Source organism: Lissotriton vulgaris, chromosome 6, assembly GCF_964263255.1.
Source record: "Lissotriton vulgaris chromosome 6, aLisVul1.2, whole genome shotgun sequence".
NCBI lineage: Eukaryota > Metazoa > Chordata > Amphibia > Caudata > Salamandridae > Lissotriton > Lissotriton vulgaris.
Genome location: NC_141694.1, coordinates 769,169,164 through 769,313,342, shown reverse-complemented (window position 1 = coordinate 769,313,342; position 144,179 = coordinate 769,169,164). Strand labels below are relative to the sequence as shown.

Here is a 144,179-nt window from a genome sequence, read left to right as displayed (position 1 = left end):
GATTACGCGTTGCAGCAAGACCAAGACTCGCCCAAATGATACTCCTAGATTTGACATAGAGACTTGCTGAAGATAACCGGTCAGAACATTCGTAAGCTCCGATTTCTCGATGCGACAACATCTTCAGACTGAAACTGTACAACTTCTTACTGAGGCTCTTTTCATGGGAAATATCCTCCCACATATCCTTCAGTTCTGTCTTTTCTTTTTTTGTGATGTAAGACGTCACATACCGAGCCACAGCCATACAGTTGTCAGCCACAAACTGTATATCCATGTTAGCATTCCACATGGACAAAATCACTGGGTTGTAGTCGTTAATGTACTTGGACTCTTCGTTTCTTTTCAAGTTGTACGTGTTTTTGGGTGATTTCCTCGTCACATTATGTCGCAGCGAAGACATCAAATTGTTCACTCTTCCTTTAGATATCACCGATCGTGGAAATGCAAAACGATTTTTGGTGTAGTACTTGTCCTTGTTTCTGAATTTACGACGACAGTACTTTCCACAACGATGGCTTTGAAACCGTAAAACTTGTTCTCTTAGACTTTTGTCTTCCTTTGACTTTGGAACAGCACATGTAGAATACTATTCTATGAAACTCATCACTAAGTCATCCGGATCTGTTCCAAATTTGGGTGCATCTTTGATCCATAGCAGCATATGTATATGAGGAGCACCTCTTGCTTGATACTCCTTTCTCCAGAAGAAATCCAACACCTCTCCAAGAGGTGGATTTTTCTTGTTCGTGATGAAAGACATCATAGCTTAAAATCTATGATTGAAGTACCTGCATACATTCACTGGATCCAAAGAGCACAGTTCTCCGGGTGTCTTGAATTCAATATTTTCAATGTTTCCATTTGCCTCTCGTAGAAATTCAAGTAAGTCTTCCCAGCCATACTCAGCACAGCTGAGAGTGAGGAACCATGTGGGAGTTCCTAAGTTCCTCAGCATACATTTTAAGTCACCATGACGACGATACCAATACTCATTAGTACCACGCTGACATGCCATGAGATTAATCAGGTGAGAATCCAAAATACTGTCTTGCACATTGACTTTATCCATAAAGTCCCTTGCCGAGATATTTCGCAGTTGTACACCACTTTTCAAGATGTGGTTCACTGCATAAGACAGTACAGACAGATCACTTTCAAACAGTAGATGAAATAAATAGGGAATGCATTGACGAAACCTAGGATCTTCTGCATACAATCGTAAAGTCCGGTATTCTGAAGCAGGAATTTGATCAGGTCGCTCATCATATCGTCCTCCTCGACCTGTGGGAAATAACTGTGGGAAACACCGAGCTTCCAAACTTTCCTCCCAAACACTAATGGGACTCCCTTTGGCTTGTTTCATTTGAAACAACTCAAGAGCATTCCCCATGACTTCCTTGGAATGCAAAGGATGAACACTATAATGTTCATGTATTTCTTCATTTTTAGAGGCTTCTACTTTCTCAATTTGCCCAGCATACAAATCGCTGTACTCTTCTTCACTTACTTCCTCTTCTGCAGCACATACATTCTTGTAGTACTCATTATTTTTTATCAAATACAATGTTGCCTTTTTGACTTTCCTAACATCCGCTAAATCTTGCCAGATTTTCTTACTCTTTGTCGGAACCCCATTAACTAGGATAACTAGAGGTTCCTCTTCCACTTTCTCTACTCCAATTGTATTAATGTTTTTCTTCAAATCTAAAGGCAAATAAACAACTCTTCCCTTTAATCCTCTCTGTAAATCTGATGGAGGCAATTTCCCTGTCTTTGGCTCCATTCGTACAATAGCCTGAAAGGGATGGACACTTTGAATCAAAAAAGTATTTAAATCCTTCAATTCAGAAGGAATGTCAACCAATTCCAGATTATTATGAACCGCTCTAGCAGGCATCCAGTTTTGGTTTAATTTGTTGAAACAATAAGTACACATACGTTGGTCCGATCCCAAATCAAAACAATTTTCTACCATCAAGTATGTGGCAAAATCCTTCCATTCACTATTGTTTTCCATTTCACTTTTTGCATATAAATCCACTAACTTAGTCTGATTCTTATAATAAGTCCGTCGACAACACACACAAGTGAAATTAGGCCTCTCAATTGATTTCACCATAAACGTGGAAATTTCCTTGTGAAACTTATCTGTACTGAAAATCTGTACACTCTCTTCCACATTACCTTCTTCTAGTGGGTCAATTTCAACATTGTTCTCTTTACCAGCAAAGTAACAGAACTCAATTTCTTGACAAATATTCTTCACATCTACTTCAGAACCATGCAAAAGAGCACTGCTTAATTGTTTAAGCATAATTGCTGGACTCTTAGCATAATACAACATTCTAACTAATTTCCTCACTTTATTATGATGCACTGCTAGCATCCTGAAATGATGAGAAACACTCTGGCATACTCTCCTGGAAAGACAAGCCAGTGAATGACCATGCAAACCTGTCACTTGTCTCACTCTGCAAGGATCTAATTCTTGCAACAACTTTATTTTTTGTTTTAAACTTTTCTTATTAAATACAAAATCACAAAGCAAATTGATGGAATCCTGTCGCACACTGCAAATAGAACTACACTTCCAGGTGTACACTGGTCCCTTAGGACGTCTCCCTAAAACCTCATCACTTAACACCTCTTCTGCATCTGCAGACACAAGTTTTTATTTTTCAACCGGACGACCATCTTTTACCTCATATGCTCGACCACTGGTGTCGACTGCATGCACCAAATCATTGTCCTGAAAATAACTCTCCTCATTAAAAAATGCCTCACAACTTGAACTATGCATCCATTCTCCTGAGAAAACTTCACAAAAATTACTTCGATTAACTACTCTCTTCCATCTACTATTTGATTTGAAATCATAAATTACCTTGTTTAGTTTCCTAATTCTATTGATTACCAAAATAAATTTCAAAAGCCTGATCAATAATTTTCTCTACATTTTTCTTTTTCTTATAAAATGCCACTTTCTGTTGGCCTTTCTTAAATTGTTTTAGCAAATTGACAATTATCCTGTTGCGGAACATTCGCCTACGAATGTCCCTGAATGTATTTTCCCTTCTACTGCCATGCACAGAGTTATCTCCTGCTCTAGCAGAAACTTTTTTGACGGGCCTTTCCTTTCCATTTAAATTGGCTCTCTTTTTCAGGACTAAAACTTGTTCTATAGTTATACTTTTGTTTCTACAAATGTTTCTAAGGAAGGATTTCGTGCTCTTACCCGGAGCTTTCTTCGTGACTTGACGAGATTTTATTGTAGAGGACTGCTGCAAGCATTTAGTAATCTGCTGTCTTTGACGTTTCGTAGCCTTTCGGATTCTATCCTTAGACGGCATTGTCTAATTTCTAAATAATCTGCAGTTTAATCTGTGGTAAAATATAATAAAAAATGTTATTAACCACTATTACCAAACAGTAAATCAATAACAGTAAGGATTTGATTCAGCAATGCCATAAAGATGATTCAGTGAAATCTTCTTAATTTTACTGTGTTAGTTTTACAGGGCTTTCATGCAAATGACTGCCCACCCTGCAACAAAAAGCCCACATGAAACTTGACACACGTTAAATTGTGTACTTACCTGCAATAATCCATATGCCAGTGTTTAGGTCCCTCCACCCTGCCCCTCCCCCTCCCCGCCTCCCTGCCCCACCGTAACTCCCTCCACGACCCGCGGCTGCTATCTTGCAACATGGTGCATCTTGTAAATCACTGCTGCATTATAAAAGTGACACAACAGCAGCACAAAAGAGGCGCACAGCCATCATAAATCTGCCCCTAACACTTTAAATGATTGATTCAGGATGACGATAAGGTGTGGACTATCTAGAAGTTTGCTTGAGGTGAGGCCTACTCAGGGTTGCAGATGAAATTTAGGCTTGTTGAAGGGTACAGAGGTGATAATACATGTACAAGCCTACCAATGAAGTGAATCATGTCCACTGCACTCTTGAACAAAGGTCAGACCTCCTCAATCTCCCTGAACACGACTAAACCTCATCTGCACAATATGATTCGTAATGTTAGGAAACACAAGTGATATAATTGAAAAACGTGCAAATATTTTTGCACATTTAACAATCACATCACCTGTATTTCTTCAGCTTAGTTATCTCATTGTGCAGATGTAGTCTACGTCCTATGTAGAAGCACACCCTATCAATACTTAAATTACCCAAGCACACATGGGAGCGTATTTACAAGGACCTTGCACCACGGGGAAAGTGACTACAAATGGCCAAACACACATGGGGACGTATTTACAAGGCCCTTGCACCAGGGGGAAGTGACTTGAAATGGCCAAGCACACATGGGGACGTATTTACAAGGACCTTGCACCAGGGGGAAGTGACTTGAAATGGCCAAGCACACATGGGGACGTATTTACAAGGACCTTGCACCAGGGGGAAGTGACTTGAAATGGCCAAGCACACATGAGAGCGTATTTACAAGGCCCTGGCCTTGCACCAGAGGGAAATGACTTGAAATGGCCAAGCACACATAACGGCGTATTTACAAAGAACTTGCACCAGAGAGAAGTGACTTAAAATTGCAAAGTACACATGAGGACACATTTAGAAGACCCTTTCCCCAGGGGGAAGTGACTTAAAATGACCAAGCACACATAGGGGTGTATTTACAAGGCCCTTGCACCACTTATGCATCACTTTTAACATGTACACTGTGGAGCACCATGGGGCAAAAACAACACAGATGCATCATGCATCTGTTCCGCAAAAGCGACGCATTGCAGGAGTCACATTGCAAGTAAATAAATTCTCATACATTTTAAAAGCATTCCTTTTCCTTAAAAACGGTTTTCTAATCATAATTTGAAAACACAGCACAGCTCCTATGTACAACCACACCTTGTCAGTACTAATACTTTACATTATCTGCAATTACAATTTGTAAAAGAATGCAAAATCTTCTTTGAAAACATAATGCAAACACTTGACTCAAAACATCATTTTAAATGCACAGCTGGCTTTCTTATTTTCTCAAAAAACATACTAGTCTCTATCTCAAATAAAGAAACGATATCTCACCTTAACAAATGCTTTTTGAATTTCAAAACAGTCTCAGAAACACACCAATTTTTCTTTAGCAGAACAAAAGGTATGCACTCCGGAGGCTGCAACCAAGAAAGGCACATAAATGCTGATATTCATCACACAAATCTCTCATGTCAGCCAATCAAAACTCTTCCCTCACTTTTTTCAAATCAACACCCTTCCCCCCTCTGCCCTTTTTCCATAGCAACTACCTCCTGCCAGACCTCTCATGTTTACAAGTTCACACAACAATGTTTCAAATGAACTCTGAACTCTCACTACACCTGCTAATCCACTGCAATCTTTCATAAAATCATTTTTTATTAACCATTCAAATTACATCTTTCAAAGAACACATCCATGCACCCTAACTTTCTGTTTTCAGCAATGAAAATCCACCAACCACTGCTAATGAATCATTAGTACTCAAACTCCACAGTTTCTTTTCTTTACAAACTCCACTGTTTCAACTGCCGTTTCATTCCCACACTTCATCTGACTGCAGTAGAACCTCCTCTCGCCATGTTTTCTGTCTGGTTTCTAGGACATAGCGCAATCCACTGGGCTCACAGGTATGCTGATAACAGAAATTTACACAACCTCAATTTACAAAATGTGGAAATCAAATGGATTGGGCAAAGAGGATTGAGATGTCACCAATTGATACCATTGGTGAAAACCTTTTTGCATTTGCCAAACCCTGACCTCATAATAGTGCACTGTGGAGGAAATGATTTGGGCACTTTGACTGGGGTAAGTCTGGAAATGCTCCTAAAGGACACCTTTGAGCAATTGATGGCACTTTTTCCTCAAACTGCCTTGGTATATTCCAATATATGCCAAAGACAAAAATGGAGGTGGTCCAATCAATTTTGTCCACAAATTGAAAAATCGAGGACGCATGTAAATAAGTCTGTTTCAGCTTACATGAGAGACCATGGAATGGGCTGCATCTACAACAATAACTTGCGTTACTACATGCAAGATATCTACAGAGGAGATGGCGTGCACTTCTCAGAAAACCTAGGGGGTCAGGATACGTCTACCGTGCCCCCTTCTACCCATTCTGAACATTATTTACCCTCCATCTTGTATCTCAATTCTACCGAAACACAAAATGGAGGACTCCCGTAACGCTGCAGGTTCGCGTACCGGGGCACGCACTGAGAAGCGCTCGCTTAAAAAAGGTGGGAAAGTAATTTACAGAAAAACCACTGGAGACACTTTCACCAAATATACATTAGCTCATACTACCTACCAATCCCTACCTTTTTCACAAATTTGTTTGGAATTCCATTTAGCCATTTAGCATGTAGACCTCTCCAAATTCCCTGAGGTAAATTACTTCACAAAACACATCTGAAGTGTTGGAATTGACAACCAATTAAAATGTTACTTTCATTTTCTACTTTTTTTACCTAACATTTGATTGATTATTACCGGAATATATATAAAGAAAGAGAGAAAAACACAGCTTTTTTGACTACTACTTCCTGAAGTACATTGCAAGAACATTTTCACTGACAACTTAAACTTGTTTTTAAAAGGTAAGATGTTATTTTAAAAATTTGACCGGAGAACTATGTTATACAATTTAAATTAATTTGGAAAACATTTTCAGATAGTTATATACTATCCCTCTGTAAGAGTTAGACATTGAGAAAGGCTTGTTTTATTATAATTATGGATTGATTTACGTTTCTGTGTTATAATTATGAATTTACTTAGGCTTCTTCGCAAGCACTTTTTAATAGTACTACTTCACGCCTGAAACCATACAGAGCCCATAGATAACTTCTCTGTTATAAACTCACAAGTACCTGTCTGAACTTAAACCCAACATTGCCCTATCTCTACTGATATATTTATTTTTTATGCAAATTTCAGCACAAAAATGGAAGGAGAACAGAACGTTTCCTTTGAAATTGCCCGAGAGATAAAAAATGAGGAAATAATTGAAAGCATTGACTTGGAATTCATGGACGAATCACGAGACCAAGAACTTCTACAATGTGTAGAATCTGTGGATTTGTTACTTCATTATGAGGACGATAAAATGTGGGAAGTTATGTTCACTCAACAAGAGGACATTTCGGACAGTCAAGTGTTAGACAGCCTATTAAATTTTGAAAAAGAATCAGAAGAATAAATTTATATTTAATAATCAAAAATTGTTCGAGTCTTTAATCATTTTTATATGTAATTCATAAACTAGTACAAAATTGATTATAATGTAAAGTCAGACTTATAGTATACTGTGCAACTTTTTTATGTTACTGCATTGGTACCTACATTTTGCTACTTAAATAAAAAAAAACAAAAAAAAACAACAAAACGAACAATCAATAAACATACCATATTTAAAAAGTCTATCATTCTTGTTTCCTTATAGTACGCTCCCCGGACCGCTTTCCGGTGCGCGTACCGGGCGCACCCCACGCAAAAAATGATTTTTTTTTTTTTTTGCCCCGCGGGGCCCTTTTAAAGCCTCCACATCAAACCTAGGGGGTCAGGGAGGATCTACTATGCCCCCTTATGGTCATTTCCCCCTTCGTTTTGGCCTCCTCTTGTCTCTTGATCCTACCGAGAGACAAGATGGCGGCCGCTCCGGACTGTTTAGAATGTTGACAGACACCGGAGAGCCAATCAGCTTCGCTTCGCAAAGTTCCGTTACGCGAAAAGTACGCGAACCGGAGCGCTACCCGGGACGCTGTCACAGATATATCTGTTTTTTAAAACGTTAATTTCTCAAAATCCACTGGAGCACATATATTGAGACCTAGCAAAGGCACATCGGGCTAACAGTCCCTACAATTTTGCCAAGTTTCGTGCAAATCCATTCAGCCGTTCGAGCTAAAAGTGAGGCCAACCGCCCTATGGAAAACTCAATGTTAAAAACGCGTTTTGGGACCCCCCTATTTTCTCGGCCCCCCCTTGACAAAACCCCCCCAAATTTTCAGGGGCTGCTCGGAAACAAAATGTGCCATTTTTCTGAAAATTGCAGCCAATTCCGTCCACAAACGCCAAAGTTATTAGACATAGAATTTTCAAAAATCCCATAGAGAAAAAATCCTAACTATATATACCTACTGGCGACCGCCAGTAGGTAATATATATATATATATATATATATATATGTATATACACAGAGATACTCCCCAACCCCAAGTAACCTCTAATCCCTTCGATCGGCGAGAGGCATAGAAAGGACACGGACCACAGGATCTGGCCTCAGTTGTTCTTTAATGGCACAGGTAAAACAGAAGCAGCAAGAACACCAGTCCAAACTTTTGTATCAAAGAAGCCGCTGACTCCGTTAATATAATCCAAAGTAATGTTTCTTTATTCCGATTTACAGCCCAGACGCGTTTCGGCGGTATACAACCGCCTTGCTCCCTACATCTGGCATTCACAAAATTCACTGCTATATACTCATGCATTTTACAGGTTTCAACTAGTTCAGGTTGTCATGGCAACCCTGTCATGTCATTCCAAACAACATAGAGTCTTATATTTGAGTGGGTGTATCAAAGGTTATATTAGGGTGTGAGGAGATGCATCAGATTATAAAGTGGATAATGTCATCAGGGATATCACCAGTGATGTCATTTGAGATGTCATCAGTGATGTCACTGACCATGTCATGAATGATGTAACATGTGACGTTATCAGCAGTGCATTGCGGGGGCGCGAGTTCAACTAACTATAACAGCCAAATTTCTCTATGCCTACAGAGGTAGTACATGTGCAGAAAGAGGAAGAAAGGCACAGAATGAAGCAAGAGAAATGCAAAAAGAGGCAACAGAGGTTCAGAAAGTGGAAGAAAGGTGCAGAAAGAAGCAATAGATATGCAGAAAGAACCAATAGAGGTACTGAAAGAGGCCTTGTTGCAAAGTCATCCTGTGCCCTGGGCACCTCCCAACTTTTTGTTGACTGGTACTGGTGGTAACTGACTGACCCTGGGCTCTTCCTAACCAGGCCTGGAGCCAGTGCTATGCTGAAAGATACTATTAAATAGTAAAAACACCTACATACACAAGGGTACACTGTGGGTTGGGGTACCCCTGTGATTGTCATGATCTCCCCTGTACGGAACTAGTACATAATAGGGCAGGGGGGTTAAAATTACCTCTATGTCCCTAGCATATAGTAGGGCATGGAAGCTTTGAGGCCAGCAGTCCTTTTTTGCACTTGAATGTGCGCACTACCGGGCCTGATGTCAGTTTAAAAGTAGCCCTGTGTGTACAGAAAGAGGCAAGAGAGGTGCAGAGAGAAGCAAGAGAAGAATAGAAAGAAGCAACAGAGGCGCAGAATGAGGGAAGAGAGGTGCAGAAAAATGCAAGTGAAGTCCAGAACAAAGCAACAGTGGCCGAGAAAGAGGCAAGAGAAGTTCAGAAAGAGGCAGCAGAGGTGCAGAAACATGTAGAAGAGGTGCAGAAAGAGGGAAGAGGGGTGCAGGAAGAAAGAAGAGGGGTGCCGAAAGAGGAAAGAAGGGTACAGAAATTTACAAGAAAGGTGCAGAAAGAAAAGAAAAACAGATGCAGAAAGATATTAGAGGGGTGCTGAAAGAGGGAAGAAGGGTACAGAAAGAGGCAAGTAGGGTGCAGAAAAAGCAAGGGAGGTGTAGAAAGAAGCAGGTGAAGTACAGAAAAACAACAGAGGTGCAGAAAGAAGCAAGAGCATTGCAGAAAGAACCAACAGAGGTGCAAAAAGAGGCAAGAGTGATGCAGAAAGAGGCATGAGAAGTGCAGAAAAAAGCAAAAGAGATGTAAACAGAGGCATGAGGGGTACAGAAAGACCACAATGCAGAAACAACCAAGAGACATGGAGGAAAAGGGAAAAAGGGTGTAGAAAGAGGCACGAGGGGTGCAGAAAGAATCAAGAAAGGTATAGAACGAAGAAAGATAAGTGCAGAAAGAAGCAACAGAGGTGCAGAAAGAGGCAAGAGGGGTACAGAAAGAGGCAAGAGAAGTGTAGAAAGAGCCAAGCGAGTTGCAAAAACAAGCACAACAGGCGCACAAAGAGGGAACAGGGGTGCACATTGCGATTTGATAGGATTTGCTCCAGTGTGAGCCTTACATTGTAAGTCCCAGTCATCTAAAAGGGACTACAATGACGGTCAAAAAACGTGGCGGCCATGTTGAAAAGGCCATATTTACCAAGGTAACACAGTCATCTGCCATGGACCGCATTACATGACATTTGTATTAGAAAGGATTGTATACGCCAAGAGTAAAAAATTAGCAATGGCAGTCTCTATGCGGTAAGAATCCATAAGGATAGAGAAACAAGAAACATTTAGGAGGCGGATCGGAATGAACTAACCCTCTCAAATTTAATAAATTAAGGGGATGACACCTAATTGAAATTGCATTAGGGGGACATAAAAGTAAATACTAACAGATCAGCCGCCTTCGTTGATGTCACAAAAAGGAGCGGTGGGAAAGCTTAGAGGAGTTTATTAGAGTTTATTACAGTATATTATGGCCGACAGCTAACTGGTCTCTGATTATATTGGAGACATGCTGATTTTATACGTTCATATTACCCTTGTACTAGAGTTTGGAGGAATAAGGACAAGTTATTTAAGAGCTCGATTCCCTTGCTGTGCACTTGGCTCTAATTTTAATAAGCAAGTTCTTACAATGAAAGTTAGTTATTAGAAAGGCCAAATTCCACCCTATAGGGTACATTCAAAGCATTCTACAAACCAATTTTGCATGTTTGACATTGCATAGCGGTTCACCAGGTTTTTTACATAAATCTTCTTATTGCACTGAAAGTCTCTCATAAAGTGTGTAGTCTTTAAAGCCAGTGATGCCACTTGTGTTCCTTGTTGAGGCCTTTTTCCGCAGTCTCCATGCCTATGATCAAGGCACTCCCCTCTTTCCGTAGGCCTAGTTCCAGGTTCCCACCTCGTTTTTGCCGTTTCAGTTTTTTTAATCCAACAAATGAAAACGTAGGTTGATGGCAGTGATTTTTCAAGAAGTGGTCTACCAAAGGTTGTCTTGTGTCCGTCTTATGTATATTCCAATAGTGTTCTTGGATACGGATTTTTAATGACCGTGTCGTACTCCAAATGTAGCTTTGTCCACATGGACAAGACATTAGATAAATCACATTGGTGCTTTCACAGTTAATGAAGTAATTGATGTTAAGGTTGTGACCATTGACAGAGACTTCTTTCATTTTTGATTTTCCCAATTTACAGACTGAACGGTTAGAGCAAGTGAAGAAACCACTTGGTTGCTGCAGAAAGGTGGTTGGTTTTTGTTTGATTTCCAAGAAGGATATCTCTCAGTCAGTCAGTCAGTCAAATATCTTTATTTCGGTTAATAAAAACAATAAAAGCAATGCAAAATTCATTATTATACATGTTAAAATTATACAGATGTACACATGATTACAGTTCATTATTGGCGATCTAAAACAAATAAAATCTTTGATACAAAGAGGAAATGGAATAAAATCAATATCATGAATCAATGAACCCACCCCAATTTCAAACAATCCTCAATACATTATAAGCTGAAATTTTTTGGGGGGAGAATATCATTGTGGTATTAATTTGTCTGGGTGAGTCTTTTTTTTATTTATGCCTGCTGCCGCTACCAAAAAACTGGCTACACTGTAGGTGACCTGAACAGAGTCAAGCATTTGTAAATGTAGGAGGGCAGGCCTCACCTGGACAAATTTTAATTCCTTCAGGACTGGGTATAAAAAACTTTTGCGGACCACCAGGTAGTGCTCACAAAACATAACTAAGTGGAGAGTGTCCTGTGTGGAAAAGCTGTCACAGGTGCACGGTGGGGTATCTTCTGGGGTCCCCGACTTTGGATAGGTACCCAGCATAAGGTGAATGAGGTTGAACCTAAATCTGACCAAGAGGAAACAATGGTAGGGTTTAGTCACGTACTTCAGATAAGGTTCCATGACTGGGGAGATTACCAGCTGATAAATTGATCTCACCATAGGTTTCCTAAGTTCAACCTCCTCCCTTTCTGACTCCAGCAAGTTGAGGAAGTTACGCTTAACCCACCTTACATCCTCGTTCCTGAGGCCTGTGGAGATCAATACATTTCCGGGCGCCCCAGGCTCACGCATGCCGCTCTAACATACGCAAGCCAGGGTATTCTATCAGCTCTGTCCAGGGCCATGCAGTCCTTGAGTATCAAGTGGTTCAGCGTGATCTCCTCATTTAGCCAGGTTTTAACCCATCGTAACAAAGGGGCAATTTTTAGGTGGTCGGAAATATACCCCAAACCCACTTCATAGTGAATTGAATATGTGGGGGATGATTGTGGGAGTGACAAAAGGGACCGTATAAACTTGTTTTCTATAATTTGGATCCCTGGTGTTGGGACATAGCCCCAAATATCGGCCCCATATGAGGCAATTGCCATGCACTTTGATTTATAAATGTGGATCATAGCCTCCATGGGTCTTGCTCCCAGTCTTTTTGAAAAATTCAAAAGGGCTGTGGTAGATCTTACAACCACGTTACCCTTGAGTTTCAACTGGGGGCCCCAGTTCCCCCTTTCATCGAATACAACACCTAAGTAACAGAAAAAAGGCACCCTTGAAATTGGTGTTCCGTTGCATGTAAAGGTTTTGACCTTCATAGTTTTCCTGCGTAGTCCGGTCACCATTACGTGGGATTTCGAGGTATTGATTTTTAAATCCAGGGCTTCCATAAAAGTGCCAAAGTGATCTAACAGTCTTTGTAGTCCCGTGCCTGTACGTGCAAGTAGGACGGCATCGTCCGCATACAGGAGGACCGGAATAGCCGACCCTCCCATACGCGGAACGTCCAGGGTGGCCAGGTCTAGGGATTTACCCAAGGAGTTGATATAGAGCGTGAATAGGAGAGGGGCCAGAATACAGCCTTGTCTGACCCCTCTTCCTGATCTAAATTGCTCAGTACACCCGCCATCCCTTGTTACCCTAACAGAAGCCGACAAATTCTGATGAAGATCATTTAAAAAATTAACCAAAGTGGTGTCTAGACCCATATCCCGCAAAATAAACCATAATTTTGAACGGTTAAGTAAATCAAATGCAGAAGATAGATCCATAAAACCCAAATATAGAAGCCCCTCCTTCACCACTGTGTACTTACTAATAATAAAATGCAGGTTTAAGCATTCATCCATAGTCCCCCTGTGAGCTCTAAAGCCGTACTGGAGATCAGAAAGAACCCCACTCCCCTCAAGCCAATCCCCAAGTCTCTGTAAAATGACTTTGCCTAAGATCTTAACAGCAGAGTCCAGCAGGGAGATTGGCCTGTAGCAAGCGGGGTCCCCTCTGATCCCCTTCTTAACCCCTTCGCTGCGGTGGCAATTCCGCCGCAGCACTAGGGGGGGGGAGCGGCGCTTGCATGCTCGTGACGGAGCCGCTCCGTCACGAGCCGCGGTTGCGCTGTGCTCATGACGGAGCGGTTCCGTCATGGCCCCGCCCGCTCAATAGAACGCGCCGCGCAGGCGTGAAATCAGCGCCGCGCAGGCGCGGCGGCAGGGCCATGATGGAACCGCTCCGTCATAAGCACAGCGCAACCGCGGCTCATGACGGAGCGGCTCCGTCAAGAGCATGGAACCGGTTAAAAATCGGAACAATAATGGAGGATGACCAAGAGGATGGGAAATTTTTACTTCTAGAGAAACTGAGTTGTGGTTTTTCATGTAAAGCGGTGGATATGGTTGGGTTACCTTTAAGAAGGTGCCAATGTTTGTTTATAGTTTTACGGATGTCGTAATGTCCATTGATATACTGAGTATTAAAAAGAATCACTGCTTTATGATCTCTGAATTGGTTGTTATGCAGTAGTGATTGTCTTTCAGTGTCAGTAAATTGTTTTTGGGCTTTGTTAAGGACATGTTCTTTGTATCCCCGTAGCCTGAGTCGTTGTGTGTTTTTTCCGAGTTGGTTTGATATTCTTTATTGAGCTACAGTTCATCCGAGCCCGTCGATATTCACCTGCTGGAATGTTCTTTATAGTATGGCTTTTAAAAACCTTTTTGTTCTCTGCTTAACCCCCGCATTACTCTGGTAGTTTCATTCTCTGGTGAGCGCTGGGATGCCTAATGGTAACCAGGCGCTATATAAAACTCAGAATAATAATAATAATAATACGGGTGGCCGCTAGAGGCATGATGAAAAGAATTAGCAGATGTAGGTTTTCTGTGTATTTTCGTGTGTAGTTTGTTGTTCTCAATATAAATTGATAGATCCAGATATTCAATTTCCGTTTTTGAGATGGTGTATGTAATGTCAATTCCCCACTGATTGGGTGTCAGAGAGTTGATGAAATATCGGAGACATTTTTCCGGTCCTTGCCATACTAGCAAAATATCGTCAATATACCTGCCCCACATAATTATGTTGCTTGTAACATCCTCACGTCTTTCTCCCCATAGCCAGAGTCGTTCTACCTCTCCCATCAGGAGGCAAGCATAAGGAGGTGAAAATTTTGCCCCCATTGCAGTGCCTTGGGGTTGTAAATAGAAGTTACCATTGAAAAGGAAGTAGTTGTTTAGGAGGCAAAATTCTAGCATATCTAGGATCATTTTGTTTCATGTAGTCAGGTGGACGGATTTAGTCTGTAGGAATTTTCTTGTCGCTGCTATTCCGTCAGAATTTTTGATTGAGGTATACAGACTAGTGATGTCAATTGCTGTAAGTATGTAGTCGTCTTGAAATTATATTTTCCAGTTTCTGCAATACATCCTTGGTGTCCCTAATGAAGGATGGAAGATCCTTTATTAGTGGTTGTAATTCAGCATCAATGAAGCCCCCACGTTGGAGCAGATTGAATCGATGCCTGCAATGATGGGTCTTCCTTTTGGTATCCTTCTTGGCTCCTGCACTTTGGGTAGGAGATACAGAGTTGGAATAGGTGGATTGTTGATATGTAAAAGTTGCTTTTCTTCTATAGTTAAGAGGGCTTTTTCTGCCATTCATTAAGAAGTAGAAGTAGCTTGTCCTGGATGTTTTTAGTGGGGTTGTGATCCAATTTTTGATAACAGGTGACGTCTTACAATTGTCGATGGGCTTCCATTAAATAATCCGATGTATTTAAAATGACATTTCCACATTTGTCAGCTTCTTTTATTGTAAAGTTTGGATCTTGTTTTAATTCCTTCAGGGCTTGTCTTTCTTTAACAGAGATATTTTTTTTCGGAACATATTTCTGTTTGGACTGGTATTTTTTAAATTCCTTGTCTAAGTCCTGAGTTACGTTTTTGAAGAACATGTCTAGAGAGTTGCCAGATGGCAATGCAGGCGTAAATTTTGAGTTCTTCTCGAGCGGATTGGGTTTTGAGTGAAAGATGTCTATTCCCAATTCTTCTGCAGTTGTAGTCAGTGATTCCAAATTGTCCGGTGCCATATCTGTTGACAATTGTAACAGGAGATTAATGTTTTCCAGGTCTCAGTCAATAGTCACAACTTTAAAATCAATGACTTCATTAACTGTGAAAGCACCAATGTGATTTATCTCATCTCTTGTCCATGTGGACAAAGCTACATTGGGAGTATGACACAGCTATTGAAAATCCGTATCCAAGAACACTATTGGAATATACATAAGACGGACACAAGACAACCTTTGGTAGACCACTTCTTGAAAAATCACTGCCATCAACCCACGTTCTCATTTGTTGGATTAAAAAAACTGCTAGGGGTTCAGAAAGAGGCACCTGGGGTGCAGAAAGAAGCAAGTGATGTGCAGAAACAAACAAAAGAAGTGAAAAAAGAAGGAACAGAGATGTGGAAAAAGGGAAGAGGGGTTTGAAAGAGGCGCAAGGGGTACAGAAAGATGCATGAGGCATGCAGAAAGAAGCAAGAAAGTTAATGTAGGAGAGTAGGGTCTGCTCTTATGGTTACCCCCACTTTTTTGCTGATGTTTCACTGTTTTTTTACTTTAGTCTGGCTGGGGCCCTGCTACCCAGGACCCCAGCCTAGCTGCTTCTCTCTAAATTGATTCCAAGTACTTCAAGTACACTCCAGTTTGGTTACTGGGGTACCCTTATGAGTCCCTAGTATATGGTACCTTAGGTACCTAGGGCATAGGTACACCAGAGGCCTATCAGGGGCTACAGAATGTATTATGCCACCACTGGGAAGCCTTCCAAAATGACACCACAGGACTGCTATTGCAGCCTGGGTAAGGTGGTGCATGCACCCCTTACTTAGATATAGGTTACATATATCTACCTTAAATCACTATACATGTAAACCTACCAGTCAACCCTATGGCAGGCCTTAGCAATCCTAAAAGCAGGTTGCTGGGTTTTGTGTGAAATGGTGCCCATGCATGAGCAGGGCCCCTTTGCAGCCTTCGGAACCTATTCTTTGGGGATGTTCTGTGATCAGCAAGACCATGTACTCTTAAGTGCATTATAACCTTCCGGTAAATGCTAACTTTGGAATGGCTGCAAGGAAACATGTTGTATTTGGTGTCAAACACTTTGGAATCCTAACCCCCACCAGTTCTGGCGGCGGGGGTAGAATTTCACCCTTCTAGAGGGAGAGACATGTACACACCGGTATACCCGGTACCAGTTTATAAGAGCCCTGGCATCACAAACTGTATGGTGCAGCCACAGACACGTTTCTGGCCTCCTGCTGCTGGATGAAACTCCGGCAGGGGAGGCCTAGACAATAGGTTTCCTGTCACAGGGAGGTGTAACCACCTCCCAGACAGGCTTTAGTGTATTGGGGATGGGTGGGTGCACTTCAAGAGTTCTTTGGAATCTGCACTGTGGGCACATTTGGTGTCCCTGTGCATATCCCAGTTCATATTGGTTGCAGGGACTACCAGCCCCTGCTCTGACACAAAACTGGACAAAGGAAATGAGTGTAGCCACCCCTCTTTCCAAACCCTCCCATAGGTGAGTCCCCTGAGCGTGTCCAACCCCTTCCTTGGGTGTAAGAAAGGACCTCTGACTATAGGACTTTAGATTATACCTGGACAAAACTCTGATACTGCATCCTGGAACTTCACCAAACAGCACAACGCTGGATGACTGAAGAATCTACCTTGGAGTAAAGGAGTTACTCCCCTGCTTGGCAGGCAACAGAAACACATCTGACCAGTTTGCATCTCCAAAGTATTTGCAACACAGGAGTTTGATTTCCAGACTTCCCCAAGGCCATCCTGAGTCTCCAGCAAAGCTGAGACCCATAGCCTGCTTGGGTAATGTGGAACCAGAACCCCTGGGCACTGGGCACATTTACAAGTGCATTAGCTCCTTGACGGCCCTTGAGGCTGTTCATTGGGTTATTTGTAGCCCATACCCCGAACATCTTTTCCACTGAAGATTGCTGGCCTACACTCCATGAGTGTTCTGTGAGCCAGCTCTTTGTGTTTTCGCTCGAGGTACCTTTGTGATCCCTGGTCCGTTGACTGGTGGGTCCCAGAGAAGGCAACTTTGACTTTCATTGAATTTCCCTGGTTGCCCACACGTGCCCTGACTCTCCACCACTTGGTGAATCCCTTGGACCTTGCTGGTCTGCACCAAAACATTTCTTCACTTTCTGCGTGGGTTGCTGTTGCCAAGGCCTGTTGGGTCCAATCCAGTCACCAACACTACAGAACTCAACATCTTTTGTCGGACAACTCGAATCCAGCTCCTGGTTGTCGTCAACACCTCCTGGTCCTCGTGGCTGCAGAGTCAAGCTTCACCTCTTCGACCTGAAAACACCCGACATCGGGGGGCATTTGTCTATCGTGCCCCTGGTCACTGGCAAGTGACTCAGACTCTGTCCCCTCTGCTTTCAGGTTCTTTTAATCTTCGATCCTGATTTGGATCACACCGGACACTTTCTACTCCGACGGCAGCAGCACTTTGCATCAGATTGCAACTGTTATCAACGATGATTCCCGACACCAAAAGACGCCTATGCACCTGGCTTCTCTGGGTGAGGTAACTTGAGTACTCCAGTGCTCCCATGGGTATTGGCCCTAGAATCCCTTAAGTCTAAAGGGGTTTGCTCAAAGTCCTCTCCTAAGTGTCCTTAATCTATAAATTTCCAACTACGGCTTTCCCCATAGAAACTAACGGTGATTCACGGCTGTGTTCTCTCACTGCACGCGTCCCCCGTGGGTCCCATTTGTCACTACCATGGGTGGTTCCTTGTAGTCCCAGCGTTTCTACAGGCTCTAGGCCTTGTGTCTAGTCAAGTCGGGGTTCTTATACCACTTTCTTAATATATGGTTTGGTACGCCCCTAGGGCTCAATGTATATTGTGCTAATTTACTGTGATGTATTAAGTGTAACATATGTGCTTTGACCTCTATCCTCATAAAGAGACTAGTAGGGTGTGCTTAGAATAAATACATATATTTTATATATATATACCTGCTGTGATTGTCCTTTCATTTACCCATTCAAGAGATAATAGACTGGTAAAACAAGCTGTTTTACATTCTTTCAAGACTTAGCCTGAAGGCTGCTCTCCATAGCTACCACTAGGATAGCTTTCAAATAAGGTTGTCTTTAAACTATCACCTCTGAGGGGTTATTTTGACTGGTACAAGGTGACCACTATAACCAGTGGACAGCATATACCAGGCCATCTTCTCACATTGGTGTGAAGGGGTTGGGATTCAAGCTTGCCATTGTTTTACCAGATAATCTCAAGTGGGTGACTAACTGAAAACCACTAAAGATACCTGAGGGACATATAATACAAGCTTTAAACCCTTCTGTGCAGGGGTAATTCCCCTGCTGTGCTGGGGGGCGCGCACAGCGCCCCGATGCTCATGATGAGCTCAGCTCGTCATGAGGCACAGCGCTCCAGTGCTCATGACGAGCTGAGCTTGTCACAGCTGCACTCATTTCCGTGGAACGCTCAGCACAGCAGGGGAATTATCCCTGCATGCGAGTGTTCCACGGCTCATGACGAGCTCAGCTAGTCATGAGCACCAGAGCACCGTGCCTCATGACGAGCTGAGCTTGTCATGAGCACGGAAGAGGTTAAAACCACAGTAAGTTCTACTAAACATAGAATTGTGTGTCATGGGCTCAGCACACCCTTTCTACACCTCAAGAGAGTTTAGTAGGCCACACTAGAGTAGGTAGGTGCATGCACCACACCTCACTAGTGATGTCTTCAAGGCCGAGAACCAGTGGGTCTCTACCAGATGTCAGTAGGTTACTGGCATCCAAGTATGACAAACTCCCATTCTTGGAATTGAGAGCATTGTGTACTACTAGGAGATTGAAGACAGGAAAAAGTGCAAACACCCAACGCCTCATAGAAGTACTGCTGTTGGATGATCTCAGAAAGGCCTCTCGGCCTGAAAGGGGAGACAGAGTGGGTGGGGCAGCAGATGAGGAAAGGCTCAGGGATTAAGATAACCAGAACCTGACCTCTGAAGCTGACCAAGAAGGTGACAATTACCTTGATCTGGAAGATGCAACTCATCCTGGAAATGAGAAAGAAGGCCAGGAAGGCCCTCTCTTTGTTCCACCAGGGAGAGTTGGAGGTATGCCTAGAAGGTCAAGATCTCCTTCCGAGGAGCCTATCCATTCTGATATATCTGTAGGAACCTCTGTTTCTTCTCACAGGAGGGAAACCTCTCATGAGAGGAAGGAATGGCTGCTGAAGTATGAGGAAGCTCAGCTTAGAATCAGAAGACAGCAGGTAGCCTTAGACAGAGAAGTCCTAGAGCTTCAAAGAAATAGAAAGAAGCTGGGGATAGAACCCCAATGTGGCAGCAACTTCCCTAGTGGTACAGAGAGATATCATGACCATAGGAACCTAAGCAAGATTGTCCCTTCCTACCAGAGTGAGGATGACATTCACAAATGGATTAATGCACTGGAAAGGGCCTGTAAAGTTCAGAAGGTCCCCCAGGAGCATTGGGCAGCAATCATGTGACTCTCCTTTGCAGAAAAAGGTAGAGATAAGCTCTTCACTGTTAGAGAAGAGGATGCTGATGATTATACAGTCCTGAAGAGTGCACTGATTAAAGGGTTTGGCCTAACCATTGAACCATACAGGATAAAGTTCAGAGACACCCAGAAAGCTCAGACTCATGACTGTGTTGACTTTGTTGATTGTGCTACTAAGGGCTGGTTACTTGGCAGTAAGGTGTGTGATTTCAAAGGCTTGTACAACTTAATTATGAGGGAGAAAATCCTTAATAATTGTCAAAATCAGCTGTTGCATCAGTACCTGGTGGACTCTGATCTGACTTCTCCCCAAGAATTGGGAAAGAAGGCAGACAAATGGATCAGAACCAGGGTGAAGAAGAAGGTTCAGAACCAAGGTGGTGACCAAAAGAAGCAAGATACTATGAACTCTGATAAGTGTGGGGAAAAGGGTAAAGACCAGAAGTCTTCTCAAGGTCCTCAAAAATCTGCGTCTGGTGGGGAGTCCCAATCAACTAATGGAAAAGGCCAAAGTAAACCATTGTGTAAACTCTGTAAACAAAAAACCCATTGGACTAGTGATTGTAATAAGTCCAAAGACTCAACTCCAGCCACCATTGCCCCTAAGGCAACTGTTCCCCCTAGTTCACCTCCAAGTGGCGGTACCCAGAATAAGGGTGTAGTAGGGTTAACCCTGGGTTCTGAGATGGACTCTGGCCTAGTCATAGTTCCAACTCAGGCTGCACTGATCTGTGATGGAATAAAGGATATATCCTCCTTTGTAAGTCCCAGCAATCTATGCAAATACAGACAGCAGCCTTTGATTATTGGAAAAGAGGCTTTGACCTTCAGGGACGCAGGGGAAAGTGTCACAATGGTGACACAAGACCTTGTGGCTCCTGAGCAGATCATACTTAGTGAAATGTACCAAGTGACCAATGTTAGAAATGTCAGGACTGACCAGGCCCTGGCAGTTGTTAATTTTATCTGGGGAGGGTAACTGGTCTCAAGAAGGTTGTGGTAAGTGCAGACCTCTCTGTTGAATGCTTGCTTGGCAATGATTTAGAGACTTCAGCTTGGGCTGAATTGGAGCTCAGGACCCATGCAGAAATGTTAGGAATCCCTGCACATGTGTTTGCTATGACTAGGTCACAGGCCAAAGTATCAAAAACTGAACAGGCCCTGGATTCTGGAAGAATGGACCAGGTGCCTTCGAAGAAGAGGAGCAGTAGGGTTAAGGCAGTGCCTTCTCCCTGACTCAGAATACTGATCAGTCTCTTGAGGGAGATGATCTTAGTCCTGAAGAAGGGACTGTCACAGATGAGCTTGAGCGTGATTAGGTTGAGTTCTTGTAGAAGGAGAAGACCTATATCCTAGGTCTCATTTTTCAGCTGTGCACTAATAAAGAACGCAACTTTATGTCTCATTTTCCATGGAGTAGCAACATTCTAAATAGCAGCCCTTTTACTTATGGGACTTACCCTCCTTTAACTATTACATTTGCATATAAAGGCTAAGACAACCACTGCTGTCCAAAACATTTGTACCAAAGAAACATGAGTTACACCTTATCGTTTGGATACGTAGTTATAGCATAGCTCTCCCATATCATCCCAAACCTATGCACTCCCCCTATCCTCTTCGTGTAGGCATCTTTAAGTTTGTAAGTTCTTTCCAGCTTAAATAGCCACTGGGCCAATGTAGGGACTTTTTGAGATCTCCAATTCTGTAATAATAAGGATCTGGCTACTGCTATGGCTAAAAAGACAAAAGTTTGCCTATATAATGACAGCTGTCCCACAGCATAGGAGAAGCCAAATAGTGCCAATGATTTATTCTTGAGCGAAATCTAGCTTAGGGTTTGTGGTGAAACCGAGGGAAACCAGGGCCACAGACATGCCAAACAGCAGGGATAAAGTCTTACAAGGGAACTTAGACTAAATGTATAAAAGTGTTGTTATGTACAGCTCTCATAGAGAGCTGCTATGATTTATTTCCCAAAGTAATAACTCATTTTAATGACTTAGCAACAGTTGATAGCAAAACTTGTGATCCAGTTTTAATACTCATAAAGGCCTTCCAGTCCAGGCTCACAGAGCTCTTTGAGAGTCTGTTATGAGCACCAATGTACCCAAATATAGGCCTAGTAGCTGCACGACCTTTTACCTACATTTGTCCTACCTTGCTCTACATAATGGCTCTGGTGCTGACTTTTTACCTAGTTATGTGCCGAATAAATGTTAGGTGGTTTTCTTCGAAAACTAGCCTCCTTCATTATTCATGAGGATTAACATCACACAGCAGGATTACCATCTTCAGTGTAATAACTCTGTACAAATGTCATTGCTATCATCATCCTTGGACGATAGGCCCACAGTACTATTATACATCTAGGTAGAACCCCGGAGAATACCTTTTGGGTATAAAAAAAACACATCTTTGCTGGGCAAACCAGAGGAGAAACTTCAATACTGAAACAAGACGCTGAGATTCCTGAATGCAGAAACTCCGGCACGCAGTGGTTTGGTATCCCTTGCGGGGTGTTCAACTTGAGACCAAGATGGGGCCCTTCATTCTCTCCCATTAGGTAATGGAGTTGGCTCTATTCTAGGGGGATTCTTGGTTTTGCACCCCCATACATGCTAGGTACACTTAGGTAAACTTAGATAGGGCTTGCAACATAGAAGTACACATGATTACTACCATGTATCTATACGCCAAAAGAACAATTGATGGAGAGAATGCAGAACAATGTCAAACATTCACACCAGTACAGAGATCTGGGCCTAAATCCATAGTTTTTTGCTCACCATGCCATTCCAGTTTGGACCCAGCCATATACAAATCAGTCTTGACCCTGTGCCCAATGGGAACAGTCCAGCCCAAAATGCCATGTCAGGTCCTCCCTGGACTGGAAACAAGCATCCTAGGACTGTTTTCGGGCTTTCAGCCCTCATCAGCCAGGATAGCTTGACTCCATTGGAATGGAGAGCACGGGACCCACGTCTGGGCATACCCATCCCACTCGGGGCGACAAATGCAAAAAGAACAATTGATGGACAGAATGCAAAACAATGTCATAAATTCACACCAGCACAGAGATCTGGGCCTAAATCCATCGTTATTTTGCTCACCATGCCATTCCAGTTTGGACCCAGCCATATGCAAATCAGTGTTGACCCTGCGTCCAATGGGAACAGTCCAGCCCAAGCTGCCAGGCCAGGTCCTCCCTGGACTGGAAACAAGCATCCTAGGACTGGTTTCTGGCTTTCAGCGCTCATCAGCCAGGATAGCTTGACTCAAGTGGCGTGGAGAGCACGGGACCCACTTCTGGGCATACCCGTCCCACTCGGGGAGCCAAATGCAAAAAGAACAATTGATGGGCAGAATGCAGAACAATGTCATACATTCACACCAGTAAAGAGATCTGGGCCTAAATCCATCATTTTTTTGCTCGCCTTGCCATTCCAGTTTGGACCCAGCCATATGCAAACCAGTATTGACCCTGCACCCAATGGAAACAGTCCAGCCTGAGATGCCAGGCCAGGTCCTCCCTGGACTAGAAACAAGCATCCTAGGACCGGTTTTGGGCTTTCAGCCCTCATCAGCCAGGATAGATTAACTCCAGTGGCATGGAGAGCACGGGACCCATGTCTGGGCATACCCATCCCACTCGGGGTGACAAATGCAAAAAGAACAATTGATGGACAGTGTGCAGAATAATGTCATACATTCACACAAGTACAGCGATCTGGGCCTAAATCCATCAGTTTTTTGCTCACCATGCCATTCCAGTTTGGACCCAGCCATATGCAAATGAGTCTTGACCCTGCGCCCAATGGGAATAGTTCAACCCGAACTGCCAAGACAGGTCCTCCCTGGCCTGGAAACAAGCATCCTAGACCAGTTTCGGGCTGTCAGCCCTCATCAGCCACGATAGCTTGACTCCAGTAGCATGGAGAGCTCTAGAACCACGTCTGGGCATACCTGTCCCACTCGGCTCGACAAATGCAAAAAGAACAATTGATGGACAGAATGCAGAACAATGTCTTGCATTCACACCAGCACAGAGATCTAGGCCTAAGTCTATCTTTTTTTTTTTGCTCACAATGCCATTCCAGTTTGGAAGACAACAGTGGCATGGAGAGCAAGGGACATGAAGGGTAATACCCAGAGACCAGTCCCAGGATGCTTTTTTCAGGTCCAGTGAGGACCTGGCTTGGCAGTTTGGTCTGGACTGTTCCCATGAGGCACAGGGTCAAGACTGATTTGCATATGGCTGGGAGTAAACTGCGGTGGCATGGTGAGCAAAAGAGCGATGGATTTAACCCAGATCTCTTGACTGGGGGTGAATGTATGATTTATTCAGCATTCCTTCCATCATTTGTTTGCGTAGCATGTATCTATATGCCTGCATAGATTCACTGTTTTAGCCCCATGGTAGAATTCTACCTTTTATCTGTTGGTGATTGCAGTCTTATACATCTGTTTCTGTGTAATGGTTGTCGCAGCAAACATGTTTTGTACTAGAATGACGCTGGTTCGATAAATGCTTATTGAAAATGATGATCCCCATCGTTTGTTATGTGTGTCTTTCTGAGACTAAGTGAGCACAAGTGAATGAGCGGAAAGGGCTGTACTCTTTCCACGACCCCAGAAGGGTCAGGATTGTCATGTTCGATAGTTGTCAGAAACTATTTGCTCCTTGGTAACGTTTGGGTAATTTTAATGGCACTGTGAGCTAGCTGGTCTACAGGCCAACATATCCTCTGGGGGTGTCTGGAATCAGTCTGGAGACCAATCTCATAGTTTATTGTGTCTAAACGCTCAGATCCTATACAGATTTATAGGAACCACACAAAAAGTCAATCAGCGCAGCTCTGCTTGTGTGCTTTGAATAAAAGCAGAAAGCACAGCTGCAGCAGAAGGAAAGAAGGCAGGGGAAGTGGCGGGGTATGAGGCTGTGTCCAGTCCTAATGGAGGGAAGGCTTCTGACCTGGAACAAAGATAACACTCAGACACAGTGTCTACGGTTTCGAGAGATAGTCCTGTGCCCCATAGCTCATGCACCATCTCCTTTTATTCATCATGCCTGGGTAGTACCAAATATATGCTACTAGGGTAGGGGATCTCTCCTACACACCTCCCCAAACAAATGGTACAGTCCTAAGCTCCTAGCCCTTCGACCTAATAGAAATTACAGTGGGGGTCGGTCAAAGATGGCAGGTAAGGTATTTTTTTCCCTTTGGGACAGGGATACATGACTGAGGTCATGTTATATATGGATCCCCCATTACTCCTCTGCCCCTGTGTAGTAGTTGAAAGCAGGAACACATTATTTGAGGGGTGACACATAACATAAAATTATAGATGGTTAAAAAGCGAATTACCGGGATGATTTTCACCTTGGGGTTCTGAATGACATCTTAGGCAATTCGAGCTTTGCACTCATTGTCTACTTGATGTCAGTCAGAGACTCTCGTGAAAAACATCCCCGTATACACTGTTATCCATCTATAATTCTATATTTGCAGTATGCAAAGCCTAAGATTCACACAAAATACTGCATTTGAAACTAATAAACTTATTTTTACAATAAACCTAGCCCTTTTACCAGCTGGATAAGTGCTTCCAACTGAAAATAGATGGGGTTCTGGAAAAGTCATTACCCCTACTGTTTGTAAGTCAAAAAAGATACATCGAGGTTTTGTAACTACAGTTGTGGTCACAAAACATTGATCTGTTACCAACCCTTGCACCTCTCTTCTAGGGCCCTAGCATGTCCCATACAAAGAGAAACGTTGTTGTTTTTTTGCTCAAAGTACTAGTCTATAATTAGCCTACTTTATGTTAGTAAGCTACAACGTAATTTAAAAAAAATCTTTTGTGGATCTTTACTTGCCTAATCAAAATGGAAATTTAAACATACACTGGCACTTGTTATAATCCTACATAATATTATATTTTTCGTTATACATCCTTCATCGCCTGCCATGAAAATTAACGTCATCTTGAGTCCAGGGTTCTTTACGAACACTCCTTTATGTTGATTCAATGGCTTGCGTTCTTGTCAGTTCTCTCCTCAGTGGTTTAGTTCCCCACATGTTTCCCGTATGTTTTGGGGTTTCCGTGGGCATCCTTCCCTCGCAATAATACTTTCTGCTCCTACGCATTCGTTCATGCTTTCACTCCACCCCTCCCTGCTGGGGAATTTACCATTTCCGTAATTCTTCCATATTGCCCCTCTTCGTAATTATCAGACTACAATGTCATTCTTGACGCAGTAATTGCTACTTATTTCTTCACGGTTTTGGGGACTTTCTGTGTGATTTTTTTTTGCCAAGTGACGCAGTAGGGAGTTTTGTGCTCAAACCTGACCATTCAAAAACCACACACTCGGTGTAACCAATATTTTGTTACCTCTGCCTACTTGGACTACAATAGAGCGAGAATCATTGGCCGAGGCCACGCCGCGCGCCACGCCTCCAGAAATGTGAGGGGAAGTTACAAATATCCTTGAAGCGTAAATATTGACATCATTCGCAGTGCTTGGTGATTGTTATACGAGCTCTGCATTCTTAAACCGTCTGCTGATTTCTAACAAGCATGCTGCCCAGGATTTTGTTGTTTTTGCTGTTTTGCAGTTTCTGTCCAGGTTCGGGGACCACCTGCAAGAGCACCACTGAAATGGTAGCCAGGCTTCAAGGAGATGTAATGATAGGGGGGCTTTTTCCATTTCACACCCGAGCGGCACCGAATCTAAACAATAGCCTACCGATAGATTCTAACTGCACTGGGTAAGTTAAAAGTCAATTTCTTTTTCCATCAGGCGCGCAACACCCATTGGACTGAAAGAGCTTTCAACCCCCCCCCTCCCCGCCTCCCCCCGTCGTGTGTGGCAGCGTGGGATGAGACAGCTTCCCCGGCACACACACAGCCGCACCCGAGCACTTCACAGGTCTTTAAAAGACCATTTGCATGTTAATGAGGCCTTGCAGTTATTTCACCCCTTCTAAGAGCCCCTGCAGCTCCACTCTGCATGTTGCTTAAAGATTAAGCACCCCCCCGAAATTTGTTCATAACCCCCCCCCCCCCCCCCCCCCCCCCCCACCCTCGAAATTTGGCTCCAGTTGCGCCTCTGTCTTCCATAAATAGATTTTTTTTTTGTTGCGGTTTTACATAGCGCGACCTCGACCCAATGGTATTGGTACGCTTTACATGAGCACCAGTTACATTACACCAGGACAACATTATTTATTCCACAAACCACCAGTTAATCCAATAAATCCCTGTTGCAAAGGAAATTGACAACACATAGGGGCAATTTGTTTACAGAATTTTATATAGCGCGAACTTGACCTGAAGGTATCGGGTATCAGAGCGCTTTACATAGCACCAGTTTCGTTACATGAGGACATTCATTTTTGTTAGGCTCGGGGAGATTAAGTGATTTGCCCAGAATCACGGGATGTTCAGCGTCATTGCCGAGACTTGAACCGGGTTCCCCAGATTTGATGTTGATCACCCTAGCTGTTAAGCCAACTTCTCTCCCAGATTTACAAGCCCCTCGCGCCACTTTTGCGTCACTTTTCCCATCTCAAAAGTGATGCAAAAGTGGAGCAAGGGGATTGTAAATCTGCCCCGTAGTACATACAGAACGTGAAAATATTAGTTATAACTGGGCCAGGCTGTAAGGCATAGTAGCAAACTTACAGCGGCAATGTTGCATAATGCATAGGTCGCGTAGCATTGTAGTGTGAGTGCGCACATTTTATTTATTTTACATAAAGCAAACTTTGCTATCATCCCTTAGAGCGCTTTACATGAGAAACACACTTTTGGTCTTAGTGCCCACACCGTCATCTGCTCCCCCTTGCATTTTATACACTTGCCCATAATGACTACACAGGGCACATAGTTTATGGGTAAAGAACTGCTGCAGGTTTATTTCCATACAATAGTATGACATTTTCTGTGGGTTATCTTTTGGACGATCCAAGGCAGGCAGCCCCTCGCTGCCCCGCCCGCCTAATGAGCTAGCCGGCACGGTGGGTCGACGCCCAGACAGCGCAACACCTTTGTAGATCCCCTTCTGGATCACGTGATCATGCGTTATACTCCCGCCCCTTTCAGGGCGGAGCGTGGTCTGGAACACCCACGGTTGGTCAGGCCCTCCAACCGCCCGAAGGACTAACGGGGCGCCGTCGCGGTTTCACCGGAACCTCCCTGCGGCTCCAGGTCCTTGGCTCAGGCACCCTTAATGTGCCAGGCAGAGGTACCCTTACTGTACCAGTCTGCCGCAGAGGTACTCTTACTGTACCCGTCTGCCTCCAGATCGCCCTGTAACTCCGCCTGCAACACAAAAGACACATTAAAACATTCAGGTTGTATGCCGCCTGCCCCGCTGCTGGGTACGAGGATAGGGTGGGTGCAGCACGGCAGGTAGGGCAGAACGACCGGCAAAGAGGTCGCTTCCATGGTGGCAGGGGCAAAAGTACCAGGCCAGCCCCCCGAGACACGCCCTCCCCGGATGCACGTCACCGGTGCACCTGTCCAGGGGAGGGGCTGGAGAGCTGCCGGAGCCTCCCCCTCATTGAGGCCGAGGGGGGGGTGATTAATGGGCACTAAGGGGGCTGCCCTGCTGATGTCCCCCTGTGGGGGACACAGGCAGCGGCATTCTTTATTTACGGGAAGGTTAAGTGAGTTGTCTAGAATCGCAGGCTGTCAAATTGGCACCGGGATTCGAGCCTGGCTTCCCAGATCTCTCTAGTCGGCAGCTCTGGCAGTCTGACTGATACTTAAGTTTTAGTCACATGTCTCTTTTGCATTTGTGTTGCCTTCAAACTTTCAAGTTTTTGGGATAAAGCAGATTGCCTTTCACCTATAGCAAACTCATCTGCAATCATTTTGACTTTAATACTCTACATGCGTCACGTCCTACATCAGTGCTATGGACTTTGGGGTGTTTGGAGGAGGGTGCAGAAGACAGAAGACAGTGGCTTTAATTAAAGGATGACATGAGAGCTTAATAGAATGTACTCGCATTTCCTGTTGAAAGGTGACGCAGGACCAGCGACTCCAGTCCAATTAGCAAGTTGACTGTTGCGGTTGAAAAAATGTTATATATTTTGAGAGTCTGACAGGACAATTCTTCCACAAGACTGATTGAGAAAATGTAGATATGTAGAGACACCAGGGCATTTTGCAACGAAATAGTTCCGGTTAACCCCTGAAATGTGTATAACTAGGCTCACTGCCATTGATAACAAGTATTGGTAAATCCAAAAGCTGTGACAATGCATGCAAATACCGGGCTGCACCATACATTCTCATAAACAAAATATATTAGCATTGCAATGTTATGTAAAGGTACAGTTACTGTGTAATTGACAGTGATGATTTTTGTTATTGGTGGGAATGGTGGATATAATGGTGGGAATGGGCTGATGCTAGTGTTAGTGCTCTTAGTGTTAGCGGAGGTATTTGTGGTGTGGTATTAGTGGTGGTAGTATTGTGATGGTGGCTTTGGTAGTCGTATTTGTGGCAGTGGTATTTGTACTAATGGTATTGGTGGTCATTTCGGTGGTGGCTGTGGTGGTTGTGATATTGGAGGTGGTATTGGTAGTTGGGTTATTGGTTGCGCGAATGGTATCAATGGTGTTGGTGGTGGTAGTATTGGTGGTGTTATTGCTTGCAGTGATGGACTCAGCATATTTAACATCATGGACCATTTACTCTCTATGGATACTAGTCCCATGCTACCCATGCTGTATAGGAAGGCTACCTATTAAATGGCATTGTTCCACTTTTTGTTTGGTAGAAGCAAGTCAGTTGTGAGCGTCTTGATTATAATGCAAGCTAAATCTCTGTCCTTCAGTAAGCCCTGACGTCAAGGTCGGGCGGGGACAAAAAATAGGCCCAGGTCTTAAATTAAAAGTGCCCCGCAATTAGTGAATTAGAAGGCATAAACAAGTGTCCCATGTTTGCAATTTGGGGCAGTTTTGAACTCGTAAAGACACACTGTATAAATGTTTTGCCAGCTATGGAAGCCCTAAGGGGTTTGAGCTTGCTGCAGGCAATTTCTTTTTATTTCAAGGGAAATGAATTGTAGTAACAGCTTTATCAAACAGGCCCACAACCAGCCAAAAATATGTTCCCCACACTGACCTTTGGGAGCTGCTCGTCATGCACTGCCTAACTGCTCTATAGAATAATCCCACCCTGCCTGGAGTTAGTCACTAACTTTTCTCTTGTTTAAGCTTTCATTTGTTTATATGAGTTTGCCTTTTGCACTTGCAGGATTGACAATCAGATCTGAAGCAAGATGCATGTTGTGAGTGTGGATTTAGTTCTCGGCGCTACACTATAGCTACTTTTATGCAGAGCAGTCTGTTAGGTCAGAGAGGTGGGGTATCTTACAGGTCATGAATACTGCCTTTTCCCCGTAGATTAGCAGCGATGCCATCCTGGAGGCCTAAATTTGATAGGGACCTGGATGTTTTTAGTGACTAAATTGTAAAAGCAGATCCTAGATTTCATCCAGGCAGACGACATGAATCACTGAACACCATGGTTAGATAGGGGTTTGCCTTTCAACAATAAACACATCCTATAGCTTTTTGTGAGAAGAGTTCATATGCTCTTTAAGTAACTTTATTGTTGAATTCTTTCTCTGTATTGTTAGCTTGAATGAGAGCTACTCTCAAACAGGAGACATATCCTTATGCTTTTCTCATGATTTGTTATTAAAATTGTACAGGGGTTTTCAATGATAATTAAATAATATAGATTTCCTTTTAATATTTTCTTCCTGAACATTTCACACAGGGACAAAATCACCTTCCAGACAGTTATGTATATGAGTGACAGTTCAGCAAGTGTGAATTACAACTTGCCGCCCTGACAGTCCACTGCCCTATGCCAATGTATAAGCCAAAGATGATTGGTCAATGGGCAGGAAATGCACTAATTTAAAACCATAAATCAATAGACACAGTTGCATGTTGTTTCACCTACAATTACTGTGTATGTTTAAGCACTGAAGATAAACATCCTGCTAGTTGTGTCATGGGAGTGGTAGACATCCACTTTTACAATGTGGGATAAAAAAACGACCAATATGGGAATGCTTATTATAATGTATTGAGAATTGACAAGTCTTGCTGAGAAACAAGATCCAGAACGAGTGTCTTGTTATGTACATAGAGTGCAACTGTTGCAGATGATCATGACCTCATTTACAGGTCCATGGAAAGGATTAACACAAAACAAGTGATTCAAAAATGTGCATCTCATGCTGTCTCTGATGAATATTATTAGCTGTCTTATCAATATTTGGAATATCCATTTCCCAGAAATGCAAAGATTATTTGTGCATTCACCATCTACATATTGAAAACTTTACACAATTATGGAATTTTAACTTTATTGCATGAACCGCTTATAGCCCTTACGCTTTGATTTAGAACCATTCTGTTGAGAGCCGTTCTCAGTTTGGCTTTGAGGCATATTTCACAAGCTAACCACTTGTCAGCAAGTTTCCCTGGATGTTTTACCGTCTGGCAGGTATTTTGTAAATGTGGTAAACCATCCCTTTTTGAGTCAGTATATCACCATCAGCTGGTTAAGGGCATGACAATCTTCTCATAGTTTATTTGCTCATCTAAAGACATTCTCCCAATGACTGCCACTCATATTATGGGCAAGCAACCTATTAAAGTGTGGTAAATAAATTATTTACACTATCATAATTTCTATAGTTAACAAAAGGTCAAGCATAAATGAGGAGCAGAGTCCGTGGTGTCAGAGTCAATGGGCTTTATTTCATTAACTCGAGTTAAGGGAGAGCTCCTTCACCAAGCGGGCTCAGGAGTGGTCTGAACTTTATTCACAGAGTACAATATTTATACATCCTTTGCATACATAGGGAGGAGCCCTCCAAGTAGAGTAAAAAAGATATGAGCATGTAGGCGTTCACTTTAATGAGTCATAGGTGGGTGGGTGCATGCAAGAGGTTGGACTGTGTGGTCAGCTAAAACTTGCGCTGCCTGTTTGCGCAACTTATCTGAACTTTCCAGGAGGGCTGCATTCTTCCTATCTGTTAGGGAGGGCCTTGGGTGTCAGGGTGACCAGTATGTCTGGTTTTATCTCTAGCCTGGGGCATGATCCAGATGGCTCCTATCTGTCGGAGAATGGTTGCTTCATACCAGTGGACTAGCGGGCGGGTCGGTTAGGCCCTTCCTGTTCGTCCTTTGTGTAGCTGCCTTGCAGGTTTCCCTTGCCGTGAGCTCTGCTTATCTCTAAGTGGTGGCAGGAAGGCTGGGCCCTATCTCTGCAGATGCATTCTGTGGGCCTCCTGCTCGAGGCCCAAATGTAGTTTGTTAGGTTAGCAGATAACTCTTTTGCACACTGCTATCTTGTCACCCAGGGCTGGGCCTCTTCTTAGAATCAGCTCAACCACAAATATGCGAGGTCAGAGGAATGCAACTGCAGCCCCCAGGGTATCTGAAGGAGTGAAACTTACAGCAGAGGCTGGGCACTAAAATGGAGGAACGGGTTTAAACAAAATGACGAGGGTACATGCAGGGGACACGAAGGCCTTAGCGCCGTTAGATATTTCGTTTTCCTCAAAAGAAACATCATTCAAAGCCTGCACCATACAGGTGATCTCAAAGTTCACAAAAGTTTCCAAGTATCTTCACCCTCAAAATACATGAACACAAGCTCTTTGGTCACAATAGCAGGTACACCGGTAGAGGTGGAAAGACTTTTCTTAGAAGTAGTGGTCTTTGAAACAACACACTCCCTCTCCAAGTCTCCATCCATCTTCTGCCTTTCCCTCTCTCCTTGCTCCCTTTTTGTTGATGGGCTCCCACTTTCTTCCATATCACTCATACAAGGAAGAGTGTAAAGTACTTTCTCAGGATAAGCAAATAAAATGTACACTTCTAAAGCCATATGCTTGGGAGGCGCCTGACCATAATCGAAGTTAGCCCACATTCATTAGAGCACACCTGCTAGGACGGCTACTTATTGTGCCTTTTAGATGGAACCATTTAGAGAAAAACACATGCCAGACCTAAAAGGTAGAGGGGATACGAATACCCGTATGAAAAAAGCATTGGTTCAGCAAGGGACACCGCAGAAGACACAAGCTCAAAGAAAACTACAATACTTCCACCCATGTGGTACATGTGCATAGTACTCAGCTCTTGAGATGTGAGAAGCAAGAAGTGGAGCCAGTGCAACCTTGGGGCCACAGCAAAAGGCTGGTGGTGGTAGCCAAGATGGTCTAAAAGAATGCAGTGAGGGCACCGATCAGGTGTCCTGCACAATCAGCGCTTCCGGCCCCGGAGATGTTACAAAGAAGCAGGTTCAGCAAAGTAGAGGAGCTTGAAGATGACTATCCAGGTCATCCTAATTACCTGGCATAGAGCATTAACGTGGCAGTAGTAGGTAGCTTCAGTGCCTCCTGATAAAAAAGGAACTGTGAATGCATCCATTACCTATGAATATCCAGTGCAATAGGCTTGAGTAAAAACAAACCAGGGAGAGAACATCACATCTAACAGCCAATTTAAAAGATGTGAGCAGCTTTTAAGGGGGAGGCTTGGCGATCTTTAAAAGTATTTATAACAAGATCCTTGATTGTGCTAATGAACCCTTTAGGTGCACAAAGATTGATCCTCAAAAAATACAAGGGCTCCCCCTCAAACACCTGTGGATGTATAATGAGCACCAGTCATCTTTTTAAAGAACGGAGAAGCAAAGGGCCCTTATGGAAGGCATAGTATGGAACAGGCTGGTATCCAGTTGCCATGAGATGAAACCATTAACTCTGTTTACCAGGGACAAATAAGGCAGCTACATCGACCAGTCTAGAATGGCCCCTAAAGCACACCTGCCTGAATATCCAGGAACTAGTGGTGGGTAATGCAATAAAGTTAAAAAAATAGATGAATAGCCATCTACAAAACATTAAGGGACCTCCCACACTGAAAGAAGAGCCACTAGATATCTGCTTAAACTGGCACTCTAAAGAATGGATATAACCAGAACTTAAAAAATTGAAGAGAAACAACTACTTACCCCCAAAGCCCTGCCCTGGCGCACATCTAGAATAAAGGTTCATGCAGCAGAAGTTAATTCTAAGGGTATGAAGAAGAGCAAAAACTGGGAGACAATTGCTGTTCGCAGTGGCACTAACTGACAGTCCCAGAAAAGACCAGACTTCACAAGACTCAGTCATCATGTCAGAAACAATATTGAATTAAATTCCAAAAGAATGATACTCAATAAAACTGTCTACCACAGCAACACAAACGACAGCTTCCACAAATGCTAACATCAAGTCAATTTTTTTCCTTTCAAAAGATGCAGGATAACACAGAAAAATACCTTGCAGTCACTGAAGTCAAGCTGGAACAAATAGACAATAGACAAGACGCCAGACCTAGAACAGGTCTTTGGCACCTGATTAAAGAGACAATAGACTTAGAAGACAGGAGTTGTGGAAATAATATCAAAATTGTGGGGCTGCCGGAGAAAGAAGAGCATGACCTCATATAACTGATAGAACTCAGAGTGATGTGGCTAACATTAGATGGAAGACACTAAGAATTTGTTGAAATGGCATACCTAAACATTTTCTTAGACTCCCTTGAGCAGGGCTCCATGGACACGTACTTTCATCCATAACCTACCAAGTCAACCTCATTAACACCCAAAACCTTGAGAGCTTGATAATAAGGAGTAGGCAACCAAATCAACAGTTGAGAGAGTGAGAGTCTTGAATCAGTAACTAGGAGATGGGCTGCAAAATAACACTCCTCAGAAAGATCAAATGCAAAAGTAGAAAAAGTCATAATAAATCCAGGTCTCCCTATAACCTGGAAACAAAATTCACTGGTCAGTTTGATGTAGAAATAAGACATTCCATTAAACAAACTCTAAAAGCACTACATCTGAACCCCTCATGGTATTAATAAATTATGTTACTTCCACCTGGAATTAAACAATATCCAAATGAAGAATGACCTGATCTACAGGAGAAGACAATGATTTACCTTTAAGGTCATTATCCCTAGAAAGGTGAGGCAGTTGCACAGGGCCTTCCCAGAGTTTTGTACACCAAAGACAGTAATAGGTGAGGATGGTACATTATAATTGACCTAGTAGTAGACAGATTGGGAAGACCAGACAAATAAACCTCGAGGATATGGGCCTCTTATTGGACATGATATCACATTATTCCCTAATTGACACCAGGAGACTGTTACACCCACAAGAAATGGCATATTCATTGATCTCTTGTTTACATGGTGCATGCACATGTATTGACCGGTTACTCAAGACAGCCTCTTTTAAAAAAATATTTTTTATTGACAACATGAGAAGGAAAAATACAAAAGCAAAACATTTACAGAAAGAAGACAGAGAATAGCAACACAGCAGCAGAATGAAATAAGAAAAATAACAATCATCGAAGAACAGGGTCAGCAGTACAGAAATAAAACAATTATATAATCAGATAGTACGATCTTGAATGCTCCTTAGATACCTAACAATTAAAAAAAAAAAATTACCCCAGATTTTTTCTAATTTTCTAAGAAACCGGGCCCCTCTCATCTTAGTCAATGCGGACTCCATGAAATATATTTCTTTGACCAGTGACCACCACTCCATAATATCAGGAGGTTGCGGGGAAATCCAGGCCCGGGCAATAGTTAGTTTGGCGCATGGGAATAGTATAGTAACTAAGGCCTGCTGGGAAAAAAATACTGAATGTATATCTAATAATACCGATACAGCAGACAAAAGAGGTGGTTTACCCAATTTAATTGTCAAAGCCTTCTCAAAAGCAGCCCAGAACCCCTGTAAGACCGGACAGGAGAAAAACATATGTTCTAAATCAGCCCCAGCTAGATCACATTTCGGACATTTAGTACGATCACTATATGAAGTATTTGTGGACCATTTAGATATTACTTCAGGGGTAAAATAAAGCAGACAGGTGGTATTGAATTGCTGCAGCCTTAAGCTGGATGATTGAACGAGGTTATTCAGATTGGAAAGAGAAAAGGCAATCTGTTTCGATGTGATGTTACATCCGATCTTCAAACTCCATTTCTCAGCTAGTCTGGTACAATCACCTGTTTTATAGGTCTTAAGACATTTATAGCCTTCACTAATGAAAGATTTGCAGCCATATTCATGAAGTGAAATTGCGCCCGCAATCGCTGCGAGAAAGCAAATGCGGGCGCAATTGACGTAATCGGCATTCAACATCAAAATAGCGAATTCGCTAACACATAATAGCGAATTCGCAATAAAAATCGCAGAATCCCGGTAGCCGATCATTAGCGAATCGGAAAATGCGACAAACCACGGAATCTGCGAAATAAATTGCGAATTCGCTAAATAATCGCTATCGGCATTCATAAAAAATCGCTAATAGCAAAAAACCCAAAAATCGCTGTTTGCGTGGCGCAAATTAAGGAGAACTCAAACCAGGTGGTAACCATAAAAGCCATGAAAAAATTCCATTTGAAAAACCGTTGGCCAATCAGCAACAGGTTCAGGCCTGACCAATCACACATAAGGACATTCAGCAACAGCATTTGGAGTGCCACAATGCCAGGAATGTACATGGTGGTGAGGCGTCGAAGGCTACAGCGAGCAGCACAGAGGAGACGCAGGATCCAGGACAGAATTTTCCTCCAGCGGGTCACCTTGCTGGGCCAAACCAGAGAGCAGATATATGCAAAATATAGGCTGAATGGGGAAATGATAATGCAGCTAATACAGGACCTTGACCCCCTGATGCAGCACCCAACAAGCCGTACCAATGCGGTGCCTACACATGTGCAGGTATTGTGTAGCCTGCACCTCCTGGCCTCCGGGAGTTTCCAGGGGATTGTAGCGGCTGCTGGGGGGATATCCCAGCCAACCATGTCACGCTGCCTCCACACTTTCGTTGACGCCATGCTCACCCAGCTACAGCGTCACATCAAATTTCCCACGAGCCAACAGGAATTGGACTTGACCAAGCTACAATTCTACAATGTTGCCCATTTTCCCCATGTACTTGGATGTATAGATTGTACCCACGTCGCCATCTGCCCACCAGCTGCCACAGAGTATATGTTCCGCAATAGAAAGTCTTACCACTCCCTGAACATACAGATGGTGTGCAATGCTAAGTCATACATCACTGACATTGTGGCCCAGTACCCAGGGATTACCCATGACTCCTTCATATTCCGGCACAGCGGCCTCCACTCACGACTGGTCAGGGGAGAGTTCGGTGAAAGACACCTACTTGGTAAGTGCACTTTGTCAACAATGTCACATTGCTATGAAGTAACTGCGCAGCACAGCCAATCACCATCTGCTCCTCTCATTCAGGTGACAGTGGCTACGCCCTCCGTGAATACCTCCTGACCCCTTACTTCAACCCTGCCACACCCCAGCAACGGCGTTACAACGCTGCACACATACGGACAAGGAATTGCATAGAAAGGACTTTTGGCCTGCTCAAGAGCAGGTTCCGCATACTGCACAAGACAGGTGGGGCCATGTATTACAATCCAGCAGTGTGCTGCCGCATTGTGGCTGTCTGCGCAATACTACATAACATGGCAACCAAGCGCCGGATACCTGTCGACATCTCTGGCAGTGAATCTGAAGGGGACGACCGTCCACCTCCACATGTACCTCATGCCCACGGAGAAGATCCTGCGGAAGGACACAGGCGCCGCAACCACATCACTACAAACTGTTTCTAGTGCACACATACCACTATCACAACACTGCACCCATGCATGACGGATGAAATAATGACATGAGTGTGTATGAAGTATGACCTTTCATCTTTAATGTTACATCACAATAAATTGGCCTTCAAAAAAAATAATTGTCTGATGGGGAGTGTATTACTCCATACCTCCCCATGCTGGGGTAGGGGGTTTGCAGGACTGGACTGCATGGCCTCCCTCATGTTTTTACAGTCCTCAACGATGTTGACGACGAGACGCCCCAAGTCGTCTCTCCGCATTGTCAGGGACGTTGTTGGCCCTACTCCCTGATGTTGGCCGGCTGCTGCGGCGAGGTGGAGGCACCGGTGGTAAGGAGGCACTGCTATTGGTCTAAGCTGCCTCACTTGCGTCGTCACCACCCTCTGCTTCATCCCGGCCAGTGGCCTGTCTGCCAAGCACAGCTGCAGTGAGTAGGTCGAGTGACCTGGCCACATCCTGGCAACACTGCACCATTTGTGCCTGCATAGCGAGTGACCGGCGTGCCAGCTGAGATGTGGCGTGGCCAACAACATGGTTAGACCTAGTGTAGGCCGATAGGCGGGCCAGTAGTTGTCGGTGGCGTCTACGGGTCATGTCCTGCTGTGAGACAAGCAGCTGGTTGTTCTGTCTCACAGCTGCTGTCATCTGGGCAATATGTTGCCCATTTGCCTGCATCTGCGCAAGCATTGCTGCCATGTGGCGTGCCTGCGTGCGATGCACCGCCAGCATGCGGCGTTCAATGACCAGGCCTGGGTCTGGTGTTTCTAGTGCCCTGCCGGTGCCGGCTGGGCCCTGGCGCTGCTGGCGCCTCTGTGCGATGGTCTGTGCCCTGCCAGCTGGTGTGTGCCTCGTCTGCCTCCCAGGCGCTGGTGGTGGAGGCTGTACCACTGCTGTGGCGGCACGGGGTGTTGGTGCTGTCGCTGGTGCTGGCTGCACTGCAGTGGATGCAGGGGTGGCCCTGTCGGCACGGAGTGTTGGTGCTGTCGCTGGTGCTGGCTGCACTGCAGTGGATGCAGGGGTGGCCCTGTCGGCACGGGGTGTTGGTGCTGTGAGTGGTGCTAGCTGCAATGCTGCTTGATGTGATGTGCCAGGTTGTTGGGAGGACTGTCCCTCACCCTTAGTGTCCTCCGGGCTCTCAGCAATGTGTAGCGCATCACTATCGGTGCTGGCTTGATCCCCTGCACCTGTAATGTGAAAGGGTGGATGATTAATGTTATGTTTATTGCACAGGAAAATTTGACACATGCACACAGCCTTGCTTTCCCTGACTGGGTTTTGTTTAGACTTAGCAATGAGTGCTCTGGCACTGATGGGCTGACTACGGGCTCATGATTACACTACAAGTACCACAATGCAATGGGGCTTTTTTGGTGTGCTTGGTCTGCATATTTGGGGATGTCATGGTGCTAGTTCAGGATGTATGGGCATTGTTAGGGGACTGGGTCGCAGTCGCATGGCACTTACCTTGACTTTGTTGTTGGCCGGGTCGAGAGGAGTCCAGCTGAATGACCCCCACGCAGGCTGCTGGCGCTATGGTCTCCGCAATCATGTTCTCCAAGGGGGTGTTAGGTGTGGCTAATGCATCCCCTCCACCGGTGCCCAGTTGGTCCCCAAGCCGCAAAGCAATCCGCTCCTTCGAACGTCCTCGCAGGTCATACCAGCGCTTCTTTATGTCGTCGATGGAGCGCTGGGTGACACCGACGAAATTGACCTGGGCGCGGATGCGCTGCCAAATCCTGCGCTTCTCGGGCTCTGGCAATCTCCGAGAGTCTTTGCCAAACAGCTTCCCATAGTCATTGCACACCCCCTCAATGACGTACTCCAATTCAGCCTCGGAAAATTTCATTTTTCTTTTCCTCTCCTGCCCACTGCTCCCTGCTGCTGCATCCTGGGACATCTTTCTGCACTTTCCTTCAGGCTGGGGTGCTGCAGGGTCTTGCTTTAGGAGCTCCAAACTTTACTGCTGCCACTCCCTGGCTCTGTGTTCGGTTTGTGGGTGTGGTGAGCCTACTTCCTGGTTGTGATGTCATCAGTGGGCTCGAAATGCGCCTTCCCGTTTTTGCGATCTCGCTGTTAGCGAGATCGCTAATTGCGATATCCCTATTTGCGATATCGCTATTTCGGCATGGGAAATTGCCGAAACTGCGATTATTTAGCGATTGCGGCTAGATCGCAATCGCCAATTGCGATCGAATGCGAATCGCAATTTTTCCGCGCTTTCTATGATGAATGCCATTTTGCGATTCTCAAATAGCGATACGCAATTTTTCGCTATTTGCTAATGGCAAAATGGTAGCTTCATGAATCTGGCAGTTAATCTTTAATGAGTAAAAACAATCCCAAATATCAGAGTCTGCAATTTTAGAAATTTTCATTTTGTGTATCAAGAAATTGGTAATTTGTATATACTGAAATCTCATAGTATCAGTCAAATTATATACGTTTTTAAGTGTCCCGAAATCTAGTAAACCCTGTGAGCCATAGAGGTCCCCCAATATTGTGATACCATGGGAAGACCACATACTTGCCCTGCCATTATTAAAAATCCCGGGAAGACCCGGATTACCCCAGAGCCGTAATTTAGCATGAAAAAAAGAAGTATTGCAAAAGGTCAAAATATTAAACCATATTTTCGCCGTATCTCGAGTGGTCTTAAATTTGACCCTTTTGTAGTAATTCAGGTCATTTAACCTTAAAAGAAACCTCCTGGAGTCTAAATTTAACATCATAGTGTGAAAAAAAATTGAGTATCAGAATTCAGCAGAGAGCGTAGATGACCTATAAAGCTGGCCCAGTAATATAATTTAAAATCCGGAAAATTGAGTCCCCCTGTATCCGGTAGACCCTTAAGTAACATCAGTGATCTGCGTACTTTCCTGTATCCCCAAATAAAGCTACTGAATAGCCTATCTAGTTTCTTAAAAAAAAGATTATTAAGCGCTAAAGGTATAGAACAAAATAAGTAAAGGAATTTGGGAAGTATTTTCAATTGGATCAGAATAATTCTACTAATAATGTTTAAAGGGAGTTTATGCCATTTCTTAAGTAACACAGACGAAGATTTTAATAAAACATCATAATTTATTGAAATGACTTCCTCAGTTTTGGATGTGATTTCAACACCTAGATAAATGGCAACCTTACAAACTCCGGTGATAATAACCTGTGGTTTATAGTTCACTACGATTTGTGTTTTATTAATATTTAATTTATATCCAGAGACTGCTCCGAATCGGCTGGCCTCTATTGTAATGCCCTCTAATGCCTCAGCTACGTCCGTGGAATAAATTGCGATGTCGTCTGCATACGCGGTAATTTTGAAAGAATGAGGACCAGATCTAAATGATATTATTCAAGATTGTAACTGAAGAGCAGATAAAAACGGTTCCATTGATAAGGCAAACAGCAGAGGTGACAATGGGCACCCCTGCCGAGTGCCACGGGAGATAGCAAAAGTGGAAGAAGACTTCCCAGCATAGCTAACACTTGCTAAAGGCCTATCATATAGCGATCTTAGCCAGGTTAAAAAATTACCTTTAAATCCAATAAAAGACAAGACGGACCAGAGATAGTCCCACCTCGGTCGAAAGTTTTCTCAGCATCCAATAGAATCATACCGAGTGGGGTGGATCTAGTCTCCGCTATATCGAAAGCCGTTATAGCTGTGTTTATGTGGGCCGTAGTGTCCCTGCCTATTACAAATCTGTGTTGCTGGGAATTGACAATTTGAGGAATCAATGGAGCTAAGCGATTGGCCAAGATTTTTGCAAAAATGTTAGCATCAGTGTTGATCAATGAGATAGGTCTATAAGACCCACGCTCATCTGCCGGTTTGCCTTTTTAAAAAAAATAAAAAATTTGCCATATTCCCAGAGCTGGGTGCCTTGCTGGTTTCTCCTATAGATAGGATGACCTGAGAAAACAGAGACATTAGTTCCTCTATACACAGTTTGTAAAGCTCAGCTGGGATAGTATCTTCTCCGGCTGCTTTTCCCGTTGGTAGTGAGAGAATAGCAAGTCTGACCTCTAACGGTGTGATCTCTCCTGATAGTTGATCTAACCCAGGTATATTGTGTTTCTCTTTAATGTTACTGTCCAAATAGTCAAGAATCTTCTCTATACGAGGTTGATTTTCCGGCGTATATAGAGTATTATAAAATTCCACAAATTGAGCAAGAATCTCGGCTGGCCAATCATACATGATATTGTTGGAGCCCCTGATGTTTTTAATCAGGGTATGTGCCCTCTCTCATCAGCTACTTTGTAAGCCAGCAATTTCCCTATTTTGTCTCCGCCCTCATAATGGGAAATTTTCAGTTTATGTAGCTTGGCACTACTTTTCTCGATAAAGATTGTTTTTAAATTTGATTTTAAACGCCCAAGTGTTAATCCGATCTCGACTATGTTAGGAGAATTAATTCTTAAAGCATCAGCCAGGAGCAGTTCTTGTGCCGAGATGTTAGAGACCAATTTTATGTTAGAATTCCGCTGTTCAGAATATTGACTAAAAACATATTGTTGGGTGAAACCTCTGATGCTGGCCTTACACGCATCCCATATAATTATACAAGAAGACGAATTAAGATTAAAATTAATAAATTCACAAAGATGTGATTTAAGCTGTATTATGTATTCTTCATTCAATAATAAGTAACGTGGCAAGGAAAACATTCTAGGTGTAGATGGAGCTTGAAAATTATTGAATGTTAGTACAATTGGATTGTGATCCGAGGTAACCCGGGGGGCAGATCTCCATAGAGGTAGTCGATAGTATATTATCAGAGGCCCAAGCCATATCGATACGGGAGCATGATTTATGTGGCGCTGAGTAATAAGTATATCCAGACACTTTCGGGTAGATAGTACGCCAAATATCCCTGATGTTGTGTAACCTACCCATTTCCAAAATAGCAGCCCGGACTTTGTGCATACATTGGAAGGCGCCCTGTCTAGTGGTATCTAGCAGATAGTCCATGATACAAATAAAATCCCCCATAAAGATTAGTTCCCCCTCCCATCCCAACAGTTTTGTATTTACTTGGTCAAATACCAGGTCTTCGTTCGTGTTAGGCCCATAAAATCGCACATAATATATATTTGTGATGTCCAGTAGACACTTGTGCGATGGCCCATCGGCCATTTTTGTCCGAAGTCGTTTTAAGTATTTCTGCTCTGAATCCTTTATCTTTGAGAATGGCCACTCCTCTGATTGATGCCTGTAGCGTATAACTAATTATTACATCGTAGCCTAATTGGTTAAATAACTTCCTATCCTTAAAAGCAATATGTGTCTCTGAAAGAAAAATAAAATGTGGATCATACAGTCTAAGCCCTTCAGAGACAAGTCGTCTTTTATTCTTATTGTTCAGACCTGCGACGTTCCAGGCCAAACATTTTATCTTATACATTTCAAAACATAAGGTATCCCGATTCTATCATTCTGCACAAGCCAAAAACAAGAATAGCCTCTTCCCGTCTTATTCCGAAATATACCTTGTTGTGTCGTTATCTTTAAAGTATTCCCCCTAGAACCAACCCCGCCACCCGGCGGAGAGAATCCACCCTACCCCCTAGTCCCTCTCCCCACAAGGAGAAGGAATCCCCCCTAACATCTGCTGCCGCTGGACAGGCAGCTACAGAGGGAAGCAGCCTAGAGCCACCCACCACCCCCCAATTTTCCCTAAGATAAATAAGAAGAGAGAGAAGAAAGAAGAGAAGCAGGTAAAGATAAAAGAAAAATTAGGGAAGATTCAGCCCAGCTCCCTGCCTCCCTGAAACCCAATATCCTAATCTGTGCATGACCTTCAATCGTAAAGGGAGCAAGAAAAAGAAAAGGATTGACATAGGCCCTTAACCCTTAACCAAATTTAGATAACACAGTCTCAGCCTCCTTCTCATCTGTTAAAAAATAAGTATGATTCCCCTTAATGACCTGTAAAAACACTTGCCCCCCAATGGATTTAAAAGGGTCGATGAGTTTCTTTAGCTTCCACCTCCTATTCATGGTAGCCTTACTCAGATCCGATCGAACAAAGAGGGACAAATTATCAATAATCACTGGAGAATTGGGGCGTGCCTTCAAGGAAACTGCTTGCCTCAAAAGAAAATTGCCAAAATGAATAAGAATAGGCCTGGGGAATTTTCTTTCCCTGTTCCTTAATACTAGGGGAAGGCAATGGGCCCTCTGAACCTGAGAGTCCCAATCCCAGTCCGCTATGTACGGAAAGGCCTTGGGCAATAAGTTGACAACATAAGCCCGTGGGTCTGCCCCTTCAGCACCTTCAGGAATACCGAAGAGTCTTAAATTCGAGCGCCGTTGGCAGTTTTCTAAGTCTTCCACCTTCAGCTGTAAGGCGATAATCTGGGCATCATGTTGGCCCAAAGTGGATTCCGTACGGGCAGAGTCCTCTTCTATATGTACCACCCTCTGTTGGAGCTCGTCGATGTCCTGCGTTATCCCCCCTAATCTGGAAGTCATCTCTGATAGAGAGTTCTGCAATTTGCTGTTGTTCTCCCGCAACTGCAAAAAGTGTTCCTGGGCTTCCAGACGCTGATTAGTTAAGGTTTGCAGGATAATACCGAGAGGAGAGGAAAGAGGAACAGCTTCCTATTCTCCAGAGATAGCCTGCTGATGTTATAGTAGCTGTATCAGGAGACCCACTTGATGTTGGAGAATGTAAAGGGGGTAAGCCCGAGGGGATTGTACTAGCTTTGGAAATGTTGAATGCTGAGGTAGGCTCTACACCTTCTGATGATGAGTGGCTGGGGTCAAGCTCGAGATCGACTGAAAGAAGAGGCGGCTTAACCATCGGAGAGAAAGAAGTAATATTTGTGGGGTGCTGGAAGTTGAATCTGTCATTCCCATTATCCCTGGGGGGAGGATCCATAGGAGCCGGGGAGTGATTTTTCGAAGGATTGGATACAGGTGACTTGTACCTGACAGCCGGAGAGTCATATTTTTTACTAGCCCTTTGGCCTGTATCCACTTCCTGAGGGGGATTTTTTATGTGAGAAGAGCCTTCTTCGGGGTAGAAGTTGAAATTATAGTTGGTAATCCCTCAGTAGTGCCAACTCTCCCTTTCTTGCCCTTCAGCTTAGCTTTAGATTTTGCTTTTTCCCTTCAGGCAGCCAGAAACATGGCAGTACCTGAGGATGGACCAGTGGTAGTATTGACAGCTCCCTCATCATCTTCCGCCTCCTCATAGTCCTCATCAGAGACCTCTTCACCCCCATCCTCAACCCCCTTGGGGAAGGAAACAGATGTTTCATTATCCATCAGCGTATCTCCCTTTGCTGCTGACCCCCATCTTGCTTTCACTTCCAGAGTCCTCTCGGGTACAGTATCAATATCCCTCTCCAGCTCACCCCCAACTGATGTTATATCTCGTGTCCCCCCTGACTCAGTAATCTCAGCTTCCTCAGGTATCAAGATTGAAGACCCAGCAGTTACAGTAGTTATAGTAGAAAGAAGTGTCAGATCTGATGGAGCAACTGCTGCAATAACATTGTTAGCACCAGTGTCAGTGCCTGTAGAAGATACTTTGTTGCCCACATTGTCCACCGGAGCTGGGGTACTTCCTGAACTGCCCATATAAGCCCCAGAAACTCCTTTCTTGCTTCCCCCAGTCAATGAAATACCATCAGAAATAACCAACAAGGGGGGGCGCAAGAGTGGCTTACCTGCCCGGGGTGGCGTCGTAGGCAAACCCTAAGTAATTTTTGCGGCGTTAGATGAAGGAATCGCCAGAACAGCTGAACCAGCCAGGGAAGCCGGTGTTGCCACCAATATAGAAGGTGGTGGCAAAGTCAGAAAAACTGCAGCTGGCTCCACAGCTACAGCTGCAGTTACAGCTACAGCTTTAGTGGCACAAGTGGTTCTGGGCACATTCTTTGGAGCCATACTCTCCTGTGAGCTCCGATCCGCAGCTGTAGGCACAAACAAACCACCGATGGCGGCAGACACCGAGGACGCCCGTCCGCGTCCCACCAACAGCCCCGACAAGCCGAGTGTCGATCCGCGGACTAGCAGCGGGATCGTGTACCTCACGAGCTGTGAGGAGGTATACGCCAAACAGAGCCGCAACATCCAGCCCCGTCTGACACGCGATAGCTCCGGCAATGCCAGTGGTCAGCAGCACCTCAAGCGCCGCGGTGAACCGCCACACTCCAGCAGCATAGGCAATACAAAGTCACCAGCCTTGATCCAGGCAAGTCTACCCTGCTATGGGTTCCTTTTCATTTTTTTCCCTTAGAAGATCAACAGTATTGTGCGGGATAGAAAACATGATCGATCCGCCGTTTATTTTCCCCCCTTCTTCTTTGAATCATTGAGTAAGGTAAGGCGGTAGGAGCTCCTGGGTAGGCTGCTGCTCTACGGCGACCTCACTCCGCCATCTTGAGATCCTCAAGACAGCCTCAATGTTACTTTGGATCACCTCCTTCAAAATTTATTTTGAAGGCAGAGGTAGCAGTTCAGACCATGCCACGATCCTACTTCAATTGGAGCTGGGAGATGTCATGCCACCACTGAGAAGATGGTAAATAAATACCTATTGGCATAGAGCACTAGAAGACAAAAGGAAATTGTAGTCTTACATTCACAACTTCCTATTTGACAATGAGGAACCAGTACCATTAACGTAAACTCAATAGGTGATAACCAAAGAAAGTGTAAGAGGCAGTATAGTAAGGGATTCCACCATCCTTTAAAAAACCAGACATGAAACACATGTTTCTAAATTACACTAGAAACTAAAATGAAAGATATCACAGATAAATTCAACAGAACCACAAACCCAGAAACTCACCAACTAACTAGAGCAAAGGACTAGCTCAACTTCCACTATGTCTCACAAGTGGAACACTTGCTGATCTGCTTAATGAGGAATCACTATCAACAAAGTGAGAAAGAGGGCAAACATTTGGCATTTCAATGAGACATTTAGACCTACAAAAGGCCATTCCAGCAATCCATACTAAAGGTAGAAATTTCATCTCCCACCCAAGAAATATAATAAAAGAAATTGCTTCATTTTTCACAACACTCTAAGAATGAGACCACACGATTTGAGGAACAATTATTGAGAAATATTGCACTCCCCAAACTGAATGCAGAAGATAGAGAATCCACACAAGGGAGAATCCTGACAGAAGAAATAATGAAAGCTATTGAAAACATTAAAACCAACAAGTCCCCTAGGATGACAGAATCCCAATAGAATTTTAACAATGTTAGTTAGACTAAGATCTCACAGTTATTAGTGGAATCATTTAAAAAGGCTGAACATACCAGACAGCTAAGATCAGAGTTTAACTTTACAACAATATCAGTAGACCAATCTCCTTATTAGTTATCCACATGAAAATTCTGGCCAATGAGCTAGCAAATGATCTAGGCCCCTCATACCTGCACTCATTCATGCATTCTCAGGCACACATCATGACTGGCAGGAATTTGACAGTTAATATAAAGGCTCAACAAAATCTGCTTTGGCAAGTCCATGAGTATCATGATGAAAATGTAGCCCTCTCACTCAGTGCTGAGAAGGTGTTAGATATGGTAGAATGTAACTACCTTTTCTACCCACTTGAAAGGCCAGGAATGGAAAAGAGCTTTATAAAAATGTGCTAGCTCTGCACAAATATTATGGCTTAGGTTTCATGTAATGGCTTACATGTAAGTAAAATGCCACCCGTGAATATTATGGCCCCAGATGATCAAAAGCAAAAAAATCTTGAGTGACTAAATGGGTGGAACCCATTTGCAATAATGCATGGAAGAGGAATGGGATGATATTTGACTTTTTCATTGCAGAGGGCTTAGAGAAGCGAGACTCATATTTAGTTACTTTAAAATCCTACCTGAATGGCATTGATCACCATACAAGTTACATGCCGCACATATAAGCCTGTCCTCCCAATGTTAACAATTAGTAAATTGTGACATAACACTCATTCTATGGTTCTAGAGTTACGTTTTTCTATACTGGTCACAAATTTGGCACAATCTGACAACTCATTGTGGGCTCCAATTCCAGACTACAGCATCACTTCCCATTTTAGATGACATATCAGGCATTGAGAGCATGACAACGCACTGGAGACATTGATTTGACACAGCACTTCAATAGTCATATTATGCATCTTTAGACTCAGGGAGACCACTGTATTATCAACATCACAAACTGGCAAATGGAAATGACAACAATGGTGGGACAAGAAATAATAATATATAGAGTGAATAACCAATTAGAAGTCTTTGAAGTCAGATGGTGTCAATTCATTACACCCACAGTAATATAATTATGTCACCACCTCCTACTATGAACAACATCTACATGGTAACACCCAGCGCAGATATACAATACATCAAAGCACATTGGGAATAGTCGCATTCAGCCAGATTCTCAATGAGTATGTCTAACTGAACCAAACACAAAGACACATAATTATCATTCCAGCTTAAATAAAAGACAACAACACCACAATTACACTATGGCAGGGAATACACCTGCCATTAAAAGAAGAAGTAATTAAACAACAGGTGGTGGTGATGGACAGAGTTTCTGAATTAAGCAGAATACTCTCACCCAGTCAAGAGATCAGGGCTTAATCCAACACCGTTTTTTAGCTCACTGCACCATCCCAGCTCAGAACCTGGCTATATGCAAATTAGTCTGTCCCTGGCCCAGTGCATCATGGGAACAGGGCAAACCAAACTACCAAGCCAATTCTTTCACTGGGAAGGAAACAAGCTTCCGGGGACCGGTTTCTGGCATTTCAGCCGTCTTCGGCCCGGCTTCCTTGAATCCTGATGGTGCAATGAGCAAGGGACTCACGTCTGAGTATACCCTTCCACGCTTATGGTGGACAAAATAATTAAACAACAGGGGGTGGTGATGGACAGAGTTTCTGAATTAAGCAGAATACTCCCACCCAGTCAAGAGATCAGGGCTTAATCCAACACCATTTTTTAGCTCACTGCACCATCCTAGCTCAGAACCTGGCTATATGCAAATTAGTCTGTCCCTGGCCCAGTGGCTTGGTAGTTTGGTTTGCCCTGTTCCCATGATGCACTGGGCCAGTGACGGACTAATTTGCATATAGCCAGGTTCTGAGCTGGGATGGTGCAGTGAGCTAAAAAACGGTATTGGATTAAGCCCTGATCTCTTGACTGGGTGAGAGTATTCTGCTTAATTCAGAAACTCTGTCCATCACCACCCCCTGTTGTTTAATAATTATGTCCACCATAAGCGTGGAAGGGTATACTCAGACGTGAGTCCCTTGCTCATTGCACCATCAGGATTCAAGCAAGCCGGGCCGAAGACGGCTGAAATGCCAGAAACCGATCCCCGGTAGCTTGTTTCCTTCCCAGTGAAAGAATTGGCTTGGTAGTTTGGATTGCCCTGTTCCTATGATGCACTGGGCCAGTGACGGACTAATTTGCATATAGCCAGGTTCTGAGCTGGGATGGTGCAGTGAGCTAAAAAACGGTGTTGGATTAAGCCCTGATCTCTTGACTGGGTGAGAGTATTCTGCTTAATTCAGAAACTCTGTCCATCACCACCCCCTGTTTAATAATTTTGTCCACCATAAGCGTGGAAGGGTATACTCAGACGTGAGTCCCTTGCTCATTGCACCATCAGGATTCAAGCAAGCCGGGCCGAAGATGGCTGAAATGCCAGAAACCGGTCCCCGGTAGCTTGTTTCCTTCCCAGTGAAAGAATTGGCTTGGTAGTTTGGTTTGCCCTGTTCCCATGATGCACTGGGCCAGTGACCGACTAATTTGCATATAGCCAGGTTCTGAGCTGGGATGGTGCAGTGAGCTAAAAACGGTGTTGGATTAAGCCCTGATCTCTTGACTGGGTGAGAGTATTCTGCTTAATTCAGAAACTCTGTCCATCACCACCCCCTGTTGTTTATTAATTTTTTCCACCATAAGCGTGGAAGGGTATACTCAGACGTGAGTCCCTTGCTCATTGCACCATCAGGATTCAAGCAAGCCAGGCCGAAGACGGCTGAAATGCCAGAAACCGGTCCCCGGTAGCTTGTTTCCTTCCCAGTAAAAGAATTGGCTTGGTAGTTTGGTTTGCCCTGTTCTCATGATGCACTGGGCCAGTGACAGACTAATTTGCATATAGCCAGGTTCTGAGCTGGGATGGTGCAGTGAGCTAAAAAACGTGTTGGATTAAGCCCTGATCTCTTGACTGGGTGAGAGTATTCTGCTTATTCAGAAACTCTGTCCATCACCACCCCCTGTTGTTTAATAATTTGTTCCACCATAAGCGTGGAAGGGTATACTCAGACGTGAGTCCCTTGCTCATTGCACCATCAGGATTCAAGCAAGCCGGGCCGAAGACGGCTGAAATGCCAGAAACCGGTCCCCGGTAGCTTGTTTCCTTCCCAGTAAAAGAATTGGCTTGGTAGTTTGGTTTGCCCTGTTCTCATGATGCACTGGGCCAGTGACAGACTAATTTGCATATAGCCAGGTTCTGAGCTGGGATGGTGCAGTGAGCTAAAAAACGTGTTGGATTAAGCTCTGATCTCTTGACTGGGTGAGAGTATTCTGCTTAATTCAGAAACTCTGTCCATCACCACCCCCTGTTGTTTAATAATTTGTTCCACCATAAGCGTGGAAGGGTATACTCAGACGTGAGTCCCTTGCTCATTGCACCATCAGGATTCAAGCAAGCCGGGCCGAAGACGGCTGAAATGCCAGAAACCGGTCCCCGGTAGCTTGTTTCCTTCCCAGTGAAAGAATTGGCTTGGTAGTTTAGTTTGCCCCGTGCCCATGATGCACTGGGCCAGTGACAGACTAATTTGCATATAGCCAGGTTCTGAGCTGGGATGGTGCAGTGAGCTAAAAAACAGTGTTGGATTAAGCCCTGATCTCTTGACTGGGCGAGAATATTCTGCTTAATTCAGAAACTCTGTCCATCACCACCCCCTGTTGTTTAATAATTAAAAGAAGAAGGCCAAATCTCTAAATAATTCAACTCACTACTGTAGGACTTGGCTCTTTTTGCAGGATCGTCTCTGAACGTTTTGCCCTCCTCCTGGATTTTGTCCGACCTGTTTTTGTTTTGTTTTATGACTCTGGGCACTTTACCACTGCTGATCAGTGCTAAAGTGCATATGCTCTCCCTATTGTAAATTGAGGTATGGATTAGTGATTCCATGATTGGTTGGTTTGGTTTACTTGTCAGACCTTAGTACAGTGCACTGAGTGTGTGTAGGGCTTGTAAATCAAATGCTGCTGGTGGGCTTGCAGCACTGGCTGTGCCACCCAAACAAGCAGCCTGTAAAAGTGTGTCTCAGGTCTGCCATTGCAGAGCATGTGTGCAGTCTGGTACTGCCATGTTGACTGGGCAAGTGCACACACTTGCCAGTACCTAAAACGTACCTTTTCTGCATAGTTGTCACCCCTATGGTAGGCCCAAGGGCAGGGTGCATTGTAGGTAAAAGGAAGGACATGCCCTGGTGTGTTTGGCATGTCATAATAGTGAATTACAGCCATTTTCGTTTTTCACTATTGCAAGGCTACCTGTTCCTCATTGGCCAGAATGGGAAGTTTGATTATGACATCTTATAATCCTAACTGACTCAGGGAACTAGGTAAAAATTCGAGTTTAGTATGCCTGAGCTCAGAATGATAAAATACATCTTTTAGTGAAGTTGGTTTTAACATTCTGTGTTTAAAAATACCATTTTTAGAAAGTAGGTATTTTCTTGTCTAAACATCCAAGCCTGCCTCTGCTAGGTTGTGTATTCCTTGTCTGGAGTTTGAATGCAGGGGCTGGGGGATAGAGAGACCTGTATGCAGATGGGAGCGAGTAGTTGGACCTGGGACCTGAAAAGGGCTGTGCCTTCCCTTCACAATGCTGGCTCCACCTCCAGTGGTACATCTGATATCCCTGCCCTGCGAAAGATAAGAAGGAGTCATGTAAACAGAGTGCTCCAGGACTGACCAGAACTGGTTTGGACTAGGCAAAGGCCTCTTGCCTTCAGAAAACAAAGGGAACATAAGTATAAAAGAGGGGACCCAGACCCCAGAACTTTAGATCACTTTTGGGAAACAAAAAGAAACCTTTGCTGAGGAGAGGAACCAGAGAGACTGAGGAGAGACTATCACTAAGCTGAAGTGCTTCTTGGGGGATTGGCCTGCAGTGGTTGCCTAACTGCCAAAGAAAGGAGAGAGGAACTTTGTGTGTAGTTTCATCAACTTGTGAAGGATCTCCAAGGGCTTGAGAAAGAGGTTGACTCCTGCTGAAATCACAGGGAAAACAGACTTCACCCACCAGCTCCCCAAGAGTTCTTTGGAAGTGCCTGCAGTTGTTTTGGGCTTTCTGAGGGACTGCGTGTTGCAAAGAGCTAGAAACGTGACTCACGAAGGAGAAGCGTGACGCCGAACTGCCGCAATCGCTTCACAACACGAAAGCGCCTCACATGGCCAGAGAAGAGGATCAACGTTGCAGCAGCCGCCGCCGCATCATCTGAGAAGCGGGTCGCAGACGCAGCCGGTGTCCTTGCATCGCTGGGAAAGCGTGTCGCCGCTGCAAGCTGTTGCATCGTTGCCGAAGCGCCTCACATCCCTGAGAGGAGGATCGACGTCGCAACAGATGGCTCCGCATCACTGGGGAGAGTGTTGCAGGGCCTGTCGTGGCTCAGAAGAATCGCGAGTCGCTGCACGCATCGTGTTGCTTCCGAGAAGACGCCATCTTTGTTTCATTGCACCAGATCTTCATCGCATCACGGTGTTGTGGGCTGCATTGCCACGGAAGTGCAGTAAGAAACCGATGCATCACCTCCCCTCGCAGAGAAGACCTGACGCATCCCCTACGCATCAGTTGGGACCTGATGCATCACCATTCTTGCGTGTAAGGAACAGATGCCTCACCTTCCCTGCATCACTTTCGTTGTATATCGTTACACATCCTAAGGTACATTGAACTCAAAGTGTCGCCTTTTACATCTTAAGAGAACTAAGCTATTTCTACCATTTTTTTAAGTACAGTATTGTGGATTTTTGTTGGTTGTGGTCTTGTGTGAAGTCTATATAAAATACTTATTTCTATACTACAACTTGTGTGGTGTCCATCTGTAGTGTTGTCACTGGGTTACTGTATGTGTTCACAAATGCTTTACACATTGTCTCTTAGCTAAGCTTGTCTGCTCGTGACAAGCTACCAAGGGAGTGAGCAGGGGTTATTTTAGGAGTGTACATCCTTACCCTGACTAGACGCACGGGTCCCTATTTGTCAAAGGTACCTACCTCTGCCAACTAGAGACCCCCAAATCTAACAACTAAACTTTCCTTAATTTCATCCCTGAATTACCCAAGATGAATATGCTCACTGTGCAGTGTTTCGTTCTTCACCCAAGTACACCAAAGTGTCTAGGGGAACAGAAATATCAAACACCTCAAATACCGATTAACAGAGAGTTGAAGATCAGACAACACAATCAAGAGACACAAACGTTCTGGAACAACCACACATGGTACCTTAACCCAATTCTGAATACACATCTTCATGTTTACAGAGAATGAACCGGCTTCCTATTTTCTACCAGCACAACCAGTCAGTCAAGTTGAGATGTATGACCCTATGCTATCTGGGTTTATCTTGGCATAGAATGAAGATATTCTGCTAATTGTGAACTTGAGATATATTATTGATATGTATTATGTCTGTATAATTATCCTCTTTTGTAACAATGAATAAACAAATTAAATAATTGTTTACAAAAAGAAAGCAATATGCAACAAATATAGGGACAACAATAGATGATCAAGGAGACAAGCATTGGCAAGGCCAGATGTTTGATTTTAATGCGCTAAAGCCTGCAAGCACAGCCATACACAAAAGCAAGCCCTACTGGTTATACTAGATCTTGTTTAAAATGGTACCGCAATACTACTCTTCATCAAAGGCTGCTTACGATAATGTTCTTCTGCTTTCTATCTCAAACAATTGACACTTTGCTTTTTCCCCAAACTTTTTGCAGACTGGAACTTAGAGGCTTCACAGAAGCTCTTGCCATGATGTACACAATTGAAAAAATCAACAACTCCACCCTGCTACCAGGAATCAAGTTGGGGTACGAAATTTATGACACATGTGCGGATGTCTCCAAGGCCATTGTGGGAGCTGTGAGATACATGGCGGAAAACAGTTCTTTTGATCAAATGACTGCTGAGTGCAGAAACTCCAGCAACAAACCTGTGCTGAGAGCTGTTGTTGGAGACACATATTCAGAAACTTCAATTGCTGTTTCTAGAGTTTTAAGTCTTTCCTTAATACCACAGGTTAGTAAGTGCACATTATCCAATATTTCGAGTACTTTTATAGTAATATGACTCGAAGGAAGGTTTTCGTGCAAAAGCTACAGAAATATCCTTAATGTAAAGTATTACCCACCGGTGTGGCCTAAAAGGAAGCGAGTCTATGCCGCATGCCAGTACCACCTTGTTAAACAAGCATTGGCAAAGTCAATTGGTCCTGTCTACGAGAGCTATTAGCTATGGCAGTTCTTGTTTTTTTAGCTATGTTGTACAGCAGCTCATGTTTTTTGGGAGCGATGGCTGCGACTGAACTGCAGACAGAACACAAACAAATGCATAAGAGAACATCCCTTTCCCACCATCTCCTGTAGAACTCCTACTGTGGACAAAGGATCTCCATTTGAGATCAGGATTATGAAGATCAGCTGGCTGCTCACAGGTAGCCTGTTATTCTGCTGTAGATGGTTCGCAGCACCTACTGCTGGAAGAAGTGAGTATCAGATGCCAAACAATTCGTAGAGAAGGGTTTTGGTTCTGGGTTAATCACAAAATAAACCACTTCTTCAAACTCACGGCTTAGAATGGCATCTTGCAGGAAGAATGCAAAGACCAGGAAACTCATGCTCATGTTTGAAATTAGTAACTCATGTCGAATTTACCAGCGCAGGCCTTTCACTTTCACATGATGTACAGATAATAAATAACACAGAATTCAAGAACAATTTTAGAAATACAAAAATATTTGAATCTACCCAGAGAACTGGCATCCAAGTTGATGACTGGTGGCGTGGGGCAAAGCACAAAACAAGAAGCAAACAAGTATTGGCATAGCCAATAGGTCTCACTTTTGGGACTTTTTAAGTATTTTGTTATGCAGCATAATATCATTGGGACAAAAGCATGAACTGGTGTATGGCTAAATATTTTTAAGGTCCCAAAGGCGAGACCTATTGCTTATGGCAATGCTTGTTTTGGTATTGGGGGGTATAATAACAGGAGTCACTAATTTGTTAAAACCCAAAAAACAGAAGCATAGTTGTCTGTAGAATGAGTAAATGCTTAATGTAAACAGGGACAGAGGGGAACGCAAGAAGGACTTGCAATTAGATAAAATGTTTTAATTATGGACGAGTTTTGCTTTGGGGATAATGTCAAACTGCAAAAGGGACGCGCTCTATTTATTTCTTAATAATAAGCGGTAAATGTTTGTTTAACCATAAAAGCGTATATAAGTTGGTGACACAAACCTCAAATTAGATAAAGTGTATTCGTTTTGGATGAGGCACGCTAACTGGAAACGAGACAGGCATTAAACAAAGAACACGTCATGGTACTGCAATAACAAAGGTGCACGCAAGAAATATTTCGAAATGCAAAAGTAGTGCTAAACACAAAAACATGTATCATTTAGAGACAAGGCGGACTTTAAAAAGAAAAATCGTCATGGAACTGCAATAAGGCACACAAATCGGAGACAAGGCTAGCTTTATAAAGAGAGAGCACGTTATGATAATGCAATGATAAAATAGATTAGTTGTGAACGAAGCACGCCTATTGGAGACGAGGAAGAGTGCCCTAGGGTGGCCCACATGTACAAGCTTATCACAGAAATATTGGGCGCAGGGAAAATGAGCTAGAACACAACTACCACATTGCTTCAAACATTATGAGCAAGCAATGCAAGCTACACGGATATGGACAGAGTAAGGGAGAGAGCGAAACAGTTTGAAGGAGCATTGGCTGCCCGGCCGTGAAAGTGACGCGCCCGCTCAGCCACGAAAGTCAAAGTGATCGACAAAGCACTGAAATACAAGCCCCGCGGACAAAGGGAGTGGGGGCCAAAACATGCGCCGCTGACAAGAGAGGAAAGCCAGATGGTGCCTCTGCTCATAAGCACGCGTCCGTGCGCATAACCGCAAGCTCTAGGCCAGAGCAAAAGCATGTGGTAGCATTTTCTCAAGCCCACTTACTAAAAGTCTCTCCAGTGGAGCGCATGAGCTGGCTCAGGCAAGACCTAAAAAGAGGGGGGCGTGTGGTGATGGCAACACAGACACTTTTTTTAAAAATCTCAGCTACGCAGCCAGCACTGTCCTTTTAAGATCCTTTTTTTGTAATTGCTGGTTGGAAAGAAGGGTGGAGCATGAGCAACACTAATGAAGGGAGTGTGAGGAGGAATGCGGGCAACATAAAAAAAAAACGCTATGAAGCAGCCGTGTTATAGTGCTTGCTCACATGGTTGGCAAGAAAGGAGGGCAGAGCAAGAGGTAACATAGATTAAGGGAGGGCGTGTGGGGAGGCAACATTGTCAAACATTTGAAAAAATAGCGCTATGACGTGTGCAGCACTGAGTGCTTCAAAGGGGATATTTTGTATTGGTGTGAAGGGAGGCAGCACGAAGAGAAGGCGGGCAGGTGAGAGGGAGGGTGGTTGGCGACACAGAGAGAGGGTAGAGGTGGCTGACAACACGGCGTGAGGTAGGGTGTATCTTGGTGGATGGGAGCAACCAGACAAGCAACAGAAGCTTGTAGGGAGAAGCTGGGAGCAAGGACCTGGACAGTGCCGGGAGGTTCTGGGACAAGCATTCAGATAACAGTGGGTCGGAAGTAGGGGCTGGGGTCAAACAGATGTTCAAGCAATAGATGGGCTGGGATGAGGAGACAGACAGCAGAGGGTGGGCAGGAAGAAGACAGAGGGGGAGTACACGAGGGAGCCAGCTGGAAAAAATGCTCTTTGGTAGAATGCTTAAACATAAGAGAACAGTTCAAAAGAATTAGCAGTGGAAAGACACATGCAATGCATCAATGAGGGGGCAAAAGAGGAAGGGAGTCTGTGGCAGCTAACTAATAAGAAACAAGCAAATGAGAAGCAAATGAAAGCGACAATGAAGCCAAACAGTGGTAAGCACTGGGTGACCTCTAAGACCAATGTTATAAAGCAAAATATCTCACAAACTATACATAATGCACTGCCTTAGGTGAAAACTAAAAAAGAGTTTAGATATTATCTCAGCAGTATTGGGGTTTCTTAATCCTAGTTCTTCAACTATGAGGTGGGCTCACACAATGAGATAGTCACTATTCTGCAATTTTGCTCTGGTCCTCCTCTAGCATGACCTACAAGTATTTATTTATATGTTTTCTAGAGCGCCTGAATAACCCCCGTTCAACAGTAGGCTGAAGGAGGGAATGAATTAGAACAAAACAGTTTTGAGGAGCCTTCTAAATTGAAGGTGGTCAGGGCTTTGTCTCAGAAGGGTGGGGAGCTGGTTCCAATAGAGGGGGTCAAGGTGAGAGAAAGCTTTGCCACCCATTCTTGATTTCTTAAACCGAGGAACAAGGAGAAGAAATTTAGTTGCTGAGTGAAGAGACCTTGTAGGAATATAGTGATTGAGTTTCCTTGCAAGGTAAGTGGGGCCCTTGCCATACACAGCCTTGTGGACGGTGCAAAAGATTTTAAACTTCATACCCTTACGTACCGGGAGACAGTGAAGCTGTTGAAGAAGGGGAAGGGAAGCCGTTCTGGATGGGGCATTCAAGACAAGGCGCGCCGTGGTGTTATGGCCTACCTGCAGTCTGCACTACGAGGACTCATTGGAGGAGACCAGGAGAGCGTTACAGTAGTCTAAGCGGCTTAGTACCAATGCCTGAATGAGAGTTTTGCATATGGACTCCGGGAGGAAACAGGAGCGGGAAGTATAGGTTGCATGCTCTTTCATGGTCAGTGCCTGGTCTAGGCATATGCCAAGGTTCATGACAACAGTCTTAGGTACAGGGGAGTCACCAAGATCCACCGGCCACCAGTCCGGTGACCACAGCAGTGGTGCATCTCCGAAGAGCATGATCCCGGTCTTTCCTGCGTTAAGCTGAAGGAAATTGCTCATTATCCAGCGGAAATGGCTATCATACCTGTGGAGATGCTGAACTGGGCTGCAAGAGTGGATTTATTAAATGAAAATAGAAGCTGCGTATCGTCAGCATATGAAATGGGAGTGAAACCTAATGTCCTAAGTAGATCAGCCAGGGGAGCGGCGTATATATTAAACGAGGTTGGGCTCAGACAAGAGCCCTGAGGCACTCCCTTGGTCAGCCCCATAATATTTGACCAAAAAGGACCTAAGTTAACAGTCTGGGAGCAGGAGGAGAGAAAGCTCACCATCCACTGAAGTAGCCCCTCTTTAAAACAAGCATTTGCAATGCAATAGAGGTATCACATTTGTCTGAGTTAGAGCTATTGGCACTGTAAATGACTATTTTTTTTAATCTGTCTTTTGGTTTGGAGTGTAGTGGGTTTATGAACAGAAACACAGGTGCAGTACTGTCTAAAGGACTTAGAAATTAGGAATTACCGGAGAGTCTAGAGAAGCAGGGAGAAGCACTGTGTAAGGACTTAGAATGAGGAATTACTGATGAGACCTGAGAAGCAGCTAGCAGCACTATCTAGAGGACTAAGAATGAGGAACTACCACTGGGACCAGAGAAGGAACTAGCAACACATAAAAAAGGTAATGGAACTATGATGCTGTGCACAATGGGGGTAGGGCAAGTAAGCGTAACCAGCCCAGGATGGTTATCTTTTTACAGAAAGTAGGGGAACTATTGTCCTTAAATTAAAAAAAAGTGTGGGCACCTCGTGCCCCTACTAGCCTGCTCCCTGGCAGTAACAAGACGTTATATGGAAGTCATTTAGGTGCTATTATCGGGCAGTAAACAATCCAGAAAAAAGCTTGCTTACCAAAGCTGCAAACCTCATTGACTGAACACACCATCCTCGAACACAACAACTACCAACCTAACCAATGTCATTTGGCTAGTTGGTTGGGAGGGTGGAGCTTGCAAAACCTCTTTGGACCCTACACCATAGAAAACATTCATAAGTCCACACACTATGCCATTTAACAGCACCAAGTGGCAATGCAACGGTCAAAGATGTGCTATACCAAAAACAGCATTACATAAGACAATATTCTGGTAACCAAGCATGCCTGGCCATTTTCAGTAACCTGACGAGAGTGCTCGAGGTGATACATCGGCTCATCACACCCTGCTCACCCCCAAATCCAACAAGTTGAAAACTAGCAAATATGCTACAATGCCAAGAAAGATGTGAAAAATGTCACATAGTTATCCTAATGAATGGTCGGCTAAGAGGAAGTCAGTGATTGCATGTTAATTTTCGTTTCTGTTGTAGCTGCAGTTCTATACACGAGCACATCTTTGGGCAGCATTGTCTGTCATCGTCCTTGTATGTGATTAATTATGCATCCCCTCCCAGGCGGAAACAGGGCCCTCTCCAGACGAGCTGCTATTTGTAGGTTGGGTAAATTGGAAGGAAAGCCTGCCGAATGAATTGGTAAAAGCAAATGGCCGGAAATTTGAATGTTTTTCCAATAAAAAATATTTCGAAGTGCACCAAAAGCTGCAGAAAATAAGCAGTCTTTGAAATTAATGAGTTTAGCAGGGCAGGGGAGAGGTGGGACTGTGTGAAGCAGGTGTGGTACGTGTTAAGAGTTAGCCTGCCTGAGTGCATTCGTGTGCCTGCAGATAGGAAATTATGAAAAGACGAGCGCTGCCATGGGGCAACAAGAGGCAGGCAGCAGCAGCATGGGAAAGGGATTTATATAAAAAAAAATAGCACTCCTAATGAGTGGCGGGACCAGTCACCCATTTAAACAAGAAAGCGGGGCCACCATTAAGAAGATACAACAATAATTAAGACGGTAAATAAAAAAAGAAACCCGAGGTGGTAAAAAAAAAACATCAAGGGGAACCTAGATTAAAGCGTATGGCAAAACAAGCGGGATGAAAACATCATTAAAAAGAAGTTCTCACAAACAGGGAGATAAAAAAGTTAAGCGTAAGTAGATTGCCCTTCACAAGTCCGCCTGACTCTTGAAAGGAAGTGAGGTATCGGCTGCAGGACGAGACTGGAGGCTGCAATGAAGAGCGACGCCGGAGAGAACCAATGGTAAGCAGGGGGTGGGAAAATAGTGGTTTTATGGATTACAGCAGGTCTTGCATCAGCGAATGCGCTGCTAGGCTCGACCTAAAAATTAAAAAAACAGACTGTGTCCCTTAAAGGGACAGGCTCTCCCTCAAAAAAGTGTCCCATTTGTAATGACATCCGGGTAGCATGGAGTGGTCCCTAGTCTGCTGTCTGCTCCCATGAAGCCGCATAGCATGAATCCCACTTGGGTGGGCATATCTGGCTAACGGCAGTGACAAAGCAATGATATATTGCATCATGAAAGGCACTCATACCAACCTCTCTGACTTACAAACAGTGTTGTATAGAATACAAAAGTTATCTTACAGCCACAAACCCACTGATATTGTAAACTGTAGGGTAGGAACTGAGACTAAAAAATACTTTGTTTCATCTTTTGGTAAATATATATTTTCATTTTTGTGCTTTACTTCTACCACATTATGTATGCCTTAGAGCATCAGCAGGTAATGTAACTTCATTGCTCTGTACAGAGCAGAGCCACCATAGACTTGTGAATTTGTCTCTTACTACACTTCTTCTGGCCAGTATTATGAGAGAATCAAACAGTTAGTAACTGGATTCATTGCCGATTTCTAATTCTTTATACACTTAGGGATCTGTTTATTGGTATGAGTTAACTGCCTTACCTTTAGTAGTCATCATGTAACTCAACACATTCATGCTTATATTACTCTTGTTTTAATGCTGCTTCTGGTCTTTTACTCTTGCAAGTTTCTGAGCTCAACCTTTTTAAAGCCTATCTCTATTGGAGTAAGAAGGCATCAATACTACTTGTGGGTACTACATAAAAAAGAGTGATATAGATGTTTCCATTCACCAAGCTTATGCACAGCTATTATTGGTAAATCACCTATTGGCTCAGTAGATCACTAAAATTCAGTCAAAGTTGGAGCGCATCTAATGAACATGCACAGAACGACAGCACAACGGTGATGCTCATCATGCCAGCAGCTCCATGATTTGTAATTGGTGTGGGATATAGCTTAAAATGATAGCATGAGAGATCTGTGAAACATGCCCTCACGGTACCAAAAACATACTCATACCTTCTTGGAAACCTTTGATCTACGATTTGGCCTCACTTGGCGACTCATAGATATGGGTTTCTGCACAGGCTAGGAAGTGTCCAGTAATCATAAAGGCAGAGTTGGTTCTCAAAGCACCATGGCAGGGGATTGATGGTTTAAAATACGCTGAGGCTTAGGCTGAATATGGATAAACTCAGCATTAGGTATCTGAAAAAATGACTCTCTAGGTTCCAAGGCCTTGGTGAACACAGGTGAGAGCACACATCTCCCCAAAGAAGCATGAAGATTAACACATTTGGCTGACACCCAGAGCCACTGTTGAACAGCGCAGTTTCTTCCTTACAAGATGTATGTTTTCAGGCACCTCTAAGTAGACTACCAATTGAAGACAATGACAGTCTCAAAAATGTATTTCTTCTCCGACTTGCAGATTTGATATGCTGAGTAGACATTTGGCCAACTGAATTTTCTCTAAAGGTTGACAGGTTTAGTTTTGAAAACCTTGTTATTAGGGTGGTAGTTTGCTGCTGGGTGTATGTTTGTTCACATGAGCTCTTTTTTTGTTCACGCAGATCAGCCATGCATCATCTGCAGCGACACTCAGTGACAAAATGAGGTTCCCATCATTTCTGCGCACAGTTCCAAGTGACGTCTACCAAACAAAGGCGTTGGCCAAGCTCATCAGAGTGTTCCAGTGGAACTGGGTGGGAATGATCGCCAGTGACGACGACTATGGACGGTCTGCGCTGCAAAGCGCCTCAGATGATATAGAAGCCCAATCAATCTGCATTGCATTCAAAGAGATGATACACTCAGATTTGGGGCACCCTCAAATGGCTGATAATATACACGCCATCATTGAAAGGCTGCAAAGTTCTTCTGTAAAAGTTGTGGTTGTGATTGCAAAAAGCGCAGTTGTCCTTCAACTCTTCAGTGAATTTATGAAGCATGGAATAAAAAGAACCTGGATTGCGAGCGATGCCTGGTCTAGCACCAGAGAAGTCACTTCTCTGCCAGGCGTCACTAAAGTAGGGACTGTACTTGGGTTTTCCTTTAAAAATGGCATGATTGACGGTTTTGATCAATATGTAAAAAATATAACCCCCCGTCCTGATGTATTTAATACATTCATTGAAGAGTACAAGGAGGCGCGATTTGGCTGCAGCGAAGAGTACCGCAGTTACAAGCAGTGTATGCAGACGCAGACGTCTCCGCAGGCCTGCAATGCTTCGGATGCAGTGAAACTCAAATCACCATTGGCCTGCACTCTAGACAATGTATTATTCACAAATGATGACTTCTTAGTGAAAAACATTGAACCTAGCACCACGTATGGTGCCTATTTGGCAGTGACAGCTATAGCGCACGGCTTGCAGAGCTTATTATGTGTCTCTGGAAACTGCACAAGGAGTAACTTTGACTACCCTCCTGGCCAGGTACAGTACAGTTCTTATATAAGTTGCATTTGGATCTAAATCAGGCGTGGGGGGCACATTTACTTAGCATTCAAGCAAGGCAGGCTGCTGCTTTGCATGAGTGGAAAAGAGCTGAAAGCCCCATATCTACCAATATATGGCGCTCTCCAGCTCTCTCCCTATGCTGCTGTACTTGTGGCTACCTAGCAACAACGCAGGCACCCTTGATTCATGGTGCAAGAGTGCCTGTGTTACAGTCCAGATTGTTTTTGTGCAGGAAGGGTTACCTTTCTGCACAAAAGAACCCTTAGAGGAACATTCCTATTTCGATGTGTTCTCCAGAATGTAGCACACATGGAGAGTGGAAGAAACAAGGAGAAATACAGATATTTCTGCTCATTACATGTAGCTGGGGAAGGTGTACCATTTTGGCGTATTCCCAGGTTTTCTAGCTTTAGTAAATCTGGGAATGTGCCAGAACGCTCTCACTCCACCAATGGAATGCCTTCCCAAAGCAAATAAACACAAGGCAGTGCTATGCACAGCCATGCGTTGCTTTGTATTCACTAAATCACTCAAAGCCATACAAAGTGGTTTTGTGTGGCTTAGTAAATGCAAAACATTTAGCATCAGGGCTTCACCACAAAAGTAATGCAATCCAGGTGCAAAACCTTTATAAATATACCCCAAGGTCTTCAAAATGTACAATATCTATTTCTTACCTTAAGAGGCCTTTAACCCCTTAACTACTGTGCTCCTCATAGGCTGAGCTTTTGTTTTGCTAGTTGGGGTAGTTTGCGCTTACGGCTCCATAACTTTCTTTCCCTATAATTTATTCATGCCTAATTTGTGTCTTCTTTTACAACAACTTGGGGATTCTAATGGTATTTGCGGATTTCCCTGAAAGAGACAGAGAAAATTGCCAAAAAATAGCTACATTTTGAGTTTTTGTGGAAAAATGGGGAAAAAGTGCTCCACAAAAAGTGTTTTTCCTAACAAAGGCATCAGCGAAAGGTTCACTGTGCTGAAGTCACCCTCTTCCCAGCTTTCAGTAAAATGCAGTGATGAATCAAAAAATCTAAATTATCACAGTTTCGGCATTTTTTAAAGAGGTAGCCCACATTTCTTTTTTTTTTTATTTTTAACCTACTTCCAATTTGTGGTGGAAACCGGTGTGATATCAATGGGTGATCCAGAAGGCTACAAATTTCTGAAAAGTAATCAAAATTCTGAATTGATTACAGGTTTCACAGAGAAATGAACTGTTGAAAAAAGAAATATTGAAAATGAGTAAGAAAAAAATTACCATTTGTGACTCAGGAATGATTACAAAGGTGGTCAGACAAGCGTTGGACCACCATCGTTGTGGGATTAGGAACGGCCGACAAGTAGTGGGCAGTCCCAACCACCAGATTAGGATGTGGCACCGTCTAGGTTTTCGGAAACATCCCATTATCAATTGTGGCTTGTGTGTTGGCCCTCAAAATGGCTGCAGCACAAGTCGCAATTGAAAAGGAGATGTTTTTAAACAGTCATGCACCATGTGCCAGGCACCATGTGGTGACTTTGCACAGGGTGCATGAATCTTCACGGGGGCACTACTTGTGGCCCCTGGCCACATTCTGGAGGCCAAAGGGGGATGGGGGCCTTGCTAGTGCCCCCAATGTCTCTTTCCGGCTGCCTGTTCATTGTAGAGATTAGGAATCCTACCGACGTCCCGACAGGATCTTCGCTCCTGTGGAGAAGGCAGTCCTACCTGTAATGCAGTGGTTGGACCGATGCCCTAGATGGTGGGTTGACTGCTACCGACAGCCTGTCAGTCTGCCCGCTATCTTAAAGAGGGCTTACATTTTCCTCTGTAATCTTTTGCACCATTACGTCCACTCTACACTTCTTATTGCAGGGATATATAGGGATTTCCAAGATCCTGCAGTACCCAGTACCTACAACTGCGCTACATCTTACAATGTTTTTTCATTGTGTGCCAATTATAGACATATTCATATGGTGAATTATGAGGAGTGAAAAATGGGAATCAAGGAAACCTAAGTGTTTCTGAAATGGGCACCAGATATGCAGCTTAGGAGCAGAGGTTAAGTGTAAATCTCTAAATTGTGGCTACCCATACTAGCATGTCTCCTTTAGGATAGGGGTATTACCTAATGTCAGCATGGGAATCCTGCATCCCTTTTGCCCCAAAAGCAAAAAACCTGCTGACAAGTGGGCTTTCAGATTTGGGGCAACTTCCCCAATTGTCACAAGCCTCCTATATGCCCCCCACGGGGCAGAAAGACACAATTTCTCCTGCTAGGCAGGGGTATGGATGGATGCCAAGATAGGCTTTCCGTTTGGACCCGGGGGAGAAGGGGGAGAATGCACCAATGCACTCGCCCACAGCATAAATATGGTATGAATGCAGTCCCTGGTGTCCAGTGGGCTTTTTGCCCCCCAGGGGGGGCAGATTGGTGGTAATTTCCACAATCCACCACCTGGTAGTGCATAAAGTCTGTTGGGCCTCGGTGCTCTGCCCAAAATAATGCTGCATAATTGCAGTTCCTTGTGTCTAAGGAGCATTGTGTCTCTCTCAGGGGAAGTGCTGTTTGGGTGTAATTGCCCCATCCTGGGTGGGCAGAAGACTGTTGGCACATTTATTTGGGGTGGGGGCATGGCTACGTCCATGATGGGCAGCCCCTACCCAGATATTATTTTATAGATCTATCTGGTAGTGTCAAGTGGACTCTCAGCCCCCACTGCGAAGAGCAGAGGGGGCATATTGGGGTGATGGGACTAATTGCCCCAATCTACCCCCCGGCGGCAGAGAGCCCACTAGTCACTAGGGAATTTTTTGTTTTTTAGGTCTCGCTAGAGCCAGCGCATGCGCTAACCTGGCTAGACATTTAGTAACTGGCTTTTTGAAGTGCTTCCAAAGGCTTTCTCCCACCACCAGCGAGCACTTACTAGCACAGGCGCCATCTTGCAGGCACCCATACAGCCGCGATTACTTTCAGTTTCGCGGCACCACCATCTGCCTTTCCTCGCTCCGCTTCACATTTCGCTCTGTCTCTTTCATCCATCTCCGTGTGTCTCGCCCCCCCTTTTTTCCCTCTCACAATCTGCCTCTCCTGTCTTTCACTATTTCCTCTGCTTCTCTCTTTGTAAATATCTCTACCCACCTCACAGTTACCTCTTGCTTCCTTCCCCTCTGCATCCTTCTCGTCCCTACATCTTCTAACCCCCTCTCTTTCTGTCTCTCCACCCCACCCCGTTCTCTTCTCTCTGTCACCCTCTCCTCTCCCTCGCCCTCTTTTACACTGCCTGTGTGTATCACTGCCTCACCCACACCACGCTTCTTTCTCTGCCTTTTTCGTCCCTCTTCTCTCAACACAAACCGAAAGTGCCTCGCAGCAGAACACATGGGCTTCCCAGCACTTTAAGGCAAGGATGGTTTTTTGAAAGTAGCAAGAAGGTGTCTCGCAGGCACCCCGCCCCCTCGAAACACCCAGAAAAGAAGCATTAATCTGCATTTCGCAAACAACACCTTCCAGGACTGGATAGTGCAGTCCATTCATTTTTGGTAGCTACTTTTAAAAGATGTTTTGTTTCTTACTTTCTACCCGCCTGTGTTCTACTCTGTCTGTCCTGCGTAATTGTTTTCCCTGTGTATCTGAATTGTGAGGCAGTATTTTATTTTTTAAATGAAAGTCTGAGGACATGTCAACATGCCCAAAAAACATACATCACCCTACAGTGTACTAGGTATTTTGAAGTTTTCCCTGCCTGGATTTGCAAAAAGGCGAGGATATGTATGTGGAATAAATGTGTTCTCTTCCCTTCCCCTATTTAGTCTGATCTGCTACACCACACTCTTACCTCTAATGGAATTTAAACTTTTTGACAAGGGAAAGGGCAGAGCAGGTGACCTTAAACTGAGCTCACCCCCCTCAAGCCACACCTGAGGCATTTGAAACAAACGTGTCTGTGCAAAGGAATGTGTTTACTTTGGGGGAAAGGTCAGAAGTGTGATTTTTGGCACCACACTTTGGAAGAGCAGCATGTATTTTCAGCAATAATAAGCAGCCTTTAAGAACAACGCACTTAGGGGCCTCATTAGGATGGCGGACGGACCTGCGTCCGTTCGCCACCCCCGAGGTGGAGGAACCGTCCGCAGGGGCAGCGGCGGTCCCTCCGTGCGAATTAGGATTGAGGCGGGTGCTTCTTGAAGCAGCACCCGCCGCAAGGTTAAATATGCATGCTTTCCATTTGAATGCACTAAACGGCAGGCATCGCGCAGTGCCTGCTGCCTTGTACATGCAAATAGGTACCCCCCATGTGCGGCCCCCACCCCGACACCCTGGGGGCCCGCAAGGGCCCCCCAGAAGCTATTATCCACATGCTTTTCCACGGCGGTAAATCCGCCACGGAAAAGCATGTTTTTACACACATTTTAATTTGGCTGGCGGTGTCTTGCAGACACCGCCACCGAATTGCGGCCAACACCCCACATCCTCCTGGCTGGCGGTGGCTTCCGCTGGCCCGGAGGATGCAGAATCACCGCAATCCTAATCGGCCCCTTAGACCAGTCCTGGCCAGAGTTTATCCCAACAGTTTGTTGTCGCTTGCCGCAAGATCACACAGTTCATTAACAGTCGCGGCGGCTCCTGGCCGTAGTTGCAAAGCTGTGATCGACAACTTCTGATTTTTAATAATAACAAGCATTGGCACAGCCAATTGGTATCGCTTTTGGGACCTTATAAGTGTTTAGTTATGCAGCACAATATCCTTGGTGCAACAACATTAACTGTTGCATGGGTAAACACTTATAAGGTCCCCAAAGCTAGATCTATTGGCTATGGCAATGCTGGTTTAACATAGGAGTGGGGACTGTCCACCATGGGAATGGATATGCCCTCCCCCAAATAAATGTGCTACAGCTTTTCTGACCTATCTAGGAGGACAGATGGGGTGAATACCCCATATATATTTCAACAGGGGGCAGAAAGCCAACTAGACACCAGAGATTGTTTCTCTAAATGATAAGGGTTGGGGTTGCCTAATATGGGCATGACCATGCCCCAGCCCAAAAATAAGGTGGACAGTCTTTCAGCCTTCTGGGGGCAGATGGGGGAATTACCCTGAATCTGCCCTACAGAAAGTCTGTCTACCTTGTTTTTGGGGTGGGAGCTTAGGTGTGTGGGCCCCATCCCTATATTAAAAAGAATCCCTGGCGTCTAGTTGGCTTTTTGAACCATTTAAGGTGAGAAATATGGGAACGCACTCTATGCCGGCATCAACAAGTCCCTACTCCGCAAACTCCTGACAATACAGAACTCCGCCGCTAGCCTCATTTTTTGGCATCCCCTGGCACGAACACATTAGCCAACACCTACAAAGACTCCATTGGCTCCCTGTGGAGAAAAGAGTTGCGTTCAAAACTCTCACTCACGCCTGCAAATGCCTACACAACAACAGACCCAAATACCTCAACGACAGAAGCAAACCAAAAGAAACCTTCGATCTTCCAACCTTGCACTGGCTGAAACCCTGCGCATCCACAGAGCCACAGAAATCGGAAGATCCTTCTCTCACATTGCAGCCAAAACCTGGAACGAACTGCCGGCGGACATCAGATGCACCCCCTCCCTGGACACCTTCAGGGAGGCCCTAAAAACCTGGCTTTTCGGCTAACAGATCTGCAGACCCCCCACCCCTCAGCGCCTTGAGACTCTCACGGGTAAGTAGCGCGCTTACAATTCCCTGATTGATTGCTATATGGGTAATCACCCCTGTGTGCCCCCCTGGTCAATATATTCCTTTGATTCAGGGGCACGGTGGGCAGTCCCTATCATTATTTGTTTAAAAAAAATCTTGTGTCTAGTGGCCATTCTGCCCTTGAGTGAGCAGATGTGGGATAATATCCCCAATCCCCCATGGGGGGGCAGAAAGACTGTCTGCTTTGTTTTTGTGGTAGGGACATGGCTCCATCACTCTACATTTTGAAACATTTCCCTTGTGTCTAGTGTGCTTTCTACCCCTGAGGGGCAGATGAGGGTGATTACCACCATCTGCTCCCCCAAAGGGGATATAAATACTAAAATGTTTAAGGGGCTGCAGCACAAGCTCTTTCCTAAGGGGCCGCTCTCCCATCCCCGGTGCCTAGTGGGTGGATCACTGCTTGTGGACTGCTCAGCTGTGGGAATCCCCAAGCGGGGATCCACTAAGCAGAGATACCATTGGAAAGGGGAGAGTCTCCCATTTTCAACGATACCTCTCCCAAAACAGTCAGTGAACCCAAGGCTGAGATATGCCCCCAATCACGGATACAGTGACAGTAGAATGAGCCCCTTGGGTAGTTTTACTTTCACTTTATTGTATTGCTGTCAGCGCGCCCTGCACGAAGATTGTCATTACAGTATGATAAAAAAGATTCAGGCTGATCTGGAAGCTCTTCCCGAGCAGCCAGAGGTAAAAATAAAATAAATGGGCCCTTACACCTCTCCTCAGTGTCAGTTGCCGACAGATGCACTGGGGAGGAAGTACGGGTGTTGGACATTGACTGACACCCAAATTTAACAAGTAATGTTAAAAAATGTGCTCAATGAGTCGCAGATTTCCTTTGAACGTACAGGCGAGAAAAAGCACTCTGCTGCTCCTTGAAGCCACACATATATGCTGGTGGTGTAAATACACCCTGAAGCCTGCATTTGACATTGAACTTCCACAACGTTGGTGATTGTCTTGCAACTTCTCCTGCAGTATTAGAGTAAAGTTAATAAGCCAATTAAGGGTGTCCAATGCACTGTACATAGTTTAGGCTAAAGCACACATACTGAGACACTGTTTTGCAGTGCACAGTGCACACAATCCTACAGGCAGCAAAATCAGACAGGAAAAAAGAGCGTGGCCGTTACACAAATGAAGTCCTTTCTTTCGCTGATGAGTAAATGCATTATTTCTAAGAACCAATCTATTTGGAAAAAGTATTATACAATCGTGGTGCTTCGTTTATTTAGCCAATGTGCTACTCCTACTGTCGATCTAGTCTATGACATTCCTCCTCGGCATGTCTGTTACAAGTGCCCATACTCTGTAACGCATGCCAGGAGAGCTGCTAACTTGCCTATCTAACACTTAAAGCTTGGAACACGTTTTCTTTTACATTATGTTCTGAACCTAACCTACTTAAATTTTCAGAAACAACTCAAAACCTGGATATTTAAGTTTTTCTACGAACCCTATTTGTTCTAGGATGATTTTCAGTTATGGTATTGATTTGTTTTTAAACATCGGTAACGCATTAGCAATTGCATGTTCTATAAAATCCATAAATAAAATAAATACACCAGATGCTAGGCATGACTTTATCTACTTAGGAACACATCTTTGATGGCAACCTTTTTTATCACGTTTCACCTTCTGCACTTTTGTTTTTGCTAGGGGACATGAAGAGGAGATGACTGTTTGCTTAAGTAAACCACCAATGTATGTGTACCTTTATAGACGCTCCTTTGAGCTTTGTTCAGTAGAAATGTAATATGTCTTGGAAGCTGCCTCACAAGGACTTATTTCTTTAAAAAAAAAGTTGTGGGATAAAGGCAGAAAATGTAAAATCACTCTACCCACTGTTATTGTTTCATACCTCACTGTTATGTCTGTGAAGCTTTTAAATTGGGGAATTTGCAGTAGATGGGTAGGATCTTAGAACTGTGAATAGGGTGGAACCAAATACAGCTTCTGGAGAGCTGGGGTGAAGTTATGGGTTTGTCACGAGACATTTAAACCCCACTACTTTATTGTTTCTACATCCACCAAAAGAACTTAACAATTATTTTCAAACCAATAGCTGGTCAAATTGAAGCGACAGTCTCACTTTACCTTTTCCATTACCTTTAATTGCTTTCAGTCTCATTTTATGAAAGGCACTTTCCCACCAAAATGGCATCTCAAACATTGAGGTACATTTAAATAAAGACAATAGTCAATGGCAAACTTTATGAAGGGTTCAATTGTGTACCAAGTGAACAAAACACATGCTGCCTCCATTTACATTTAATTTGGAGAGAAGTTAAAAAAGTATGAATAGCTTGGACCTAGGGGCCACCGTAGAAATCAGGATTTGTACATACGGGTAGAGAGATGACAAAAGTGGTCTGGCTGGATACACACAGAGTCAAAACAATTTGTTGCTAGTCAGTGAACAGGTTTCTGTAAGGAATCCCTGTCTTACCCTTGGTAACTTGACACAATCATCAAGGTGTTCCTCAGAGAAAATTGCATGTGGTACATGAACACCAATGCTAAAATTACATATAAATTCTGGAAATAAGTCAAAATTCCTAAACAGCTTAAACTACGGTCTAACGACTAAAATGACTCAAACATGAAGAAATTGCACATGTGGTGAATTTACAATCAGTATTTAGAAATTTTCTACAGCTGCGAGAGGCCTTTTTAAATCTATTTAGACACTTTGCCATGCCAGTTTGTTCAGTGTAATACAAGGAGACAATGATTCCCCTGTGCGAAGCCCTCAGCCTCATTGTCATAAAGAATCAACATGCACCCACATTATAACAGCAGAATTTGCTGTTGTCTATGTTTACATTTCAACAATTGGATTGTGGGTGTTCCAGTGGTGGACGGCGCAGTGAGAGTGACATAGGTGAATAAATTGCAAACTGAGTGTGATCCGTAAGCAGATCCAAAACAAAGAGCACTGTAGACTGATTCACAATATTATTTACAGTTTTGACTCATTTTAAGAGTACGGTTTAGTCACATAACAATGAATGGCAGTTTAGGGGCCTCATTACAATGTCGGTCAGAAAGCATTCTGACCGAATCGGTCTCGCAATGGTTTACGTTTGAATCAGATTTGGGGAGTACAACCGAACGATTACGATGGTTCCAAACATTGTTCGGTCGAACTCTTATTGACTTCAATGGGAGCCAGTGTTCCGACCATATATACAGGCTCCCATTGAAGAAAGGGGTGGGTGGGGAAAATCGTGCACCCTGTTGTGGGCACACCATGGTGCCTGCCACATTGTTCTTGGTTGCAATGAGGGGACCTATGGGTACCCCCAGGGGCCCCATTCGGAGGGTTGGTTGAAGGGGGGCCTGCTACAGACCCCAAAGTCATATTCTGACAGCCAATCGGTGTCGGTACAACCAATTCGGAAAGGTTAACTAAATCTGACATCGTAATACATTGGTCGGAAACATGGCCTGTAGAACTTTTCGAATCTGCTCCAAATGTGTTGGTTTCTCCGAATGCCGTTAGGAACCTAGTCGGAAAGTCTGAGCTCTTTCTGCCTATCGTAATCGGTCGGTCAGATGGTTTTCCGAATTAAAATCCGGGTTCAAAATCAAAGTCGGCCGGCCCAAATGCCACCTTGAGCCTATCCGACCGACATCGTAATTGGCCCTTAAATGTCAATAATGTCGATGTTTTAACTCCTATAGTCTACATTAGGAGGGTCTTCATTAGAAGTAGTTGGTAGCACCTCATCAGTTATTTGAAAATTGTTAATGTAGTGGCCACTAAGTCCTAAAATCCAGGATGTATTTCCTCCTTTGTTGATAAACAAAACATACACCCAAATTAATGTGCTTCAGCACCAAACCATAGTCTTCTGATTGATGCTAGATTTCCAGCCTCTCTCTTGATCAAATCAATAGACCACAAAATGTATTCACATATGTCACATTAACTGTGCCATACACTGAATCACTGAGCTGTAAAACATGACTATAATAAATTCTGCTATAAATATATTACATTTGTATGTTGATTGTTTATCCCAAGGGAGCTCAGACTAAAGGCTTCCTTTGAGGGAACCACTGTCCCCTTGTACTATTAATTACTGTGGTTCCTAGGAATATAGGTTTTTCCCATTCATTGACTCGAGTTTGTTTGATTTAACACTGGATTTACATTTGCATTTATGTGTGACAATTTACACACTTTAAATATAGGCTCACTAAAATGATTGAGTACATTTGTGGCTTTTTTGGGATTTACATGTCATAGGCTCCCTATATTTTATCTCCAGCAGGACTATATTTTTCCTGGTTGTCAAATCCTTTTCCATGCAGCCCTATGTAGTATTCGGATGTTTGAACAGTTTTCACACCAGTATATTTAGCACTGAGAGTACTTGCAAACTTGAGTTTCAAAATCACTGTAAAAGTTTGTGAATGCCCAAAAAGTTAAGGCTTTGAAGGTGTTTATTACCTTACAATAGCCACCCACTTGCAGCTCAGTTGAGAACACCAATGAATCTGACTCTGGCCCAAAGCTTTTCCATCTGTGGGAGGAAGTTTGAAGATCCTGAGTGCATTAGAAATTAGCTGGGTATTATGCTCTCAAACTACATTTCTGGTAGACTATATATATATATATATATATATATATATATATATATATACACAATAAAACCTCTTAGTGAAATGAGAATGATGGAACAAGCAACACAGACATAGCAACCTCGACTCAGGCCCCCTAGACCCAACTTTCAAGGCAAGATTGCATTTATTTGATGATTGTCACAGCCCAAACATCCCCCAGAAGTTACTTCCTCGCCTGAGATCCATGGTGAATAAGGGCAAGGTTTATAGTCAGGAGAATTGATAAGATCTCTTTAGAGGTAGATCATATCTCAGACAGAATGGCTGATAGCCACCAAGCAGATAATGCAAGCCACAACATGAACCGCTTTGCTTCTATAGAAATTTTGGAACAATGACATTTCCAAAATATATACAAATTATTATTATTATTATTTGTAGGTATTGTTGGGTAGACTATTGTTGAGTATTGCGGTAATGAGGAAAAATTACTTATTTTTTAAATGAAATAATGTGGAAGCATGTACCCACAGGAAATTGATGACCATATTGAAGAACATTTGAGTTTGGAAATTAGTTTAATTATTAACAGGGGTGTTAAGGTTGAGATGGTTCATGGTCTGTGCTATGGAGTCTATTAGAACCATTATCTCTGTAAAGTTTGCACAGAACCCCATTGGAAAAAGTCTGAGCTTTCGATTTTTCGGGGCTCCACAATGTGAAGAATGGAATCTTGCACACGTTGAATAGTACCTTGTGACAGTTACTCATATTCCTTTCATTTCATCCCTTTCTAGTTACTCAGTAAAATAAAGCAAGTGCACTTTTCTCAAGTGGACAGACCTTTTTATTTTGAAGACAATGGAGACTCCATCAATGGATATGACCTGATAAACTGGCAGTTGGTGAATGGCTCAGTAGAGCTTACGATCGTTGGGGAATATAGTTTGTTGGAGGAGAATGTGGAGTTTCATGGCAGACCTATTCTATGGAACACAGAGAATAACCAAGTAAGTACAACAAAGTGATTGGCATCTGTCTGTTCACATGCAGGTCACATATTCTGTTTTAATATTAAGTGAAAGGTGAAAGAGTGAGAACCATGTTAGGCTAAGTCCTAGATGTTAATACTGTGTAGATAGGATCTTCCTGGCAAAATTAATGTGACAAGATAGTCTGCTATTGGTGAACTTAAACTTTGTTTTCAAAGTAGTGACAGGCTTAATTGTGGCAGATTCACACTCTTTTTTCTGTTCATACGTGTAACCTGGGTGCAGAAAAAGTAAATAAACCAATGCAAATACCTTATCCTAATTCAAAAGATAAGCTGTTTACAATGGTGGAAAACCTTAAATGCAGTAGAATTTCCACAGTCGTAAATTTGATGGTGGGAACATAAGGGTTACATGGGAGAAGCAAGTTAGTGGCAAATGGATATGTGGTACAAATCTACAATTATAATTCTGTGGATATTCAAAAACATTTTTAATGAGTTTGGCTACACATTTTACATCCCTAAACGTCTTAAAAACCTTGAAATGTGTGCAAGTAAAGTATAACAAATCCATACATGCTGCATAGCTTGCAACAGTTATAAAAAGCATTGTCCCTGTGCAGAATGCAAGTTGACCCTCATCAGTAACCATATTCAAGCAGAAAAGCGGAGGACAATCTGACAGTTTAAGCGTTTGCATGAACATCTAAGATTTTTCTAGATTTAGGTGTGCATGTCTATTGATTTTTGTAACTTCACATCAAAGCTGAAATCTAATGAAATCATAGGGTTATCATGTGATAGTTACATTTATGATTTTTCAAAACATCTTTAGAAATCAAGTGATTTAACCAATCCCTATAAAAAACAAAATACAATGAGTTTGCCTATATAGCCCATTCACTATCACATATCTGAGGCACTCTTCGACAAGCCATGTGCGCTCCTTAGTTTAACTTACGTATGCAAGTGACAAGATGAACAAATGCAAATGTGAATTTACACTCATAAAACCATTTACTAATTGATAATATTACAGCAATATTATGTAATATTACCTTCTACTCTCCTGGTAAGGGAAAAGGTGTTGCAGTTCCATAGAAAATCGGTGAATACCCACAGACTTCTTCAGCCACATTCCCTCCTCTCAAGAGCAGGAGTAATTAATTTCAAGATTTGGATAAGGGTGATAAAATCCCTAAAATTGGTGTGGGTTTCAGAGTATGAGACGAATAGTAGTTAGCAAGTGCATTTCCATTCGGTAAGGCATTTTTGCATGACAAAGCATGCACATCTAAATATATCTGCTTTTGCGAAAAGGTAGAATTCCAGGGGTATTTCTGAGAAAACTGAAACAGCAGCAGCTTCCTTGAGCACTTGTGGATTTTTTTGTGATTCCCTAAAAGTCTGAAATTCTTTCTAGATAGGTGGGTAAACTTAGAGGAATTTATTCTGAATGATTTTTTAAAATTTGGTTGATGACTTATAACACAAAAATTCTTTAGATGGCACACCTATGTTTAGCATCCAAATATAGGGAGACTAAATGAACCTGAAATTAACAAAAATTGCCTATATTACAGCCCGATTCCAAAAAATCCTAGCGGTACAAAAGGGGCTGGTGATGGACGGAGCTTCTGAACCAATCAAACCCCCACACCCAGTCAACAGATCTTGGTTTAATCCATCACCGTTCTTTAGCCCACTCTGCCACCCCAGTTCAGACATGGCCATATGCAAATCAGTCTGACCCTGTGCCTCATGGGAACAGTCCAGCCCGAACAGCCAAGCCATGCCTTCCCTGGACCGGAAACAAGCTTCCTAGGACCGGTTTCTGGCATTTCAGCTGTCTTCAGCCAGGCAGACAGAGCAAAGGACTCACATCTGAGCATACCCTGCCAACTTATGGCGAACAAAGCGGTACAAAAGGGGGTGGTGATGGACGAAGCATCTGAACCAATCCAACAACCACACCCAGTCAACAGATCTGGGTTTAATTCATCACCGTTCTTTAGCCTACTCTGCCACCCCAGTTCAGACATGGCCGTATGCAAATCAGTCTGACCCTGTGCCTCATGGGAACAGGCCAGCCTGAACTGCCAAGCCATACCTTCCCTGGACCGGAAACAAGCTTCCTAGGACTGGTTTCTGGCATTTCAGTCGTCTTCAGCCAGGCTTGCTTGAATCCAGTGGCAAAGAGAGCAAGAGACTCATGTCTGAGCATACCCTGCCAACTTATGGCAAACAAAGCGGTACAAAAGGGGGTGGTGATGGACGGAGCATCTGAACCAATCTAACACCCACACCCAGTCAATAGATATGGGTTTAATCCATCACCGTTCTTTAGCCCACTCTGCCACCCCAGTTCAGACATGGCCATATGCAAATCCGTCTGACCCTGTGCCTCACGGGAACAGTCCAGCCCGAACTGCCAAGCTATGCCTTCCCTGGACCGGAAATAAGCTTCCTAGGACCGGTTTCTGGCATTTCAGCTGTCTTCAGCCAGGCTTGCTTGAATCCAGTGGCAAAGAGAGCAAGGGGCTCACGTCTGAGCATACCCTGCCAACTTATGTCGAACAAAGCGGTACAAAAGGGGGTGGTAAGTGACAGAGCATCTCAACCAATCAAACACCCACACCCAGTCAACAGATCTGGATTTAATCCATCACCGTTCTTTAGCCTACTCTGCCACCCCAGTTCAGACATGGCCATATGAAAATCAGTCTGACCCTGTGCCTCATGGGAACAGTCCAGCCCGAACTGCCAAGCCATGCCTTCCCTGGACCGGAAACAAGCTTCCTAGGACCGGTTTCTGGTATTTCAGCCGTCTTCAGCCAGGCTTGCTTGAATCCAGTGGCAAAGAGAGCAAGGGACTCACGTCTGAGCATACCCTGCCAACTTATGGCGAACAAATGAGTACAAAAGGGGGTGGTGATGGCTTGAATCTTGGAAATTAAAGTTCATATTCAAGATTCACAATAAACTGTTAAACAAGTTCACCTATTGTAGTACTCCTATGAATTCAGGCAGTTTTTCTACTTTTGGAAATTGATAGATGTGTCTTGTAGTACTCTTGCACAGCTGTGCCTGGTATAGGTTTCCAGACAGGCTTACTGCTTGGAATATCATGTAACATTTTTCAGGGGCTCTCATTTCCCCAATGAGCATTCAGTTTTGCTTTCCTTTTTTCCAACCCATGACAACATTTTCTCCCACTTTAAGACCCTTTGCTCCAAGCTTCCTCCACATTTAGAGTGTATTCTCTCCCCTTCCCAACTGGAAAGCGGAGTTATTCCGACTCTTCGGAAAGAGTAGGTTTAGAGTTTGGTGAATGTCAGTGAACACACAGGTTTATGCACATTCACAAATTTTCAAGGCAAACCAGGCCTTTATCCACCCTCTAGCCATCCTTTGAGTTGGTTTTACTTTGTAGATGTACCCACGCTCCAGACAGAAAAATCAATATTAGTAAAGCCATTCACCACAAGAATAATTTTATGAGATCTTAGTAGGTGTAAATTAAGATATTTTTTAACTCTATGCTTTGATTACTGCAAAAATGAGTTTGTGAAATGGACCCGCAGTGTAATGTTTATGATTTGTTCATGTTTTTTACTTTAGTATAAATTACAAAGTTTTGCAAATACCCACAAATCTGTGAGCTTGAGGGTTTACACTAACATTTGCAGCAGGATCCATTCTGGAACACTCAAATCTTCCCCCATGATCAGGTTTACTCACATGCAATACACTAGGAAAATTTCCACGACAAAACCTCACTGTTGCCATATGGTCATATATATGCTGTCCTTTGCATTCTCAAGTTTTACTGAGCAATGCAAATAGCTTTGTGTATTGGGCTTTGAATAATAGATCTAAATTAATTTAAAGAGCCTGAAGGTTCCACCATATTGTAATTTTAAATCCACCTGCTGATGTTGCTATGTTGGGTCATACTCTCCTACTGAAGCAGTAATCTGCCACTGGAATGTCCACTGAGCACATATAATGTGGGTTTACATTTGCCTGTCATATTTGCCCTATCATGTGAAATGTGAGGTTTATTACGAAGACAGTCCTGGTTCCTCCTCATTCAGAAGGCATGGGACCGCTGGATTTCTGGAGATGGTGGCTCAGCTGGTTGCACTATTGGAAAGCTTTCTCTTGGCAACCCCTCTACCAGGAGACTTCCAAGACACAGTAGCTGAGATGTCACCCTTCCTGAGGGTTGTGCAATCCAAGTGATTTTCTTTTTCAGGGTTTCCTATGCAAGGCATGGTAGACTCGGGCAGGTTAAAAAAACACAGCAGCTCTGATATGAATGAAGAAAACTTCCTGTGTGTCAGGCCATTGATTGTTTGATTTTATAAAACTAAGCCCTTCTGACGGAGCTTGCCAAGTAGACTACAAAAACATGGTGACCAGCTCAGCAGTTACACTATCACTATGCGGCCCTCCTGGTCAGGCATATATCTAACTGATTCAGACTTCAATAGTCTACAAATTCAGATGGAGGGTTAATCTTATGGTTTAAAAATAGGAGTCCATTTTATAGTGGCCAGAAGACCCCTATCTTGTCTTCCCATTGTTAAATCTTTTTTAAGGGCTTGCATTGACTTGCGTGACACAAGGGCCACATAAGCCCATTGATTATTCTGGCACATTTTCTTTATAGTTGCCTAACTGTATCCTAAACTTCAGTCACTTGTTAGGGAACTTATAAAGGGACTATTTGAGTCTTATGGCAAACTTCTTGGTGTTATTGAGCAGTCTGTTTCGGGCTTTAGTGCGTAGACTGTGTACACAGAACCAGCCTGATAACGGTGTGTTATATGCTCCTTCCTAAATTACGGCCACAGTTCACTCTGACTTAAACAATAGGGAACTTGACCAGGGGTCTGTGTGGGTGCATGGTGATGTTTGACAACCATGTGGTGGGACTGTGTAAAATTCAGCTCATGGACAATATGGCAGACAGACACAATTCTCATCACAGGCCTTTCAAGAGAATGCAACTAAACTTGAGTTTCCCTTCAGATGTTTCGGATGCTACCTGTAAGGGACTCTGTTACCCCTGGTTCAGACCATCCGACTGCTTTAATGTCAGGGGTTACCATCAATCTACCCCCTGAGGCTAGTTCTTATGTGGGTGATCTAGGAAATGTTCCATCACTGAAGCCCAACATATCATAAGTTATACTCAACTTAAAAATAAGGTTAAACATGGATAAGGTCACATTCCACTCAGGGATCCATATCTATGATTGGATAAACATTGTAAGAAGGGTGAGCAGGCTTGGGAAGGACCCTAAAAAATGTGTTGGTGATTGTCTGGTGAGAAATTTCAACAAGCTTGGAGCAGCGGCCTGTGTCCTGGGCTGTCCAAAGACAGTAGACCATCTATATTGGCGCTTCCATTGGGCTAGTTCTAAGGACCTGAAGTGGTGTGTTTGGCATTTTAGCAGTCATCAAATTATGCAAGAAATAGTTCCGAGTAGAGGCACCGCTGAGGCTTTCCCATGGAGACATCTAATAGATATGTGTGTTTGAGCTCCCTGGAACTGTGTGACTGACCCAAACCAGAAGAATCTTCCAGTGAAGGCAATCAGGTTTTAGCCACCCCTAGCTCTGAAGGTCATTCTGGAATTGGATTACATTGCAAGTCTTGCGGCCAAGATTAAAACTTGAACTGGTTAAATCTTATTATGAATTGTAGTGTAATTTGTCTAAAGGAGACATGGGCTGTATCAAATTGTTTCTTTTTGGAAGGATATAAATCCTTCTTTGTTTCCGGCAATTGAGTCAAGGCAGGGCAAGGCAGAGGAGGCTTGTTAAATTTTGTTTCTCTAGCCATTAAGGACATGATTATTGAGCTTTCTACAGGGTTTTCCTCCTTACAGGCACTATGCATTTCTCTCATTTGAGCTCCAAAATTTACACTGTTGGATTTTAATAATGTCATCACTCCCTCTCATAAATTGCCCAATCTTTATACCCTGGACTCCTTTATTAGAAAGCTTGAGGGGATGAATAATGCTGCTGCCAATGTTATCTTGACAGGGGACTTTAACATTCATGTGTGTGAAGGAGATTTGTTAAATGTCATTATAAACAAATTTACTATTGTTTATTCTCTAGATAAAATGGTCTTTTCTGACAAATCTTGTGTTCCCCCAATATTTACTGGTAGGGGCTGTGCCTCTATGATAGATGTTGTTTTTGATTCTGCCTCCTTGTTTTTTAAGATCAATGACATAAACTTTCTGCAGAGACCATTTAGTGATCACAACCAAGTTTCCCTATTTTTATACTGGTCGCAGACAGTCATAAAGGAAACACAAGGGGGCAATATTGAGTTGGCAATAGTTAATCAGGGTAGAAGGGTTAGGTGGACACAGGTGGCTTCTAAGAGTATCAACAGGATACTGTTTTCTAGCTGTATAAATGAGTTCTGTATTTGTTTCAATATTAAATTCCCTGCAGAGAGATTTTAGGGGCTTTCAAGTGTATTTCCCTGAAAGCTTCTGATCATTTTAGCTTGCCACCTGCATCTAAGTCTGTACCTAAATGGCATGATAGCTTGATAGAGTGTGTTCTCAGGCACTTAGAGGTTTGAAGAGAGCTTTGAAAGCCCAGCCCAGAGATTCTGCATGTATAGTAGCTTGCTGAACTAATTACAAGCTTCACCTAAGCAAGTGTAGGAATGCTATCAGAAATGTAGCTTGGGACAATGCACTTCAGGCTCCTTGTCTGAGGAATAGCATTATTAACCAGCCTGGTTTTGCTCCAGATAATGCTGGGTCACTATGCCATCACATTACCTCTGGCAGATAGGTTTTTTTAATTTGGAATGTACAAACAACTGTGAGTGCCACCGCCCTTGATTATGAAACCAGGCAAACTAGGGAGGAGAAATTTAATTTGGTAATCACCTTAGAAGAAGTGAAAGGAGCATACTAGGTTTGTCTAAGAATATGTCTCCTAGACCTGATGATATCCCTCCTGATCTGTATATAAGTGACATTTAAATTTGGACCCCAGTATTAACTCAGATAATAAATCTTGAGGTCGGGGAAAAATCTCCCCTCTCCTGGGCTACTTCTATTACAACAAAATAGAAGGGGGTTCCCCAGAGAGATGATTCAAATATAGGCAGGAAGGAGGGGAGAAAACAGCTGAATAGAACGAACAGACCCTGCCAATATTAATTAATAGGTCCCAAAGAGGGGATCCTAGTGATACAGGGGTGGTGACACAGCACATCGTATCAGAGTCAACAATACGTCACACGTATAGAATACACCATTTTATGGAAAATAGAGTTGATTTATTTATAAAAAACTGATTCATATCTAGATACATGTATTGGGTGAGAAACAAAAATGGGCAACAATAATTTACAATAGGGCTTCACAGAAGTGTAATATGTATTCGAGTCCCACACTCTACCACAGTCATTCACTAAAGCATACACTCACTCATAAGCTCACTCACTATAATAATACAGTCACACACATACAATGATGGAGGTACATGATATCCTGCAGGTGATGATTTTTGAGACTGCTAGGACTAACAGGTACATGCATCAAACTCGGCATTTGCGATTCCTTAATTGCGATTTTTAAGGAATCGCAATTAAGGAATTGCAAATGCCTATGCATCAAGAAATCGCTAAATAAATTGCGATTTCTTAGAATTCCTTAATTGCGATTAGCATTTTGCGAATCGCAATTAAGGAATCCCTTCCCATTCATTCCTATGGGCCTAGAGGCCCATAGGAATGAATGGGAAGACAATCTCAATTTGCGATTCGCAATTAGCTAATCGCAAAATGAGATTGCGATTTCAAGGGTGCAGGGGTGTCCAAAGGACACCCTGTTGCACCCCTGAAATCAAACAATGCACATATGTTGTGTACACACATGCCCTAAGGGCATGTGTGTGCACAACATGAAAGTTAAAAAAATGCAATAAATTGCATTTTTCTAACATTTCGCAAAATTACCATGAGGTCCAACCTCATGGTAATTTTTTCTCTCTAATTGCGAATTCGCAATTTTTTTTAGTTTCATGCATTGCTTTTGAGGAATCGCAAATTTGCGATTCCTTAAAAGCAATCGCACTTGAAAAAATCGCTAAAATAGCGATTTATTCACTTTTAAGTTGATGCATCCCAAATAGTGATTTGGGAATCGCAAACGGACGAATTTTGCGATTCGCACCGTTTGCGATTCCCAAATCGCTTGATGCATGTGCCTGTAAATTAGCAACATGGAGGCCAGACAGGATAAGATGAATTAATAACAGCTACATTGGAGGCCATCCATGTAGGTCACGCCAACGCGCGTTTCGATGCGAAGCCTATTTAGGCTGCACCTTCATCAGGGCGAAGAGGACCAAGGGGTGGGGACAAACACACTGTGAATAGAAAAGGAAGTAATTACATTTGAGTCATATAAATTGTTATACATCTGATATAAGCATTCAAAAATTCTAGAGTGCATTGATCATGATTAGTATAATTAAAAACAATACAGATACGTATAAAAAGGGTTTTTCAAACTCATGCTCATGTTTAAGCTAATTCCAAGTGTGTGTTTAGATTCTGATCACGAAGTCAATCAACTTATCCGGTTCCTTCCAAAGTGGGAAGGACTACAGGGACAGAATGATATATACCAATCAAGCAAGGACCCAGTGTGCCTACAAACGTACAATCCATTTATACAAAACAATTCCTAACTTTGATCCTGAGGGGTAGCATCAAGACAATTCAGACAAGGTTTTTAATATAAGTATTTTCAGCTACAGAGAGGCAGTTTTCAATTTCTACTGTGGTCACCTAACTTTAGAGAGCATCTGGGGAGAGCAGATATTTAAGAGGTTGATAATCATGGCATCAGGTTCCTGCAAGGGATAAACAGGGGGGAATGGGATGGTGAACCCAGGACTTACCTCTTTATGGGTGAACACTGGTGCTTTTCTGTACTTCTGCAACGTCAGGATAGGTTCTTGGAATTCAGGAATATGAATTCGGGGCGTTAGGGGGTTCACTGCACTATAAGCCCGGATGTTCCTATAGGGAGAGGCACAACAGGGTTCAGACACCATTAGAGAGTGCTTGGGTAGAAGCTCAAAGGCGTCTAGGCAACCTACACACAGAAACACATGAGGGAAGCAGGTTTTTAAGGGAAGAATAGGGAAAGGAAATGGAGGAGGGCAGGGATGATCCGAGCAGGGTTACCTGGTAGGTCGTAGTAATTAGGCTCCCCTAGAGAGGTATAGGCTACATGGAGGAAATCTCAGGCAAAAGAGGAACCGATTAGAGTGATGGGGGGATACTGCACCTAGAGAAAAGAGATTAGAGGAAGTCAAGTTCCGGGTAAGATAGAGATTTAGTTATACAAAAAAGGGTGCAGGATGGTGAAAATGGGCACAGGTTTATGCAGATTTACCTAGATACCGCAGTTTAAACAACTATTACAGTCTCAGTTTTTAAAAAGGGAAACGAGAACAATGCCCAATATTATAGACCAATATCTTTAATTGATTTGGTTGTAATGGTCTTGGGGTGGGTTCTTTTAGACAGATTGACCATCTGGGCAGACAGGAATAATATATTATCAGATCTGCTATATGTATTCAGGCCTGATAGGTCTACTATCGGTCAATGTCTGAATCCGTATATGGCTAAGAACAAATACACAGAAGCCCATTCTGGCTCTTTTCATATGGCCTTTACGGACCTTATATCAGTGTTTCATAGAGTGAATCATGATAAATTGTGGAGAATCCCTATTACCTTGAGGGTGGATTGGATATTGTCTATTTTTTTAGGGATCTCCACGCTAACACAGTGACAACAGTCCAATACACAAATGACACTAACTGTACCCACCCATTTGGGGGAGGTCCAACAAGAGTGCATCCCAACCCTCTTTTAGGTTGAGCCTAGCGGCAGTGCGCATGCACTGCTTGCTCTATGAAACTGTTGTAGCAGAGCATGGGAGAGAAGCCGCGCCCCCTCTCCGCCCATATTTTTCACTGGCATGTGTCCTTGTCTTTCATAGATGTTGCCTTCGGATTCGTTCATAGGCTTGTTAGTCCCTCCACAGTACGGCCTTCTCTTCATTTGTAACCTCCCATGGCAACTGGCCCCTTTACTTCGGTTGTTACATGGGAACTGTTATTTAGTCTGTAAGCACTATTTACTTTATTGAGTTTCTCTTACTGCAGGCAGACATGCGCTGCTTTAGCTGAAACATCTTGTGTTTTTTGTAAGCAGCACGACCGCCCCGTAACACAGGCGCCCGCTTTCAATCACTTTAACTGGCATTATCACATGTCAACCCCCTAAGTAAAATGGATATAGAAATGATAAGCAAATTAGGTTGTATGAATTCCAGGTAGCACATAATCGTTTGCTAGTGGGCTGAAGCTGACAACAGCATATCTGTGTTACATGTTATCTGCACTAAGCCACATGACGGGTTGCTTTCAAAAGTTTGTTTTATTAACAACAACAACATCCCAAATACCACCACCCCCAATACCACAACTAATACCACCACCACCAATAGCACCACCAACACCACCAACAATATCACCAGTGCCAATACCAAAACCACCACCACCAATACACCCAGCAATACCACCATCAGAAATACAACCACGAATACCACCACCACCACCAATCCAATACCACCACCACTAATACCAAGACCACTGCCAATAAAATACCACCACCACCAATACCATCACCAAAGGCACCACCACCAATACCAATACCACCATCACCAATCCCACCACCAAAACCACCACCAATACACCCAGCAAATCCACCAGCACAAGTACAACCACCACCACCGCCAATCTAATACCACCACCACTAATATCAATACTACTGCCAATACCAATACCACCACCACCAATACCACCCCCCAATACCATCACCAAAGGCACCATCACCAATACCAATACCACCACCACCAATCCCACCACCAATAGCACCACCACCAATACACCCTGCAATGACACCACTACCAATGCCACCATCACCAAAACCACCACCACCAATACCACCACCAATACCACTACCACCACCAATACCACCACCACCAATACCACCACAACCAATACCACCACTGATACCAATACCACCACCAATACCACCACCATCATTACCAATACCACCACCAATACCACCACCACCACTACCACCAATACCACTACCACCAATACAACCACCACAAATACCACAACCAATACCACCAGAAATACCACTAATACCACCACTACCAGTAACAACACCACCAATACCACCAGTACCACCACTACCACCACCACCAATACCACCACCACCACCAATATCACCACCAATACCAATACCACCACCAATACCATCACCAATACCACCAGTACCACCAATACCACCACCCCAATGCCACCACCACAATACCACAACCACCACCAAGACCACCATCACCAATACCACTACCACCAATACCAATACCACCACCAATACCAATACCATCAATACCAATACCACCAACACCAATACCATCACTAATACTAATACCACCACCACCACCACCAATGCCACCAATACTACCATCACCACCAACAATACCAGCACCACCAATACCACTGCCACCAGCAATACCACCACCAACACCAATACCATCACCACCACCAATCCCTCCAATACCACCACCAATTCCACCAATACCAATACCATCACCACCAATACCAATACCACCACCAATACCACCAATGGCACCACCACCACCAATACCACCAATACCAGCACCACCATCAATACCACCATCACAAATACCAATCCCACCACCTCAGTCCATCTCGCGCACTAGTAATAGCAGGGGCACTGCAACTGGCTGGAGCTGCAGCTGAGACCATCCCTCACTCCCTCCATGCCTACCATAAAGCACAGCCCGCCCTGCACCAGGAGGTGAAGCCAGGGCCCTACCACAGCTGGAGGGTTTTTTATTAGGTCAAAGATAGCAATGACAGTACGCCATTGCACACTCAGGAGAGGGCAGGAAATAACCCCCTTGTGCTTCCTCCTGAGCTGCAACAGTGTAATCACAGAGCAAAAGGTGTTGGAGCACCTTGTTAGCATTTATAGCTAGGATCATATGTAACTCTCTCTTCCCACTTTGTGACTGTGTAATTTACAACACTTACACATCTTCTTCACTGCACTACTTATCACTACTTTGAAGACGTTGCAGGCCAGTCTCTTCCTCTGATATTTACATTCTAACAAGCAGTCGAGGAGGCCCTTTATTGCAGTGCAATAGGTCTCGCATTTGAAAGAGTTTATGCTATTAGCATTGTAAATGACAATGCCTTTTATTTATGTTTTAAAACCCAAAACATACATGAAAGGCATTGTCATTTAAAATGCCATTAGCTCAAACTCAGGTGAATGCGAGACCTATTGTATTGCAAATGCTTGTTTATTTACCTTCTGTATAAATAGGTTGGAACAGGTGCTAGTAGCAACTAGAGGAGATAGCCCTCTCATGGGAACATGCTCTTTGCATGTATTGCTCTATGCGGATAATCCTGCCTTGTTGGCTAGACTACAATGGGTTATCAAACTCTTTTGGATGCATTAATGCCATTCATCAATGAGTTGAACGTTGCAGTCAATCTATACTATTATTATAAAGGAAGAACTTTGAACCTTTGAAGCGGGTAAACTCGGGAACCACAGCGCCAATCCACACACCCGATACATCGTTGAAATTGTCAGGGTGTGCAGATGGACATAGGCTATATAAATTAAAAAAATATGTTATTTCAAAAATGTACGAGAAAAAAAAAGTAGTCCCATGGAAGTAGCGCCGGCCGCGACGTGCGTGCTGACATCAGGAGCGCAGGGAGGAGCGGCGTCCAGGAACGCGAGGAGGAGCGGCGGAAATGAGTGCAGGGAGGAGTGGCGGACAGGCGGGGAGGTGCGGTGAAGAGCGGCGGACAGGCTGGGGCCCTGAAGCCAAGGTCGGGACGGGCTGCTACTCCGGGGGACCCACGGACAATGTCGGGGCGGGTGGGGACCGGTGCGGGCGGGGCCCTGAAGCCTGACTGCTCCCGGACAAGGTCGGGGTGGGCTGCTAGTTTAATTTTAATAAAACTTTTTCAATAGTGGCAGGACCTCATTCAAATCAAATCAAACAAAGCTTTATTCAATTTCCATCAGAAAAATTATAAAAGCAAAGCAATTGATTAAAACAAATTTCAATTCTAACATGCTCAAGAATGAATTACAATTACAAAGCAGTACTATTTACATGATTTTCTGTCGATAAGGTCAAAACTTTTCACAATAAGATTGATTTCCTGCATTTAACTACACTTTTTAAAAACATTGATAAGATCCAAATTACATGTTCGTTTTCCAAGAACTATAATATTAAAAAAGCAAGGGCGGCTTTGTCTCAGGCCTAACTTTTTTAAAGGGGATAAAATCCATATTTTTCTTTGAACATTATAAAATTAGCAAAATAAAACCAGTTAGATAGTTGTTTGCTCCAAGCAATCCTCCCAAGGACACAATTGCATGACTTTTGTCCAATCTTTCATAGTTGGAAAGCTAGTAATTCTATGCAATGTCCCAAATCTAAATCTTGTCAGCAGGAATCAATGATCCAGACCACAGACATGTTTAAGGAACGGTTGCATGCTGTAACTAATCAGAGTCATATGGTCATGCAATACTGTCGGCTTAAATATTTCTTTCGATAGTGTTTCCAAATAAATTCAAGGCTTTTGATTTCCTCATTTTTCTCAACCAACCACTCATTTTGTTCGGATCTCAAAAAAAGCTCGAATGGCCTAAGTCAGACATAAAATCCCGGACATACTTCAACCATGGAATTTTAAACGCACCTTCCGATTTGAGAATGTCTGTAAGAATGTCCCGTTTAAGATTTGTCTCAACAGATGTCCATTTCCTGTGCCATAACAGGATAGGCTCCACCTTTAATAAGTCTGTTAGGTATGGGACCCCCAGTTCGGAGTGACAAACAAAGGAGGAAGTACTGCCCGGGACTACCAGTATACATTTTAAAAAACAATTTTCAGTTTCTTGTAGAACTTTGGGTTAAAAAAATTCCCCAAACTCCTGCTCCGTACATGGCAGTTGGGATGCACTTGACCCTATATATTTGTGATAGCTCATACGGAGGCCTCCTGCCTAGTTTTTTTCATAAGTTTACAAAAGCTGCAGTAGTTTTCATAAATGGCAATTTTCTCGGTTGGACTGAGTGAGTTCATGTGGGTGGCTTTATGGTCAAATAAAATACTCAAGTAACTAAAATCTATTTCTAAAATCTATTTTTTGTTTGTCAATGTAAATATCTTTACAGCTGTGACTACCAATACCACATCGCATTACAAAAGTTTTTGTCATTTTTACCCTCAACCCTAGGTCATGCATAAATGCTGCAAAGCTATTTAACATTCTTTGTAGGCCTTATTGGGCATGGGACATCAACACTGCGTCATCTCTGCAAACTACCTGTTACATCCCCTACCGCCAACTCCCTACGCACTTTGCATTGGCTTCGTATTGAAAACCGGACAAAATTTAAGGCCCTCTGCATTATGCACAGAATAAACACTGGCCTAGCTCCACCTTACCTTAATTTCTTGGTACAACAATATTGTCCCCCTCGCAATCTGCGATCATCTAGCCAACACTTATTTTCAGTTCCCAGAGTTAAAAAAGCCAGAATGGGTGGCCGCTCTTTCGCCTGGCTTGCCCCCTCACTCTGGAATTCTCTTCCCCTCCAGATACGAACTGAACCCAACTACCTTAGGTTTCGCAGACAGGTAAAAACTTGGTTATTTAACATCTAACAGTTTTCTTCTGCCTCTCCCTTCTCATCTTTTTGGTTTCAGCGCCGGGAAACCTACGGGTAGCTGAGCGCTTTACAAACTTAACTATAATAATAATAATCCATGTACAGTAATGCTGGTATAGGCCGCCCTTTTATTTGGGGGAGGTCTTTACATGAATGTGACAGTGCTTAACCTAAGCCATTTATGTAAAGATTGAAAAGAAAAGGGGCCAAGACACAGCCTTGCCTTACTCCCTTGTTTATTTGAAACTGTGCTGTGCATTCATCATTAATGCTGTATTGTACTCTAGCCTTTGCTTCCCTATACAATTGTTTTAAGAAAATATTAATAGGGAAATCTACTCCCCGATTCTTAATGATCCTCCAAAGTTTGTCAGGCTTTACACAATCAAAGGCTGCGGTAAGATCGACGAAGGATAGGAGCAGCCTGCCTTTTTTAACAAGAGTATACTTTCCTATAATAACATTTAGCTTTAGGGTTTCTTCTACGGTCCCTAGACCCTTATGAAAGCTGAACTGTAGTTATGACATAATCTTCTTGTCCTCAGCCCAGTCCTGCAATCTTTCAAGTATGATATGCCCAACCAATTTCGCCAGTGAGTCTAACAAGGATATCGGTCGATAGCAGGCGGGGTCTTGACGATTTCCTTTTAAAAATATTGGTACTAAGTTGGACTCAGTCCATGTCGCTATTAAGCAGGAGGAACAACTAGCTGTAATGACCTGAGTTAGCAGTGGACCCCATTGGGCTATGTTGTTTTATATATGTCTACAGGAATCCCATCGGGTCAGGGTGCCTTCCGTCCCATGCTTAACGTTATCGCCCGATTTACTTAATCTAGGGTAACCTGGAGATCAATTACTATTGGGGGTAATGCTGCATCTACTTTATCTAATCGACTACATTCGATTTTGTTAGATGGGCCACTGTTAAAAATGTTAGCAAAAGGCTCCACCCATTGCTCTTCCGTTATTGTGATTTCAATGGACGGGGCGTCCCCATAGTCCAAGTAAGGGGTCTTAACAGCCCTCCAGAAGGCCATACCATCCCTCGACATTACAACCTGGTGCAATGCCGTCCATGCTTTGTCTCTCAGCTGTGATTTTCGTTAAGTAAAAGCTTTTTTATAGACCCGTCTTGCCTGCCCTATGGCGTACCCATTTCTAGGAGATTTGTGTATGTCAAATTTTAACTTTTGATATACCTGAGTGCATCGAACCATCCCTTTGTAGTATTCCTGTTGTGTTTACTTTTTCATACGATGAGGGCCTCTTTGATCACGTCAGTAATGTATTAAAATGAAGTTAAAATTATTTAATGTGTGTGATTCTCCTCTAAGCAAGCCGCAAAGGCGGACTTAGCCTTACTTAGAACATCCCTTAACATTTTTGAGGAATCCCCCATCGCAGAGAGTAACCATTTAGTCTGTCAATTGACAGATTTTGAGGGATATGATTACCCTTAAACTCACTATGTGTCAACCGATTTATTTGTGAAATAGACACACTCAGTGGGAAGTAGTCGCTTAAGACAATGGAGTGAGTATTAAAACACTTAACTCTATAACCGTATCTATTTGAGATCAAAATATAGTCAGTTATTGTGGAGCAACCTCTTCCATTAAAAGTACTTTTGAAAGGCGAGGGTGACACGTATACCTCATTTGCAAAACCAAGATAATGGCCGAACATTAATTAATTTAGGGATTCGCCATATGTTGAATGAGGAAAGTAAGTATCGCTATTCCCCTCTTCCATCGTTAGGCCACATACTTCCCTTCCATTATTTGGGCACAGAGACATTAAAGTCACCCCCCCCAGATGGTGAACACATCTCCATTAAATTCATCTTGAATTGACTTCAGATCCCATTCTAATTTTTTCAATATCTTCCCAATCTGTTCTGGCAGAGCATTGTTATAAAAATTTACCAATACAACACAATTTTTTTTTAATCTATGTACAATGTTATTACTTGATAATAACTCTCAGCAAATTTCAGTACTATTTTTCTTACTGTTAATAAATTTGATGCATAGGTCGACAGGCCCCCTTTTGCCCTCCCGCGGATATCCCCCACTGCTGCAGTGTGAAAAGTATGGTAGCCGTTGATGTGAACAGCGTCCTTTACCCAGGTGTATTGGAGGCATATAACTTGTAACTTTGATACGAAATTACACTATATGGGTTTGCTAGCTTTGCACAGATTCCTGCCAAATTCCAGTAAGCTATGTTGGTTACCTCAGATTCATCTCTATCTTTACATTTTCTTTTAGGGTGGCCATCTATAGCAACGACAGGAAGAGTGCTGGGTGATGTCAGTGGCTGATTTAATTCTGCAGTGGCAGTTGGCTCATTTGTTCTAAAACTTGTAGGGGCATATTATCAAGCCTGTGCGCTAAAATTATCGCCGCTTTATCGGCCGAAAACGGCCGATAAAGCGGCGATAATGGGCTTGATAATATGCTCTATGGAATTCCAATCGAAGCACATGTTAGATGTGAAGACATCTAACATGGGCTTTGATTGGAATTCCACAGAGCATATTATCAAGCCCATTATCGCCGCTTTATCGGCCGTTTTCGGCCGATAAAGCGGCGATAATTTTAGCGCACAGGCTTGATAATATGCCCCGTAGTCTGTACATTATCATCCAAGTAGGGCAGAGTTGCTAACCAAACCCCTGTAGTTAAATTCCGGTACTTAATTTTGGGGGTAATGTACTTTTGGCAGTGTTTAGGGCTGTTTGCTATGTGGGGTAAATTTGTAACCCTTGCCTTCCTATTTTATGTTTGATCAAGCCCTTTGTTCAGTCACTCAATGTCTTTCAGGTTGTACAAGCTATTAAAGCGATTGGCTATTGGGACATTGAACATGGGATAAGTTTCAGCTTGGTGGAGCCTACTCGAGTTGAGATTGTTCACCAACATTAGTGGCTGGTAAAAATAACTCAATGGGACAATATTAATCTCCTTGATTCTAATGGTAAAACTGCCTACTCTTTCAAGAATTATTTGGACCAAACTGGGAGATCTAAATGTTAGCACCACACAATCCCCTCCCAATGTTTTACGGGTCTTGCCCACCCTACCTATTCCTCTGGCCATTTTAAATTCACAAAAAAGAGCCTCATTTAGTCCTATTTGGATGCTTAGCTAGTCTGTAGACTTATTTCTCAGGGTGATCCAAGTTTCCCCATCATGGTCTAAAAGGTGAGGGACATTTGTTAGTAGCACCGTGTATGGAGTGGCTTCGGTGAGGAGTTCTAATGATTGTAAGTTAGTTTGTCAGGGAGCCCTAGTATTACGAGGGCATTCAGGATTGAATTGATTGTTTAAAAAGGGGGTGTCTTATTGGGTCTTCTTCTGGGAGTTTTTATAAGTCTCTCGATTACTTTTGTTATCGTGACAGTATTGGCCTTCTAACCCAGGTTGGGATTTCCACCCAGATGTTCCTGATTGGTTCCTCTGAGTTCCCTGATTTCCCTGATTTTGGCCTCCGGTGGTCCCTAAATGCATGATTTGCCTACTTGATGGGTCTAAAACTTTAACCTGGGATACACTATCAGACCTAGGTCTTAAACAACCCAAACTCTTGCTCGTATTGTTACGGCTATTAGTAGTTTCATTTCTTAGGTGTTTTTCTATTGATGCTTCTATAGTTTTTAATTTCTCCATCATATTTGCCAGGGCCTTCTTTAATGTGCTCTCTAAGCCCTCTACCTGTTTGTCTAGATTCTTACGGTCGACTTGTGGGCAATAAGACTCGGCAATAGTTAGTGATCTCTCACATGTGCCTTCATTTAATACATTCAATACTTTTTTACACTTTATTACCATTTTCCGTGGCTTATTGCTCGCTAATTTTATATTTGTGTAGTCACCTTGTACTGCCCTATTAACTTCAGTCGGGTTTTTGGACCTCTTTTGGGGGGGTTGGATATCAGTAGCTTTATCACTAACCCATAGTCTACCCGAAACATTCTGCAGACAACCATTCTTTACTGCTCGAATTTCAGTCCCTTCAGTTCCTTCAGGTATTAGGGGCCTCACTATTAAATTGATGTGCAATCCCTCACTTTCTCCCCTTGTCTCCGCGTGTAGTAAAGTTTCCGCGTTCAGAGTCTCCTCCACCGTTATTATCAGCTTTTTTATCATCCCCATTGCCCCCCGGAGATAGGTTAACAAAGTTGAACGAGAGTCCAACTAAGATGAGACCTTTGCAGGGGGCATAGTTTTAAGTTCTGCTTTTCTTTTCCCATGCTTCAAGCTTGAAGGAGGAGAAAAACCAGGGGGCATATTATCGAGAAATGCGATAAAATTATCGCTGTTTTAGCTACAGTTTCCTGCTACTAAAACGGCGATAATTTTATCACAGTTCTTGATAATATGCCCCCAGGTTTCTGCACTAAACGTGATCCTCATATTTTGTGTATTAAATATAGGCGGAGATCGCAGCATATATAGCCCAAAACCAAGAGCTTCCAAAATCCAGGAGCGATAGTCTAGGTCAGGTCACATGCAAACCGTAGCAACTCGGTGTCAAAAATTATGAAAAAGTCTAGGAGCAGTGCTGCCTGTAAGTACTCACTCACAGGAGCACTTGAGAGCTGCCAATTTGTGTCACCAACATCCAAAAGTGGCAGGACCTCATTCAACAAAGTCTACAATCTCTGGAGTCTAGCTGAAGGCAGGTCATAAAATGGGTGAAAGAACATTTCCTAGGGAGAAGGTTCCAGGACAGGGAACAGAAGAGACTACTACAGTTTGAAGTTTCATTTTGCTGCAAAGAGTCCAAACAATGGATCCCTATATTACATCTGTGACCAAATAGTGCTCATAATTTTCTGCTTACTACATTTAGCTATAAACTGACCCATCTCTTGTTAGCGACACCAAGAGGATGGAATGAGACAAACATATTGGGTCTGTGTGGCTGCCACTATGTGTCTCCACAAGATGCGATGCACTTTATATTGTTTTGTAGATTTTATGTCGAACCAAGGAAAGTTTACGTTGTTTGTAAATTCACTCAAGTTCTATCTGCTTTAATGTTTTTACAATCTTTACTTGATGAATGTATTGCTTTCAATGTCTCTAGCTTTTTAAAAGCTGCTTTGAGATTAAGGTGTGCCCGGGGAGATTGACCGTAACTGTGCTTTTACAATTGTATTTTTAATGGTGTATCTTATTTTGTCTTGGTGAATATTTTTCATATCTGAATATGCAATATTTAATTGTGACTGTTGGAACAAACTCAGGGCTGGTAATTGTTTTTTTCTAAAGAATTGTAAATAGTGTATTGAAGAGTTAAGCTTTTTAATTCTTTTTATTATTTGTATTGCTACTAATGTATTTAATATTGTGCTTGTATGGTTTTCACTGAAGAAGAATAAAGCTTTGAAACTTGACTAACCAAGCCATTATAAAATATGTGACAAAACATGAAGAAAATCAGGCATAAATACTGTACTTAATGCATCAGATGCTTAGGGCATATTTTAGCATGGCTGTCTGATTAATGTAATTGTGAATCAGACAGACACGCAATACTAAAATACTGCAATTTGATTGTCCCCAAACCAATCAAAATTAGTGGCAGCTCCTCCACTAAGGAGGAGGAGCATCGCCCCATTGAGTAAAAGGAAAAATAAAACGATAATCATGCAACGTTAATAATGTTACATTATTATCATTTTATTTTTATGAATGGAGCCCGAGCCAGGTTTGGGCAGGGCAGGTGTTGGGCTGTGTCTCAGAGAGAGGGAGGAGGAGTGGTACAATGTGCACCATAAATGTGCATGACGGTTTGGTAAGCCGTCTTGGCCAGTCACACCGTCATGTGCACATAGCATTTCTCCACCTGGCTGTTTTGCCCAACCCGGTGGAGAGAAAATGGACAAGCTCCCAATCCCTGTCTGAGCACTAAACTAGGCCACTCAGACCAATCACAGCGCTGCTGTTATGCTGATGACAGCAGCATCCTGATTTGGCTTAGGGGAGTCTGGGAGCCTATATGCTTCCGTGCTGCCAGGAAAAGAAGAGTACGAAGATAGGCATTGCCTTTCGCAGGTAAGTGAACTTTAAAAAAAAATCTGCCCTACCACTACTTTTCCAAAGCGGCCACCACTGGTCAAAATGAAGCTGGAATCCATAGCAGTCAGAGTTAAAAAGACCCTACATTGAGTGGCCCATATTTTGCGATTTATCTGTCATTACATGCAGCCTATGAGACTTTCTGATGATGGATCTAATGGCAGCTTGCTTCAGAAACAGGAATATCGTCTTCCAGCACCGTCAAAATAGGATGGCAGAATCTTGAGCACTGTCTTGACATGCGTCTTGCTTTGATTAATTGTCCCATCACTGCTCTTTAATCATTCAGGTCCATATAGTTGTGAAGAGCAACAATAATCTGTGGCTCATAGGCTGACACAATAATTGGTAATGACAATTGCACCCCATAATCATGCCAAATGAATACAGAACTAAGTTATAATTCATGTATGATCAGAGAATGCTTGTATAAGTGTATGAAAGGTTAGATAATACTCTGGTCTTCAGAATACCAACTCAGAAAGGTGGTACCTAAGTGTCAGCAATTGATGTCGACTGTAACTGAACTCCATCATCTCCTCCCCTTCATCTCAAAGCAGTCATTCAGCCCCTAGAAGAAACATTATCTGGATGAATTGCTTTGTGGCCCCTGCTGTCAGCTTCCACAGGCCAAGCTTCTTTCATTTCTAATCAGACACCTTCTGGTGCAATATGCAATATGCTAACTAAAGCACTTTTGGAATACTTCATTTTACATTATATATCTATTTTTGTAGTGTACACATGTTGGGCCTCAAATTAATTTGCACTACAGAATACATTTTCCCAGAACAACCTCAGCTACCATTTCCTGTTCCCCTTAGGTCCTCTGATGGATCTTGTTCTGTACTGAAGGGGACTAGAATATTTAGGGGATGAACCATTATCATATGGGGACCTGGTTTAAGATAATATTTAGAATTTATTTATTACCAAATGGACTTGTTTCGGCAGAAACTGTGCAGGTCAAATTAATTTGGAAACAGATAAATTGACTTCAACAAATTAATGAAACAGAAGCAGCAGAATAGTTATCTCAGTTGGTATCTTTATCGCATCTAAAGAAATTTGTATGCCAAATTACCATTCGACTTATAGAGTTTTAATAAGCATTAATAAAACTGTAAGAATCAAGTTTAGTGAGAAATTGTTCCTCCACCAAGGGAGATTGTATCATGATAAATTAGTCTTTTAAAGCATATAACACTCATACAAACCCTATAGGTGTAAGTACAGAAATCACCAAGGCTGGAGTGGCTGTAGTGGGCACCAGGCATTTTCCCAGTAGGCCGGAAGGGTGGGGGCGGTTTTAGGCCAGTGGGGGCTGTTTTTGGTTCAGGGTGCCGGTTTTGCAGCAGTGCTATAATATCGTCCCACTGTATCAAAAGATGCAGCAGTGTTTCCAACAGACAACCCTCCCCTACCCCTGCCCCCCAACCCCACAGCGGTCAGTCAGACTTAATTGCCAGGGCCCATTTGCGTTCCCAGTCTAGCCCTGGAAATCACCAAAGTGACTAGTTCCGGTTCATTAACAGGTTCGTCTGCCCCTGCCCGTACTGCAGCATCAAACACCACAGCTGTTGTCTGGAAAACTTCCAGCCGGAAAGGTTCCACTTACGCAAGCATACCAGCTGGCAGCAAACAGAGTAATATGTCTCAGTTTGTGTTACTTTCTGGAAGTCCAAATCATCAGTCTCTGAACCACAAGGTGGGTCCAGAAGGTGGGCAAGATAGGAACCGCCCCTGTCTGTACTTCAGGCAATTATACTCCATCGATTTCTTGTTTGACAATCCTTGACATCACCAATTTGAATATACCATTCTGTTCCATGGGGCAGTTTCAATAGAGTGAGATGATGTAGTATGTAAAGTATACAAATCCAGAAGATTAAGTAATCCATTACTTTGCGTTTTCAATAAGACCACTTCTTTTTATTCATCCAATTGGTTATGGCATCTAGGAAGTAGACAGGTCCAAGTTCTCAGCCTTTGTCAGTCCTTTCCTAAGCTTTACTCTAGGAAGTAATAGGAGTATTAGTGCTTCATTGATTGGTAGGAGTCCTTTGGTGAAGGCTTGGCAGGGGCAAAGGTCAGATGCAGCCCCCAAGTGGATGGTCTTCATGGTAGGAGCGATGGTAATGGATTTGGTTGAGAGATGAAGTTGCTGTGTGTGGAGATGGTTTTGTTACAGAAGAATTCCCGAAGCTTATTGCAGAGGTCTTGTGAGGGGGTGATGTTGCTGGAGGCAGCAGGAGCCGTGAGGATATTTTTGATGAAAGCTGCTGTTGGGGCTGGCATTAATGCAATCTAAGGTGTGCGCATGATTTTCTGTATCTGCTGGTGGTAGTGCCTTATAGCTAATTTGAAGATGTCTTTATCTGTGGTGTCTTGACTTATTTTCCATTTGTGCTCAAGTTGCTTGCAGTGGTGTTTCATCATGCTGTATTCTTCCGTATAACAGGTGGCCTTTGGTCTGGCTCTTGCTTTTGGGCTGGACTTGAGGGGAGCCAAGATCATGGCTTTCAGCAAGTTGCTGGTGTGCTCAGGCTGATGCTCTGTTGATGCTGTTATACTCTATTTAGGTATTCCAGTGAGTTCTCAGGTGATTTTAACCTGCAGAAATGCTTTACCTCTGCTGGGATTTGATGACCCATGTTTGAGAGAGAACTGTTTTCTCTCATAATTTTCTCGTAGAGGTTGTGGAAGGTGTCCTAGAAGTTAAAATGACTGCACATTTTCTACAAGATCACACTATAATCAACAGTCATGTGCGGATAAAGCTTGATATATAGTAAAACATGTACTTCTAAGAGCAACAAACATCGATCAGTCAAATGCCCAGCGTTCTACTGCAGTTTCCCACAGTGGACTGCTAGAGTGCTAACATTCTGTATGTATGAGAAAAGAATGGCACACCTGAATGTTATCTTGTCAGATTCAAAACTGTAAAACGTTAAGCATTTTCTTTAGAAATGAATCAAAGGAGTTTGTTTTGTCATAGAAATCATGGTTAGTGGTAAAGAAAGCTAAAAGAAGAACACATTTTCTATGAGTTCTCAGATATCTTTCTCATTCATGTCAGTAAAACATTCTGACTTGCAGATTGAAACGTGTACTTTCAACACCAGCAGAAGTCTGTCAGTTAATTCCCTAGAGAGCAACATGAGCAACTGCAGCTTAACCACAGAGATCTAATGAGCAACTAGAGTGCTAACATTCTGTCTTTTGAGAAAGGTGTAGCAGACCTGAACATTATATGGATGGAATTAAAGCTATATAGCTGAAATCATGGTTAGTGTTCTAGAAAGCTAAAATTAGGAAAAGAGTTCTGTAAGTTCTCATAAATCTTCGTCATCCATGTCAGTTGAACTTTCTCAAGTGCAGAGTGAAACATGTATTTCCCATACCGGCAGATGTCTGTAAGTTAGCTCCCTAGTGATCAACTGCAGCTTCTCCACAGAGTTCTACTGTTCTACTGAACTTGAGTGCTAACATTCAGAATTTATGGCAAAATTGGGGCACAATCGAACACCATCTTGCTGTTTTTTTCATATATATATATATATATATATATATATATATATATATATATATATATATATTACCTACTGGCGGTCGCCAGTAGGTATATATAGTTAGGATTTTTTCCCTATGGGATTTCTGAAAATTCTATGCCTAATAACTTTGGCGTTTGTGGACGAATTGGCTGAAATTTTCTGGAAAATGGCACATTTTGTTTCTGAGCAGCTCCTGGAAATTTGGGGGGGGGTCGTCAAGGGGGGGCCGAGAAAAAAGGGGGGTCCCAAAACGCGTTTTTCCCATGTTAATTTCCATAGGGCGGTTGGACTCACTTTTAGCCCGAACGGCTGAATGGATTTTCACGAAACTTAGCAAAATTGTAGGGACTGTTAGCCCGATGTGCCTTTGCTAGGTCTCAATATATGTGCTTCAGTGGAATTTGAGAAATTAATGTTTTAATCAAGATATATATCTGTAACAGCGCTCCGGGCAGCGCTCCGGTTAGCGAACTTTTCGCGTATCGGAACTTTGCGATGCGAAGCTGATTGGCCCTCCGGTGTCTGTCAACATTCTAAACAGTCCGGAGCGGCCGCCATCTTGTCTCTCGGTAGGATCGAGAGACAAGAGGAGGCCAAAACAAAGGGGGAAATTACCATAAGGGGGCATAGTAGATCCTCGTTGACCCCCTAGGTTTTATGTGGAGGTTTTAAAAGGGCCTAGGAGGGTCCCAAAAAAAAAAAAAAATATTTTTTTTTTTGCGTGGTAAGCGCCAAGTTCGCGAGCCGGAAAGCGTTCTGGGCAGCGTACTTTAAGGATAAAAGAATGATAGACTTTTCTAATACTGTATGTTAATTATTTGTTGTTTTTGTTCGTTTTTTTATTTATTTATTTATTTTGATTTAAAAAAAAATTATTTATTATTTTCATAGTTCATTAAAACTTCCAGCATTATATCATCTGGTATCTCGTCGAACATGGATGTTTCTGTCTCTTGTAAGGTTTGAATAAATTGTTCGTCAAAAGATTGATCCATAAAATCTTCATCCACATTTTCTTCAGTTACAATGTCTTCGGATGTAATCTCGAAGGAAACATTAGTTTTTTCTTGCTCCCCTTCCATTTTTTTGCTGTAAATTGCATAAAAAAAATAATTATATTAGAAGAGTTAGGGCACTGTTGGGTTTAAGTTCAGACATGTAGTTCTGTTTTTTTAACAGTGAAGTTAAAGTAAGTAAATTCATAATTATGGCAGAGAAGTGTAAGTCAATCAATAAATGTAACAGAGGAGGTTATCTGTATCTATAACTATAGCAGGGGGACAGTAAATAATTATCAATAAACGTTTTTACAAATTAATTTAAAGTGCCACTTACAAATTATCAAATAACTTTACAGGGAGGTGAAAAGGCTCTTGAAATGTAGTTCAGGAAGTAGTAGTCAAAATGGCTGTGTTTCCTTCTCTTCCTTTATATATATTCAGGTACATAACCAATCAAATGTCAGGAAAAAAAATTTGAAAATGAAAGTAACATTTTCATTGGTTGTCAATTCCAACACTTCAGATGTGTTTTGTGAAGTAATTTACCTCACGGTACTTAGAGAGGTCTACAGGCTTAATGGCTAAATGGAATTTCAATCAAATTTGTGAAAATGAAAGGGATTGTTATGTAGTATGAGCTAATCTATATTTGGTGAGAGTGTCTCTAGTCGTTTTTCTGTAAATTACTTTCCCACCTTTTTTTTAGGACCGCTTTCCGGGAAGCGGCCCGGTTCGCGAACCTTAAGCGTCACGGGAGTCCACCATTTTGTGTTTTGGTCGCATTAAGATACAAGATGGAGGGCAAATAATGTTTAGAATGGGTAGAAGGGGTCATGGTAGACTTATCTTGACCCTCTAGGTTTTCTGAGGGTGGCTGAGGAGGCTTATATGTGCGGAAAAAAACATTTTTTTTTAAATTCCGCGAGGTTAGCTTTCGGTTCGCGAACCGGGTAGCGCCCCGGGGAGCGTATTTTGTGGAAAATTAGTGAAAAAAGTTAGAAAAAAATAATAATTGTGAGTGATCAGATGAAGGGTAGCTCTGAGAAGAGCTTTTGGGTTTATGGTACATTTAGGTACTTATAAGTAGGTACCAATGCACAGTCTTAAATTCAGAATGAAAATTCTGTTGCCCTCATCTGAGAAGTGAACTCCATCTCCTCTGTAGATATCTTGCATGTAGTAACGCAAGTTATTGTTGTACAGAGAGCCCATTCCATGGTCTCTCATGAAAGCTGAAACAGATTTGTTTACATGCTTCCTCGCTTTCTCAATTTGTGGACAAAATTGGTTGGACCACCTCCATTTCTGTCTTTGGCATATATTGGAATATACCAAGGCAGTTTGAGGAAAAAGTGCCATTAATTGCTCAAAGGTGTCCTTTAAAAGCATTTCCAGACCTACTCCTGTCAAAGTGCCCAAATCATTACCTCCACAGTGCACTATTAACAGGTCAGGTTTTGGCAAATGCATAAAGGTTTTCACCAATGGTATCAATTGGTGACATTTTAATCCTCTTTGGCCCAACCACTTAATTTCCACATCTTGTAAATTGAGGTTAGGTAAATTTCTGTTCTCAGCATACCTTTGAGCCCAGTGGATGTAACTATGTCCAACAATCCAGACCTTAAACATGGTGGGAGAAGGTTGTTCTGCAGTCAGATGAAGTGTGATAATGAAAGGGCAGTTGAAACAGTAGGAGTTTCTAAAGAAAAAAAAGTGTGGGTTTGCAATGCTAATGAATCATTAGCAGTGATTGGTGCATTTCCATTTCTGAAAACAGAAAGTTAGGGTGCATGGATGTGTTCTTTGAAACATGTAATTTGAATGGTCAAGGAAGAAACATTTAATGAAAGATTGCACTGGATACGCAGGTGCACTGAGAGTTCAGAGTTCAATTGAAACATTGTTGTGTGAATTTGCAAACATGAGAGGTCTTCCAGGAGGTGGTTGCTATGGAAAAAAGGCAGAGAGGGCAGAGGGGGGGAAGGGTTTTGATTTGAAAAAAGTGAGGGAAGAGTTATGATTGGCTAATATGAGAGATATGTGAAATGAATATCTGTATTTCTGTGCTTTCAATAGCTGCAGCCTTTGGAGTGCATCCTTTTTCTTCTGCTGAAGACAATTTGGTGTATTTCTGAGACTGTTTTCAAACCTCAAAAAATATTTGCTAAGGTGAGAAAAGATTTATTTAATTTAGATAGAGAATAGTATGATTTAAGGAGAAAATGATGAAGAAAGCTGTGTTTTTAAAATGTGGTTTTGTCTCTAGTGATATACTAATAGAATTAGTTTCTTTGAGAAATTGTAATTGCATATTCGGTGTAGCATTCTGGCATGCAGTAACACAAGTTATTGTGGTACATGGAGCCCATTCCATGGTCTGTTATGTAAGCTGAAACAGATATGTTGTTTTTAAAAACGATTTAAGAAATCAATTACATTTCTGGATATGTACTGCTAGAGCTTCATAGGTTGTTTTGAGCCATATTTACAAGGCATTTGAGTGTCTTTGATGTTATGTTTTCCTTTTAAAATGTAAAGTGTTCCTCATGGGGCAAGTGTCTTGTAAATACGCTCCCACTTGTGCTTTGCAAATTTAGATTTTGATTATGGGAGTTACATAGCCATGTTAATAATGTCCAAACAATGGTGGTAGGGCATTCAAGAAAACGTTTTTCTGTGTCTCTAGGACATTTTCAGTCCTTTCCTCTTGAATGCAGGTATACAATTGATTTATATGCTGTGTTTAAAAACGAATTTTCAAATCAATTACATTTCTTGATATGTACTGTTAGAGCTTCATAGGTTGTTTGGGGTCATATTTAGAAGGCATTTTAGTGTCTTTGATGTTATGTTTACCTTTTTAAATGGAAAGCGTTCCTCATGGGGCCCTGTGCAGTTCTTAGCCATGTTATTTAATGGGAAGTGGATAACATGGCTAAGAGCATTTGCTGGAAAATGCATGAATATCGCTGACTTTTCTGCGATATTCATGCATTGCGGGCGTTTTCTTTCGCATTTGCGAGCAGTTCTTAGCCATGTTATTTAATAGGAAGTGGATAACATGGCTAAGAGCATTTGCTGGAAAATGCATGAATATCGCTGACTTTTCTGCGATATTCATGCATTGCGGGCGTTTTTTTTCGCATTTGCGAGCAGTTCTTAGCCATGTTATCCAATGGGAGGTGGATAACATGGCTAAGAGCATTTGCTGGATAATGCATGAATATCGTTGACTTTTCAGCGATATTCATGCATTGCGGCCGTTTTTAATCGCATTTGTGATAAACAATTACATTTCTTGATATGTACTGTTAGAGCTTCATAGGTTGTTTGGGGTCATATTTAGAAGGCATTTTAGTGTCTTTGATGTTATGTTTACCTTTTTAAATGGAAAGCGTTCCTCATGGGGCAAGTGTCTTGTAAATACGCTCCCACTTGCGCTTGGCAAATTTAGATTTTGATTATGGGAGTTACCTAGCCATGTTAATAGTGTCACAAAAATGGTGCTAGGGCATTCCAGAAAACACTTTCATGTGTCTCAAGGACATTTTTAGTCATTTCTTCATGAATGCAGGTATACAATTGATTTATATGCTGTGTTTAAAAACGAATTTTGAAATCAATTAAATTTCAGGATATGTACTGTTAGAGCTTCATAGGTTGTTTGGGGTCATATTTAGAAGGCATTTTAGTGTCTTTGATGTTATTTTTCCCTTTTTAAATGGAAAGCGTTCCTCATGGGGCCCTGAGCAGTTCTTAGCCATGTTATTTAATAGGAAGTGGATAACATGGCTAAGAGCATTTGCTGGAAAATGCATGAATATCGCTGACTTTTCTGCGATATTCATGCATTGCGGCCGTTTTTTTTCCCTTTTGCGAGCACTTCTTAGCCATGTTATCCAATGGGAGGTGGATAACATGGCTAAGAGCATTTGCTTCAAAGGTTGTTTGGGGTCATACACCATTTTTGTGAAATTATTAACATGCCTATGTAACTCCCATAATCAAAAACAAAATTTGCCAACCGCAGGTGGGAGCGTATTTACAAGAAATTTGCACCATCAAGAACGTAAAATAGCATAATAGACACTCAAATGCCTTATAAATATGACCCAAAACAACTTATGAAGCACTAGCAGTGCATATTTCCAGAAATGTATTGGTTTTCATTTAATGATTTACTTCATTGGTAGGCCTTCACATGTTTTTTTACCTTGGTTTTTTTCAGTGAAAATCTTATCTGCAACCATGTGTTGGCCTCACCTCAAATAAATAAAACAGGTGATGGACTGAATGTGGATCAATGACACACATTCACCCCAGTCTAAAGATCTGGGCCTAAACAAATCTTTAGATAGGCTACATCTTATCGTCATCCTGAATTAATCATTTAAAATATTAGGGAGTGATTTATGATTGTTGTATGCCTGTTTTGTACTATTGAGTGTCATTTTTGTGATGCAGTGCTGGTGGAAAACATTTGCTATGTTAAATAATTAGTAGCGCATTAAGTTTTAGATGACTGTTATTTATTTACTGTTTGGTAATAGTGGTTAATAACATTTTATATTATATTTTTCCACAGATTCAACTGCAGATTCTTTCATAGTTTGGAAAATGCCTACAAAAAATAGAATAAGAAAGGCTAGAAAACGTCAAAGACAGCAGGATGATGTTTTATTGCAGCAGTCCTCTTCCCCAAATACTTGTCAAAACACCAAGAAAGGTCCGGGTAAGAGCACAAAATCATTCTTAAGAAATATTTGTAGTAAAAAAAGTTTTGCTCAAAAAAATGTTTCAGTCCACAAAAAGAAAAGTAATTTAAATGGAAAGGAGAGACCCATCACAAATGTTACTGGTAGAGGAAGAGATAACTCTGTGCATGATAGTAGAAGGAAACAACAGTTTAGGGACATTCGAAATCGAATGTTCCGTAACAGGATAATAGTTAATTTATTGAAAAATATTAAAAAGAAAGGCCAACAGAAAGCGGCATTTTATAAGAAGAAGAAAAATGTAGAGAAAATTATTGATCATGCTTTTGAAATTAAGCGAAAGTTGTTTATTTTGGTAATCAATAGAATTAGGAAACTAAGCAAGGTAATTTCTGATTTCAAAACAAAAAGTAGATGGAAGAGAGTAGTAAATCGTACTAACTTTTGTGAAGTTTTTTCCGGAGAATGGATGCATAGTTCAAGTTGTGAGGCATTTTTTAATGAGGAGAGTTATTTTCAGGATAATGATTTGGTGTTTGCAGTTGACACCAGTGGTCGAGCTTATGAAGTGAAGGATGGTTGTCCAGTTGAAAAAGAACAACTTGTGACAACAGAGACAGAAGAGGCACTAAGTGATGAGGTTTTAGGAAGACGTCCTAAGGGTCCTGTGTACATTTGGAAGTGTAGTTCTATTTGCAGTGTGCGACAGGTTTCCATCAATTTGCTTTGTGATTTTATACGGACATTTAATAAGAAAAGTTTGAAGCAGAAAATGAAGTTGTTGCAAGATTTAGATCCTTGCAGAGTGAGACAAATGACAGGTTTGCGTGGTCATTCACTGGCTTGTCTTTCCAGGAGAGTATGCCAGAGTGTTTTTCATCATTTCAGGATGCTAGCAGTGCATCATAATAAAGTGAGAAAATTAGTGAGAATGTTGTATTATGCTAAGAGTCCAGCAATTATGCTTAAACAATTATGTGCTGCTCTTTTGCATGGTTCTGAAATAGATGTGAAGAATATTTGTGAAGAAATTGAGTTTTGTTACTTTGGTAGTAAAGATGAGAATGTTCAAATTGACCCTGAAGTAGAGGGTAATGTTGAAGATAATGTACAGGTTTCCAGTACAGATTATTTTCAGAAGGAAATTGCCACGTTTCAGATGAAATCAAGTGAGAGGCCTAATTTCACTTGTGTATGTTGTCGACGCACTTATTATAAGAATCAGACTAAGTTAGTGGATTTATATGCAAAAAGTGAAAGGGAAAATAATAGTGAATGGAAGGATTTTGCCACATACTTGATGGTAGAAATTTTTTTTGATTTGGGAGTGGACCAACGTGTGTGTACTTATTGTTGTAACAAATTAAACCAAAACCAGATGCCTGCTAGGGCGGTTCATAATAATCTGGAATTGGTTGAGATTCCTTCAGAATTGAAGGATTTAAATACTTATGAATCTATTTTGATTCAAAGTATCCATCCCTTTCAGGCTATTGTAAGAATGGAGCCAAAGACAGGGAAGTTGCCTCCAGCAGATTTACAGAGAGGATTAAAGGGAAGAGTTGTTTATTTGCCTCTAGATTTGAACAAAAACATTAACACAATTGGAGTTGAGAAAGTGGAAGAGGAACCTCTGGTTATCTTGGTTAATGGGGTTCCGACAAAGAATAAGAAAATATGGCAAGATTTAGTGGATGTTAGGAAAGTGAAAAATGCAACTTTGTATTTGAAGAAAAATAATAAGTACTATAAGAATGTATATGTTGCAGAAGAGGAAGTAAGTGATGAAGAGGATAGCGTTTTGTGTGCTGGCCAAATTGAGAAAGTAGAGGTGTCTAATAGTGAAGAAATATATGAACATTATAGTGTTCATCCTTTGCATTCCAAGGAAGTCATGGGGAATGCAATTGAGTTGTTTCAAATGAAACAAGCCAAAGGGAGTCCCATTAGTGTTTGGGAGGAAAGTTTGGAAGCTCGGTGTTTCCCACAGCTATTTCCCACAGGTCAAGGAGGAAGATATGATGAGCGACCTCATCAAATTCCTGCGTCTGAATACCGGACTTTACGATTGTATGCAGAAGATCCTAGGTTTCGGCAATGCATTCCCTATTTGTTTCATCTCTTGTTTGAAAGCGATCTGTCAGGACTGTCATATGCAGTGAACCACATTTTAAAAAGTGGTATACAGATGCGAAACATCTCGGCAAGTGACTTTATGCATAAAGTCAATGTCCAAGACAGTATTTTGGATTCTCACTTAATTAATCTCATGGCGTGTCAGCGTGGTACTAATGAGTACTGGTACCGTCGTCATGGTGATTTAAAATGTATGCTGAGGAACTTAGGAACTCCAACATGGTTCCTCACTCTGAGCTGTGCCGAGTATGGCTGGGAAGACTTACTTGAATTTCTACGAGAGGCAAATGGAAATATTGAAAACATTGAATTCAAGACACCTGGAGAACTGTGTTCTTTGGATCCAGTGAATGTATGCAGGTACTTCAATCATAGATTTGAAGCTATGATGTCTTTCATCACAAATAAAAAGAATCCACCTCTTGGAGAGGTGTTGGATTTCTTCTGGAGAAAGGAGTACCAAGCAAGAGGTGCCCCTCATATACATATGTTGTTGTGGATCAAGGATGCACCTAAATTTGGAACAGATCCGGATGACTTAGTGATGAATTTCATAGAACAGTATTCTACGTGTGCTGTTCCAAACGCAACGGAGAAGAAAAGTCTAAGAGAACAAGTTCTACGTTTCCAAAGCCATCGTTGTGGAAAGTACTGTCGTCGTAAATTCAGAAACAAGGACAAGTTCTACACCAAATGTCGTTTCAACTTTCCACGACCGGTGATTTCTAAAGGAAGAGTGAACAGTTTGATGTCTTCGCTGCGACATAATGTGACGAGGAAATCACCCAAGAATACATACAATTTGAAAAGGAACGAAGAGTCCAAGTACATCAATGACTACAACCCAGTGATTTTGTCCATGTGGAATGCTAACATGGATATACAGTTTGTGGCTGACAACTGTATGGCTGTGGCTCGGTATGTGACATCTTACATCACCAAAAAAGAAAAGACCGAACTGAAGGATATGTGGGAGGACATTTCCCATGAAAAGAGCCTCAGCAAGAAGTTGTACAGTTTCAGTCTGAAGATGTTGTCGCATCGAGAAATCGGAGCTTACGAATGTTCTGATCGATTGTCTTCAGCAAGTCTCTATGCCAAATCCAGGAGTCTCGTTTGGGCGAGTCTTGGTCTTGCTGCAACGCGAAATCGAGTTCTAAAACCTGTCCGGGAAATTGAGTATTTGGCAGAAAAGGAACCAAACAGTACCGACATTTTGAAGACCAACATGTTGGATACATATTATCCAAATCGAAGCAGTCACCTTGAGAATGTTTGTCTATATGAGGTTCTCCAAAATTATATATTCAAGAGGAACATCAAAGAAGATATTGAGAAAGGAGTGTATGCTGTAATTGGAAGTGAGGGATGCCTGGTCAAGCAAAGAAAATGCCAATTAGTAAACCATCGAAAATTGAGTGGTGAATCTCCAGAAAAAAAGGAGTTTTTTTATTTAGCACTTTTGCAACTTTTCAAGCCTTGGCGTGCAGAAGAGGAACTGCTTGGAGATTTCCTCTGTTACGAAGACTCTTTCAATGCAGCCAAGGAGTCCATAGAATGTCCTGCTTTTTCTAAATATCAAGAAATGCTAACTTTGGAAATTGAGCAGGAAGCAACGATTGCAGCCGAGATTGCCAGAGACAGTTCTCAGGACAGTCAGAGTTCTGTTTCATTGAGTCAAGATCCACTTGGAGGACCTATTATCGAAAATGAAGCTGCCACTGCTATGAATGAAGTAGAAAGAGCCATGGCACATGCTCAGGAGGATTCAGTTAACTTAGAAGACTTGGAAAAACAACTCAACGTTGAGCAGAGGAAAATATATGATGAAGTTACCAAGGAAATTGAGCACGGATTAAGTCATGAGAAGAACGAGTGCTCATGTACATCGTTGAAGCCTGTCCGACTGTACGTGAGTGGAGAAGCGGGAACTGGAAAAAGTTTCCTCATTAAAGCAATCTCTTGTTATTTGCAGGAAAGGACTGAGTCATCGCTGTCTTGTGTTGTCACCGCTCCTACTGGACTGGCAGCACATAACATTAAAGGTATTACTTTGCATCGTCTACTGATGCTGCCGGTGGAGCATGACAACAAATTACAATACAACAAGTTATCTGGGGATGCTTGCTGTGAAGTTTCAAGAGTCTTGAGGAAAATGAAACTACTTATCATTGATGAAGTAAGCATGGTTTCCAATGTCATGCTTGCCTTTGTGCATTTGAGAATGCAAGAAGTACTTAAAACTGAATATGATGTGTTATTTGGTGGCAAACACATCATTGTTTTTGGAGATCTTCTGCAGCTGACACCAGTAAAAGGTCAACCTGTGTTCAAAATACTCACGCATGAAGATACCAGGAAGTGCCTAGGGAGCATTGGCAACGTCAATATATGGTTAAACTTCAATTATGCTGAACTGCATGAAAATATGCGTCAGGCGAAGGATGAAGATTACAAGAAAATTCTACAAGATATTAGAATTGGAAAAGTGACCGAGCATGGAAAAGAAGCGTTAAATACACGATTACTTTCAAATTTATATCCCGAACAAGAGATTGTGCCTGAGAATATTTTTCAGAAAATTACTGAGAAGAAATCCGGAATATGTTTGATGCCAACTCTTGCAGAATGTGCCTTCTTCAACAACAAAATGTTGAATTTAGAAAAGGAAGAGATTGTGAAACTTGAAGCTATTGATAAAATAGAGCATATGGGATCAACAATTATTTTGTCAGACAATTTTAAATCAAAATTGGATTCATTAGAGAAGACTATATCTAAAACAGCGGGTTTTGAAAAGACTTTGAATGTGTGTTTAAATTGCCGAATCATTTTGAGAAGGAATTTACATGTAGAAAGAGGTCTGGTAAATGGATCAATGGGTAATGTTGTTGATTTTGAGAAATACAGAAATAGAGATGGAATAGAATTTTTAAGAATTAAATTTGATGGCATTGAGGAAGTACAGCAAATTGGTCGTTGTTCTGCTAGGTTTTTGCTTGTTAAAGACTTATATGTTCGCCGTAAACAGTTTCCTGTTTGCTTGGCATATGCGGTGACAATCCATAAATCGCAAGGTTTAAGTGTAGACAGTGCATTGGTGAATATTGGCAGTTCTGTGTTCAAGGAGGGTATGGCATATGTGGCATTGTCACGAGTTAGAACTTTATCGGGATTGTACTTGATTGACTGTGATGTCACAAACATTTGTGCGGATCTAGATTGTGTTAAGGAATACAATAGGTTAAGAAGAGAGTATGCGCCACATTTGCCTCAATATCCTTTGTTTGAGAAACGTGTGGTAGGCCGGAAACGTAGAAATAGCAGTAATAGTAGGGAGGTTGTTGCAAAAAGACTAAAAGTCAATGAACCGAAAATTGTTAGCAGAAAGAAAGTGGATTCTGTTGAAGATGTTGTCGGTTTTCAATTTGAAAACAGTTCTGGTGTCAACTGCTATGCAAATGTAGTGGTTAATGTTCTCTTTTCACTAGAGAGTTTAAAAGAACAGATTCTGTTGAATTCAGAACAAATTTTATGCAGTTTGTTGAATTCTGTTTTCGAGAAATGTAGCACTGATCGAACAAAAGTAGAAAGTGTGTCTGAAGTTCGTTATCTGTTAGATGAATGTTCAGGTCAAACAGACTTCTCTGAAAATAATCAGCAAGATTGTCAGGAGTTTTTAATGTATATGCTTGATATATTGCAAGATGAGGGTGTAGATGTAGATCACCTGTTTGGGCTTTCTTATCAATGGCAGCATGACTGCGAGAATTGTAGGGTATCAAGTACTACTAGTGTAGACTCAGAAAGATTTATATATTTAACTTTGCCAGACAGTAAATCAGTCTCCTTTAATAAGCTAGTAAATGCAGCGGATCACAACATGGAGTGTAGCCAATGTAAATCTGAAATGATGTCAACATTATTTATACGTAGATATGGACAGTATGTCATTTTAATGATGCAACGATGTAGGCCTGATGGATCAAAATTGTCAACTTTAATAAAAAAATTTGTGGCTTCTCAGCTTTCAATATCAGGAAGGACTTTTGTAACTGTAGCAATTATCTATCACGATGGTCCTTCAACAACTTCAGGACATTATACAGCTTATTTAAAGTCTCGAAACGGCTGGTCATTCTGCAATGATTCCGTTGTAACTTTAAAAAAAAAATTGCCGTTTGACCTTAAAAATTCTTACCTGGTGTTTTTAAAACCAAAATTTTAAAGAAAGAATCTCGGGATTTCCTGTGAAGAATTGTAAAAGGTTCATCAAGTTGAGGGAATGTAAGTCTGCAATGCTGTCTAGATTATTGGTCCAAAACTTTTAATTATAATGTCAATTTTTAAAATCCGACTATATAAACCTGATGCAAGTAAGTCTGCTTCATAGTAAGCAGTATCAGTGTCATAGGAAAAGGAGAACGTGAGTGACAAAGAAGGGTAAGATATTAGTAGTCCAGGATTGTGAAAATTATCTTAAATGTTTTCTTTTTGAAAGTTGCGAAAATAGAAAATGACGGGATTTGATTGGAAGAATTACAAGACTTGTGAATCGCTGCAACATGATTTGGCCTAGTGGAAACATGTGGTAGAATGTGAGAAGTCTTTTCTTGTATGTAACATATTTTTCGAATCGTTGGAGGTTTTCTTTCAGAAAGTGGCGGGCTGACAATATTTATAGCACAACACAGTGGACGCTGTTCATAGGACATCCTTCGACGTCATTGAAAGTAAGTTAATTTTAAGGAGTTTTGAATTCAGATTTCTTATGTTGAATGGGTTTTTTAAACACAATCATTTTGATTGTGTTTTTTTTTCCCCGCTGTTACATGATGAATACCTTCAAGTCACTGATTTCAGTGAAATTTGATACATTCTGAGAACAGCAAAAATAAACCATTTAACATGTATAATTAATGTTCTGCTTTTTGTACTTATGATATACATTTAGAAATGTGAGGTAGATATGGAGAAACTGAGGCTTCTGTAAGTGTCAATTTTAATGCTTACAGTGCTGTACTTCTGGGTACTGTTTTTTTTTAAAAAAAATGAATAGGCCTCACCTCAAAGAAAGCTCTTGAAAGCACACATCTTATTTGCATCCTGAAACAATCATTTAAAATGTTAGACACAATTTTATGATGGCTTTACATCTTTTTTGCGCTGCTATTGCATCACTATTGTGAGACATTAGCAGTGCAAAAGAAGCACCATGTTCCAAAATAGGCCTCAGTTCATCAACATCAAGATACAGTTTGTTTAAAATATATATGTTTAGGATTGTGTAGGGGACGTAGAGAAGCAGAGGCTTCTGTAAATGTCAAAGTTGTTGAAAAACTGTTTCTTCTTGAACCTTTTCCCTTGTCTTTTCTAATTTTTAAATACATGTTTTAATATTTTTGGAAATGTTTGTTCTCTCTTTTACAGATTGAAAGTATGAAAAAATATTTTAAAAAGGTAACAAGAATTATAAGGTAAATGTTTTCTACTCTTTTTACCCGCAATGCACTGCTGATGATGGCACTGACCATGTCATGAATGATGTAATAAGAGGACATGACTTACTTCATTGGTAGGCCTTTACATGCATTATCTGCTCTGTATTCTTCAACAAGTGTAAAATTGATCTGTAACCCTGAGTAGGTCTCTCCTTAAACAAATCTCAGGAGAGATCACACCTTATCGTCATCCTGAATTAATAAATAGATCTATTAAACAGTATCTCTGGTTTACTCCCTATAGCTGTCTTTCTTTTAACATTACTCTCTGTTTACTTCCCTTATACTAACTCTTCTTTTTTTAAAAAAAATATTTTTTTGGTTCGCTTCAAGTTCGCGAACCGGGCAGCGAACGGGAAAGCAAACCAAAAGAAATAGAGTTTGCCAGAGTGCTAAACATTCTAGCAATTTTATTTGAAAGGGGAGGTAGTTGTGAAAAGAACTTTTTTTTTTTGTTTTTGTTGTTTTATTTATTTTTATTTTTTCTGAACATTTTTTGATTTTTTTGTATTTTTAGAACAGTTTTATGTTTTTTTTGTGTTTTTTATGGAGGGGAAACAACAAAAAAACAGGCATTGAAAAGGGCTCAACAGGAGCAAAAAAAAAATTACTGCTTGGGTGGGTTAGGGCACTTGTGGTTTTCGTATGCAATGTTGATCAATTTCACGCTCATGTTTCCACATGAGAGCATCGCACCACAATATAAGCAGGTAAACTTCATGTGTTTGAAGTTTTGCTGTATATTTGGCACAGTTTCCTGTGCCTCTCTTCCTGTCAAAGAGATAGTTGACGTTGACCTGGCCACAGGAGTTGTCGGGGGATTATCTTGGAGGTCACGCAACTCTGCCCGGCTGTAGTTTAGTGGATGCCACCTGGCCATATGGCGATGCATAGTATAGTTGCCCATACTATATTTTTTCTCTGTGCCTCTAGACAATCTGTATTTACAGATGAGGCAGGTGGCATATTTAGCATTAACCTTCTTCTCCCCTTGAGGGATGGAAAAAAACTGCCATATGAAACTTGTTTTCCTTCGAGAAACACGGGGCAACTCCTGTATAAATTCTGGTTCATCTCTATCCTCTTCTTCTTGTTCCTCCTCTTCCTCCTCTCTGTTGGAGATGAATTGACTTGGTGGTCCTCTCTTCTTATGAGGAGGTGGAGGTGGTGGTGGGGGTGCACCAGCTGCAGCAAGTATAGAAGCCATTGCTGAACTCCAGGAAAATGGTCTTTCTCTCACCAAGATGAAAGTCAGAGTGAGGAAAGAAGGAGGGGTTTACATGATTTGGGAAAAGCAAAAGTTCTGAACCAATGAAAAGTGTTATTTTTAGGTCACATGACCTAGTCATACATCATTTGGAAACCAAAAGTGAAATGAACCAATGAAAAGTTTGATAAACAAGTCACATGACCTGTTCCGCTTACGTTACGCGGTGCGCGCCGCGTCCCGGATCGCTTCCGGTTCGCGGTCCGGAGCACTTCCGGGAGCGCTAACGCGGCGCGTCATAAGACGCATTACGCGACAACGTGATACGTCGCGCTTCCGCGACGCGTCACAGTTGCGCTAACGTAACGTTTACCGGTTCGCGGACTAGGTCGCGGCATCAAGATGAGCTAACGGAAAGCTTCCCGGTTCGCGAACTGGAAGCGAAGAAAAAAAATATTAAAAAAAAAATTATTAATAAACATCTAAAATATATTTTAAGATTTAAAGAAGAATACATTTTACAGCTAGAGATGTTAGCTTTTAAAAAACCAATGAAATTCACAGAAAAAACCATAGGTTATAGACCATATATAGTTAGGAATTTGCATTTACAAAACCTTGAAAATTCACTGAAAAAACCATAGGTTATAGACCATATATAGTTAGGGATTTGCATTTACAAAACCTTATTTTACTCGCATAAAACCATTGAAATTCCATATATAGTTAGTTGCGCTAACTATATATCGCGCACCCGCAATCCACTGCTGATGATGTCACATATTACATCATTCATGACATGGTCAGTGACATCACTGATGACATCACTGATGACATCTCAAATGACGTCACTGATGACATCACTGATGACATCTCAAATGACATCACTGATGACATCTCAAATGACATCACTGATGACATTTCATTTGATATTACTGATCACATCACTGATGATATCATTCATGTGTTAATACGATGAACCTCTTCAGACTCTAATATAACCTTAGATACAATCAGTGTAAACAGACACTCACAGACTGTCACTCATCCATGGAGTTACTCACACAACTAGTCAGTCATGCAAAGAATCAATCACACCTCCATTTCCTCAACTATACAGTTATACAAACTTTACTTATTCAAACATATACTAACACATATTTACTCTCTTATACAATCCCTGATACAAGTTCACAATGATCCATACAGCCACTCACACATTCACTGGCTCTTATGCACAGTTATTTATATATGTCAACTCTCACATGTACTGTGTTTTACATATGTACTTACTTTGACATGTAGCACTGAGATATCCATTCACTCACCAATACACTCATGCACACAGTCAACCGCCCATACAGCTGTTTCCACATGCACTTTTGAAACCATACATCTAGTGAATCAACTGCTCACACATCTATGCACAGAGTCATACACCTCCCAGCCACCCACACACACACTCAGTCTCCCATACAAATACTTGGGCAACCAATCAATAACCCATATAGTTACTCATATAGCTACTTATCAACACATGCAGCAGTTTACAGAACAACAGACATAATGATGCACAAATTAAGACAGTTTAGTCACTAACCCATGCACTCAGTGAGACACATTTAATCACTCACTCATACAGTCAGTCATGCACCTACTAAATCCTTCATCCAGACACTTATACATCCACTCATTCTTCAATATGTAAGACATATTTACACTTTACAGAAACATACAGTCACTGGATGTTGTCATCAGTGATGTCATCAGTGATGTCACTGACCATGTCATGAATGATGTAATATGTGACATCATCAGCAGTGGATTGCGGGTGCGCGATATATAGTTAGCGCAACTAACTATATATGGAATTTCAATGGTTTTATGCGAGTAAAATAAGGTTTTGTAAATGCAAATCCCTAACTATATATGGTCTATAACCTATGGTTTTTTCAGTGAATTTTCAAGGTTTTGTAAATGCAAATTCCTAACTATATATGGTCTATAACCTATGGTTTTTTCTGTGAATATATATATATATATATATATATGTATATTCACTGAAAAAACCATAGGTTATAGACCATATATAGTTAGGAATTCGCATTTACAAAACCTTATTTTACTCACACAAAACCATTGAAATTCCATATATAGTTAGTTGCACTAACTATATATCGCGCACCCGCAATCCACTGCTGATGATGTCACATATTACATCATTCATGACATGGTCAGTGACATCACTGATGACATCACTGATGACATCTCAAATGACATCTCAAATGACATCACTGATGACATCACTGATGACATCTCATTTGACATTATAATAATAAACTTTATTCGGATTTTTTACAAAGATCCATAAAAGCAGTACATAGTAAAATAAATCTGCAGTGCAAAATAATTACAGATAACTTTAAAAATAGCAAAAGGAATTTCGGTAGTTTATACAGTACTATTATATTTGAAAGGTTTTTCCTGTGTCCGTATATACATTTCAGAAAATTAAGAACATGGTAACATGTGGCTTCAGTATCCAAAAGCTGCAAACTCAACATGGCTACTCGACATTGTCTAAGACCCCAAGATTTTAAAAGAGTCAGTAACCAAAGTTTGCGGTGTTCCTGATAAAATTTACAGAACAGAACAGTATGAAGGGTGGTTTGTCTTGATTTCCCATCGCATGGACATGGGAGTGGATTTGGGTCCCAAACGTTTGGCGTTGGAAAAGCTACCAATTTGTGAAATATGTTCAGTCTGAATCTTATCAGGAGAAATCGGTCGAAGGTGCCAATGTCGAGATTTAAATAGGGCTGCATTAAAAGAGTAGATTGGACCATTATTGCGTGCTGTACCGACTGTTTCCCGGCTTCTGATTGTAATCTCAGATTACCCAGGTGGTCCAAGGCTCGTGTTTTTAAGTTATTTTTTGAGAGTTCTCCAATTTTTTCGGGGTTTGAATAGTATTTTTCTATTCCAAGGTCAAAGAGGAAGTTCCGGATATAGGCCAGCCATTTGATTTTTAAAGCGTAGTCCAGGGACATTGCATCTGCCAGTATTGTTTTTGTAAGGTCGTTTTTTTCTGAAGCCCAGATACGTCGCCATAAAAGAAGTGGTTGGATTTTCGCAAGATCTTCGATATATGGAACACCCAATTCTAAATGGCAGGCGTAGGTCGAAGAACTTTTGGGGGCTGATAAAAGGAATCTGAAAAAATTGTTTTCTGCAGTTTGCAGAGAGGTAACATCCGTATGGCCCCATAGTCCTGCTCCATATAAAGCTGTAGATTGGCATTTGGCTTTATATATGGTCATCAATTCTCTGGGCGGACGTTTTCCTAATTTTTGTGTGAACGACACCAATGCGGCTAGTGCTCTTTTAAAACAATGTTTTCTGGCTTCTACTGCTGGTTTCCAGGAGAGTTTATTATCTATCATGACTCCCAGATAGCAGTATTCATTTGTAGAGTCTATTTTTTGGGTGTCAAGATAGATAGATTTTTGCTGTTTTCTCCCAACCCCAGCCTTCATTACGAAAGTCTTTTTTACATTTATATGAAGGTCAAGGGTTCTCATGAACTGCGCATATCTGCTGAGGGATCTTTGGAGTTCACGAGGGGTTTGTGCAAGGAGGACGGCGTCGTCCGCGTAGAGCAGAGCGGGGATCGGGCGATGTTTGGCCAGTGGAAGATCTCGGGCACCCTTCAGGAGCTCTACCTCCAGGTTGTTAGTGTAGAGGGAGAAAAGGAAGGGTGCCAGGGCGCATCCTTGTCTAACCCCACGCTCTACTCTGAAGGACGCCGTCAGTTCCCCCTTTGTGCCGTAGCGGACTCTTGCGGATGGATTGGAATAGAGTTCCCTTAAAAAGTTCAGGAGTGATGGATCTACCCCCATTTCTGCTAAAAGGGACCATAATTTTGTATGGGAGACACAGTCGAAAGCCGCGGACAAGTCTACATAGGTCATATAGAGTTTTGCTTTCTTTGCATGCACATATTTTCCAAAAATTACCGATAGATTTAGGGCTTGTTCCACGGTTCCTAGTCCTTTTCTAAATCCGAATTGTGGGTCGGATAGGATGCCTCTCTCTTCCGCCCAATCCTGAAGTCTTTCTAGGATCACTCTACCTGCTATTTTCCCTAGTGAATCCAGCAAGGAAATTGGGCGGTAGCAGGCAGGGTCCATGCGGTTACCTTTTTTGAATATCGGCACCATGATGGACCTTGTCCATGACTCCAAAATTCCTTTTTTTGCCGATGCGGTGCAGACCCTTGTTAAGATCGGTGCCCAAAGTTCTGTTTGGTATTTAAAAAAGTCTGCCGGGACTCCATCCGGGCCTGGATCTTTTCCTTTTTTGGTTGAGTTCAGTGCCAAAAGAATCTCGGAGATTTCGAAATTTATGTCTATAGGGTATGGTAGGAATGTTTTTTCCTCCTCTTCCGTCTCTTGATCAGAGGATGGTTTTTGGAAGATGCTGGTAAAATGTGATACCCAAGCTGCAGCATCTATGGCGGCTTCGATTTTTGGGCACGTGTCGTCTACCAAGAAGGGAGTTCTTATGATTCTCCAGAAGGCTTGAGGGTTTTTTTCTTGTGCACTGGTGTGGAGTTCATGCCAAAGCGCTTGCTTGAGTTCCTCTTTCCTCTTTTTCCTTGTTTTGTAATATTCACTTCTGAGGGTGGCTATAGTGCGATGGTCCCTTTCATCTTTGTTTAAGGCTAGCTTCAGCTTTGTGTGAGCCTTAGTACACTCTTGGTTGAACCAGCCTTTGAGTCGGGATAGACCGGGTTTTTGTTTTGCTGTAAGTAAAACCTTTAATTTGTCCATAATTTGGGCGAAGTTGTTAAGAAGCTCCTCGTCTTTTGTTGCTATGTCCAAACAAATTTTGATTTGGGGATAGACTGATCTTATTAGCTCTTTAGTAAGTTCTTCTGGGTTGATCCTTCCCCATCTTATTGAATACCCATTTAGTTTATCCATATTGATATTTTCTTGGGTTAGTGCATTGGCTATTGTTACTGGAGAACATTGTTGGTAGTTTAGTAAGACTTCCAGATTTAGTATTGCATGGTCACTTTGGGGATTCGGCTTGACTTCAAAGTTTTTTACTCTTGATTGTAAGGATGTTGATATTAGTATGAAGTCTACCGTGGTTTTATAGCCTCTTCCTAAGTAAGTAGGTGCTAGTGAATTATCTCCATGGTCCAAGGTGTTTACTATCTGGAGATCCAGGTCGGATAGGAGATCATTCATTTGTCTGCCCATGTTGTTATGCGAAAAATGGGTGAGTGAGAGGCCTTCTTCTGTCACCATGCCAGGACATTTTCTTTTTGGTTGGGTACAGGCGTGAAGGTTGAAGTCACCTGCCCATATTATTGTTGCCGGGCCTCTTTCTCCTTGTTTCATTCTGAGGGTGGTTAGTTTTTCGTGGAGATGGGTCAGGACTCCCTGAAAGTCTAGTTCATCCAGGTTGTTATAAAAATTAATGATAACCATTGACTCTTTTTTCGGGAAGAAGAGACCAAGGATCTGCAAATTAGAGTCCAGTTCTATGACCTTTATTTTGGTGTTTTGGATAGTATTGGCTACGTAGATACACAGGCCTCCCTTTGGTCTACCTATCTGTCCCGGCTTTGCGAGAGAGGAGTACGTCTTGTAACCCTGTAGGTGGTGTTCTTGTAATGACCATGTCTCCTGTATGCATATTATTTGGTGGTTATGCGTGTGATGCATAATTGTCCCATCCTCTATTTTTGTCCTTAATCCTGCGATGTTCCACGAGATCAGGCTCAGGATTGTTGGGCTATCCCTTGAGCTTTTTACTATTTTTGGTTCGTTAAAGATCTCTGGGGCTGGAGGGATCTCTGGGTCTAGAGGGACTAATGGAGAGACCGTGGGTTCCGATGGGTCTGTGTGAATTTGGGGGTGTTCTTGTAGCTGTGACATTACTGATCACATCACTGATGATATCATTCATGTGATAATACGATGAACCTCTTCAGACTCTAATATAACCTTAGATACAATCAGTGTAAACAGACACTCACAGACTGTCACTCATCCATGGAGTTACTCACACACCTAGTCAGTCATGCAAAGAATCAATCACACCTCCATTTCCTCAACTATACAGGTATACAAACTTTACTTATTCAAACATATACTAACACATATTTACTCTCTTATACAATCCCTGATACAAGTTCACAATGATCCATACAGCCACTCACACATTCACTGGCTCTTATGCACAGTTATTTATATATGTCAACTCTCACATGTACTGTGTTTTACATATGTACTTACTTTGACATGTAGCACTGAGATATCCATTCACTCACCAATACACTCATGCACACAGTCAACCGCCCATACAGCTGTTTCCACATGCACTTTTGAAACCATACATCTAGTGAATCAACTGCTCACACATCTATGCACAGAGTCATACACCTCCCAGCCACCCACACACACACTCAGTCTCCCATACAAATACTTGGGCAACCAATCAATAACCCATATAGTTACTCATATAGCTACTTATCAACACATGCAACAGTTTACAGAACAACAGACATAATGATGCACAAATTAAGACAGTTTAGTCACTAACCCATGCACTCAGTGAGACACATTTAATCACTCACTCATACAGTCAGTCATGCACCTACTAAATCCTTCATCCAGACACCTATACATCCACTCATTCTTCAATATGTAAGACATATTTTAACTTTACAGAAACATACAGTCACTGGATGTTGTCATCAGTGATGTCATCAGTGATGTCATTTGAGATGTCATCAGTGATGTCATCAGTGATGTCACTGACCATGTCATGAATGATGTAATATGTGACATCATCAGCAGTGGATTGCGGGTGCGCGATATATAGTTAGTGCAACTAACTATATATGGAATTTCAATGGTTTTGTGTGAGTAAAATAAGGTTTTGTAAATGCGAATTCCTAACTATATATGGTCTATAACCTATGGTTTTTTCAGTGAATTTTCAAGGTTTTGTAAATGCTAATTCCTAACTATATATGGTCTATGACCTATGGTTTTTTCAGTGAATTTTCAAGGTTTTGTAAATGCTAATTCCTAACTATATATGGTCTATAGCAGGGATACTCATAGTACGGCCCGCGGGCCAGTGGCGGCCCGGCAAGCCTTCCCTGGCGGCCCGCGGACCCCCGAGACATCATACCTGTGTTTCCCGAGTTTTTTTTTTTAAGTGTCTGCAGCAGCGAGAGAGACTCTTGCTGCTTTGTGGGGGCTGCCGGTCGGGCGATCCTAGGAATGGCCAGAGTAAAGCTGCAGGGGCCTAAGGAGAGGTGAAATACAAAGGCATCATTAACATGCAAATGGTCTTTTAATGACCTGTGAAGTACTCGGGTGCGGCTGTGTGTGTGTGCCCCGGCTGGCGCACAGGCAGGGTGAGGTGACAGAGGGAGTGGGAGGGAAAGGGAGGGGGAGGGGGACGGAGAGGGAGAGAGAGAGTGAGAGGGAGTGAGTGAGTGAGAGGGAGGGAGGGAAGGAGTGAGTGAGAGGGAGGGAGTGAGTGAGTGAGTGAGTGAGTGAGAGGGAGTGAGTGAGTGAGAGGGAGTGAGAGGGAGTGAGAGGGAGAGGGAGTGAGGGAGAGGGAGTGAGGGAGAGGGAGTGAGGGAGAGGGAGGGAGTGAGGGAGAGGGAGTGAGGGAGAGGGAAGGAGTGAGGGAGAGGGGGAGAGGGAGGGAGTGAGGGAGAGGGAGTGAGGGAGAGGGAGTGAGTGACTGAGAGGGAGTGAGTGACTGAGAGGGAGTGAGAGAGAATGAGTAAATGAGTGGGTGTGAGTGGGTGTGAGTGAGTGGGAGTGAGTGGGAGTGAGTGAGTGGGAGTGAGTGAGTGAGTGGGAGGGAGAGTGTGAGAGGGAGAGAGAGAGGGGTTGAGAGGGAGTTGGTGTGGGAGAGGAAGTGAGTGAGGGAGAGGGAGGGAGTGAGTGAGGGGGAGTGAGTGAGGGAGAGGGAGTTAGTGGGAGTGAGCGAGTAAATGAGTTGAGTGAGTGAGAGGGAGTGAGTGAGCGGGAGTGAGTGAGAGGGATGAAGTGAGTGAGAGGGATGGGGTGAGAGGGATGGTGTGGGAGGGAGGGAGGGAGTGAGTGGGAGTGAGTGAGTGGGAGTGAGTGAGTGGGAGTGAGTGAGTGGGAGGGAGAGTGTGAGAGGGAGAGAGAGAGGGGTTGAGATGGAGTGAGTGAGGGAGAGGGAGTTAGTGAGGGAGAGGGAGTGAGTGAGGGAGAGGGAGAGGGAGTGAGTGAGAGGGAGTGAGTGAGGGAGAGGGAGTGAGTGAGGGAGAGGGAGTGAGTGAGGGAGAGGGAGTTAGTGGGAGTGAGTGAGTAAATGAGTTGAGTGAGTGAGAGGGAGTGAGTGAGCGGGAGTGAGTGAGAGGGATGAAGTGAGTGAGAGGGATGAGTGAGAGGGATCCGGTGGGAGGGAGGGAGGGAGTGAGTGGGAGGGAGTGAGTGAGAGGGAGTGAGTGGGAGAGAGTGAGAGGGAGTGAGTGGGAGGGAGTGAGTGAGAGGGAGGGAGTGAATGAGAGAGAGTGAGTGAGTGAGAGGGAGGGAGTGAATGAGTGAGAGTGAGTGAGAGTGAGAGGGAGGGAGTGAATGGGAGGGAGTGAGCGGGAGGGAGTGAGAGAGGGAGAGAGTGAGAGTGAGAGTGAATGAGTGGGAGAGGGAGGGAGAGGGAGTGAGTGAGACAGAGAGGGAGTGAGACAGACAGGGAGGGAGAGGGAGTGAGATGGAGACAGAGAGGGAGGGAAAGGGAGGGAGTGAGAGGGAGGGAAAGGGAAGGAGATGGAGAGGGAGAGGGAGGGAAAGGAAGGGAAATGGGGGGAGAGGGAGGGAAAGGGAGTGAAAGGGGGTGAGACAGAGAGTGAGTGAGAGGGAGGGAAAGGGAGGGGGACGGAGAGGGAGTGAGAGAGAGGGAGTGGGAGAGAGGGAGTGAGACAGTCAGAGTGAGACAGAGGAAGACAGGAGAGAGGGAGGGTGAGAGGGAGAGAGAGCTAGAGAGAGGGAGGGAGACCGAGAGAGATGTGTGTATGCCGGGACGGCTCAGTGGACGAAGGCGTCCGCTGCAGGGACCTATGATCAACCTCATGGTCAGTTTTATGTTGTTGCTCTAGCCCCTCCCCCTCCCCCACTGACCCTGCCCCCCCACCGATGCGGCCCTCGGACACAAACCAAACTGTAAATTTGGCCCCCGAGAGAAAGTTTGTGAGTACCCATGGTCTATAGCCTATGGTTTTTTCAGTGAATATATATATATACATACATATATAAACATATATCATCTGTATATCTATATAAATACAAACATAAATGCATGCATACATATACTTATATGCATACAGATGCATGTTATTTACATGAAAGTTGAAAAAACACTAATAAAAGCAAAGCTAAAAAGCCACCTCATTACAAACAGAATGGCTTTAACTTAAACGAGGGCGAGATCTATTGCATTTTCAATGCTTGTTTACTTTGGTTCCATCAAGAAGGCATTCAGATGTGTCACACATTTGCCATAAATTCTGAATGTTAGCACTCTAGTTGCACATTAGATCACTGTAGTAAAGCTACTGCTCACCAGGGACGTCTGCTGCTGGTATTCAAAGTGCATGTTTCAGTCTGCATGTCAGAATTTTTTTAATGAAATAGAAGAGGATTTGAGAAGTCACTCAAAATGATCCCTAATTTTTCTTTCTGAAGCACTAATCATACTTTCTATGGCAAAATTAACCCCCTCATGTTGTTCCTTTTTAAATTGAGTGTTTTCAGACTTACCACTTCATTCCAATCAAGATGGCTTCTGGTGTGCCATACTTTTGTCATAAGTAAGACTGTTAGCGCTCTAGTTGTTCTTTAGAACACTCTGGGACATTCTGTCATTGGGCTATACTTGGGGTACATCTGGGTGATATTTGGGCTACATTTAGGCTCTTTTGTCTCTGGTGGCTATCTTGGGAGACTGTATGTCAGAATTTTTTAATGAAATTGAAGAGGGTTTGAGAAGTCACTCAAAATGTGCCCTAATTTTTCTTTCTGCAGCACTAATCATAATTCATATGGCAAAATATACCCCCTCATTTTGTTCCTTTTTAAATTAAATGTTTTAAGAGTTACCACTTTATTCCAATCAAGATGGCTTCAGGTGTGCCATACCTTTGTAATAAGTAGGACTGTTAGCGCTCTAGTTGTTCTTTAGAACACTCTGGGACATTCTGTCATTGGGCTATACTTGGGCTACATCTGGGTGATATTTGGGCTACATTTGGGCTCTTTTGTCTCTGGTGGCCATTTTGGGAGACTGCATGTCAGAATTTTTTTATGAAATAGAAGAGGATTTGAAAAGTCACTCAAAATGTGCCCTAATTTTTCTTTCTGCAGCACTAATAATACCTTCTATTGCATAATATACCCCCTCATCTTGTTCCTTTTTAAATTAAATGTTTTAAGAGTTACCACTTTATTCCCATCACGATGGCTCCAGGTGTGCTATACCTTTGTAATAAGTAGGACTGTTAGCGCTCTAGTTGTTCTTTAGAACACTCTGGGACATTCTGTCATTGGGCTATACTTGGGCTACATCTGGGTGATATTTGGGCTACATTTGGGCTCTTTTGTCTCTGGTGGCCATTTTGGGAGACTGCATGTCAGAATGTTTTAATGAAATAGAAAAGGATTTGAGAAGTCACTTAAAATGTGCCCTAATTTTTCATTCTGCAGCACTAATCATACTTTCTATGGCAAAATATACCCCCTCGTGTTGTTTCTTTTTAAATTAAATGTTTTAAGAGTTACCACTTTATTCCAATCAAGATGGCTTCAGGTGTGCCATACCTTTGTAATAAGTAGGACTGTTAGCGCTCTAGTTGTTCTTTAGAACACTTTAGGAGGCTGCAGTAGAACACAAAGGAATCAACTGACAGTCTCTGTCCTTGTTGGATGTACATGTTTTACTGAGAATGTCAGACTTCATTTTCACATGACTGAGAAAGATAATGTGAATTTACAGAAAATATGCTTTCAGTTTAGCTTATAGATCCCCTTCCAAACCACTGTGGGAAAATCATGAGATATTAGTTTTCTTTCAAACAATATTCATGATATCACAGCAGAAGGTTTTTTCACATGGTAAAATCACCTTAGAACCCACCACAATTCCTAAAACGAGTATGGTACCATCAACAAATGATTTATAATGTAACTAAAGTCCTAAAACCCTCTATTAACTACAATGCTTTTTAATGAGGTGCCATCATGTATATTGGTCCCAAGATGGCTGCCAACACTTCTTGGATGAAGTGCTGACAGCCAATCAGATCAGATGTGTGGTTAGGCTCCGCCCAGATATATATCTTTTTTTGAACCTAAATTACTCAAAATCCACTGGAGCACATATATTGAGACCTAGCAAAGGCACATCGGGCTAACAGTCCCTACAATTTTGCCAAGTTTCGTGCAAATCCATTCAGCCGTTCGAGCTAAAAGTGAGGCCAACCGCCCTATGGAAATTAACATGGGAAAAACGCGTTTTGGGACACCCCTTTTTTCTCAGCCCCCCTTAATGAAACCCCCCCAAATTGTCAGGGGCTGCTCAGAAACAAAATGTTCCATTTTCCTGAAAATTTCAGCCAATTCCGTCCACAAACGCCAAAGTTATTAGACATAGAATTTTCAAAAATCCCATAGAGAAAAAATCCTAACTATATATACCTACTGGCGACCGCCAGTAGGTAATATATATATAGCCATGTTGCCTGTCCAATATTTATCTTCTGTAAAAATGCTTAAAGAACAGGCATATTTAACTGACTTCCATTTAAAGCTGCTAATATATAAACAAATGAATTAAAAGGGCATAAGGTACAGTGGAGAATTAGGATTTACACATTTTTTTCTTTCTTTTTATTGTGATTGTATTTCTAATCCTACAGATTCCATTTTCTAATTGCTCTCTGCCATGCAGGCCTGGCCAATACAAACAACATTCATCCCCCAGCTGTTGCTATATATGCACATTTTGCCCAGAAGGATACTACTCTAATGCCTCTGGTAAGTATGTGATAAAGCAATACATTTGGGCATTGTTATCATTGTTGTGGTCAACCATTCCCCTAGATAATTGTGGCGAATGTAGTTGCTATTATATATTAACTTATATATTTTATAAAGAACATTTATGCATTAATTAATATATGTTTCCACTGGTAAAAACACGTTGCAATCTATGCTTTGTTAACCCAGTACAAATAATCCAGACTTGTCTTGTGAGAACTTGCCTCAAGTGAGGTCTGAGTCCCTCAAACAGTGAGATACTGCACAGTTCAGGATAGTCATTGGACTTTGAGCATTTTCTGTGAAGTTCCCAGACAGTTACTAGTATAGAATGAACACTCTATAATTTTGTGAAAATCATTTTCCCTATTAAGGTATATGGATGAAGCATAGGAGGGTGGAGACCTGAACCAGAAGACACACAAAAATCAGGTTCAGTAGGGGAGACCAATGTCTTTAAAAACGGGTTTGAAGAGATTAGTCATTACATTAAATGCTCCTCATGAATTTAGTTTTTTTACTTAGCAAGGGCCAGATGTACAGAGCAATTTTGTGGTTACAGAGCAAGCCCGCAAATTTGCTAAATCACATAGTTTGTGACTTATAAATGTCTTGTACAAACTTTCTAAACACATTTTAGTATTCAGTAACTTGTTACCAAACCACAAATGGGTTTAGAAATGTATTACAAATCACAATTTGGAAGGGAATTATTTAGGGCATTTGTACAATATTCCGATTTACCATTGTATGTATTTATGGTTCGTAAGGACAATTTCAGTTACAAATCATTTGTAGGTTACCTATTCATCAAAGCATGTGGTAACCCATTTGGAAAGAGAAAGGGGTTCCTGTGGGACGTCTTTCCTTTTGTTAATAAAAAACATTTTGTTTGGGAGTGGGCAGTGGTCCAGGGCAAAAAGAATTGTGTTTTTCTTTTAATGCAGACTTGTTTCCTTTAAGGAAAATGGATTGATTTTAAATACAAATGTTCTATATTTTTAAATAAAAAAATCACATATATGGTGGTCTACGGACCCCAATTGGCCAACCTCTGTGTGATGGTATCCAACCAATGTGTGCCACAGTTTGTGACCTATCTAATGAATATTGAATATCAGTAAAGATTGGCAAATTGCAACCCTCTTTGAATGGCTTTCTACAATGGATTCTCACTAGATCTGGCCCCAAGTGTATAGTGCTGACGTTTTTAACTTCTAATTTTTTGATTTTCTGATGTACTTCTTTTTTAAACATTTTCTATTTGCCCCTGCTGTTCCCTATTCCTTTCACCTATTGTTATTGTCTTTAGTTATTTCTCTTTTTTTTTTGCTATGGGGAAACTACAGGACCGCATTTTTCCCGACATCCCATTTTTAGGTCGAGCTGCTCTAGCAGATGACCTTTAGAAATCGGTCTGCACTTTTGTTACACTTGTGCTTGTGCTGGCATCCACCTTGCGGGAGCGAGCAGCGGCACATTGGGGCCATCTGTTTTCAATTAGCGTGGCCGCGCGTGCTTGTTGACATTCCTCTACTCTTGCTCTCACCCTCGTGGAACAGTGATTCTGCAGTAATTTGGAAAGAGTGGGAAACTAAGAGCCCCTTTGCAAGCTTTTACAGCCAGCTTCCTGTTTATAAAACAGAATTACCATTTCCGGTCTTAGACTTCCTTCAGCGAAGAGAAAGAAACAAAGAAAGTGTTCTCCTCTCAGGAAGGCAGGAAGTTCACCACATGTAAAACACCAAGCACGCCAAAAGCTGCAGGCAGTCACAGCAATTTACATTTGAGTTTGAACAACATTTTTCAGTTTTGAAAAATGCTGACATGTTCCTTTAACAATGGTCAAATATGTAGTCTCACTTTAAATTTATAAACGTACAGGGTTTTACACAGTGTTTGAGAAAGACAGAAAAACCACTCGCCCAGCATCTGACAATGCCACCAACAGGGAAGACAAGAGCCATTGGGCCTGATTGAGTCAGAATCTTAAACTCCAGGTGACACCTCCATTCTGCTCAGCAAAATCAAACATTTCCAACTTAAGGGCCACTGTACGGAATGTGATATGGGTGTTCAATATGCGATTCATCAATCTGTCACGATTTTACAAATGTTTGATGCATCTGTTGCTAGTGCAACACTGGGTGATGCATAGAGTGGCTGACAAAACACCTGTCAGGAAGGCGCCCACCTACTCCTGTGTTTATGAATGTGAACCACTCCGCTCCCAAGTTTATGAATGAAACGCTGGATTAATTGATACTGCACACACAGCTACTAGTCCCAGAGTACAGTGGCTTGCCCCTCTCAAAATACTTTTTTATCTCCAGGTTAAGAGAATTGTTCTTTAGATGAAAACAAATCACTTTGCCTCCTTTCTACAGCCGAGCTGCATTTGGCTACTAGATTCAAACCTTCGGTATTTTGTTGCAAAAGAACGGTTCGTTGCTTACAGAGAGAATACTTCAGGCACTCCCAGCCACACCAGAATGCAATCACACCTATCAAACACAACGCAGGCAACAATAACAAACGGAACAAGCATTGGCAAAGCCAATAGGTCTCGTCTTTTGGACCTTATAAGTGTTTAGTTATTCAGCACAATATTCATGGTGCAACAAAGAATAGGGAAAAAGTAAATAAAAGGAAAGAGTTAAAAAAAGTAGTTTTAAAGCATTCAAAAGTAGAAAAAAAAACAAATGTAGATGTAGAAAAATAAAGAGATAGATAATGAGTAAAAAAAATTCAAAGAAACAAAGGATTGCAAAGAATTAAGGGAGGATAGAAAAAGCATGCCCAGAACCATAGCAATGATTGAAAAACAAGATGGAAGCCCCCATTGGGACCGCGTGGGTAAGTTTGCGCGATATTTCCCCCACGAGCACGCAAAAACGATGCGAACACGTAATTGCGGCCCGCACGTAGGAAATGCACAACGCGAGCATGCAACTGGCGCCTGGAAACGGAAATACGCAACGTGAAGACTGAAAACAAGATGGCTGCGCCCATGTACGACGGCATGGGTAACTTCGTGGTCGGCACGCTGAAAAAACCAGCGAACACGCAAATCGCCCCACGAACACGCAAAAATTAAAAAATCCACGAATTCGCACAAATTTGCGGATTTTGCGAACCGCGAATTCGCAAATTTCACCCATACTTGAGAAAAGGGATAATAGAGGTACCTCCTTCCAGTAAAGCTGGACTATGGACTGTTACATCAGTCCTGTCTAGTTCTTGGTGAATATGGAGGGGAGCAAATGCAGAGATATAAGTGAGACAGATGTTCAGTCAATCTGTCTCCTCTGAAGAGGTCAGTGGTGCGTGTCGGTTTCTCACCTTAATGTTATATGGGCATTCAGTACTTGCTCCATTCAATCGGTCTATGCCTCCCCTCTCCATCACATTTACGGGTTTATAGAAATTGCCTAAGGGGTGAATGTTTATATCAACTGTTTTTAGGAACCCATTTCCCCTCTTCCATAAGATCTTTTTAACTAAGTTGCGAGTTTTGAACGCTAGTACCACGCAATCACCAGGGAGGGTCTTTTGTTCTTTTATACCCAGCTTACCCTCCTAGCCATTTTAAACTTCATAAATAGTTGGTCAGTTAGGCCCCCTCTTATACTTAGCCAATGAAGTGCTTTATTTCTTAGGCTTTCCCAAGATTCATTTTCTTCTGATCTTAACTTGGGTGTATTGGCTAGTATTATCGTATATGTTGTGCATGCTGGTGGTAAGTCTAAGTAGGGTGGCTCAATAGGTGTCGCTTTTATGGAAGTAATTTTCTTTTGTTGGTTAGAGGGAGTCGATATGGAGCTATAGGATTTCATTATCACTTCTCTATCACCCTTTTTATGGATAACACCCCATTGGTGGTCAGCTTGATTATCTTGACTCCTATTTGAAATTACCCGATCTTCAGCTTGGAAGGACTGGCTTTGTTTGTTCTGTGTTATACAGCCCCCACCTGTATCACCCTTACCAACTACTCTTTCTCCCTGATTGCTTGGTAGATGTTTATTACAGTCTGCCTTATCTAAAAGACCCGTTAGCATCTGCTCTATCGTGTTAACTCTTTCCTCGATCTCTGAGAGTGAGTCTCTGAGAAACAGGTCTAAATTATGTACAAGGGTACTTAGATTTCTAATATCAGCTTCCTTTGGTTTTAGTTTACTATTTTTCTCTGCCAGAGGTCTCTCTGGGAAAGCCTTCGATGCCATTCTTTTCCCTCCTACCACTTTTTTTGTGGATTTTACTTTTTGGGGGTATTATCTATAGTAGGCTTCACAAATCCTGTTGTCTCAATGCTCTCATCTGTTTGCGGTGGCATCTTTGTCCACTTTTCTTGGGGCTGACTGAAGGAGTCCTGATCACTAGAAATTATTTGGTCTATCGTGTGGTGAACACAGCCATTTTCAGGCAGAGTAGAACTTGAAACCCCTGTATTTGTCTTTCCAGTTGCTACTTCAATCGTGGTTTTGTTTCCTTCACTAGCACATTGTGCGGTTACCTCTAGTGACTCCTCTACCGAGGATATTTGCTTCTCAATTGCTCCCATTGCTCCTGTGAGATATGAGAGTAATGTTTGTTGTACATCTCCAGTAACCTTTTTCGTGAGTAGGGGCTGACTAGTTAATAATTTTCTTTTTCCCATTTTTAGCAGTGCTTTACTATCGGAACATACTCACTAATGACTCCCTTGGGGCGGGTACTTGCGAGTCTAAGGGAGAAAATAAACAGTACCAAATATATCACAGTGCCATACCCTGAAAAAGGTACTAGATAGCGTCTGCTTCTCTCAGTTCCATAAATGTTTGTTACAAAGACTATAACAGTACCTCTCAGCCTCTTTGATATTAAGTGTTGAATAACCTCTCAGGTTCAGGAGACATGTCCATGAAAGGTCGAAGATCAAAGAGAAAGGGCCCAGCCCAACTTCAAACGGGCTCAGACAGGCATATCTTGGCCTGGTCTTGGCCCGGTCTTGGACCCCGCTGCGTGTTCTCCCGCGTCTCTTCTAGCACTTCTGTGCTTGTGAGTCCTCCCGCAGGGGCTGGCAGGCAGGGACCTGGTCAAAAGTGGCAGTGCAGTTCAGCAGAGAAAGATCTCCCGCTACGCTGGTTCTCCCACGTCTCTTCTAGCGCTCCTGGACTCGTGACTCCTCTCACAGGGGCCGGCAGGCAGGGAGGAAGTTGCCCAGCCGCTTCCTTCTCCTTGAAATTCTTACCACTTCAGTGCAGTCCAGGTCACGTGCCGGAGGAGCTTACTATGGCGATCAGTTATTCTTTGCACCCTCTCCCCTGCGGCAGCCTTGTTTCAGACGGACACGAATTCGTGAAAATACAGTAGTGCAGGGTTTAACAGCAGAAGCTATTGGTGTAAATGTGACCTTTGTTCACTGGGCTTACAAGAGCCTCCCCGGACTCCTCCTCCTCACTGAGTTATTAAGTTAATTTCCATATTTTGAGCTTTATTACGATGCTGGTCAGCACAACTGTCCAGCCGTCACGGCGTGTTTACGATTCTGACAGCCAAGGCAAGGAATGTTCTCCCCCCATATCACGATCCAGCTGCTGCTACCGTGGAGGCCTCATCTACGGAGGTGCACATACCTTTGAATATGTCACTGCACGTGCATGCAAATTCCCAGGAAACATATGATATGTACACAAATGTATGACATATGTGGGGATATGCCTTGTGCCAAAAGAAACCAGAACAAGTGTTCCGTATGCTAAGCGTGCATTCCTGCCCTAAGGCTGCTCTATAGTCTGGTAAATATGTTCAATGCCTTATGTTAATCAAGGGAAATAGGATAATCTAATCAAAAAACATCCATCAACATCAGCACTTTGCTAAACAATATATTTTTAAACAATCATAAATGTTATGTATTCTCCTTCATGGCATCCAAAGACAAATTTGAGGTTTCAAATTTTCTTCTTCAAAAATCCCCAATGCATTTCGGTTTAAAGAGATCCTTCTTCAGGGGTCACTATAATCAAAGAAAACACGCAATGTTCAATAAACATGTGCTGAACTTGGCTTATTGTTGGTCTAGTACAGTCTATGACTCATCAAGTGAAAAAAGGGAAAAATGAATGAAGCATAATCTGATGTAGACTTAGGCATAAAAATGAAGAGCTGGTAATCAATTAGAACCAATTGGAAAAGGTGATCAATTAAAGTACTACATCTCTCATCATGCACCTGACGAACACCCAATGAAACCAGGCCCTGCAGTTCATCATAGCCATAACCTGCGTGACAGAAGGACCCGTACTATCCATGCAACGAGTGTGAGTTTAATTGTGGGGTTTCTAGTACCTCAGAAAAGACAGCCTCCGGTTTTCTGCACAAAGCAGTTTTGTCAAAAAAATGTCAAGCTCTAAATATGAAGGAAAGAGTGAGCGCATGTCAGCTACTAACCGTAACCATGAATTTAGAGAACTTGTTCTATGCTTGACTTACTGCAGACTCCAAAGGGGTGTTCAAAGTACTGTCCTCACACTGTGCACCAAGTTCAACTAACTCACTCTGGGGCATAATACCAAACAGGAGTGGTATTTAACACTAACTAGGCTTAGCAACGACTTTTTTATCGCTAAGCATCACCGCAAATTATCGCTGAGATAACGTGCTATTAGCAACGTTTATCTCCAAAGCGATAATTTTTCCGGCGATAGCGTGAATATCGCTGAGAAAACAGAGATATTCACGCATTAGCGACGAAATGCTCTCAGCCATTTTATCCACCTCCCATTGGATAACATGGCTAAGAACTGGTCTGAGCAGGCGTTAGTTTTTGGCGATAGCGGGAATATTTTCATCGCTACGCCCGCCTTGCTAATAGGCTATAGCGACGTTAGTGACTGCTTTCAGTCGCTAACAGGTTGGGTACACCCACTTTGCATGTCATTAGCGATAAATATCGCTGACATGCAAAGCGGGCCCCAAACCGCTCACTATCGCCTAAAAGCTGTCACTAACATCAGTTAGCGACAGCTTGCTAATGTAGCGACAGAATTATCGCTGCTTAGTGGCAGAAAACGCAGCTAAACCGGCTATAATTGCCTATCGCCCCCCTTGGTAATATGCCCCTCTGAGTTTTCGAGCGGAAAATAAAGCGCTTGGATTCCTGCAAGGACAAAGTATTAGAGTTAAAGGTGAACTGGCTGTTCCACCTCCCAGATGCAAGCATAGCATTTTAAGTGCGAATGGATTAAATTGCTTACCCGTTAAGGAAAAGCGCTACTTCAAAAAAAAAATCCACTGTGGAAAAACCTGCGACCAGGCAGTGAGAGCAATCAGACGTGCTGAATTGGGCGAGTGCTTGATTTAAAAAATGCTGGTGCTCGAAATAATGCAACTAAAAAGAGTGAAAACAGACTACTGTAAGCAGTATGCCTGAAATACTGAAAAGGGGCATGAAGAAATAGGGCATGAAGGAATACATGAACAGCATAAGCAGTGGCCTATTTGACAACAATCGCATGTCTTCACAATAATACAACTGTGTTACATAATGGATTTTGATGATTATACAATGAATCACAACTAGTAAAACGCTTGTAACAGAGCAACACTGTGTAATTCAGCATATGACACAATCAGAAAAAACTTTAAGCTCGAATTTTCACATGACCAAATAAGTTGTGGGATTCCTCTTAGACAATATTGTGTAGAATAAATTAACATGAAGCGGATAATGATAATAAATATATTGTGTAACTTATTCAAGTGATAGAAATAGCATTTTTGAATCTGAGTAACTGGTGTGAGCGGCTGGAGACTCGCAATTACTAAAAATATGGTAGATGTACAAAAATGTCTACTGGTCACATTCAATAACAAGCATTTGCAATGCAACCGGTCTCTCCTTTGGGACCTTATATGTATTTAGCTATGCAGCACATTAGCCTGGGTGCTGAAACATCTACTGTTCTTTAACATAGAGGGAAAGTAAGCACTAAACTGCGTGACACACCAAGGTTTGGGAACACATGGAGAGAAATATTGCCTTTCAGTGGGAAATCGTATAGTCCAAAGCTCTGCTTTTAATAAAAATTAGGGCCTTCGGTTGTCATATCACTGAAAATACAAAATTTGAAAAGAATATTATTGTCTACAGATGCTTGAGGAAGACAATTGCTATGGACTGGAATCTAGAGAATGCTAAAGTGATTCTGTTGCCAGAAAAATTAAAAAAAGAAAGTCCCTCAGCAGAAACAATTCTGGTATTTTACTGACCTCTGCTGGTCGTTTTCTATCAAGACAGTTACATGCAGGCAGTAGATGGGAAAAAAAGTCCCTTAGGGAAAGTAGACAAGTCCTAGGGCTGATTTCCAGAGCCCACAAAGTACATACAGATATAAGTATATACTAAAGTATATATACTAAAGTATATACTAAAGTATATACAAGAGGTCTTGAATGCTCAACCTAAAATGAATGTGCTTGAAAGCATAGTTCTTCATGGTTACATATGCTCTTATGATCCTGTTGAGGTTGTGAAATCATATGGAAATGGATTAGACGATCTAGCTAAGTTGAAATTAATTCCTAATATGTTGAACAGAATTCATCTAGAAATAAGAGACGAAAAAGGAAGAGAAAATGGAAAATAGGGATCTGTTGATGTATAGAAAGGTGAAAAGGGATTATATAGTGAGGTGTACAGAAATTATCTCTCAGTTTAGCACTCCTGGCATAAGGTGATGATTGATTATAAGCAGCATGTCAGTTCCAATTTATCATTAAAGCCCTTTGGCACAGGAGTTTCCATATATTTGATCCAACTTACTTCTCTTTGTGAAAGATATTTGGCTGTGTCTCTGCCATGTTTCTCAGAAACTTTGTCTAGGACGGAAATAATGAAGTTAAGCTACATTGTGCCCTTTTTCATGCCAGTGTGTTGCTAGCAAAGAATTGGGGTTCTTCACATGTATCGTACTTTTATGTTCAGTTATCCGAATTTTGACCTTGTGCTACATCTTTCCCACATAATATAATCCACAAGGGCACGCATTGAGTATTACAGTCAGAAGTGTGTCTCAATAGGATGGATTTCCCTGTCATTGGATGTGAGATACTGGCTCCCTCCATTACAAAATTGCATTAAGTGCAGTCGTGGCACTTAATCAACCCCTTATTGACTGCAGTAGGTGATTTTGTGAGTGGATTCAGCATCTCTCTTAGATTTCTAGTCTTGGTATATGCAAACAGTGGATGGGAAGCAAACAGCCCCCAGAAGTCTGTTTCTGTTTGTATGAGTTCCCATCTCTTTCAAATGATTTTCTTGATGGATGTTGATTTTGTGGAAAAGGTCGATATGAAAACCTATCTTTTTGGCATGTCTTTTTGTTGTTTTTCCAAGAGTTTTGTCCTTTGCAAGTCTCCCGCTTGTTTCACTGCTGGATCCATAATCTTCAGCGGGTATCCACGTTTTAGGAACTTCTTCTCGTAGTGCTGGATTGTAACCAGATAATTATCTTATTAGACGTGATGCGTTTGATGCCCAAAAATATGCCTTGTGCATCATGTATCCCATTGCTGGAGTGTGGTGATCTGTGCACAGTCCAGTCAATGGGAATACATGCTGCCTATGGACTTACCTGCATTCTGGCACCCACAGGTTTGTAGTGTTCAGTGTAGAGGGGACCTGGAGAAAGGTATCCACACCGGAAGCTGTTGGTGAGAAGTTGATTAGGATGAGTAAGCACCCCAAATCCATTGTGTCGGACAGCTCGATGCAGGCAGTCAGACCGCCATGGTCGAGTCGTCGAAAACCCACATCGTAATCGGAATGGCGGTTGGAGATCCGTGTACTGCCCTATGGATGCTGTTTGTCTCCTACCACTATCTCGGCAGTTGGGGAAAGGTTGTCAGAGACGGCAGCCTTTCAGCGGATGGTCAGAGTACAGGATGCATGCATCGTAATCCAGAGGTTGAACTGACCACTTCTGAGGAGACTGCTGTGGTCATACCGCTTCCAACAGGCCCGCTGACGTTGGTCCAACCAGCATCGTAATCAGGTCCTTAATTCTTTATCCTCTTGTATGAATTCTACACAGATAGCAATCCTTATTGGCTACTTTTTCCCCCAGTAGGAACAAAGCCATTAGGGCTGGGGTTAATGTGATAAACAGCATGTGTGCGTGCAACAATGCTGTCATGTGTGCATGCTTTGGCACATTAAAGTCAAACGTTTTGGCTTGCCTATACTTTTCCTTCTGTGCTTAATTTTCGTCATACTTTACAGCTTTCCTGATAAATTCATATCCAGTTTTACTATTTTTCTCAAGTTTTTGACAATTTAAAAGTGACACTTTAGAATGAATAATATGAGAACTAAAAAGGTTGAAACCTTTAACTGTTGCTTTCACTTGGGAATGACATTGGGAAGGACACATCAACTGCAAGTGCAAATGCCAAGTGCAGTGCATACATGGACTCTAGTGCTTATCACTGCAACTCTAACTTGGAATTCATAGGGGCTGACTCCTTAAAAAATAAAGGCGTATACATTGAAGGTGCAGAAAAATTAAAATGTTTGGAGAAAATTAATATTATATTTCTTCGAAATAGCAAGCTACATTGTTCCAATTTAGAAATAAAGAAAGTGAATAAGGAGATTGAAAAATAAATGTGAAGTACCAATTTGTGGGGCCTCACTCACATCAAAAGTTAGACCTCTGCTTGTGTGGTATTACTCCAATCTTTTAAGAAATTTCTGACTTTCTTTGAATTGACAAAGACATCCAGGAGTACTTCTAGGAAGGTGCGACTGGTGTATCTTCTCAGGAGTACTCATGTGAGTAAATATGCATTTACAAATTTAGTATGCTTTTATATATGAATGCACAAATGTAGCTCAGTGGATTGCCATTCAATAACACTTTTGCTTTTCAATAGGAACAATATTTGTCTCACTGCAGAGCCCCTTCCAGAGCAATCCACTAATTATACATGTTTTATGTACTCCCCCCCTCCCCCGAAAATCGATTTACTTGTGCCATTAAATCTGAATTGGTTTTCAGAGTGGCAAATGCCAGCAAAGGTCTGTAAATGCTACAACCTTACATGCTTGTTAATATTCACCACATTTTGCAAGTGCCCTCACACTATCTGGTAAGCCAGCATCATGGAGCCAATAATGGCTTTGGAAGCACCTATCAGCAGGATTGGGAAATCCTGTTTCCATGCTTAGTTGAGTAGAGGAGAAAGTCGGTTTCAGACTTACTGATTATCAGTTGGGGAACCCAGGGGCATATTACCAACAACTAGCGATAATTATCGCTATGTTGGCTTAGCGGCAATATTATTATCGCCGAGCTCCGCCGATTTTTATCGCAGATAAACCTTGCTATTATCAAGGTTTATCTCAAAAGCGATAAAAATCGGACGAAATGCATGAATATCACTGAAAAGTCAGCGATATTCATGCATTACTGAGCTAATGCTCTTAGCCATGTTATCCACCTACCATTGGATAACATGGCTAAGAACTGCTCTGGGCAGGCGTTAGCTTTTGGAGATATTTGAGCTTAGCGAATATTTCCAAAAGTATGCCATTGTAGGTAATTGGAGATAGCAATTTTAGCGACTGTTTACAGTCGCTAACATCTTGGCACGCCCACTTTGCATGTCATTAGCTATAAATATCGCTGACATGCAAAGCGGGCCCCAAGATGATCGCTATCTCCTACTAGCTGTCGCTAACTGGTGTTAGCGACAGCTAGGTAATAGGGCGATAAAATTATCGCCGCTTTAGCAGGAAAAAGTCCCGCTAAAGCGGCGATAAGGCCCTTGGTAATATGCCCCCCAGTTCCTATGAGTCGTCTGTGAAATTGGTGGGATAAACCTCTCAAGAAAGGAACACAGGACACAGTCAACAATGTGTTGTGACTCAGAGCCAAGGCTGAAGAAGAAGATAACAGTGAGGAGTGATGTGACATTCCCTGTGGAGTTTTTGCCACCCCATCAGAACCACTTGAGTGTTGTGCATGTCAACTGCATGCAATTCCACTTTCACAGGTTAGGCATCACAATGTCCATTGTAAATGATGGTCGAGAAGAGAAGGTGCACAAGCTCTTCTATGACCTCCTGTCACATATTGAAAATGATGTCGCAGTAGCAAGAGTGTCAGGAGTTGTACTCTCTGCCACCCTGACAGAAGGGCCATAGTGAGACTATCTCTAGGTACTGGGTAACTCTTCAACCATTTTATCACTGACACCTGGGCTCACCAATTGGTGTACCCATGACACAGTCACAAATGTGAGCATGGGGTCCCACTGCTGGCCATGTTGAGCTGAACAATTAACTCTTCCGATCTCACATTCATGACCATTTTCACTGAAAGATTAAACATACCCTTATTTTATAGCCACAGATTGTTAAATTGAACTTCCGTTCAACTTATTAACAATGAGCAGTGCCAGGTAATTTTCTATCCAAGTAATATCAAAGACCATATCACATGGACTGAGAATCATGGGCTGGCCCCTACCTGGAGGGGTGGCTAGTGCAAAATGATGCTATGTGCCTGTGTAACAAACATACTGTTCTCTCTGTATCATCCATTTAACTAACAAATATTGCTCTCCGATCTGCATTTTCCCACCTGCTGGTTCCACAATTTGCTACAGGTGCTAAGGAAAGCGTGAGCAGAAACACAGACATGTTTTCCTCAGCAGCTCTGTTTGCCTACCTCATCTTAGTAATTGGATAACCTTGAATACGTAGGTAATTACACATCTATCCAAATTGGTTATACACCCATATTGGGAACCCCCCCCCCAGTTTACCAGGGTTGTTTTTTAACACAGTGACAGATAGTCCAGTGACCTCAAAGCTAGCACATAAATAAAGCACCCAGGTGCATCCTAACAGTACAGCATGATCTATTTCCTTTAGGGATCTTTGATGTACTGTATGTCAAAGGGAGAGGGCAGGAATACACCATATTTACCAATATGTGGTGCATTTCTGCTCTCTACCTGCGCTGGTGAACAATATGATGCCTAGCACCAATGCAAGCACCCTTGCGCCATGGTGCATGGGTGCCTATGTTGCAGGCAGTTTTTATTTTGTGCAGGCAGGTACACCTTCTTGCACAAAAACAATTCTTAGAGGCTTTTTTCAGTTTCTAAGTGTGATGTAGAATGCAGCACACTTAGAACAAGGGAACAACCAAGAGAAATACAGTTTTTCCACTCCTTACGCCTCCCCTGGGAAGGCGTAGTATTTTGACGCCTTCCCAGGTTTACCAGTCTTGGTGAATCTGGGAAGGAGCCAAAATCCAATGGACTTCCCATGCTCCAACTATGGAACCTCTTCACAGGGCAGACTGACACAAGACATCGTCTTGTTCTCTGCCTTGTGTTACTCCAGATTTTCCAAGCTACGCAGGGCCATGCAGGGTGGCCTTGTGTTGATTAGTAAATCTGACTTTAGTACTGATCTGCCCTTGCAACAGCATACGTGACCCAAGGGCACCACAATATATTGGCAAATCTCACCCCAAGTGTTTTATGGTCACTTCAGTTCCATGCATTTTTTGAGAAACGTTGATAGGTAGTTGTAGAGTGAAGCACAAAGTCTTTGCTTTTCCACAGGATTATATTTTTATTTTCTTGTTGGGATTTTCTGAAACATAGAAATATAGGTATTCACTGCTGACAAAAATGCACATATGCTTCAGAAGGAAATGAGGCGCTCCCACTAGCTATGAAAAGCGATACCTCAGTATGAGTTTTGAAAATGTTAAAGTTAGAATTTTCAGATCATGCAGCTTTTGATTTAGTCCTTCACTATTTGTCTAATGTGTCTTCGCAGCTCTTATACATCAACTTAAGAAAGTAAAAAAACATCCATGCCTTCTATATAGACAATTGCATAGTTTCAAAGAGTAAAACATATTGCAAATGATTTTTCACACATTTTTGTTTCTGTCACAGATCTGAATGAATGCTCAAAATGCCCAGAAGATAAATGGTCCAATAATGGAAGCTCCAACTGTGAAAATAAATCAATTGAGTTCCTCCACTGGAATAATCCATTTTCTATTGTGTTGATATGTATTGCTGCATTTGGATTCCTTACTGTGTTGGTGATACAAGCAATTTTTCTGAAACACCGGGACACACCAGCGGTCAAAGCTGCAGGTGGAGCCTACTCGGTTGTGATGTCTTTCTCGCTTCTCACAAGCTTCCTGAGCACAGGGTTCTTCATTGGCGAGCCTACTGATATCACTTGCCAGATACGACAGACTATGTATGGCATCAGTTTCACTCTTTGTGTTTCATGTGTTCTAGTTAAATCCCTCCGCATCGTACTTGCATTCAAATTAAGTAAAATGGACAAGCCCGGCCACAAAATCACTTACCAGCCCGCAGTGGTCATCATTGTTGCAACAACCATCCAGATTCTGATTTGCGCAATGTGGCTCATATTCAAACCCGCGTCACGTAACACTATCTCCTCAACACTTCAGACCACATTACTGCAGTGCACTGAGGGCTCATATGTGGCATTTGGGATCATGCTTGGGTACATTGGGCTCCTGGCTTTGCTTTGTTTTGTTGTGGCGTTCAAAGGCCGGCACCTACCAGGCAAGTACAAGGAAGCCCGCTTCATCACCTTCAGCATGCTCATCTACCTGTTTGTGTGGATTGCTTTCATCCCAATCTATATTTCTACAGTTGGAATGTATCTCCCCGCAGTCCAGGTGGTTGCCATTCTGGCTTCAAGCTATGGAATTATTTCATGTCATCTCTTGCCCACATGCTATGTAATATTTTTTAGGAAATCCATTAATAATCAGTCCTGCTACATGCACAGTATCCGTATCTTTCACAGAGCAAGGAGGCCAATCTTTTCCCACTCAAAGGGTGCTTGTGATCCAAAGACTCATTCTCATAATGTCAGCACAACAATCCAGCCTTTTTCACAGTCCAGAAACGTGTGTGTTAGCGTGATTCCAACAATGAGAAGAAGGCGGAAAAGCTGCTGATAATCAACTGATTTAAAGACTATTCTCTACAGCTTGCTGTTATTCACAATCTCTGCTTCTCTTACCCTCAGGAGCTTATGCATGTGGAGCTTTAACATGCAAAAAGTATATTTATAAATGTTAGACAGTGGCAGTAACAACGGTGTTAGTATTTTTTGTAGTGTTTGGTTTGTAGTATTTTTTTCTGGTTTGCTAATCACATTGGCATGTTTAAAGAAACCTTCCAAAAAAGTTAATCTACCTCAGCTCCTTCCTGGAAAGTTCAGGGGTAATCAGCTGATTAAACAGCAAAAATTGCTCAAAGGAATGACTCCAAATTTGGCAGTAAGCTAGATCTCAGTCCAGAAAGTGTGCCTTTGGTATTTTATTGTAAATACATTCAGTAGTTTTTGAGAAATTACTGTTCAAACTTTGTGCATCTGAATGGTTAGGTTCATGGGAGGTTCACAAGAGTCCTCCAATCATACAACTAAAAATATTAGAGTAAGTGATCGGATTGGCTGAGGGAGCTTTTATTCCCATCATTTGCCTTGCTCCCACAAAGGCAAAAGGCTTCCATGAACTTCCATGGGAGCTCGCACTCTGATTGGCTGACTGCAACATGAAGAGAAATGTTGCAGCTGCCATTTCAGGACACAGGGATTTGGTCCCCCTGTCCTGAAGATTAAAAAAATGTTAAGGTTTAAGGAAGCGGCAGGCCAGGGAGTACCTTGATCTGCAGGACCTTATGGGTGGGTGCCAGATGGCAGGGGTGCTAGTTATAGATACTTGAAATAACTATAACTGTTAAAGTGCAGTCTTTTTTAAATTTTAAATGTTGACATTTAAGCTGACATGTTTACCTAACTGTAGCTTCTCTTTAAACATTGCTTTTTCAATGAATTTCTGAGGTTTTTTAAAGCAAGTTAGACATTAATACTATACATAACTATAATGTCACTTTAACCTTGGTTTTTGGGAGTGAAATAATATATATATATGTGTATATATATATATTCACTGAAAAAACCATAGGTTATAGACCATATATAGTTAGGGATTAGCATTTACAAAACCTTATTTTACTCGCACAAAACCATTGAAATTCCCATATATAGTTAGTTGCACTAACTATATATCGCGCACCCGCAATCCACTGCTGATGATGTCACATATTACATCTTTTATGACATGGTCAGTGACATCACTGATGACATCACTGATGACATCTCAAATGACATCACTGATGACATCACTGATGACAACACCCAGTGACTGTATGTTTCTGTAAAGTTAAAATATGTCTTACATATTGAAGAATGAGTGGATGTATAAGTGTCTAGATGAAGGATTTAGTAGGTGCATGACTGACTGTATGAGTGAGTGATTTAATGTGTCTCACTGAGTGCATGGGTTAGTGACTAAACTGTCTTAATTTGTGCATCATTATGTCTGTTGTTCTGTAAACTGCTGCATGTGTTGATCAGTAGCTATATGAGTAACTATATGGGTTATTGATTGGTTGCCCAAGTATTTGTATGGGAGACTGAGTGTGTGTGTGGGTGGCTGGGAGGTGTGTGACTCTGTGCATAGATGTGTGAGTAGTTGATTCACTATATGTATGGGTTCAAAAGTGCAGGTGGAAACAGCTGTATGGGCGGTTGACTGTCTGCATGAGTGTATTGGTGAGTGAATGGATTTGTAAAACACAGTACATGTGAGAGTTGACATATATAAATAACTGTGCATAAGAGCCAGTGAATGTGTGAGTGGCTGTAAGGATCATTGTGAACATGTATCAGGGATTGTATAAGAGAGTAAATATGTGTTAGTATATGTTTGAATAAGTAAGGTGTGTATAACTGTATAGTTGAGAAAATGGAGGTGTGATTGATTCTTTGCATGACTGACTAGGTGTGTGAGTAACTCCATGGATAAGTGACAGTCTGTGAGTGTCTGTTTATACTGAATGTATCTAAGGTTATATTAGAGTCTGAAGATGTTCATTGTATTATCACATAAATGATATCATCAGTGATGTGATCAGTAATGTCAAATGAGATGTCATCAGTGATGTCATCAGTGATATCACTTGAGATGTCATCAGTGATGTCATCAGTGATGTCATTTGAGATGTCATCAGTGATGTCATCAGTGATGTCACTGACCATGTCATGAATGATGTAATATGTGACATCATCAGCAGTGGATTGCGGGTGCGCGATATATAGTTAGTGCAACTAACTATATATGGGAATTTCAATGGTTTTGTGCGAGTAAAATAAGGTTTTGTAAATGCTAATCCCTAACTATATATGGTCTATAACCTATGGTTTTTCAGTGAATTTTCAAGGTTTTGTAAATGCAAATTCCTAACTATATATGGTCTATAACCTATGTTTTTTTCAGTGAATTTCATTGGTTTTTTAAAAGCTAATATCTATAGCTGTAAAATATATTCTTTATTACGTGACGTATCACATAGCCACATGAGACGCCTCATGACGCGTCGCATAAACGTGACGTATCGTCTCTGCAGCGCAAACAAAACCCGTAACGTAAGCGCGCCGGAGCACGCTTACAGATATATATATTTTTTTAACCTTAATTAGACAAAATCCACACGTGCACATATCTTGAGGCCTTGCAAAGGCACATCAAACAAACAGTCCCTACAATTTTGCCGAGTTTGGTGGAAATCTATTCCTTTAAATTTTATTTTACTGTTTCTCTTGGTTTTCCCCTTGTTACGCTTACCGGAACGCTACCCGGTACGCAAACCGGACGCTCAAAAAACACAAGATGTCGGACTCCCGTTACGCTGCCGGTTAGCTGCCCGGTTGGCGTACCGGGAAGCGCCTTTACCGCGAAAAATCGCAATTATTTTTTTCTTTTGCCCCGCGGGGAACTTTAATAGCCCCCTCATCAATCCTAGGGGGTCAGGAGGGGTCTACCTTACCCCTTTCCTTCATTTACACCTTTTTTTTTCCACCTCTTGTCTCTCGATCCTACCGAGAGACAAGATGGGGCCGCTCCGGACTGTTTACAATGTTGACAGCCAATCAGCTTCTCCTCAGACTCCCGTTACGCTGCCGGTTAGCTGCCCGGTTAGCTGCCTGGTTCGCGTACCGAGACGCGCCTCTACGACGAAAAATCGCAATTTTTTTTTTTTTTTTGGCCCCGCGGGGCACTTTAATATCCCCCTCATCAATCCTAGGGGGTCAGAAGGGGTCTACCTTGCCCCCTTTCCTTCATTTCCCCCTTCGTTTTGACCTCCTCTTGTCTCTCGATCCTACCGGTTCGCGAACCGGGTCGCGAACCGGTAGCGAAACGGGAATTTGCCATTTTGTGTTTCGTTTTAATTAAATTACAAGATGGAGGAAAAACAATGTGAGAAATGGGTATAAGGGGGCACGGGAGACGTATCCTGACCCCCTATGTTTTCTGAGGGTGGCTGAGGATGCTCATATATGTTGATACATGTCTTCCAGCGGCTGCGCGTGAGCGGATTTTTTTTTTTTTTGCTGCGTGACGTCTGTTAACGTTCGATTCGAAGGAAATCAGGAAGTGTTGACCGCCATTTTGTCACTGCGAGTAAATATATTGTTAAAAATAATTGTTATAAATTAATCCGTATTGATAAACATTGTCTGCGCCATCTTGCCTTTTTTCCAATGCCACACTTTTGTCGTGCACGGCAGCCATTTTAGATGCCTTGACCAGACCCACTCTCTGCACGCCGCCGATCCTCAGCATGGCTCCCCACCCTCGCAAGCATCTCCCCCACGGACTGGTCACCCCCGCTCTCTCTCTCATGCATGGGCCATAAACCTCCCCTCATCTGCGCTGCTCTTCCCTGAGAATCACACCCTGTGCCCGCCCGACATCTCCCTTTCACCCTATTCACTACCGCACCCTCTGACACTCCTCTTCCTCTGTGTCCGATTGTCCAGGCCGGTCCCAGGCTATCACCTAGCCCTGCGGATGTAGTTTATGGCCCCAACTGTAAAGAATCACCCCTCTTCAAAGGAGTTACAGTAGATCAAGGCCCCCACCCCATGAGATCCGTCACACCACACGCGTTCCTACTATCTGATAACGATCCTGTATTGTGATTGGGGAGGGGATTCTCACTGTAAGGGTGTGTTGGACCGAGC

General features: G+C 42.4%; 1 protein-coding gene across 2 annotated transcripts; it reads left to right on the top strand.

Annotated features, from left to right (window-relative positions):
* Positions 1-26,511: 26,511 nt before the first annotated feature.
* On the top strand, positions 26,512-140,884 carry LOC147707953 (G protein-coupled receptor family C group 6 member A-like). 2 transcript variants are annotated; one of them, XM_086925265.1, is made up of 6 exons: positions 26,512-26,746; positions 53,750-54,050; positions 61,633-62,496; positions 73,620-73,832; positions 124,900-125,017; positions 138,989-140,884. In XM_086925265.1, the coding sequence occupies exons 1-6, from the start codon at positions 26,556-26,558 to the stop codon at positions 140,041-140,043; spliced, it is 2,742 nt and encodes a 913-aa protein (XP_086781391.1). In that variant the 5' UTR covers positions 26,512-26,555; the 3' UTR covers positions 140,044-140,884. The 2 variants fall into 2 exon arrangements, with proteins under 2 accessions (XP_086781391.1, XP_086781392.1); XM_086925266.1 differs by having other exon boundaries at positions 26,726-26,746; positions 53,750-53,842.
* Positions 140,885-144,179: the final 3,295 nt, after the last annotated feature.

Excerpts from the sequence above, each read along its gene's own strand:
- LOC147707953 (XM_086925265.1), top strand. The coding sequence starts at position 26,556 with ATGCTGCCCAGGATTTTGTTGTTTTTGCTGTTTTGCAGTTTCTGTCCA. Across the intron at positions 26,747-53,749 it reads ATAGATTCTAACTGCACTGG|ACTGGAACTTAGAGGCTTCA; the intron begins GTAAGTTAAAAG and ends AACTTTTTGCAG. Across the intron at positions 125,018-138,988 it reads ATACTACTCTAATGCCTCTG|ATCTGAATGAATGCTCAAAA; the intron begins GTAAGTATGTGA and ends TTTCTGTCACAG.